The following is a 121,896-nucleotide window of genomic DNA, read 5'->3' as shown; positions in this document are numbered from 1 at the left end:
AGCCAAGCATGACTGGCTGACACCAGCTGAGTGATGCACAGAGATTTTAGGATACTCCTCCTGCTGTCCTGGGTATGGCCATGTGCTCTCCTTGGTGGCCCAGCAGTTTGTAGTTCATGATGTGCATGTTGTGTGATGGCAGAACAAATGCAGCATTGGTTGACTTGCTTCCTCCAGGGGTGGTCTGACAAGTCTAAACTGAGTGTGGGTGCTGAGATTTGAAGCCCCTTCTAGACAGATTAATCAGTGAAGTGTGTATTTGGTCTGATGAATCATACCTTGAGTGCTTGTCACCCATGAGTGGGTCAAAGCCATGGGCTCTCACCAGCATCCTCAATACAATGTGAGTGCCCATTGTGAAGCACTGACTCCAGGTCTTGCGTGCAGCAGGGGAAGGAATGTCTGACCAGTGGAAAGCTCTCAGCACCACATTAAGAGCTTCTTATTTGATTATCAATTTGAAATTCTGGGGCAAACAGTGTAAATACATAAATGCTGCTTTGAAAAGTTTCCAACTCTAACCACCACAGCACTGCACCGATTTCCCAAATCACTGCATTATACAGCAAAAAGGTTTCTCACGTGCCCTTTGACACTGAAGTGAGGAACAAGCCATGTAATAAATTTGATGGAAGCAGACAGCCACTTTGGTAACTACAGCTTGGAGTAAAAGGCATTATTATACATATTTGTAGTCACTTGTAAAGGCATCAGCAACGATCATCCAGACACAGTAAAGATGTGGAGCAGTGCAGACCCCACCCTAAACCACCTTCCAATGTCAATACATCAGACAGAACTTACTTGCTTTTCACCATAGCTCAGCCATAGACTCACCACAGACCAGGCACAGTTCAACATAGATGTGTCTGCTTCCACAAAAGGTGTCTGGCTCACACAGATATAGGCTGCTCTTTCTTCAGGGTCTTTCCTTGGAAAAGTCCTTTCCCAGAGCCAGATTGGATGGGGCTTTGAGCAACCTAATCTAATGCAAGGTATCCATGCCCATGGCAGGTGGGTTGGAACTAGATGATCTTTAAGGTCCCTTACAACCCTTCCATGATGCTATGACCTTTATTCCCTGACAGTAGAACCAGCAAGTACCAGTTCTAAAAGCTGGTTTCTGCACACATCTACTGAGACATGCAGTGATTTTACATCAGCCACTGGACACTATCAGGCATTTCTACTGCATTTATTCTAGTTGCCATATTAAAGTTTTGCAGTCCCTCACCTTATAGGCATAGCTAGCACCTCAGCAATCCTGGAATATATAATGAAGGCATGTTAATTACCATTAAATCAGTGAATAACAGAAACCAGTGCACAATTAAATTGCCAGACCTAATTCTCTTCCGTTCATGCTCTTAACAGTTCCACATGACAGAGTCCACATGTAAATTACACTGATAGAACAAGAGGCATACGGTCTGATTAGACCACTTCAGTAAATCAAATGGTGTTGCTCCCTGTGTCTCTGCAGGCTGTATGGGCTTCAATCTACACTGCACAAATGAAGATAAATCTCTCAGTAAAGCACTTTTGATCATTAGATTTCAAGGAGCATTATCTGAGGGTTAAGTCCCATTCTTCCCATTTGGGTGATAAGGACACAGACTGCAGAACGCCTCTGAAAAATCACTTCTATTAGTCACCTCTGAATCAAATTGTAAGACTTAGTCTTGAGTCCTGCTCTAGAGGACAAAGTTTGGTCTAATTAATCAAGTATTACCCATAAACCAAAGCAGCACGTGTTCCAGTAGAAGCCTCCATCATTCATCTCTCTACCACCATAGCTGCTGCTCAGCATTATAGTGGGAACAAACAGAAGCACATAATCTTACAGCTGGTCTATTGTCAAAGTAACACATTAGCAGAAGGATTTACAGGCATGTTTGCTGATGGAATAAAGTTTGCATGTTCAGAAATGCAAACATTTTCTCTGTACATGAGCTACACACCACACAGGAGTCTACTCCCTGAAGGCTGTGCAGAACTGGGGAATGCAGCTAGGGTATCTGTGACTATTAATGTTTACTGTCTTCCCCAAAAGAGATCAGAAACTACAGTGAATACACAGCTGCCAGTGTGGACAGACCGCAGTGACAGCCTCATACAGCAGCTGCTCCGAGTCCTGAGCAACTCTTCAAAATAGTGGTAGAGCAGTGCCTTGAGAAAGGAGACCTGGACACATTTACTTAGCCTCTGTGCAAAAGTCAACATTTGCCTCTCAGATGCAAATCCTGGCTCCGGTGAAACCAGTAAGTGTTTTGGTAACAACGGAAATTAGGTCAGGATTTTAACTGAGATTTTACTTCCAAATTTATTTCAAGAAAGATTTGCTCTGTGAAACGTTGAGTTGATCAAAGCAGGCAGATTTGCAGGGTTTTGTATCCACGTAACCCCTAGGAAAGGTTTTCTTAAAATCAGTGTGCTTTACTTTTTTGGTAGCTTGGGTGTTATGTTGTTTTGAAACCACATGAAGCTGAAGATGACACCCATCGTCTTTGGGAGAGTCTCATCATAAGCAAACTTCATGGAGTCTTCTAAAGGTATTTCTACAACTTCAATCAGCTCTCCTTCTTCAGGCTGGCCACCTCCTTCACCAGTTCTCATCTCATCTGTCACTTCTGCATAAAATAATGTCTGCGTAGAACCCGCCACACCAACTCCAGACCTGGGAAAAAAGCAGAGAAGGAAGGTGGTAGCCAGAAACTAGGAACAGAAACCTGGATCCTTAACTTGTGTCACAAAGCAGCTGGTCCTAACTCTCTGCTAAAGCAATTTAGAACCTAAAAATGCGATTTCACAAATACAGAAATGGATTGCAGCTGTCGTGCAGTAATACTACTGAATACGGTTGCACATGAAACGCATCTTCAAATATATTCCACAGTTTTGGAAAAGTGTTAGTTTGGTAGGAAACAAAAAAAAATAAGTTTTGAACTGGTGAACTGTTGTTGGACATCTCCTGAAGCCAACAGTTTTGTCAGTTGACCTGAGTGAGACCTGGACTGTGTGACGACTCTCAAGAGATTTACAAACAACAGAATGAAGCTTCTCAGAGTATCTCTGTGCTACCATGCTACATGTGCTTGTTTTTACACAAATACTTAGATTTTTTAAGGTTAAGAACACTATGTCCATTCACAGCTGGAGTCCTCTACTCATGGACTGGATCAGTAATGTAACAGAAGCAGCCTGAGAGTCTTTCTCTATCCTTGCTGAACTTTAGCCTTGACCCAAATGGACCATGGTAAGCACGCATGTATCTGAAGTAATCCAGTCTCTCCACTAAATTTGCTACAGTGGATTTAGTTGAGGATATTTTAGATTATGTAGTCTTTCTTCAGCTAGACCACTCACTGTGTATTATACTTCTTATTTCTTAATCCTCTGTTTCCTTAGGACTGCTTCATTTAGATATTATTAAATAAGGGTTAAGTACATAATCCACTCATTTAGTCCTTCCAAGAAAATATTCACGTTGTAATCACAACTTCTTCATTTCACATGATTACAAGTGGCTTTTCACATTGAATCTGGATCTGAAGTTCAGTGAAACTGTGAATGAGGCATTAGGGCAAGCTGAAAAATTAGCTTCCATGTAATTGCACACAGAGAGGATTCTACGATTTGTAGCAGTGCTGTCATCTCAGGGTGAATACCCACACTTACCCAACTATAAGTCAACTAAAGCTTTCAAATCTTTCACTTAATCCAGCACACATCACACCCCTCAGCAGGAATAAATAATTTCTCTCTCCCTTCTCTGAACACACTGACAATTATTTTGATTGGAGAATTAACAGTGATTACTGAAGTTGGTTTCTTACACCAATATACACTCTTCCCCCTTCCCCCCACCTTTTGTGTGTGTGTGTTAAACATATCGAGTAAGGAGCCAATCAGTGAATTTTTTTCCTGAAATTACTTGTGATACATTCTGTGACTTTACCATCTTGGGCACCTCCTGGACCTCTGAGGGCTGCTATGGGATTTCTTTCATTCTGGGCTCATCACTTCATTTCAGTGTTGTAGTGGGGTTTTTTTTTGATACATGTTTTAAACAGAACGTGGCCTAATAGGATGTAGCAAAAAACCAGTCTAACACTTTTCCCTCTCCCACTTTCATGGAAGTATGAGACCTCCTTCTTCTGATTCAGTATTTACTTTCCCTAAGGATCTCTTTTCTGAAGCCACTCTTCTTGGTATTTGTATGCTATTCTGATGACCAACAGAGATGGTTTGCCAATAGAAGAGCCATCCAGGGCTGACAATCATCCACACACTGTACGTGCCACTGGCACCAGATCAAATGTCTCCTTGGGACTCCCTGTGTCATGCTCCCTTTTCCCTTCCCTAACTGGAAGCTGCTCAGAAGAGTAATGCTGTTCACCAGCTGTGATGCCACTCATCCCACCTCAGCTGAAGATCCAGTCGGCAGATAGCACAACACAAATGCGACCTTTGAAAGCAGCAGGAGTTGCACACTGGGCCCACCAGGCCACTTTAATCATTCTGATTTCATTATAAAAATACTCTAGATTCATCTTTCATCAAGTTGCTGTCAGAAACCAGCTCACAGAAGTTGGAATGCCGTTCTGTTTGCTCACGTGCTAGCTGTTTCTGCTGTGAGGATGCTGGCACACTTTACCCAACTCCCTTTGTGCTAAAATTCAATATATTTTTCTTGGTATTATCAGGCAACAATATATAATGTGAAAACACAACACTGGAATCAAAATGCTGATCAAGAGCAAGCAGATCTATTTCACAATCCCTCATGGCTGACCATTTAAGCTTCAGTCTTACAGTGAACAGTCTCCCTCAGTTTAGCTACCTTGATACCTGTCACTGACCACTGACCCATGTGCTACTCACTCCTCACTACAGCTGTGTCCACTGGAAGGAGCCTCACTGAGGGAATGTATTTGTGATGGAATAGTAGATTGCTTGTTTGTGTTTTTTTCTCTCTTCCTCCATTACTTGTTTGAGGAAGCAGAAAGGTGGTGTTTTTTTCTGAAAGCAACTGGAGGTCTAGATCTGCTTTTCTCTCCATATGATGATTGCTTGTGCTTCAATTGTTTCTGTGAGACCTGTATTTTTAGTAATTAAATAAACATAGGGAGACCACTATTTAGAGACTGTTTTTTGGTAATTTATACTGTAAAATTTGGAAGACTAAGACTAGAGCTTACTAGTCTCCACAGGTACCATGAAAAAAACATGGGACTATGCATTAAATACATATTTAATGTTCTGATACTTCTGATGCATGCCAATCTGAGCTTCATCTGGGGTGCCCCACCTGGAGAATAAAAATGATCCTAAACTGAGTATACCCATGTCCACTTGCTATTATGTAAAGGTTATGTACAGAAACATAGAGACTTTATTCAAGAAGCCCTCCTGTAAGAGCATTCTGGTTTGATTATTTACAGCACAATCTCCTTCTTTATCACCTGTAACCATTTACTTATGAAATAGCTGCAGCTGTGGAAATCACGGGAGTTAACTTTCCACACATCTCTCTTTTCTTTAAAGTAAAGGCAAACTACTCCTCCAGGTGCTACACTGGGCAATTCAGTTTCTTCCCACTGTAGCTCAAATAGCGTGGAGTGATTTCAGTGTACTGTTATTTCATTGCATTTACTCATATGATACTTTACTACATCAGTGATTCTCTTCTTATGAACTAAATACAGGTGGCTCCTACACTGAATATACTTTAAAAGAGGAAAGCATGGGACATCAAGGTGTTTCCTTTGTTATGATGCCCAAAGTTATGGCACTTCTGTGCATATAATCTGGCACAGAAACCACCAAAAAATGGCAACAATACATATTCAGAGGAGGACATATCCACATGTCCATTCTTCCTTATTTGATTACCTAACTTATCTCTGCCTGAAACTTTGCCAGGAGCTATTAAAAGCTAATAAAAACTTCCATATGAGCTGTAAATAAAAGAGGACTAGTATTAATACTCATCTTACTCTATTCTACTTTCCCTCCCCCAAACCACCAAATTTAACATTCGAATCCCCTCACAATGTGTATGGGTGACTCTGGAGACTAGCACATGACACTGTTTGTAAAGATATTAATTACTTTATTTTCTAACTAAAGGTCCATTTCAATGTTTTTTGAAAGAAACTGAAAGATACATACAGGAATATATTCTCACTCATAAAAGGGGGATGTTCCTTATCTTCTTTTTTAGATTTGATATTTCTGTCTCTAAATGCTCTTGCTTATCCTGCCAGTTGATCTTTTGTGCATGGATCCCCATGGAATGCCCTTTAGTAAATTAAATATTCTCCACATTGCTTACTGATGCCTTTCCCATTTCCAGACTCTTAGATACTAATGTATCCTGCCTGTCCTTATAAAACTGTCCAAAAATCAATGCTACTGAGATTTAATCTCTCTTAGTACCTTTGATTTTTATAGAAAATAAAAGTTAGCAGGTTTGTTGCTTTGAAGCTCTTCTGAGCCTACATCTGGTTGAAATAATAAAGTATTTCAGCACATACTCTTGGAAAAGGTGTATACATTTCAGTGATTTTGGCTACTAGGGCTGGAGGAAGAAAAGAGCAGAAAGGGAGAAGATGTGTCTGGCTGGTAAACAGGCACATTTTCAGGATGCTTTCAGTTTTATCTGCAGCTTCCTAAGCTTTTGCACACTTACTTGTACTTTCTGAGTATGATGTTTGAGGAATTTTGATATGCCTTTAATCATGGTACTATTTCCTTTTTCTGCTACTTTCATCCTCTATCCCAAGTCTGTGACATATTCTTTTCCTTGTCCTGGCATTACAAATAAAACACTTTTGCCAGGGTCTGAAATGAGTCACCTATTAACAGATTACAGCTCTATTCATTAGCTTTGCATCTGTGGAAATCACAGGGGTCAGCACACCTGAACTGCAAGTGATGAGTTTCACCCTGGGAAAACCACCTTCCCGATAAAGGTGTCTCCCCTTCCCACTACCAGAGGGGCTTGGTTTGGGGGAGAACAAGCAGGGTCTGACCCCTCAGCACCAGCCCATGGTGAGACTTCAGGCTTCAGTCTCACTCCGGGGGTTTAGCGCCATGTTGCCCAGACCAGGCATGTCATGGCTCATACTGACCCAGACCTACTAAGCCTGGCTTGACCTAGCTGATTGTTCCAGATGTATTTTGATGTGTCTGTACAGTGCGTGACTCATTTACCACTGTGGGACAAATGCAAATGATCTATAAAAAACACAGCTCTGTTTTCCTCATCTCTTTATCATGAGGATTAGTATCCACTGAGAAGTTTATAGTTGTTTCAATTAACAGCTACACGGCTGGCAAATACTCTCTGTGAAATCATTAGGGCTTAAGCTCACAAATCCTGTAACCTCAACAGACATATTTTTAAAACCAAAAGTCTATTAGCACTAAACTTCTAGCATTGCTTCAGAGACATAGAGAAACCTGCGTTACCTTTGACAACAGCAAGTCTAAGAATGTAAGCATGTCAAAGCAAGGATACCAAAGGGGTATGGTTTTCTTCACAACCATAACTTAAATGTAACTCCAACACATCAAAACAAGATTGTATGCTACTACCATATTTCATTTTAAATAAAACACTCAAACACTGTGATTAAATCACGCTATGACTTTCAAAGCTGTGGGCAACACACTTGTAGGAAAGAGCATGGGAATAGCAGCTATCACAAAGCCTTGGTTTAGTTCTTCCCTTTTAGTAAATGCATGAGCAAATATATAGCTGTGGTCGTTTGAGGCTGTGCCTTTAAGAACAAACACTGCTGGAACACACTGGCTAATGTTTTTGGTACTAGAACCAAAACATTCTGATATTCTAAACGAATTTCATTGGTTGATAAACAAAAAATTCAGCTTTAGATTGTGAAGCGGTTGGAAAATTTTTTCCTCAGTTCAGTTCGGTTTGGGAGTTGGGGGAGTTTGGTGTTTCAGCCTGTTCTCCCTGCCTGCTTCTTCTGCGAACTGCTGGACTTGGCCTTCAGATAAGCAAACACTAATCCTGCATGGGCTTTTGAAGCTTGCTAACAACTCTTTTCCTTAGTAACTTGCCTTTCTCTCTCTCTAACCCCTTTTTGGGGAAAAAGGGAGGTAAGGGGGGGAGAGAGGGGGTTCCAAAGAGGGGATCCCTCCCTGAGGGAGGGATTTTTGTTGTGTTATTTGTCTTTGCTGTGTATTTCTGTGTATATATTGTAAATACCTGTATATATTGTGTTATATATAACCTGCTTTCCATATATGCTTGTAAATATATAGCTTTTGCTCTTCGACTGAGTTAGCTGTGGTTTCTTACTCTGTGGAGGAGGGAGAGCTAAGCCCTCTCTCAACCTACCACATTTATTGGCGCCCAACGTGGGGCTTGGTGACAAATTAGTTTGATTTATTGCTTGCTTAAGTCGAACGAGCAAACATGAAGGTGTTTTGGCTTTTTGAGCGTCTGTTCTTCTCGGTCTTTGGTGTATTGATCTACAAGTATTGCCTGGGTATGATTATCGATAAGATAGGTAAATATATAATGCAAAAATTATATTTGTGGTTTAAGTACAAGATTCGGCTTCTGTATGATCAGTGCCTGGAATTCTTTTATGTTAAAAAGTACAGGAATGTTACATCTAGCACACTCCCTATTGAGATAAAAGAGTTTAAGATTCCGCTCGGTGAAAGGGTAATTTTAAGTGATGGCTGGGATCCAAAGCTGATTTTCTTGATGTGTGTAGTCCTGCTGATGATGATAATTAATGTGTATTTGTTGGTAGCACTGTACCGGGAGAAAAAAGTGTCCAAGGCATGTTTTGTTATAAAACGGAGGGTTAAGAGACGAAAACGCCACCCTAGCTCTGTTTCAGGAACATCCAGTGAGGATGATAATGGAGAATCTGTGTCAGTTAAAGATAAAGCTAAAAAGTCAATCGGCAAGGCAGCTCTGAATAGCACTGCTAATGATTCTGGCAAGCAGCTAGGGGCTGCAGTTGCCCCAAACATGGCGGCTCCTGTGTCCCAGGCAGCCACCATTAACGAGGCAAAGTCATTTCCTCCTTCTTCCATGGCAGGAGCGGAAGCGTCCTCCAAAGCAGCTAATCTGTCTCAAAGCTTATCAGCTTCTGATAATAAGGCAGCTGGAAACCCAAACACAGCTCCAGTAAAGCAAGTAGCAGTTTTAACAACAAGGAAGGGTAAGACTAAAGCTGATTCAGGAGCTGACGGGGATGCACAGCAAGGTTCTTCTGCTGGGGAGGAAGAGAAAATCTGTCTTAAAAATATAGCTGAGTTATTGAGATCATCAGAGGATCGAGATGCATCTCTTGGTAGGACAGCAGCTAGTGGTGGTGCCTCTCAGCTTAAAGGGATCCTTGAGAGAGTGACAGAAAGGTTGTTGGGACCACAAGTTGAGGAACAGGAGGCAGAGGAGCAAGAACAAGATGACATAACCGACTGCTCTTCACCCCGGGAGGAGCTTAGAAATGTAAGAAAAGACTATCTCAGAGCAGATAAGGAGCCAGTTCTCGCTTGGCTTGGTAGATGCTATGATACAGGTGCTCCAGCTCTAATGGTTGGAGACAAGTCAGCAGCCCAGCTAGGAACTCTCTCAAAGGATAATGGAATAGATAGACATCTAGGCAAGGCTCTCGGTAAGGTTAATCTGTGGATACGCCTTCTAATGGCGGTTCTCATGAGATACCCTTCCCGAGATGATCTTCCATGGAATCCTAAGCCCTGGACTACCATAGATGAGGGAATCAAGCGTCTGAGAGAATTTGCTGTTAGAGAGGTACTCTATGGTGAACATGAATCTCTGAATCCTGATGATGTTCCTGTAGGAAATGGTCTTACTAAAAAGCTCATCAAGCTTGCTCCTTCCAATTATGCAAACATTCTGGCAAGCAGAATTGTAGCAAGAAATTATGGTGGAGCTCCTCTTACGGTTGGCCAATTCACTGATCAATTGAGACAATTGGATGATAGCATGACACGTGTTTCTTTGGTTTCAGCCATTGAAACTCTGTCTGGAAAACTGGAGAATTGCATGAAAGAGCTGAAGGATGAATTTAAAAACACCATCTCCCAATTGGCACAAAGAGATGATTCCAATTCTTCCTCCAGGTGGGTACAGGTTTCATCTGTGAGGAATAGACATCCTCCAAGGAGGTCATTCCAAAACAGATCAAACCAAAACAGACCACCAAGGCAGTCACGTAGGACTATTTGGATTACCCTGCGTGATCAGTTTGGTGAGAACATGAACAGGTGGGATGGTCAACCAACTTCTAATCTTTTCAGGAGACTGAGAGAACTGCAAAGTGGCAGAACCCGAGGTAGCAATACCAGAAGGGTAGCTGTTACTTCTACAGTTCCCCAGGACAACTCTAGTAGCTCCAACAGTGGCTCCAGTTCTAACACTGCACAGTGTGCTCGTTGCACCTGTGGACATGTTCCCCATAACTAGGGGTGCCCTGCCTCCCGCCAGGGGGAGGAGAGGGGTAATACAGATAACAGAATCTATTGGGATGTGTACATCCAGTGGCCTGGCACTTCACACTTTCAGAAGTACAGGGCCTTGGTTGACACAGGAGCTCAGTGCACCATATTGCCATCAAATTATCAGGGATCAGAGTCCATAACTATTCTGGGAGTCACTGGTGGATCTCAAGAGTTAAGTAAAGTGGAGGTTAATATAAGCTTAACTGGTAAACAATGGAAAAAGCATACAGTTGTGACCGGACCTGATGCACCTTGTATTTTGGGAATTGATTTTCTGAGAGAAGGGCGTTTCAAAGACCCTAAAGGTTACAAATGGGCTTTTGGAGTAGCTTCTGTAGAAATTGATGGACAAAAACTGAAGCTGTCTGCTAGACCTGAGCTTTCTGATGAATCTGCAGTTGTGGGACAACACAAGATTCAGGACATTAAGTTGCCGGTTGCTTCTCGGACTGTGCATCACAGACAATACAGAACCAACCGTGACTCTTTGTTGCCCATTCAGAATCTGATTCGTCAGTTGGAGAGTCAGAAAGTCATCAGCAAAACTCATTCACCTTTCAACAGTCCAGTGTGGCCTGTGCGAAAGCCGAATGGAGACTGGCGTCTGACAGTGGACTACCGAGCCCTGAATGAAGTAACTCCGCCTATGAGTGCAGCAGTACCAGACATGATGGAACTCCAGTATGAGCTGGAATCCAAAGAGGCCAAATGGTATGCTACCATAGACATTGCTAATGCCTTCTTCTCTATTCCCATAGCAGAGGAATGCAGGCCTCAGTTTGCTTTCACCTGGAGAGGAATCCAGTACACTTTCAACAGACTGCCGATGGGCTGGATCCACAGCTCCAGCATCTGTCATGCAGTAATCCATGATGCTCTGGAGGAAGGTGGTGCTCCAGAACACATCCAGTTCATCGATGATATCATCGTCTGGGGTAAAACTGCTGAGGAAGTCTTCGAGAAAGGTAACAAAATCATGGACATTCTCCTGAATGCAGGTTTTGCCATCAAGAGAGACAAAGTGAAAGGTCCTACCACAGAGATCCAGTTTCTGGGAGTGCAGTGGCAGGATGGACGCCGACACATTCCAGTGGATGTGGTAAATAGAGTCTCTACCATGGCAAATCCCACGAACAAGCAAGAAACTCTACGTTTCTTGGGGATAGTGGGATTTTGGAGACTACACATTCCTGGATACAGTCAGATTGTGAAACCTCTGTATGATGTGACTCGAAAGAGGAACAGTTTCCACTGGGGACCTGAACAACAAGCAGCCTTTGACCAGATAAAGCAAGAAGTAGTCCAAGCAGTGGGTCTGGGACCTGTGCGAGATGGTCCAGACATTAAGAACATTTTGTACACGGCTGCAGGTGACAATGGTCCAACCTGGTGCTTGTGGCAAAAAGCTCCAGGTGAGACACGTGGACGACCTCTTGGTTTCTGGAGTCGAGGTTACAGAGGTTCAGAGGCTAATTACACTCCAACAGAGAAAGAGATTCTAGCTGCCTATGAAGGAGTGAAAGCAGCTTCTGAAGTGATTGGAACTGAATCACAACTTCTCTTAGCTCCCAGATTGCCAGTTTTGAATTGGATGTTCAAAGGCAAAGGTTCCACACCACATCATGCCACAGATTCCACCTGGTCTAAGTGGATGGCCCTGATAACACAGAGAGCTCGAATGGGAAATCTTGAAAGACCTGGTCTGGTGGAGGTGATCTCAAGTTGGCCTGAAGATACCAACTGTGCTAAACCTCCAGAGGAGAGAGTAACTCGTGCTGAGGAAGCTCCTCCTTACAATGACCTTTCTGATGATGAAAAGAAATATGCTTTGTTCACAGACGGTTCCTGTCGTCTCGTCGGGAACAAGCGAAGGTGGAAGTCTGCCGTGTGGAGTCCAACACGCCGAGTTGCAGAGGCGAAGGATGGAGAAGGAGAATCCAGTCAATTTGCAGAGGTAAAAGCTGTCCAGCTAGCTCTCGACGTGGCTGAACGTGAGAGATGGCCAAAGCTTTATCTCTACACCGACTCATGGATGGTAGCCAATGCTCTATGGGGTTGGCTAAAGAACTGGAAAAAGAATGGCTGGCAGAGGAAAGGAAAACCCATCTGGGCAGCTGAACTGTGGCAAGACATTGCTGATCGAATCGAGAGAATTCCAGTGAAAGTGAGACACATTGATGCTCACATTCCCAAGAGCAAAGCTACTGAGGAACAGCAGCACAACCATCAGGCAGATCTAGCTGCAAGAGTTTCTCAAGTAGACAAGGACTCTGAACTTGATCTCGACTGGAAACACCGAGGTGAGATATTCTTAGCTCGGTGGGCTCACGATTCGTCAGGACATCAAGGCAGAGATGCAACATACCAATGGGCTCGTGACAGATCCATAGACATTTCCATGGATGCCATCACACAAGTCATCCATGACTGTGACATTTGTGCTGCTATTAAGCAAGCAAAGAGAATTAAGCCCTTGTGGTATGGTGACAGATGGTCCAAATACAAGTATGGTGAAGCTTGGCAGATTGACTACATCACTCTACCACGTTCTCGTTCTGGTAAGCAGTACGTGCTTACTATGGTAGAGGCGAACACTGGATGGCTGGAAACTTACGCAGTCCCACATGCAACTGCACGCAACACCATTCTCGGTCTGGAGAGACAGATCCTGTGGAGACACGGAACTCCAGAGAGGATTGAGTCAGACAACGGAACTCACTTCAAGAACAACCTTGTAAAGAGCTGGGCAAAAGAGCACGGTATTGAGTGGATTTTCCATATTCCTTACTATGCACCAGCTGCAGGGAAGATTGAACGCTACAACGGTTTGTTGAAGACCACTCTCAAAGCTATGGGAGGTGGATCTTTGAAAAACTGGGAGAAACATTTAGCACAAGCAACCTGGCTGGTGAACAGTAGAGGTTCAGTGAACCGAGCTGGACCTGCACATTCTGATCTGCTACAGAAAGTAGAAGGTGATAGAGTTCCTGTTGTTAGGGAAAAGAATCTGTTAGGTAAAACTGTTTGGGTATTTTCGCCCTCAGGAGAGGCTAAACCTGTCCGAGGGGTGGTTTCAGCAGAAGGTCCGGGTCACACTTATTGGGTAATGCAAGAGAATGGTGAAATTCAGTGTATTCCACAAAGAGATTTAACTTTAGCTGAGAGAGTTTAATTTCAGAATGTTGTACAGCTACAGCGCGTCCAAAGGAAAGAGTCCCTGAGGAATCTACGGTGCACGAACCCTGAGAACCCTGAGAGCCCTGAGTCAACTGAGAGTCCCTGAGTCCCTGTTTCCCTTTTTCTTCGCTTCGTCTGCGGAGAGACAAACTGTTTTCCATTTTCTTGATTTTGGATTTTCTTGGACTTCTGAATCATCTACATCTGAGTATAGCCGGAATGGACGATGAACTTAACTTACGAACTGTAAATATTGTTCTGGATTGGATGGACAGTACGAACAGCCAATGAAATTGTTTAGAAAGGGGTGGACTGTGGTCGTTTGAGGCTGTGCCTTTAAGAACAAACACTGCTGGAACACACTGGCTAATGTTTTTGGTACTAGAACCAAAACATTCTGATATTCTAAACGAATTTCATTGGTTGATAAACAAAAAATTCAGCTTTAGATTGTGAAGCGGTTGGAAAATTTTTTCCTCAGTTCAGTTCGGTTTGGGAGTTGGGGGAGTTTGGTGTTTCAGCCTGTTCTCCCTGCCTGCTTCTTCTGCGAACTGCTGGACTTGGCCTTCAGATAAGCAAACACTAATCCTGCATGGGCTTTTGAAGCTTGCTAACAACTCTTTTCCTTAGTAACTTGCCTTTCTCTCTCTCTAACCCCTTTTTGGGGAAAAAGGGAGGTAAGGGGGGGAGAGAGGGGGTTCCAAAGAGGGGATCCCTCCCTGAGGGAGGGATTTTTGTTGTGTTATTTGTCTTTGCTGTGTATTTCTGTGTATATATTGTAAATACCTGTATATATTGTGTTATATATAACCTGCTTTCCATATATGCTTGTAAATATATAGCTTTTGCTCTTCGACTGAGTTAGCTGTGGTTTCTTACTCTGTGGAGGAGGGAGAGCTAAGCCCTCTCTCAACCTACCACAATAGCACATGAAATACAGCTCATAAAATCGGTCTTTTCACTTGTCATATCTAAGTTCATAAGCATAAAGATACATTGCAGACCTATTTTTATCACAAATGGCTAACAGTACATTATTGCTTTAAAAAAAAAAAGTTTAATAATGTCTAAAAGGCACAAGTGAGACTGAATCCACTTTACGTGCTTGCTGATGCTGAGTAACCATTTCTTCTTCCAAGCAAGTGTGTGTGCACACGTATGCAAGTCAGCACATGTGCACCTTGGTAAGCAGGGTCGACATTCAAAGCATCTACTGAATGTTAGCTTTGCCGCCTTCTCATGACTGGGCCCATTCACAATTAGTGCATTCACAAATGCTACATTTCTAATTTGAAGGAACAAACACATATGAGAAAGTAAACAATATCTTATCCTCTACTCCTCTGCTGCAATGTGGGGAACAAACTGGCTTACTGTGAAGACTTACTAGTTTAACTCAGATTTCTGAGAGAGAAAAATTAAAAGCTAATCTCATAATTTCTTAATCTTTAACCAATATAACACCTATAAACAATCAACATTTACCTGTTCCTGGTTGTTTAAATTTGACGTAACGAATGTGAAAATTCCTAAATGCAATATATCCGTTTGTAAGATGCAAGCAGAATGGATGCAGAATTTGGGTACATACTGAATACATAATTTATGTTTACAAATAAATGTGATACAGATCTCTGCTTCTTATGTTGAAATCAAGATCTATTTAGGCATGCAACATGTAGACTGATGAACGGTGACATGCAGCTCCTATTGTCACGTCTTAGGACCTTTGTACAGTTCTGACATTATAAGCAGCAGGTGCAGGAAAAAAGCAGAGAAGTAATTAACATAAAATTATATCACATTATGCCATCACCCAACAGGTGTACTAGCAGGTGATCTTTCTAATTATAATGCACTCCAACATTTTCAAGGCTGTTATTCTTTCTACATAATAACCTGTGAATACAAACCATTTTTACCCCACTGCACAGAGGCTAATAGCCATAGCACAGTAATTGCAACATCCAATACTAGTTCTGTGAATGCTCTTCTTTGTTATATACTTTTGGAAAGAAAATCAAATGTAGGAAGATTAAAGTAAGTACCTATGTTAATATAGCTAGGCCCTTAAACTAATCCATCTGACTTGTTTTGCAGCAGGGCTGAGAACCTGCAGCTCTTTTTGTATCCAATTCATAGCCAAGAGTTTATTACAGCCTCTGGGAGAAAATAATGATGAAATGGAGGGAAATGGAAGTTGAACCAGAGCTTGAGCTTCTGGCTCAACTTTATCCTGGTGTGCTCTGAGGTGTTATTTAAGTCCAAACAATTTCATAAATATTCTTCAAGAAGACTAAAAGTTTCATAGACTGAAAGAAAGTATTGTAAGTTACAACAGCAATAGCAACATCTTTAACAACAATATTGGCACTTAAAAAGGCATTTCCCTGGCTTGTAAGGAAATACATCTCAAGGAAAATAGCTTCAAGGACTTCAACTGAAAAACTAAGCACAGCTGAATTCCACGTGGGATTCAATCTGAGAATTTCTGGGATATCATGACAGATAGAAAATTTGTTATATCTGATACAAAAGTCCAAAGTCATTTACTTAGAAAATTTTGCTTTCAGGAAAAAGCTTCCAAAACCTGGAAAGATGCTCACAGATTTCTTTTAGAGCTTTACAAAATTAACAATTTATCTTGCAGCCCTGAGGCAATGAAGCCTCAGTTTGCAATTATACTACTATAGTATTAACTTCATTTTATTACTGAGCTAAACAGTTCCTTTACACCCACTGCCTCTACCATCTATGCCATTTTTGACTGAGGCCAGCCATACAACTGACAAGAACTCAACACACCAGCAGACATCTAAACATTCAGGAAGCCTCCAAAAGTGGACTAGCTGATGCCAGGATGGAGAGCAAACTTTTAGTAATACCAAATTAAGGTTACTTACTGTACGCCAAGCATAAAAGTAGGAATTTGTGTAGCCACAACGAGAAGAAGACACTCACCACACAGCTGGCAAACAATATAGATGTTTTTCACAACAATTCCTGCCTTTGTCTACACTGCACAATGAAGCATTTGCATATAGATTCACCTTCTGGGAGGCATTTTAGTATAATAGGAACAGATATTTCTGAGTCTTCAAAGTGTGATTCCTCTGACCTCCTGTAGTCAAATCCCTCTTAATATGTTTGTTTTTCTTGTTACCTGCCCCAAGTCCAGTCTCCTGTATCCACCCATGTCCACTGTCTTCCTGCTGCTGGGTCAACTTGTTCTGAAGACTTTTACTCACCTAGCATGAGTTCCCCAACTCCTGGCTTCCTTCCTGATTTCTCATTGACTTTGCAGGTACTCTATGGATCCATCAATGTAATTAAGTCTGAGATATGCTTAATTCTGTGCCTGATTTCTATCTGATGAGTATCATGTTGCAGGAGCTTTGACAGAACTTAAGAATGGTGTCCAATGGCTTATTTGTATGTGCTTTTGAAATACCTGCAGCAGTATTATAGTTAACCTTTTCTGGTTAGCTGAGAAACACAGAAAAAAATTTCCCCCAAACCACTGCTGAAAGCCCTGATAATAAATTAAAAAACCCACCAAACCTACTATCTACAGATTGCCTCCAGTCTTTACTTCTCCCACTGTTTGAGGACAGAGCCAAGTTCTGCTTGAACAGTATAAGTACTTTCCTCACCTCCTTAAAGAGAATTCTCCACTACAATGAATGTGGGGAATGAATTTCCAAAGTCCCTTTAGTGCTCAGCCCATGCTTTTTCTCAGCACTGTTCCTTAACCTCTTCTTCCTCTTTTTCTATTTGAGGATTTTCTATTCCAAGTTCTCCCTATGTATTGTCCATGCCCTCCCCTTCTTAATCCACTGGCCACAGAACCGTATTGACCTTCCTAGTCAAAACTGTTTCTCCTTTTACATCTGAAGCATCTTCTGCTTTCCATGTCCTGTCAGGCCTATCTCAACTCCTGCTTTTATTCCAGCCAGGCAACTTCCTTCTCTTGACCAGGATTCCAGAATGAGGTATTATTAGGAATACAAGACAAATCCTTGCTGTCAGAACAACGTGTGTGTTAACAGAGAAACCCTTGTTTGCAGAAAAGCCTTTTCACTGCATGCAACTCTTGAGTTCTCATCCACACAAATCTAAGAGAGTTAGCTCAGTGATTATTAATTATAGTTATCCAAATATTTTAATGTGACTTTATTTGCAACAAGAAAGGAACAACAGCTAACAGATTTGTTAGGAATATATCAAGTGCAGTCAAACAAATATCAGCTATAATAGGATAACAGGTCTTGTGGATAGAGGCAGCAACACAAAATAACTTGAGTTTATCAAGGCTTTGAATGTTATCTAATGTGACAGTTTCATTAAGAATTAGGACATCATGATATACTCAGAAATTAAGGAAACTGTGAAATAGGTGCAACACTAGTATGAAGATGGTACTCATGGAATGGATATCACTGTCAAAATGGAAATACAAACTAAACAGGATTCCACTGGGGACCATCCTACATTCAGTGTAATTCAGTATTTTGGTTTACAACTTGTATGTTGAAATACAGGCTGCAGGCAGCAAAGCTGAGAGTGAGTATTTCTGGGGAGCTAGAGATAAATATTAGAATTCAAAAAGATCCCAACAGCTTGGAGAAATGGTCTGAAAAAATAGGATGCAATTCAGTAAAGACAAGTTCAAGTCTCTGTTCGGGCAGCAATAACGAACAGCACAGAAACAGACAGGAGGTGGATGACAAGCAGTACTGCTGCTGAAAATAGTTCTGAGATAAGGGAGGCATTGTGGACCATAAGTCTACACCATAATGCCACTGCAAAAGAGGCAACAAACCAAAAATCATCTGTAAGACCAGGGAAATAAAGCTTCTACTCTATCTCACACTGGTAAAGCCCCTGCTAAAATGCTGTGTTCTACTTCAGGCACTTTTTTTATTTTTTTTAAGAAATAGGCAGACCAGAATGTAAGAAGGCAGAGGACAGCAGAAGGAATGATCAGACAGCAGGAAAAACTTGCTCCTGGTACACATGGAACACTTCAGAGATCATGCAGAAACCTTCCAAGACATGCGATGAAATGATCAAATGTTAGAGAACGCACAGATAGCATGACAGTCAGAAAGTAGTTAAATCTGGTGGAGCCTGATCTTTCAAAGAGTAGTTGCAGATGACATCCTCCCAAAATTCCTTCCACTCATGTTTTCTAACCAAACAACTGAAAGAACTGTTAAGATATATGAACATTTTTCAACCAAAAAAGTACAATTTTTAGCTAGATGTAAATCATTAATGTTGATTCAAGCTAATACACTGTAGCTACAAACTTCTACAGCTACAGGAATTCTATTCTACTTGTTCTGTTTTGTGTTCTTATATACACACACATGTACATATGCACAAGTATGTATCTATGCTCTAGCCTGTCAGTTTCACCCAACCTGTGAAATTCTATAGACAGCTTTTGCTTATAAATCTAGAAGGCACAGTTTTTCTTTCAGTAGAACAAACCCTTAATCTGGCTTCAAGGAGTTGTAAAAGACAGCCCCTTGACTCACTCCCTCCCCTCAACAGAAGCACTGCTTGTTAATCCAGCAGGAAATAACATTTGCCAGGATTGACAGCTGTGGATTTGTATTCAATTTCCAAATTAAAAACCAATGACTGGGCCTAGTTCAATGGAGATGTCAAGCAAAATAAAGTTAAAACCCTGCTGCCTTATCTCTAGAACACAAACATACATACATTTTAGATAACAGTATTAAAAGCTGGGAAGGAGATGTAATGGGATTAAGGATGTGCACATAGTTTTTTCTGAGCTTGTTTTTTTTTACCCCTTCGACAACTCGCATTGTGTTGCTCCTCTTGCATATTACAGGTTCTTCTTACTCCTAATATATGCTTTTAAACATTTCAAAATCTGTCTCAATAACTATTTGAAATCATGCAAAATATATAATGTAAAGGTTTTCATAGTCAAATCAGCAAAATCCTCATAAGTAACATTACTGTCCATTTCAAAGAAGGTTTAATTACAGACCTAATATTGTGAAGAGATCCAATGGCACAGGTTCTTGTGTTTCTGCAACACTGTGTTTATGGGAAACGAAAGTCCATGTTGGCCAGCTTGTATTGTTAATTAGAGTAGTAACAAGAGATGGAAAATGCCTGACCAAGTAAAGATGGGCTGTTTTCTAGTTCTGTGACAAGCTACCCTGAAAGCCCAACACTACTTTCCCCAGTTGTAATGGGTTTTGGAAGAAATTACAACAGTATCATTCTTACTGGGAATTCAATCCCATAATTATGAGTCTGTAATTTTTTAAGTCTCTGTAAATACTGCTCTCACTCGCTGAAAATTACACCTTGCATATACTTTCAGATGTCCATATTCTCCCAACACACTGCTTAAATCATAGGGAACGCTAATTTACATTCAGGTCACTTCAGCAATCTGTGAAAAAAAACCAACTAAGTGTTTTAAGTTACTTACTTGTAAGAAGTGATTCTCCTTAGGTCTGTAACAGGAACATGATAGCCACACTCTTCTAAGACTTCTGCACATGCAATTTCTTCTAAAGACAGGTCTGGCTTGTCTACAATGCCAGCACAGAGTTCATAGGTCACTCCCACCACAGCAGGTAAGGGATCCTCTAGATGAGAGGAGCTCTCCTTGCCCTGATTCTGAAAGACTTGAGGATGACACCTTCCTACTTCACACATGTAAACAGCTAAAAAAAAAGACAAAAATCAAACAAAGACAAGAAAATAAAAGAAATAATGGTGGTGGGGGAAGAAATGTTAGTTTATTAATATTAAATAGAAAATGAGATGGTACCCAAACTTTGCCTGAAAATTTATAACCATCGGAGTACTTGAGAGTAATAATAAATTCAGATGAGTTATCTGTTAAAATTGACATTTTAGAGTTTACATCATTTGGAACAAAACCATGCACACCTTAAAATGGAAAAAAAATAAAACTCAAGCTAGTTCATCCAAGAAGTGTAAGTCCCAGAAGCACCATACAGATTCCATTTGTTGGGCAATGTGAATATCAGGATTTAATTTAAATTATGCAGTTATCCTGCAGGAAAGTTGGGTTGCACATTATGTACCATGTGCACAATGATGAGTCTTTCAGTCTGTCAACTCAGCTGTTATTTAAAAAGGGTATGAAAAGCATGTATGTTTGTTTGAAAAAAAAAAAAATCCTCTTTTGAACATATAGTTCCTTGCACAGATTCCTGTGTGGAGTCTGAAAAAGACTTCTTGAATTAATCTACAAACAGCTGCCACTGTAATGCACTCCTAAAGAAGTGCAAATGCCAGATTTTAGCCCTTATTTAAGGAAAACCTCTCACTGATGTCAAAAGAAATTTTGCCTGAGTGAGAACTGCAGGGCTGGATTGCAGCACACAAAGAATCACTATTGACAATTCCAGATCACGGCGACTTTAATTTAGAGGTATAATCACGCATGTTTCTTCTTTGATATTTCTTCATGTCTATCCCCTTGCTTTTAATGAAAGCTTACCATGAGGGTCTTATAAAACACCCTAAATAAAACTAATTCAAAATTTGGAAATATTTTTATTCCATACAAATATTTTTGAAGCCATAACACAGTTTACAAATGAGTTTATCTTGTATTTCCCATTTTAAATACAAAGAGCTCAAGTGCAATGGACAACGTTTTAGTCTTCCAAAATACTGGATTTAGCTTATTAATTCTCAAAACCCTGATATGGAAAAAGGCCTCTACAAAAATGTCACATAAAAGTGAAGTACCACAATGACTTCTCAAGCAACTGGTCTTTGAGGAAGAGTCTACACCCCAGAAATGTGTCCCTGGGCTCCTTCTGCAATGCTTCTTGTGACACCTCAGAAGTGTAGTATAGTAAGATCAGCACTTGAAAGGGAGTCTTGAAAGGGAATTAAAACTTTCAAAGCTGTTTGTAGTAGGCACATCTAAGCCTTTGAGATTCAAACGGTTAAGGAAAAGAGCCTCCATTTCTTACTTGAAAGACATGACTAGATCTCAGTTTTCTTTCTAAAATAGGGCATGGAGGCAGTAAAAAAATTTTCCTCCATACAGACATTGAGGGATAGATCCTTGAAGGGCATTCTCAGTCATGATTCCCAAGACTTCTAAAAGCTATTACAATTATCATAAATGACAACTAAGTTCAAAGATCCTACATGAGCTAAATACTCTTAAGCTTTTATTCCTATTTTAGTATTGACACAACCATATCAGTAAATACAAAAAGGAACAACACATGCATTCCACTAAAGGATGTGGGCATCAAAATAGGATGCAGGTAAGAGTGTGACGTACAGAAATATGAAACTGTGATTAAAGTATCTCAGTCATTCCAGCAAGCACCTGCCCTTCTCCTTCTCCCTCATCACAACTGGGCTCCACAGAGATCAAAACCTACATTCCTAGAAGGATTTAATCTTTAGTCCTCTTCAGAGAGAAGTCCTGCAATATGCCAACACTTCAAGCCCAGTAACAGCTTTTTTTCTCTGTAGATAAGGAATAAAAAAGCTGTATCAGCCACTTCTGTAAGAGTGACCAAATAATAGAACGTTCACCAAGGAGTCAGAGTATGAATTCTGTATCACCAGCCTTGCAAAAGTTCAAACTCAATTTATCTCAGAGATAAGCAATGCCTAGAAAATCAAGCTGCCTGCTAGTATCAGGAAACAGAGAGCTCCCCATACCTCTCCTGGAGGTGTAAAATTGATTGCACAAGTGATGTACCAGGGGAGATAAAGTACTAGATGGAAAAGCAGCCTGTAGTGTATTGGCCTAGGCACACTCTCTGGAGTGAAACCTATGATTCTCCTCTTCCTTATCGCAGGTAGTCAGCTTACTGCAAACATGCTAAGAGTTTGGAGAGTAGAAACTGTAGAACTAAGAACTCGGGTCCCAGCAGAGTCACCCCTCCACTAGTCCCAAGTCTGACTGCTCTCTTGTCTTCTGATGGATTATGTATGCTACCTTGGTCAGAAACTGCCACTGCATCATCACCAGGCAGTCTCCTCCATCATCAGATGGACATGTGATGTGCAGCAAGCACATCTATTGCTGTAAGAATTCCCAGAGTGAAAAGCAGAATTGATGTATCTGCAAAGCTGGGACAAGGGACGGATAGCTTAACCAAATTTGTCAAGTGATACCATAGCTGTTAATCAAAGAAACCTTGTCACATGACTCATACAGGGGCATGTTTGCTAACTCTGAAGAGAAGAAAACAGCAGTACAGAATTAGGGGGTAGTGGGGTTTGGCTAATACTAGTTGTTCTTTAAACTTCTGATTTCTCTTTGACTGCATCGTTTGGTATTTTCTCAAACAGAACATGGCTTATGATTCAAAGCTTTGATACTGTTCACCAAGTCAATGCAAAATCAAGCATCACAATGATGAAGCATCACTATACTTACAGTGAAAAAAGCAGTACTAGCCCTAGCCCTTTCCAGGAATATACTGTCTTATCATATTTGAAAATGTGTGGTCAGTTGGCTACCAAAATCAGCACCGCCTGAGACCTTTCCCAACCAGTCATGGGTGAGGAACTAATACAAAAAACTACTAAGACACACAAGTAATTTTTTTTCTCTCTGCTCCTTCCAAATGTGTGACTTTATGATCATTCAAGATGATCTAAGTCCACAATACACTCAAAAATATGGTCCTGTCTGCCTCACCCCAGTTGTACGCTTCTGCCATCCTTCAAGCCAGCATGAATTATTTCAAGCCAGTCACATAAACTGCCTAATCCAATAATTTTTTTTTGTTTGCATCCATGTTAGACCTCTGCTGTGGCTGCATAAGTGTGAGTGCTGTCAAAGGGATTGGTGTGGAACAGGGAGGGATGAATGTCTTAACAATGAGCACAGACTTCAATGAGAAAACCTGATCAGGACACCACACCCTAAGGAAAGGCAAGCACATATGTCACCCATCACACATGCAGGGGTCATGCCTGGTGAGAAGCAGCTGTCTGCTCACAAGTAATGAGCTAGCACCTTCTTGGTGTACTTCTGATAGGAGCTAGCAAGGAGAACATTTCAGCTTTAATTTCTGCTTTGTGGAACAGGCACTAAGGCAGACAATAGTCATGGAATGGAAATACAGTTGTAGCAATGAGAGTAATGTCACAGCATGTTTGCAGTCCTGGAACTGCTGTGGTGTGCCTGACTGACCACTGTTCCTAAGGGCAGACTTCTGAGCAGCTCCAGCCTTCGGAAGAGTTTAATGCCAGCAACAGCCCAGTCCTCCGAGGCAGATCTGACACCTTCATACAGATGACGTAATGAACCTGCTGCTGCTCACTACCCATACATGTATGCACGCATACAAAGGTTTCTGCCTAAGATTACCTCAAAGAGAGCAACAGCGACATGAGCCATTTTATTCCACTGGCAAATAAAAGACATTGAATTATTGATAAATAAATACTTTCTCTTTAAAATAGTGAATAGAGCGCTTCATGAGATGCACTGTCAGTGTAACAGTGCTGCATAACAACACCGAAGAGCCTGGTAATCACTGACAGTAAGAAACGACAGCATGACACCACCCAAAAAGTTTCCTAAAAAGTCTGCAATGAACAGTCTTGAAATGGTGTCTTAGCAACAGTCAGTGAAATACCTTGTGATTTTTTTTTAATTAACATGCAGAGAATATGAAATTGATTTTCAACTTGCAGAAAGTAAATATTGCTTTGAATTAAAGTAACTGATATAAAAGCTCAGAATAAAAATTAGTATATTAGCCTAAATCCGTAACTGGCAAAATGAAGCTGTCCACATACTGATAAGAAAACATACAGGCCCGAATTTCCCTCATTTAAAATTCCCAAGTATGTGGTGCACAGTAACACATTGTTTTAAAAAAAGGAATATTTAAAGAAAGGGAAAAAAGAAAGAAAAAAAAAAAAAGAAATCTTTTGCTTCTGCACAAAAGCTGCCTACTAAATATTAGATAGATCAAGAAGGATCTTCAAATAAAAGCAATCTAATGTGCGATCATTCTAGAGCTGTTTGTAATTTCCTACAAAAGAGGACAATGACTAGCCCAAAAGCAGAATGTAAGGCTACCCTGGTCACCCGTTTCATCTGTAATGGAAATTTCCTTGGTTAGAAATACTCACCAACTGAAAAGGTTGGGCTACCATACAAAGAACAAAATACAGAACAAAGATGTTTATCACCACAGATATACCAACTTTTATCTGCTAAACTCTTAAAAACCTTGCTTCACTACTGAGCAAAAGTAAGTGTAGAAAAAGGGGATTACCTGGGCGGAACTGCTTCACCACAACAAAGCACTGCCGGGAAGTATTAAAGATCAGGATTGACACACTGAGGAATAAGACAGAAAACAAAAGATCAATGCATTGTGATGGGCTAATGCAGAACTATTAAACTTACATCTTGTGAATTTAACTACATAAATACATACAAGATTTATTGCTAAAGCCACAATGAAACAAGATTCTTGTCAAAATCCACCAAGAGGGATAGATATTGGGTTGTGTTCCAAAAGTCCAGGAGAATTTACCCAAAAGACACCTGTTTCTCCTGCCATGCAAAGTAAACCACCAATCATTTCCTTCTCCTCAACAGAATAAAAAAAAAAAAGGTTCATCTCTAGGAACATCACTACTAGGCAGTAAAATCCCTAAAAATAAACAAGCCCCTTATGTCAGTCCCAGATTAGGATAGTAACTCATTCAGAGCCAGAGACTTCTGTTGTAAGCACAGAGAATCTGTGGCTATTTGCTGAGCTTGGGCCTTAAAAGACACCATAGAATCCAAATTTTGTACAAATTTAAACTAGAAGGAGTTTTAATTGCCACCACATTGAATGGTTTAAAGGTCACATTTTAATCTTCCTCCTGTCCTCTTTGGTTGTCTGAAATACAGGACGTAGGGAAACCTGGCAGACTGAGTATTTAGAAATGCTCTGTTAAGTGCGGAGTACTGATATTCTCTCCTCATCTAAATTACTCTCAGAAAAAAGCAGCAAAGCAGACAAAAGTCTCTCTCCTGCAAAAGCATGTGTGTATTTTGCTCATTACCATGGCAGCATTCTCTCATTTGTTATGCCTCACTGTATGCAACTGGAAAGTTAATTCATTATTCTATGAATTCTACAATAGACCAGACCAACAATGGCATATTTGCAGAGTTGAGTCAATCTTTCAACTTTCCTTGTAAAAGAGCTGTGTATTTATTTTCAGTATTTGATTTAATAATGAAGTCTCAAGCTGCCAGATATTTGATGACTATTAAAAGTAATGCTAATGTTTATTATAACAACAAATAAAAGCCAAAACAGAAGAGAGAAGCTGAGATGTTAACATTTATATACATGGTTGCTGTTCTCAAAGACCTGTACTGTATATTGATGGCTTCCTATCCCAGGAGATGTCGTTTGCAGGCAATTCTAAACCAAAAGTTTTAGCCTTCAGTGAGGCTGGAGGAGAACACTCACTGTTTACTGGTGTGGGGGTTCTTTCTGACCTAACACTAGAATATCTGGGAGTTACGGTGCAGGTTACTAGAAGAAATGAAGTTAAACCACAGCTTACAACATTTTAAAGTTTATTGATGTATTATTCATTGATGTTTTTTCTTTCCCTTTGCATGACAGGTCCTCTCCCCCAAAGTGGTACTGTCTGAGGGTAGGGAAAAAGGAATTACTGCTACTGAACCCTTTGGGTTTTGCCCATGGCTTGAATGATGCACACTGCCTGAAACTGGAGACAGCAGCAGTCAAAAGCTGAGGTTAAAGAGAAAAAAGTCCCTGAAGCATACAGTTGCCCTTTTCTTTACAACCACTACTCCAGGCCCAGTCTTTCACTTGGCTTGCCTTCTTCAGCATATCTCATTAAATAACTCATACCAACTAATTAAAAATGGCTCAGCTATTAGACATTATTTTTTTTTTCATAAGAGTCAATCACTTGAAATTTTTATGGAACAGATGGGAAAATTAAAAACAATCTGTCAGAATTAGAGAACAAGATCAAATTAAGCTGGAAAGGAGTAGCAGCAAGTTATTACAATTGTCTGCTTCTCACACCATCTTGAGATAAGAGGGTACAGAAATGGCACAAATCTGTAGAACTTTCTATTTAATTACGTCTAATTTTCAGAGAGACTGACAAACAATTTTGAACATAAATTTGCATTTTTTAACAAATCACAACAGACAAGTTCTAATATTTCTTGTCAGAGTTGGAGAGCCATAGAGAAAATATTTCAGAATTAGACCTTCTAAGGAGTGTGACATTACAAATGCCGTTTGGTATGGCTTATATCACAAGAAACTATGTAACGTTAAATATTTCTACAGGCCTGTAACTTCTGAAAACCTGTCTGAAGCTGCCATCAGTGCAGTTATTTGAGTATAACAAAAACCTAGGGCAGAGTGTTCAACTGCTCTAAGTGGAAAATCCCCTGAGCCACTGCAATCAATGGATTTCATTATTACTGCAATGACCCAAATATGTAGGTTCAGCAATTTGGACTGTCCTGTAAGATGATGGAAGTATTTATCTTCTGGAGTTTTAAATCATCATACAAAGAATTCACTACAAAACTATTCTGAGATTACTCTTTTTACAGATGATACAGTCCACCAAAAAGGACCACTACAAAAGCAGATTCAAATAAAGCTTTAAGTGGCATTATACCACAGGACATTAAAAAGGTATTGGATGTTTCAAGGCAATTCCCTTTAAAATATTGCAACTAATTCTGCTTTAGAACTGCATATATTAATCTATAAGCTTTAAAGTGATCAACAAAGATTAAATAAAACGTTACATAAAAAAATGAAAACATTCACAATGACTTTTGGGGAACACCAAAAATCCATGGTTCTGATAGGGGGGAACATTAGTGTGTTTCAAATCACTACAAGATGATAAACAATGCCCAAGCTGCCTGTTATCAGAGAAAAATCATGCAGAACTACTAGAAGAAAAAAAGAAAAAAAGTCAAATTTCCTAAAAAAGGTAGGAATCTTATCAAAGAATTTAATCTGACACGGACATCAAAGGGCTTCACCTGCCCTTCTTTAAAAAAGGGGCACAAGACTACTTTTTTGTTGGTTTTTTTACAAGGGAAGAGAACGGTCAGATGTAAAAAGATCATGATGGATCCCAAACTAAAATCTATACCTTAAAAACAAGCTGTAATGCATCTGCACAAATGAAACTGACATCTTAGGCCTGCCAACCTTTTCATTGTGGATGGCTGATTATTACTTTTTACTATATTCAACAGTTGTACATCTTTGCTGGCTATTCCTCCAGCAGCTGGACACTCAGGGAATTGCTGGTACAAAAGGAGAGGTCATTAATGCAAATGCAATGCCACAGAGCCACAGACCTGCACCTGGGAATCAATGAGTACACAGCATAATTGTTGCACAGAGGTATCACATTTGACACTTGCCCCTTCCAATGGGCTTGCCACCTCTGTAAGCAAGAGGTGGCTGAGAAGAAAATTCTTCAAAATGCACTCTGTGTGACATTCTGGTGATGTAATTTGCTTCTGTAAGTCACATATCATCTCAGACTAATGCAGGAGACTGGGATGCTCTACACTGCATCTTTCAGTGGCTGCATTAGGAACTACCACTCACCAGAAAGACAACATAGTAAGATATGACTCAGGTTTGTACTGTGTCTTCCAGGGCTGGTTAAGATCACTGCCTTCTGCCCAGCATCTCCTTGGTTTCCTCCTGCAGTAGTTCCTGCTCACTTTATACAACAAATCACTACTCTAGTTACAGGAGCATGTAAACTGGTTACTGTGCAATAATGTAGGACATGATTCTTTCTGTAAAAATAGGCGCAATTAGGGTAGCCTGAAAACATTTTAAGAAAGATATATACCTAAAATGTCTACGCAGACCAGCTAAACTGTACTGATGCTTTAAAGCATGTCTGTTCTTGGTATCTAACATAGTATTTTCCTAAATACACAATTCCAACTATTCAGTCAAGGACCTCACACACCATTTAAACATTGAAACTTCAAAGAAAATCCTCACTGAAATAGGTAATGTCTGTTTCACTTTCCCAAAAGGCCTAAGTCAATGTGCAGAAATTACATACAACTGACCCACGGACATCTTCAACAGATGAGTCCAGAATCTTAATTCCTCCTCCACTTTTAAGACTCTCACTGGAAGAGAAGGTATGCACCTGAATACAAGCTTTAGAGTTGAAACACGTGTTAGAAGAATTTAGAAAATTACTCTGCTGTGTGCCAATGGCCTAGAAAACTATTCTCCAATTTTATTTTATTTTTCATTCCTCCAACATAGTACAGCGCTGTATTTATTGACCTCCTGCAAACATTTATATAGAAATACTGGTAAAACTTCACACACTCAAACCTGAGAAAGGAATGTGGCATTTCTAGGAGCGATGTAAAAAATTCAGCATTTGACCACAGCATTTACAAAGTAAGAGGATAGATGAAAACTGACATCCTGTTAAAATGTGCAAACACATACGGAGGGACAGAAAGCTAATTCTTCTGAAATATGACCTAGCAATTAAGATCAGCGAATGAGTGTTCCCAAAGCTAGAAGAACACGGCCTCCCAGAGCTCCAATACTTGAAGGAAGGCGGAGGGGGTGGGGGTTTGTTGTTCTGGGTTTTTTTAGGGGAGTGAGGAAGTAGGGGTCCTGGAGGGGTTTTGTGATTGCCTTTGCACGGAATGACCTTAATGTGTGCTTTACAAACATGAGTTTGCAACACAAAAAAATGATTTTTTAAAAAAAATCACATAGAAAAGGACAAAATCCCCTTGAGTTTCAGTGAATGAAACAAGACTCTTAAGGCTGGAGAGGAGGACTTTTAATGACAATCTTGTATTAATACTACAGCATTCTAAGTAACTGATGAGGTAGTACAGGAAAAGAAACTGATTTTCCTTTGCTTGTTCTAAGAGTAACTCAAGATCTCCTTGTGCCCAGTATGGGTATGTGCGTGTCACACACAAACTGTGATCAGAATTGAGCAACGGCAGATAAAGCAACTGAAAAAAACCTGATGTTAACATTGAAAGCCAGGGCTTCCCAGCAATTAAACTCCGGCACTTCCACCTACTTTTAAAGGATAAAACCTCAAAATTAGTTGCAAGTCTGTAATATTGTTGGCACTGCTTAGAAACAACAATCTCAGATGCAGAGTGGATAAGTAATTTAGGAAGTAATGCTAATTGATTTTTTAAAAAAACCCCAACAAATAATGCAAAAGAAAACACCAACACCCCCCACACCCCCCAACACTATCAGAGCATAATTACCATTCTCAAAGAAGACAAAAAAGAAACACAGAAATGGTATGCAGGAATAAAAGCAAGTAATTCACTTAACCAGTCCACTTGACTCTCAACAGGTATTTGTTATTAAAAATCCTTTTTATAGAATCAGAAGAAAATCAAATGGACCATGCAACCACAGAAGTATTTAGAGAAATATTCATCTCACTCAGAGTGTCTATGAATATAAAACATATGTGCAGTACTTTTGCCTATGTGGCTCACAAGGGAGAAAATGTCTAGGAGCAAAGTTATTAAGAAAATAAATAAATCATCCAGAAATACAACAATTATTGTAGCTTCAAAGCATAAATTTGTTTTTCTTCTTGAAGTTATGTAAATTTGGCTTTCTTTACTCATACAATGTTGACAAATTCACCTTCTATATTGTTTTCTACATCAAGACTACAATTACTTCTAGTCTTTTAAAATTATTGTGTTTGAGAAACATCTCAGATCAGGATATGAATGAGTCTCCTTTCCTCAACCAAATCAGAAATGACTGTGCTTGCAATTTCAAAGTGATAAGCGACCCTCACCCCACCCCCCAGATTGCTTGAGACGTAACAATCAATTCTTTGGGAGGATTCATCCTTCAGGAGGGTCTACTCCATCTAAAGTTGCTTCAGAATTATTTTTTGTGACAGTGAGAAAGAATTGCACATAGCCCATGTCACTTCTGTATTCAAATTAACCATCCATTTCACAGCTGGGCATGTCCCTGAAAACTTCTAACACAACCCCTAAAGTGCTGTCTTCTTCCTTTTATCAGAGCAGCACCCAGTATCTTAAGCCAGAGAAGTCCCTTCTTTTTCAGAACAGACATGTAATAAAGCTATACCCTTTGATTACTCTCCAGTGCAATTCCTTCAGTTTCCCAGAGCTTTAACTATAATGCACATAGTCCTCAGATTAACTGTGTGTGCTTGCACAACCCTTACTGGTTCATTTAAGTCTTCCTTCAAAGCACATTACATTTTTCAAAGGGCTACATCAATCCAATTGGCTGCTTAAAATGCAGCCTGTTACAAAAGCAAAGCTATAAGCTCCTGAGAAAAACATTCAGCCTTTCATACTAATCACAGACAACATGGATTTGGTAAAAGATAATTAGAGACATCTACAAGACTTCGGTATACTGATTAAATTTGAATGCTTTCTCCAGCACAGCTTAAACATTTAAGCAAAATCGGAATGAAGTGACGAGACATGCATGCTTATGAAAAGAAATGTTACCTTGGAAAAAATCAAAGAGAAGATTGGTTTCAGTAAACAGAACTGCAGCAGGAAGTTGTTCATGACACCATAAAGTGCGAAGCATATGTTTGGTTAATCATCAGACTGGTGGAAGAATCAATTAAGAAGTGCTAACAAATCCATACACATACAGTTTTAAAGCACAATCTCCATCTACTCACAAGGTGGTTATTTGTAACCAACCAGAGAATATGATGCAGGACAACTTCTCTGGAATAATCAATCATCCCAGCACTCTGTTTTTGTATAACAAAGAATAAAACAGAAAGTAAATTCAGCTGCAAAATAAACGAGACATCAAAGCACGTTGCTCTCAATAACATTCTTTAAGTGTCATATCTTGGCCTGTATCCCAGGATACCCTGGAAATGACATATTGCATCTCAATGGGATTCTTTCAACAAAATATTTTAATAAATAAATTCAGGTTTTATGATAACTTATTTGGCTAAATAAAGCTTTTTGGGCATTATGTGCAACAGATGTCAAAGTCTGATGGGCTTTTGTCCCAATTCCTAATTATTTGTGAAACTGCCATTTAAATAAAGCTATCACATAATAATACCAACCTATAATCCATCAAAAAGGCGTAAGAATGACTCCACTCTGAGATGGCAAAAATCTAAGTTTTAAAACAGTAACAGGTATCAAAGCCAGCTGACTAAATAAAAACCTTGAGTGTTCTGCTCTAGCTAAAGCAAGGGACAAACCACCAAACTTAGTATTAGCTACCAAAAAATAAATATGAAGTGAATAATATTGTTTTGCCAGGTAGAAATGTATAGTCTCACTACCATTATTGAGAAGGATAGCTGAGAAATCGGCAGTTCCACACATTTAACCTAATTTCCCTTTCCTAGAATAATAATGGTTTCAAAAGTTTCCTCTTTCCCAAGAGATATTTTCAGATAAATTTGTAAAAATATAGGCTCCATGGTTTTGGAACATTTCCTGGCTTTCATAAAATTATTTTTACCAATCCCAAATGCAAGCTGTGACCACGCTAATGTCTGTAGAGCACATAAAAACTTTTGGCAATCTTCAGACAGAACAAGTTTGTTTCCAAACTTGGAAGCAAAGGGATGACTTTTCATTAGATATTAATTCAGTAGATATTAAACACATTCACTTACTTTGTATATTATTGCAAATACTAAAAAAAAGAAAATTCTAAAGCTGTAAAAACAAGATGACTCTAATCTGGATACCTGAAACTTGTATTTAGAAATTTGTGACTAATCAGCCAATACTCTTCTGTACCTGCTAAGAATTTTTATGAATTCTGGTTTTAAAATCAGACAAACATTTAACTTCCCAGTGAAACAATGCCCCCAGTAAAGATTTTTGGCCATTTCACTCTATTTCAGTGAAACAGCTGGCAAGAGTTTATATGCTATATGGTGCTTCCACATCACACACTTAAAGAAGTGAAATGAGAATCTGAAAATCTCGCTTTTGAGTCTGTTTTTTTTTTTTTTCTCCAATAACTTTACAGCATAAAGGGCTTTTTTTTTTTTTTCTCCTCCTCATTGCTATGTTATTTTTTTTTTATTTTATTTCATTTTTTAGATTGGGTCCCAAGGTAACAACATCTTAAAAGGCAGCAAATATGCCTGCATAATTCCTGGCACTTAAGTAGATGATCTGTCAAGTCTTCATTTAGAAAAACTCCCCAAAATGAAGCCCAAAACCCCCATAAGCATTTTATTTGCAAACATCATATGCAAACAAATGGTGTAATTACTTGGGTTGAAGGAAACTAATAGGCTACTACATTTTTTTCCTCCTAATAGAAGGAAAAATATAATTATCCTGATATCATCCTTGATACCAAGTCTAGACCTGAGTGTTTTCAATGACTGATTACAAAACCTGCCTTATCTCCTACTGGTAAAAACAGTTTCTTAGTGTTACATTTAAAAAATACTTTCCACATGAGGCACCACTTTCTGTTCTGTCATTGACTGCTGATGAAATTGCATGTTTTCAGCCTGCTGTATAGAATTCCTTTACATTTTTGTGATAAGTAGTAATTTCTCTTTAGTTTTGTTATCCTTCGCATGAACGTGCCCAGCCATCATTACCTTCTCTCAGCTATTTTTCCCCTAAACTTTTCATCATTTTTGTTGGTTGTTGAACTACATCCAGTTTATTTTAAACAGTGCATTATCTTCTGCATTATATTTGAAGACAGTCAAGAAAATCCCACACTATTTGACTCCCTGGAGGAGACAGTACAAAGACAGCCTGGGTTTAGAGCACAACAGCACATCACTGCACACAAAAGGCACTTGCCACCCAAGATACTAGATTTTTTTTTTAACCTATAAAGATGTTTAAAAGCTGTATTTTAGCCATTTTTATGTTACTGTGATAATTCTTGCACAAAGGAAGCATCTGAGTTAAATTTCATGGTGTCTTATAATACACTAGGACATAAACCAGAAAAACACATACAGGATTAAGTTTCCATAAAGCCCAAATGATCAGGCATATGAAACAAGAGAAGGAATTTAATCCACTCCTATAATGTAGTCAGGGCACATGACTTCCACCCTGTTTCCATAGCTGCCTGTTACAGCCACCAAACCAGAATAGCAACCCTGGCTCCTTCAAGCCACTTGCATGGCTCTAGTGACCCATCACCTGGCCAGCTCTCATAGCCAGGGCCAAGGATGTGGCAGGCTCCTGCAGCAGCTCTTCAGTGGCACCATTTAATGCTACCCCCCCGTGCCACCACACTCCCCAACTTCAGTGGCATGCAGGAGTCAGCATTCAGCCAGGTAACTCTAGACTTACTCAGAGTGACTGGTTGAGTATATTCATCTTGCTACTCTGAGTTATGCTCATTTTTAACTTGCCTTGAAAACCTCTGTTTAACCCCAGCACTGATATCTGTAGAAGACAACACGCTGAGGGGCAGATTGCCTTGATTTCCTTCACCCTGCAAACTCCCTCCTGATGGAAAATAACACTCTTCAGTTGTCTTTGTACTAGATAAAATATAAAGCCTCTTTTCTGAGCAAACAAATTAAATCAGGAATTAATTTGTTTTAAATGTGAAACCAAATAATCTCTTTACTTAAATAGAAGCCAATCTTACAAGGCAGGAATATTATTTTCTCGTCTTTTGGAGAAAGGAGAAAACATTTAAAGTTTCTTTTCCATTAAGAATTTTTAAGCCAGGAATTATTAATGAGACATTGTGACACGCTTTTGTAGGTAAAATCACAGCATAAAAAGGGTACAATGCACATGGAGAGCTGTAAGTTTTTTAGTCCAAATGTCTTTTCCTTGGCACGTGATATTTTGAGAGTTGAGAAGAATTCATACAACAAACTTGCATGCAATTCAGTCTCCTGAAATTTGTTTTCTTCTAAAGGTACTGTGAATTTTCACATTTTTAAAATAGAAAAGTAGCCGTAATTTTGCTTTACACCCATTCACAACACAACTGGAAAGCTGTCATTTTACTTGCCAACTAGCAAAATGTATGGTTATGTTTCTATTACTCAAAGCACAAAAGTGAGCACATGACTGTACACTAACTTTAATGTGTTCCCAAATTATGACTTTTAGAAGCCTTGAATCTCTTTAAGAGAAGTTGCTGAAACCAGAAACTAACTTGGTCTATTGCTTTCTAAAGTAGATGAATGTAAAACTTAAGTATTACATTTCAGGCTTCTATGGCACTAAATATAGCAAAATTAAGATGAGGGAGACTATAACTGGAACTGAGTTTGGGTTTAGAGAATAATGTTTTGTTACAGGCAGAAATGATTGCTTTGCATTACATTTCTATTTCTGGCAGAAAATCACCATAAATTTGCAGAAGGAAAATGTCTTCCTGATTTTTATTTTTAATAGCAGTGACCTAAAAAAAAATAAATAAAAAATTAACTCCTTTGCCTATTGCAAGTCACACAACCACAAATTGTTCTGATAGACCAAAGTCTTAAGACCTTTACATCTCTTACACTCCTCTTTGATTTTCATAAGGATGCCTTAACAATAAACACATACAACAGTTCAGTATTCTGAAGAAAAATAAACTTCCTTAGAAAAGCAGGCAGTGTATGAAATAACTGCAGAAAGTATCTTTTGCTGCATGTCACTGACTAACACAATGAGCCAGAATTATGTAACGTAAGTATCAGCTCAATAAACTTGTTCATAACCCCAATCAAAAGGATGTAACCAAGGATTTTAATTTTTCTTCATTCATTTTTGATAATCTTTACTTGTTGCTTCCAACGATGTAATAAAACCTTGCAATGAGCTCTGATACTGTTCATCTGTGTGTTTCAAAGGAAGATTAACCTAACTGCAGGACAAAAGCAATAGTAAACATGTTATTTTCAATACAAAAATGGCTTTTAAGTTGACAAAAAGTTCACAAATTTTTGGCAGTTGTCAGATGGGAACTCATTAAGTATTTAATATACTTACAAAAATCATAGAAACCTTCAGGTTGTAAGACACTTTTGGAGGTCATCTGATCCAACGTCCTGCTCAAAATCAGGCTAACAAGATTTTAAGTTAGGTCTGGTTTCTCAGAGCCTTGTTCAGTCAAGCTTTGAATTTTTCCAAGGATGGACAAAGCGTTCCAGGACTTAACTACTCTCCATGGGTATGTCTTTGTGTCCTGGGTCATCTCCTGTTACAATTTAAATCTAATTATGGTATGAAATGCTGTCTCTTTTGTCCGTAATGACACTCAGTTGACTTTGACAGCAGAGGGTTACAAAGTTTGCCTTGGTAACAGTTTATTGTGTCAGCAGGAATAATGTTGCACAAAACTTTTTTCTTTTCTTTTTTTCTCCTTTAAGTGGCATGGAGGGAGTAAGAGTAAGCAATTATTTGTTCATCATAGATTCTAAATTACTTAAAGCAAATGTGAATCCAGGATTGATATCCTAATTCTGAATTATCTTGATCTTAAGAAAGCTCAAGAGCCACACACTGTAGACCCAAGCCCAGATCTGCAATAACTAAGAAAAGAAAAAAAGATAATAATAATTCACCCATTTCAGCTTGTGCTAGTGTTATGCCACCTTACATAAGGTTAAATGATCTTGTCCTTCTCTAATATATAGTGAGATTTTTTTTTTAAGGTGACACACACTTCAGTACTACAATCCTCTTAGGCTTGTCTTTGCATAATTTCATCAGCTGTTCACCTGAACAGTTGGAAAGGATAAATTTATACAAAAATAACTTCATCTATCCTGCTAAATATTTTCCTGTATCATGACTCTATTCTGATACAAATCTATTGAATATGGGCTTATGTTGACCTCCTTTGATTCAAGGGAGAACACTAAGGTCCCAAAGGAACCCAGCACACAAGCACACTCAGAATGAAGTCCTCTGTAATCTTCAGCAATTAGACAGTGTGGCTTTTCCACATAACTAGCATCACAGCTATTCTATTAAAATATTCCATTGTAAGGAAATTTGAACCTGACTAAATCTGTCTAATAACAATTAGCTTCACATTCACAAACAGAATTATTTCCTATACAGAAAGTTCACATTATTACCTTTGGTGTCAGAAGTTTCACTGAATTTACTTCAGAAAGTGTCAGGCATTCAACAGTAGTCATTAGTTAGGATGGCAGCTGTTGTACATCTGAAGCTAACAAATGTTATGTGACCAGAGATGACTGGCGTGACATGTGGCCATAGCCTTTTCATACAGTTATGTTCTTAACTATTCTAAAAATGTCCACAAAGTCCTTCAGAAATACTGTTCCCAAGAAGTTTATCGCAAACCAGTCCTTCAATATTTGCACCCCCTCAATTAGTTGCACACACTCACACATTACCACAGAGCAATAAACTACAGTTTAAACAAAAATAGTAATACAAATTATTCCCCTGGAAGTCATGTTCTCAGCACTGCAACTTGAGGCTGGATTCACTTGCTTGAAAGGACTGGGCATGTATTAAATTTCCAGCAATCAATTATCATTTCAGCCTTTGTATCTGTGATCATAAATTCAGGCACATGCCCATATGGATAAAGTGCGAAGACAGAACTGTCTTCCAGGCAAATTCCAAAAGCAAGACTGAAGTTCTGTATTCAAATATCACTCCCTTCTCTGTCCTCATTCTCAAGCAGGCATTTTTTGTCTATCTAATATTTTCCAATTATTCCTGGAACAAAACCTTCATAACAGTTATGCTGATAAAAAGTATGGCCATCACTTTATGTTGATCCCAGATACCTACACACAAAAAGACTCACTGTAAGGATTTAGAATTTTCCAATGGGGATGAATTTACAAAAATTACATTGTTTTTACCTACTTATTTGATTTAGAAGAATAATAATGTCTCTCAGTATGGTGCTGGTTATGAGTCACACCTTCTTTTGCCATTAGTGTTTTGCTACATTTTTTACATTAAATAGATTTAGAAAAGCTTTTTCTAGGCAAAAGTTGTTACCTTTTATTTTAACTTCTAGTACCTGAATTTTAAGTGACTACATTAAATATTTTTACTTTTATAAAGGACACATGCATATTTTAGTATTTAATAACCCTGAGACTGGGTCTGTTTCATATATAACACATTTGTTATAGTTTTGCATGAACTGATCTTTGAAGTCCGGAGTTCACTGCTTTTCTTCCCTGATAGGAGAAATACAATAGGAAAGACAGAACAAAGTTGCTACCCATGCATTTCTTCCCTTGTCTGAGAAGCAGGGTTTGGTGTACAAAATGCAGAGCCTGAAAGGCTTCAGGCTTTCATAAAGTTACTTGAATTGGGCTGTGCCTTAAACATCCTTTTATAGCAGTGGTGGAGAGGATTAAAATAAAAAAGTTCACATAATACTAGGATTTACTCAAACACAAAACGGAATCTCTACTGTATTCCAAATTCTTGCCAGTGGGGGAAGCAAGCAAACACACACACACACACACACAGAATCCCCAAACAATAAACAAACAAAACCCTAACCAGTACAACCATAACTTCCGACTGCTTTTTAACAGTCTTTATATTAGGGCAATACCTGGGACTGTGTATGCACAGGTGAGAGAGTATGGTCACATACTTGGAACTAAACCATTTAATGGCACAAATAACAACAGGAGTAAGTACATGGGGAACAGAGTCCTTCCTTCAGGTGACATACTCAAACTTAAAAAAAAGCAAACATCATACAATCCAAACCATCTTCTATGCAATTATTAAAATGTACAATACATCATATGGAAAAATCCTCCTATCTAAAAAGCCAAGCACAGACAAAATTAACTGAAAATATAATAAAATATGGGAGATTGTAAAATTTTGCTAATACTGTCTACAACACTAGAGAACTACCTGCAAGTATTACACAAGAGGGGAGAACTGAAGAAGAAACGGGGGGGGAAAAAAAGACTCCACATCAGGAAGATTTGACCAGTGGAACAGAATACAGTGTGAAACAACATGAAGACAAAAGGAAATAATGTGATTCCATCTGTTACCTGTCATGTGTCCTCATAAAATCCCAGAACTTCTTAGTGCCATTCTGGGGGAAAAGAAAATAAATACCTCCATCAGCAAAATTATTTCCAAGTAAAAAATTTCTATAATGAAATTCAACACATTTAACAGGCACTTCTTTGAAAACTTGGTATAGGTAGTTTTATTTAGGCAGTCATAATTCTGGATCTTGAGTCAGTATTATAGATGTTCCAGAACTCTGTAAGGACAATTCAGAATTTCAGATCTACAATATTATGCTAACAGCTAATTCAAGACTATAGTAATCTTTGAACCCAATGTTGGCCACAGTTATCAACTTCAGATGCCTAATCTCATCATTCATGTGCTAGGAAGCTACAAGCACCCAAGTTTTAACTAGCAAACCAAAAACCCCATAGATCTACATTCTTGCATATCTGGAAGTTGTCTTATCTTAGTACAGCTTGTACTTACCTCCTAACTAAACGCATTTGAGATCTAGGGAAAAAAAACCCATCCTTCCTGCTAACCCCTTACATGGCACAAAACAGTAGTTTTGTCCACAATACGCCTAACAAGAAGAAATCACACTCCATTCTACACAACAGGTGTTACTCTGCACTGCTGCTGGTCATGAGGATACTGTTTTAACAGAAGGCTTGAAGTCACAACATTCACCCAAGAACTGGGAGATAGAAAATCAATTATTTTCTTGAGATGGCCTGATTTCTGTCCTCTGCTGTCTTTAAAAGAGCAACATCCACTACAGCAGAGCTGAAACTGATCCCTGAAAACAAACATTATTCTACAGTTACAGTGAATACATACATACTTGCTTATATTTATATTCCATTTTCTATTATGACCTACACCAGTAAGAGAAACATGCATATAACTCTTCACCCTGCTTATTAGAAGTGTGATGGTATTTCTCAGCTGAAATACAAATCAAGAGATTTCATTCCTAGGTCAGTTTTAAAATTATATAAAGAGTCAATATGCAACCAGAAGCAATTCTTTTGGTTGACACCTTTATCTCATTAGCAAGGCAAAAACCAGACCTGCTGATAACCTACACACCTAAAATGTGCCTTCCCCCCTGCCCCCAACAAAAGCAGTCCATGCTGGCTATTACAAAATATGGTTAAATGGATAATCAAGCCCTGAGCAACTGGTTAATGATTTAAATCAGGTAAATGTGAGCAATGAAAGAATCAAGTTCAGTTGGTGGGTAAAGGTGCCAAGCAATATAGACAGGCCCTTCAGCTCTATTACAGATGTCATGGCTACCAAGTCCACAACAGCTGGTGGGGATTAGATAACAAGCACTCCGGTTCAGAGATAAAGCTCCTTCACTTTACAAGTTTACCAAGCTTTCTGGAAAAGTGACTGCTTGCTTGCTAGCTGGGTTTTTCTTCATGCCCACAACTCTAATCGTAAACAGTTGTTCCTCTAAAGAGAAACTCTAGTCTATTCTTCCATTGGTGTCTGCACGTATCTTCTGCTAGCACTGACAGGAATCAAATGTGTGCACCTTAGAAGAGAAACCCTGTCCTTGTTTAAATGAAACATAATTTTGGAAGAGAAATAAACTCAGCAAATTCTCAGTGTGAACTGAAGTTCCAAGTTTATTCCATCTGGTGAGAGGCAGAGGGACAGCTTTGAAAGGACTATGATACAACACAGAGTTGCAACACTTGAACTTAACAGCATAGGCTATGTTGTGTGGTAAGACAATCTAAGGTATTAAAAGTGCAAGATCCATTCAATCCTTTCATAGGTTCATTTCTACCTGTAAGACATGTATTTGTGGGTTTTTCTCTTGTTTGAATATTGCTGTGCAATTTGTCATTTGAGTGCTGGGAAACTGTGGACCAAGGATAATGTCTGCTGCATGTATATCATATTGTTTCTCCAGTTTCAACCTCCCCTTGTTCCAAACGGTCAGACATGCCATTGTCATCCATTCTCCCAGCATAGTGTTCACCTGGCAAAAAGGTGGGTGTCCAGCTTATGCAGAAGAATGTGTCTGAATTAAGGCTATTTTTGCTTCAATTTAGGCTATTTGTCCTATGATATTATTTCCTAATGTATGATCCCAGCAAAGATCTTTCCTGACTCTTTCCTCCTGTCACCATTTTCCAAATTATAGAACTTGATTGCTTTAGAACACTCATGAAAGGGTTTTAAATAGCTGAGGAAAATTACACCCTAGAGAATCATCCTTATCCAGATGGGATCCATCAGATCTGAATGACCTCTTCTCAAGGATGAGCTCCATTAGCATAACAGAATCTATCTCACAGCCATGCATGTAATTTTTAACAGAAAGTAAAAGAAGTAATTTAGTAAAAATAAATAAATAAATCAATCTGTATTTTCAATTTTCTTAGTGGCTGGGCAGCACATAAAGCATTTTCTCTAGAACATGACTTGATTAGTTTAAACCCCAAATTCAAATCCAGCCACAAGCTAAATTAATTAGAGTCTGTCCATTCAAGATATTGGCTATTACACACTCTGCCTGGACAATGTTTGTTAACTATTTTCTGCCTATATTAGAAAAAAAAATATTTCATATCATCAACCTGCACCTGTCCAAATAAATAAATCAATAAACAAATGAAACATTCCAACATGTCATTGTTTACAGTGGCAGAAACTCAAATGAGCCCCATTCATGCCCTATTGCCCAAGTCAAATGTAATTTGAACCCAACTGTATGGAGTTGAGTTTCTATTGTACCAAATGCCTGGTTCTTTCCTAACAGACTAGTATGAAAGCTGCTAATTATTAATAGCATGTAAACAGTTGCCAATGGTTCTTATGCTGCTTTACATACTTTACAGAACATTAATTCCAAGCTGTTTCTAACAATTTTATCAAGTTCTATGTAATATCTCCATCTCATCTTTAAGACAAAAAATATTAATTGCTGAAACTGATCAAGATTCATGCTTTTAAAAGCCAAGCAGCTATGATTTCTTATGAAACTGTTCCATTTCATATATGCTGGCCCTTGACAATGCACTCCAATCACCAGAGTTACAGAGAGCTGGAAAGAGTTAAAGGTATCGATGGCCAATACCACTTCCAAAAAAAGAAGTAGTATATTAGTGATATACAACAGCTCTCTGAAACACTTAATGCTCTTCCTTTTAATAAAAATATAGAGTTGCACTGCTGCAGAACAGTCCATTCTCTAATTTGTAATAAGGAACAACCAAAGTATCTCTCAATGAAGTGGGAAAAATAAATACAATTAATTGCTGGTAGATCTAACCAGTGATCATGAGAAGGAGAAAGGGCTGCATTATGATACCTGGGTAGGATTTAAACAATTATTCTTCACATAGAAAATGTGATGGTTTATAAAGGCAAATACATCAAAAGTGATTCATGGCAGTTTTTATTTGTTCAGAATAGCAGTTCTGACACTGCAACAGCCCTGTCTAACACATGCTTGATCTGGGAAATCTTTAATCCCAAAGTAACCACACTCTAGTTCTGTGATCAGGCTCTGTGATGCTGCAATGCTGAACTAGTGCATGTAGTATGTGTAAACTAATAAAGCTGTATTTCAGGAGAGGTAGCATGAGGCACAACTTCATTTCATATTACACAGAAGACATGACTCAAATCAGCACAAACTGTGCAAGAAAGCTGTATCAGGTCAGATGAGATATTAATCTTGCTTAGCATCCTGTCTCTAACAGTAAAAGGAAAATTTAAAAACAGAGAAAGTATACAGCAATGCCTCCCCAGAATACTCTTTCATGCCTTTGACAACAGGCAGCTGAGGGATGTCAGAAGATGATCCCTCAAAAAAGCATTCAAATTAAACCTAGTCCTACTCCCTTTGCTTTTTGAAGCATGAAGAAATGACCACTTCTATAATATCTGAATGCACGATAGTACGCCACAAGTCCTGCTCATCTTGTCTGTGAGACTGACTTGATAATGGCATTGACAACTTAGAATTACAACAGTATGCACCAGCTAGACAGCCTGCACAACAACTGAAGTGCTTTTGGCTCAACTGATTCCTGGACAACCATGCACTGCAAAAGAGCTCTCTGCTAGACAAGTGTTGACAGCGGATGCAAGTTCAGCAGATGTGACACCTACCAGCAGAGAGCTGTTTATGATGCCACCCATATTTGATCTCTACATTCTCCATCCTGCTTCTATCCTTGATATTGTTTTCCTAAGACTTCCTGCACCTGCTCATTGCCAAAATTACAGGCAGGAGCCTGTTCACACTGTCTGTTACAGATAAGTTGAGCTTGTCTACAACTTGTGACCAAAAGACCATTCTTGTCTCACCTACACTCTCTCTGTCTCTGGCTGAACTACTTTAAGAATCCTTGCAGCACAGGTATTGTTGTCCTCTGCTTTCCTACCCTACCTTAGGCAATACAGTGGCTGAACAACATGAGCAAAATGCCGTCAGGGTACCAAAACAAAGGGTGACTTTTGTTTACTAGAGAAACTTGCCTAAGACAGCCCAATTACTCTGTTGGGAGTTCAGATAATTAGACAAATAATTTATCTTGGATTTGCACTCATTTAGATGACTTCTTGTAATGAGCTTTGGACAGACAACATTTGATCAAAGCAGAAATGATCTTTGCAAGGTGTTGCCCAATGTTTATCCACAGAAAACTTCTGCTTGGACTGACAATGCCAAAGTGGCCAAGAACTGTAAATTCAAATAAAACCCAGCTCAGTTCTTACTTCCTATTACAGATCTTTGAGGAGACTGGTAACAGGCCATGTAGGCAGACTACTTAAAATGCTGGAGACATGTCTCCAAAATAAGCAATCTAGCTTCACACATGCCACTAAAAGAGAGGAAAAAAAAATCTGTCCATGACAATGATTAACTGCTTACTGTTTACATTACAGGAGAGACAACATGATGTTTGGCGACCCATTGTGAAACACACTAGACATATGTAGTGGGAACAGTTCCTGTTCACTGATCTTACAATTCAGTTAGAGCCCAGAGAAAACTTGGTGTAAACAAACAGAAGCAGTTAAGGAAAAATGACAAATACATTATGGTATAGATAAGCTACGTGCACAAGTTATGAGGGTTAAAATGACAAACAACAGTCATGATCCTCTAGCCTCTACCAGTTGGAAGGGGTTTAAAGCAGTCATCCAAGAAGTAAATGTTCCATGTTTGTGGGGAAAAAAAGATCCAACTTGAGGAGTTGAAGCAATTATAACAGAAAAATAATTCTGTCCTCATTGTTCCATTTACTGTTTCCATGCTCCTAAGACACAAAAGCAGTTAATGCCCTTAATGCAAAGGGATTATGACTGTTCTTCATGCAATAAAACAGTAACACTCTAAGTAAAGAAAAACAGATAAGAGAATTAATTGGCAAATAACGGTCTCAAACCAGAGTTAGCAAAGCCAAGCAAGTGTGCCGTCCCTGTTTAATGATTTACATGCAACAAAGCAGTAAAACTCCCTAGAGGAATAATGAGATTTTGCTTTTTTTCTGTTCTAAAAAAAAACAGGGGGGAAATAAAAAAAACCAAAACAACAAAAAACCCAACCCTTCAAGTTATGTGGGGATGTTTGTGTTCTTTTAAAAACACATGTAAAACTTTTCCATTGCACTCATTCTCACATTCAACCCTTTTTCCATCTACACAGTTCAGTACCTACACAGTTCAGTATCAATGTGCACAGCAATGCCTGTATCTGGAAATTCACTATGAATTCTCTTGTTAAGGTCTCTACTTGTTGCCCAGAACGGCATGGCAAGAGAAGATCAATTTGTCACTTTATTATATGGGTTTTCATCAGGTTAATCCAGATGAGCATCATGCCTGGGGAATCAAGTAACTGACTCATGAAAATGGACAAAAATCTGCTCCAACGTAACCAGCTCCTGAAGCCTCCTGCCACCTTAAGTGGTCTTAGCTTAATGCTTTTCAGTCATACTCACTTTTTAATGACCAATAGGAGCTACCAAGAGGTAAACTTGCAATAAAAGCAACCCAGTAATTCAGGACTTTTTGGTTTATAAAATGGGAAAACATGCCCTGAAGATAGGCATTAGCTGCTGCTTCTCCTTGACTCACAGTTGCTGGGCTAAACAGAGTGAACTTCCCCTATAGTAAACCGAGCAAGACAAGAGATACTGGATGCCAGCAGCAAAGTCCTCATCCCTCTGCATATGAATCTTTCCCTTCCCTTCTCTGTCTGCTACAGAAGTAGTACTCCTATCAGTGAAGATTTCATTGTAACATTCTTTTTTTTTCATCTTAATGGAATCTGATGTCACAGCTGCAGCAGTTTTCAATGGAAATTTATAATCTAATATAAACCATTTTGTGCCAGCTGAATTATTATTGCTATAACTCTTTGTATATATAATCTATACATAATGTTTGTTGATGTGTCTGCAAAGATATGCCCACAGAAGCTGTACTTTGAGGACAAAATTGGGATTGAATACGATATGCTTTTCAGTTTCCTGTCACATAATTAGTGATCAAATTAACTTGCACTGCCTGAATATCTTTCATAGTATTTTCAGCACTATGCCACACACAACAGTATGTAAATAAATAAACTGCCACAAATCCACAGTTTGGGAGCTTTTTAAAGAAACAAAGCATTATTAGTCTACATGATACTGTGAAACCTGCATGAAGAAAAAAAATAAGCTGAGAAAGGCAGCTAAAGCAAGTTTGGATTTGTGAAGTTTCTAAATAAAAATAAAAGTAAATACCTGTTACATATGGTTTAAAAGATTCAACTAGCTTGATAAGTTAGTGAGATGGATTTTTTTGTTTACAGCAGCCTGAGAGCTGCCATGCTCTATCCACCAAAAAAAAAAAAAACCAAAAAACCCCAACTGTGCAAAAGAACAGTCAAAATTTCAAGGACAATTCATGTTTAACTTTTTCATCTAAAAGAAAACCTCTGTCCTGAACAGCATATTATGCATATGAAATGTGTTTAAAATAATGACTTATCATAATTTTGTCTACTTTAAAGGTTTGATTTGTGATAATCAGGGAGAAAGCTGTCTTCTTTTTACGTAATTACAGACTTCAGAGAAAGTATTACATATATTTAAACATGAAAGGAAGCACTTTCAGACAGCATAAAACCATGCAACTCAATTAAAAAAATTAATAAAAATCAATAAAATAATTGTAATTTACAGAGGTTGAGTGGCTGGCCCTTTCTTATTTTGTTTTCCTTTTGGAGGTATACAACAGTATTAGGGCATTGTCTTATGCTTGGCTATCATACTAAATACCTACTAATTTAAATGCAGCCTTAGGGTGTAGATCCCTAAGAGTGCATGAAAAAAAAATCAATCAAAATCTAGGCTGCCCCTTTTGCTACCCCAGCTGCACATCTCTGCTCTACCTCTAACTCATCATTGCCATTTGTATAACTACACAGCAAGCTGGGCCTGGGAACTGATCTGATTAAAGAGCTCTACAATAAAACCCAATGAAAAAATTGGGTTTTGGTAGCCAACATGAACGTCGTGCCATTATACACATAACAAGTTTTTACCAATGGCAATTAAACAGAACAGCCTTGGCCTATTCAAAATTACTTCAAGAAGATGGAGATGTGTCTAATATGGAGTGTTCTAGAGAAAGGCACATGCACACTAAAAAGCCTCAATTACCATTTCAGTCCACACCCACCAATCCACTCCATCAGACTGCACACGCTGAAATAAATGAAGCTTCATCTTCAAAAGCAATTTGCAGAATTACTTGCTGATGTTGAAGAACTACTTCAAAAGAGTTTAAGTGTTATGGAATTTTACTGTTTTTTAAACAAGCTACTGTTTAAGCTCAAGAGGAAGGGGAGGGAGTGTTTGTTTTTTAAACAAAGCTTGTAAGATTTCATTACTGAACTATCCAGAATGTTTATTTTAAAAGTAGGATTACAAATAATGGCATTCTGCAGTTTTTAACTCACCCATACTCAAATGTTTCAGATCACAATGACTGTGTTAGTGCCTCTGTGGAATCTGTATCCAAAAATACATAATCTGATGATTTACAGCATTAAAAATTAGCATTCTATCTGAAGCACAAATACTATTGCTGGTAACTGGCTTTAATTGACAATATTAAAAAACACCTAGTAAGACTAAGCTAGCAAAGTTCGCAAGGACAAATCATCCTCTACACCAAAGAACAATGTGCCAGCTCCAGCTGACACAGTAGTTCCAGGCAGGGCAGGGCAAAGTTGATGCGACCTCCTTTACACTCATTCTATGTACAAGGATCTTGAACAAGAGACAGAAGTGCTCAGCTCTAAGTGACAGCAAAGTCTTTGAAGCATGGACTTGACTTCTGATCTGAAATTAGCTGGAAGACAAAAACGTACTTCTTTTAAAAAAATCATGTGTGCCAGTGGAGACCACACCAGGGATACCTCAAGAGACATAAAACCTAAGGTCATAGACTTTAATTTTTACAACCCATATCAATTTTCTCTTCAAAGTGAGGGTTATTCTGGTAGGAGTTTGTAATGAAACTGCAAACAGATGCTTATGGTAATAGAGTTTACTGTTCAAAGGTGCAATTTTTTCACACTTTAGGAGGTAAAATAAACAACGGAGAACGCATTAATTTATTCAACTGTTAGTGCAATACTGGGCCAAGCCACTTTGTTCATTTTATGTACATCAACTGCCAGAACAATTACAACTAAGATACTTGATGTGTAAGTAAACTTTCTCATATAATCCTCTGGAAGTTTACTTTTCAGGTCACAGTTTGGGTTTTTGTGTGTACTTTTCAACAATGGAGTTGTTGCAGTTTAGCTTGGCAAACAGCTATCAGTAAGATCACTTACCTTTGACAGAAATTTATAAAACACACGCATCAAGCATATGTAAGTACACTAAATTAAGTCAAATCTCCTTTCTGGCCTTGTTTTTATATTTTGAATACACATCATCATTAAGAACAATTGCATGTACATATCAAACATGCTTTACTCCAAGGCAAATACATAGTAGCACAGTGAAATCTATACCACAAAGAACAAAGATACAGTGCTTGCATTAACACGATATGCACTAAGGTCAAATGTATGACTTTTCTTACATCGTTTTACTGCCAGGTCAGCATGTAAGTCAAGGTTATAAGTTGAGATACAAATGGGGTTTTCCTAGTACTAAATTCACTCCAATTCTTCCTAATAGAACACAATATTATTGTACAGAAATCACAAAATTTAAAGTACCCAACTGGTCTTTCGTCTACTTGAATTCCTGTCATATTATTGAATTTGGCTGCATGTATTTTCCATTTTCACTGAACTGTGCTTTCCCTTTGAAGTCTGTGATGCCCTTTCTTATTTTGCACAGACAAAAGGAACATACACTGTTCATATTTATGAAATTACTAACACTACTTTTGCCATGCAGTTATAGTAAACATGAAATCTGAAACTTTGACTGATGTAGTTAAGGAATAGATTCCTAATACTTAAATGCATTGTAACAGAGAGTATAATTTACAAACTGTGTATTCGATTGATGAGACAGCAAAATACTTTTTTGTAAGTACTGTACTTTCAAACAGATGTATAACACATCTCACATACCCATACACATATCCACACTTGCTAAAAACTTGCACAGCAATGCCCATTTTTGTGATCTTTTCCTTATGCTTCTCTGTTGTTAAAGAAAAACTCTCACACCAAAATTACTACCAAAGGGACAAAAACTCAGGAAATGTAAACCACTGAGATTTCCTTTGCCATACTTTCTGCTTAATCTTGACTTAAACCAGCACTTCCATCAAAATAGTATCAACATCCCTTTCCCTGCTTTCTGCACAGTCTCCTGCTTGTAAACAGCAAAAACATTTCTGTGACCACATGCTAAGCCACGTTAAAGATGTCACCTAGTGACTAAACCACCTCAGCACAGACAGCTTCTCCAGGCCAGTCATGTTACCAATGCAAAAAAAAAAGTATGTGCCACACAAATGAGGGGACAATTGTACCTGTAATTTCATGTAATATTTTTGTTGGGTTTTGTACAAATTACAGATCCAGTAAACATTAATGAAAATGGAAACAAAATTTCCTGAACAACCTAAGAGGGTGTGAAACAGATCCAGGAGACATATTTGCTGGCTCCAGGTGAAAGGAATAGAATAGAATAGAATAGAATAGAATAGAATAGAATAGAATAGAATAGAATAGACAAGGTTGGAAAAGACCTTTGAGATCAAGTCCAACCCAACACCATCTAATCAACTAAACCATGGCACCAAGTGCCTCATCCAGTCTCTTCTTAAATACCTCCAGTGATGGTGACTCCACCACCTCCCCAGGCATCCCATTCCGATGGGCAATCTCACTTTCTGTGATGAACTTCTTCCTAACATACACCCTAAACCTCCCCTGGTGCAGCCTGAGACTGTGTCCCTCTTGTTCTGGTGCTGGTTGCCTGGGAGGAGACCAACCCCCACCTGGCTACAACCTCCCTTCAGGTAGTTGGAGACAGTAATAAGGTCTCCTCTGAGCCTCCTCTTCTCCAGGCTAAACAACCCCAGCTCCCTCAGCCTCTCCTCATAGGGCTTGTGCTCCAAACCCCTCACCATCTTTGTTGCCCTTCTCTGGACACATTCCAGCGATTCAACATCTTTCCTAAAAGAATCTCAACCAGAGAGAAGCTGAGAACTGCTAGGTGTTCTGTGTTTAATTTATTTTTCTTATGTAGATTAACTGTTGCATACTCATTGAGTTAGAAACAAACAAACATGGCCTTTGTAGTTCATTAATAAATTCATCTGTGAAACAAGACATAGGTTCATATGCTCCAATTGATAATAACTCATGAACAACTCCGAAGTACTTTGTAGCATTCAATAACCTTGACTTTAAGGGCATTCACTGGAAAGATGGAAGATCTGAATGTAGCCTTTACTCTGAACCACTTCATTTCAGGCCAAGGCCAGAACTCTAAAATAGTGTCCAAACATTTTTATTAGAATAATGTCACGTTCTGTGATGGGATTTGAACTGCAGTATTTGTTCTGCTACCTGATGGAGCCTTAGTGAAATCCAGTGAGACTGATTCCTGAAAATTCCTTTGGAGAATGGGATCTACATTTCTAAGTTTCTTATGAAGACATTTCCCAAACTACTAAATTTTGTTTAGACAAAGTTAATTATAAGACAAATAAACTTCCTTTTTAAAAATTTTGTTTGTTAGTTGTTTTGTTTTAAGAGAGTAAAGAATGAAAAACATCTCTGGAAAATCAGTTTGAATCTTTTCTGGTCCATGTGCAGCTACTTCTTTTTACTACAGAGTTACCAAGATAAAAGGCCTGACTCTTGAGATTTCAGACCAGTGATATTTAATGACAGGCAGGGGAAATAATTCTGAACTTGTCATACCATACTGAGATCAATTATGTCTGCAGTAGCTGTTTCAAGATAGAGATTCAATATAAAGTACCCATTGTGAGTCAGAGACCCCACAGTACATGAGAAATCTCATTTGATATTCTTGAACTGCTTCCTGTACTCATCCTGTGTGTTCATTAGTCAAAGTATCCTTTCAACCCCTTAGGAAGAGGACTCTCCAAATGATACACTATGGACAAACACTGCTTTGGTCCAAGGCACATTCCCACAACTCATGATTCCCCAGTATAACACACCAAAGAATCTGGGGCTGCTGAAGACAACCTTACATAAAATCTCACCTCACTGGCTTTGCCAGGATTTAGAGCTCTCATCTCATCTCTGCAGGCACAGCAGGGAAAGAAGCAAACTCAAGTATAGTAACTGAAGGGGAAAATTAATCTTAAAATCATCAGTCCCAAGGCAACCACTACGCCTACAAGCGTAATTTTTTCTTTGCTACCCTAGGTCATGACCCTCATCCGAAGAGGAAGGAAAGAAACTGTCCTTTCATCATTAATTTCACTATGTTATTCAGGAAAACAACACTGACAACACTATAAAACCACAGTTTAAGTTGCCACTGGTATTTCAGCCAAATGCTAATCACCACTATCAATTGTCTAATATTTCTTATTACCTCTTTAGTCATTCTAACAAATTCCATTGCAACTTACAGAGTCTGATAAAAATCTTCTGTGGTTGACAAAGAGCCAGCAGGAAAAAAACCCCATCATCAACCAAACAAAAACCCCAAAGCAAACAAAAAACAAATCAAAAGAGAAAAGCCCACAACTATCCATTTGCTGTAACAGCAGCGGACCGATCGATTTTTAGTTAGATAATATAGCTGCATTCGAAACTATGCAGTTGATAAACACTGTTCTAACTTCAGAAACAAAAACTACCAACTATGTCACCTGATGTACAACACTGACAAGAAAGCCTGTGTATAGACTGTTGTGTCATTAAAATTAGATTAAGAGTTGAAAATAACACAGAAAACAATCCGTCACAGTTACTTGGTTTTGCAAATGCAACTGTAAAGCAACAGCACAGTTCACATAAATATGATTTTTAAAAGTAATTACCAAATCCATTAATTTATTTACTAATTATGAAGGACAAAATATTTTTTTAAGGCAGAAATCAAACCAATGCAGGCACAATGATTTTATGAATACAGCTTAATGAACTGTTTGCCTTGCATCACACACAAGCCTGGTACAAACCAACAACCAACCAGTGTTAGCAAGACTGACCAAGATTAACAGGCAGCACTTGGGAAATCCCAAGTTTCAACAAAGTTGGGAACAAAGCCAGGTGCAGCACCACGGTGTCTCCATGGTGAAGAAAGAGCAGGGAAGGACGGCTCTTACACACCCAGTCTCACAGGAACTCAAGGTTACCTCTTAATGCAAGTGTTTTCATAGACAAGGTCCTGGGATTTTAAACATGTCTCTTCAGCAGTACTGAATGCTGTAAGCATGTTAAAACTATTTATTGCTGTTTCTGTTGACTTCTTTAACAGAACACTATGACACCTTAAGCTCTAAGACTTTATCCTGAGCATGCAATAGCATGAACCCAGCATATACAGAAGAGCCTAAAATCTTAGGCAAAGAATCGTCACAAATTTCCTCCAGAGATTCAACAGGGCTGATCTGAGAAGAAGAATTAACTTCCATAAGAACTACAGTCAATTACACACCTTTCCTTGCAAGAGCAAGACACACTTTTCTGACCAAAAAAAGTGTACAAAACATAGCACTACAGAAAGCAGTTTCTTTCCTCTTTCATCCTCTCCCCAAGGCACAATTGTTAGGTGTGGTTTGTCGTCCTACTTAATGCAGTACTAGAAGGCATGCCACTGCTCTCATAAGGGCTGCAGAAGAATGTACAGACATAGAGGAGTGAAGACACAATGCCAACTGGCATTCATATTTATTTATTTTTTTTGAGAAATACTTCAAAAGCAAATATTCCAACAGTTTTTCCATTTAGTAAGATAGTTTCCCTGACTAGCTTTTATTCAGCCCCTGGGTGTTATTAAATCTTTTCTCTCCACGCCCCCCCCCCCCCATAATTCTTACATTTAAATCTTGACATTTATATTATTACTTTTACTAATTAATCTTTTTCTATGGAGTGTACCATAATGCTCTAAGGAGGCTTGTATGTTCTCATGAGTCTTGTGAGAGTTCTGCCAAGAGGTTTTAACTCCTAGAGAGATCAAAGAGAAAGTAATGAGATAAAAAGAAATAGGGTTCTCTAGACTGACAAGTCAACTATCTCTCATCAAGAAGAAAAAGGGATGGTTTACAGAAACAACCAGAAAGACCATCAGCATTCAGATTTGATGGAACTGTCTAGTAAAGTACTACAGTAGTCATTTCTGTACTTAACAATTACTGACTCCTTCAATAGGAGGCCAATGATCTTATTCTTTAAATTTATCTGAGTGACACAAGTCAGAAGTGCTACAGATCAAATTTTAGGACTTACAAACTGCAGCACTATGGAATGTTACTCTAAAGAGCAACACAAGCCTTGCAAAGCAAGCCAGAAACTGCCCATGGACAGTATTTTAACATACCAGAAATGTTACATGTTACAATACCAGAAGCAGAGTGCAAACTGCTGACATACATATGAAATTCTGAGACAGATTTGCCAAAAGACTTGATAGTCAAATCTTCTTCTAATCCTGCTGCTTCAAAGTGACCAAAAAAATAACAAAGGCACGTCTTTAAACCAAAACTGAATAAAGCCAATGGGGATAGTTTTTTTTTCTCCCATTTTTTCCACAGTGTGACTTCCACCTCAGTTTGTCACAGTATGTTGGTTTTGGTCATAAAGCACTGAAGATATCTCTGTGATTATCTCAAAACTTTCCTGGATGTGTTCCTGTGTAATCTGGTGTAGGTAAACCTGCTCTGGCAGGGGGGCTGGACTAGACGATCTTGCGAGGTCCCTTCCAGCCCCTGAAATTCTGTGATTCTGTGATTAATTGCTGTGACTAAAATTAGGTAGAGAAATGCATCTAGCCCCACCAATGAGAGGAGCAAAAATATCACTGTGTTCAGCAAGGTTGGCATTTCAACTTGATAAAAATTCATGCTAAGGATCTCAGTATGTGGTATTTTATAGGCCAAACCCATTTGTAGTCTAGAATTTTTACACGCAGCCGAACAAAATGCTACATCCATCCCACGTTCACAAATAACTATTACATTTAACTAAAACACCAGCTAAAATTACATATATCATTTATATTAATCCTTAAAATAAGAACACCAAATTATCAAAGCCTGTGTAACTGACTGCATAGTCAATATTCCTACTACTTCTCATCTTGGACATCATTAAAATCTTGCAGAATCACTCAAATGATTTTGTGTTTGATGATATGTACCCTTTCTAAGCAGAAAATCCAGTGATAACTATCATCACCTATTAGGTTGTTGAGAAATACAGTTTGCTTCATTAAGAGTCAGATCTACAGTCAGAATCATGGAGTTGTTTACTTAAAAAAGCACTCACAAATTAAGATTGAAATGACAACATTTAACATCTCTGAAATCTTAAAGTGGATAGTGAGTAATGCACAGTGTGCTTTATCATCTTGCTGAGGAGTTTTCCTAGGCTTTTAAAACAACTGTTGGTATTTGCTAGCTAAATATGCACCTTGATCGTATGTAGCATATCAGAACAAGCATAACAGAATGAAGCTCAAAGCCTCAGTTGAAGAGTTTTCTATGCACCCTTTTTTTTTAAATATTTTAAATAGATCTACCACAACTCTAAAAACCCCACACTATTTACTGCATGGGAGAACTGTGGAAAGCGAAGAAGGTATGGAAAAGAAAGAGGATCAGGCTCCAAAAGAAACACTCACACAATAACTCCATAATATGAAAATGCACTTTGCACACGCTGAACACAGAACATGTATTACACACTGCACACAAGTAACTATCAAAAATACATTACATTTTGAAGAACTATGCAGCTAAAAATACAAGAAAGCAAAATCCCCAAATATATGGGAAAGAAAACAAAAAAGAAACCCCACAGCAACCACCATCTACATTTTTATGCTTGTGTAATTTTCCCTGTGTACACTGGGGGCGGGGGGGAACTTTAAAAAAAACCCAAACCAACTTGCAAACGTACACACACACACACAGGGTCACAAAAGCTATGAAAGAGATTCTTAACACAGGGCTCCTGAGCAGACGACAAGCCGTTAAACTTTCACCTTTAGGTAATTATGATGATCCGATGTCTCTTTTATGGTATCTCCCAATTTTTTTAATTAAAATCTACAATGTGTTCAACATGCACTTTTTCCATTAAACTTTGATGTGTTTTACTTATAAAGCAACGAAAGTTTTCAGTTCAGTCTCCTTAAAGTTCCAGAGAAACCATTTTCCACTCACTTGCTTTGAAAGCAATTAAAACAACTTGATGAAGAACAGCAGCAGGGGGCTAATAGAAGCCAAGGCTTAGTAACAATCTTTAGATTTTTCTCCTAAGACTTTCTCACAAACCCTCCTCACAAAGATCCTCAGGGCTTTTCATCCTCTCCTTTCTCCACACCCCCCAAAAAAATCAGTTCAAAGTGACAGATGCAGCTAGCTCAAGGTTTTGCTATTTCCTTAATTTCACTTTTACCTTTCAGTTTTGATAGACTGAACTGAAATCCAATTCCCATAGTGGTGGTGATCTCCTGGTATCTTCCCATTGGGGAAAAACATACACAACAGATCCAAGAAGTAATGTGGGAACATCTTCTAACCTGTTATCTATGCTGAGGAGAGTTCTGATAGAGAGAAATGTTCCTGTTACTTAGAAGTCATATACATCCAACATTCAAATAATTTAATGTAATAGTATTTGATTAGTGACTTATATACACTTCAATGTTTTAATGCAGTTATTTCTGAAACCTTCATATTGACAGTTACCCTGTAACAATTTAACTATTGGGATACAAAGTGAAGAACTATACAGGCCAACTGCAAATAATGTTCAGCCACTCTAAAAATGGGAACTGCCCATAATAAATGTCAAGTTCTTCAATTGTAGTATTGTGCTAATGCAGATATCAGTTTTATGGAAAACAGAACTATTAGTACAGTTCTTATGCTTATCAGAAACCATATGGCGTACTTTTTATCTACGTTTTTCCTCTGCTTACCACCATTTTACTTCTTCATTACTATGGCCACCTGATGTACAATCTTTGTTGATCACTAATTTTGGGGAACTTCTACAGCTCCAGAGCTCTACAGACGCCTCAGTTACTGTATTCAAGTGAGCCTGCTGTGGCTAAAACACCACAGGCAGCATTGCTGCCACATGAACAGTTATTTTGAAGAAGCAGGACTATGGGACATACCTATTCTGCCCAGATTCTAGTTACAATCCCTTATTCTTTTAAAATCCAGAGCTACAGTTACACTACACAAGGCTAGAAGCAAACAAGGACTAAAGGAGGTCAGCTACATCTCCTCATCTTGAGGACAGGGGCAGCACATGCAAGAGAGTGGAGGTCAGGAAAGACAGATGGTGGGCATTCCCATTACAGCTAAGTCACCTCTTGTCCTCACACCACTGAGCTTTATGTTTTCCAGTTGGTGATTCTTGTAGTTTGTGTTTCTACCTTATTTTAGCAAGCTTGTATTTGTAAAACAAACTGGAAGAATACATTGTGGAAAAAACGTAGTAATATCTAAGAGTAAATGATGAATATTTCTTCGGAGCAATGCCAAGGATCATACTTTCTGCACCTCCCCCTTCTGCTGAAGTAATACACCACTAAAATGATAATGTGAGATCTGTTTAATGAAATTTTATTTAAAAATTAGGGAAAAAAAAAACACAGAAAAAATTCTAAGTCACTGAACTTACATATAGTCCTACCAGTAAAGAGACAAAAAGTTTCTGTCGCTTTCTGAAATAATCCTCTCATAAATATTGGAAAAGGATTCATCAAGAATACAAACTAAAGAAGTTTCTGAAGTACAGAAACAATGTCCTAAGGAACAGAACAGTTACATATTATTTTCTACAAGCATACAAGCACTTTACAGAACCGAAAAAAAGTAAGGATGGAAAGACCTCACAAGATCACTCAGAACAACTTTTTAAGGGTGGCAAGATCAAACATATGTTATGCGAGTGCTACACAATACATGCCAGAAACAGAATATGCATCTGAGCACTACCCAGTCACAGCCACCATTCAGACTGTTCCATCCTTCAAACTATTCTGTTTGTGCAATTTTTAGTTTAACAAATACTAGCACTCCTATGTATGTAACAGCATTGTAAAGTTGTTACTCTAGAAGTGCATGACCCAGAGATTGTCATGAATACTACTGTGGAATAACCATGTAATTAGAATTACCATTAGCATTATTTCTTTCTGCATTAGTTTTCAAGTACTAATGCTTACTTCTCCAGGAGGGTAGTTTTTTTCTTTTTCATACTTTCTCTTTTCAGAGAAAGAACATCTCTCACCTTTAGGAGTTTAGCCTCATTTCCCTATAATGCATTCATCACTGCTCAGCACATCTGTCCCAGCAAATCCCATTTCCTGTTCTATTCATGAAGCTCAGCAACCTGGAGCTTTAGTGATTGCCGCCACACTTTTCCCATGGCCTTCTCACCTCTCTCCCCCCCCACTTACCCCGCTCCCATTGTTTATCATCTGTTCTCCCCTGCTGCAAACTGCTGTCAGATGTTCACTTATCCCTAATCTTACTCACTGCCTTTGATATTCTTTCTAATCCAACAACCTGTCAACTGGGGCATCAGCCCATGTCCAGACCAGCTGCTCTGTCACAGGCCGTAAGATTCCCTCTCAGCTCCAAGAGGTATTTAAAGGATTTTGACACAGCAACCACAACGTGAAACAAATAATTAATGCTGTTTTGATCAGTGATCAGGGCTTTAGTGTGACATGAGCTGACCACTAAGAAAAACTGAGCTTTACTTTGTTTAAACTTTGCTGTTACTGTATTAACAAGGTTTTGATCAATGTTTGAAGGACAGCACCAAAAAGGTAGCTTCTTTAACTTGTTTTAGCTTAAAATTATGAAGAATAACTAATCTGAATGCAAGTCAGAGGGACAGTTAACTTTATATGCCTGCTGTGTAAAACATTCTTATTTATGAAACATCAACTTGTAAAGAGTTTTCAAAGCATGGGAACTGACCTTTTATACGTTACAGCTGAGAATACTAATGTGTTTTAAATATGGCAGTAGTTGAGGCAAAAATGTTATCTAAAACACACTTGTATTTTCAGGAATATAATAAAGTATCATTTAATCTCATATAGACCATCAAACCCAAACACTTTAAAGTATACTCCCATTTACAGAAAATGTCTGATTTCCATAATACTCAGATTTGCTAGAAACACTTAAAATGTTAAGGGTGTTCATCTGCTTCAAAACATACCAAATACACATAATGTCTTAACTGAAACTGTGATTCAGATGACAAATTTTTTTGTACTTGGGAAACAAAATTTCTGTTATTTTAAGTAGACATATGTATTTTGATCCAAACTGAAAAACAAAGCAGTTAGTTGTTGTAGAACATAACCACTACTTTATTTCTCAATTGCTACAGAAGTGACAAACATGACAACCCCCCCTACTTTAAACCCTATCGTAGACATATTTTACACCCAAAACTCCCTGTAATAAAATCTCAGTAATGGATTTTATAACATTGTTCATTCACTTACAACTAAACCATCACTTTTCTTCTTGGGGCTTGTCTATACCAGGACATGAAGAAAATTAATCTTAAATAAATACCTTGATGAACTTGAATTCTGCTAGTTAAAATCCATTAAACCCCTGTGTGGACACAGTCATTCGGTTTAGTTTACTGCTCCCTCAGGGCATGTACTGAAAGTTAACATGGATTAAGGTAGGGTATGAATTCAAAGTGCAATTGTACTTTGAAAATGGTTTAACATAAACAGAACCAGACTCTTTGTTGTAGAATGAGACATGGAGTTAATCAGGAAAGTCCTGTGTAGACAAGCCCTTGCAGATGAGTCTACCGGGGAAGTATTGTCAAAACCAATGGTTTTCAACCTCTTAGTTTTCAGACCTGGAAACATCTAGTGAAGCTTCAGGCCCTGGTAGCACATTAAAGTCTGTTAATTATCCTGCTTTTCTTAATTTAGTCACATGGATGACCTACAAGTAGTCCAATGATCCCCAGTGCACTATGTATCAGAACTCAGAAAATACTAGTTTAAGCTACCTACAACTTAAGTAGCTCCTAATAATACTTAGTCTTAACTTCACAGCTAGTGCACAGTAACCCAAATAGTCTAGCTACTGATGATATTAAATGAGAGGTGAATGTTCATTTATGCCTTGCAGAGACATTCCAGCCCTTTGCAAGGATGCTACAGAAGATGCTTGAGAGAGCCCATTCATACCAGTAAGTGACAATATGATTGACCTAAAATTACAAACTTTTGACACTGCCAACTTCAAGTATTTACTTCAAGGAACGCTATATTCACTGGTCAAAGCATGCTGAATATAGTAATTAAGACTAATACAAGGTAATACTCACTGAAACAAAACCAAGTAATAGTGCTCTTTATAACTACTACTCTTAATAACTAATTCTTCTCATTTCCCCCTTTAATAATTCATAAATGTCTGACATGAAATGATCTTACACAAATATCCAGAGTTGAATTCAAAGTGTATGGCAGAGACAGAAGCAGATATGCCTAGGTTTCTTACTTTCTTTTCTTAAACCTGTGCTCTAATTGCAAAGATAATTCTTTTTCTCTCAAAGGAAATTATGTTCTCTTGGTACTTAACTCATTAGGAATGCTGTCATTGCAAAACTTCAGGTTTCTTCTTTTTCACCCACAAAAAAACGAGTAATACTTCACTAAATCATAATTCCTGGTTAACACAGCAGCAGTCAGGTCAGATCAAAAATCTGTCTCGTCCAGGATCTGAAAGAAGCCTAAGGAATATATTGTTCAAATACTCCCAGCATTCTGCAATGTGCAGCTTAGGGACTTCCTGAGCTAGAAGCAGTATGTTTGCAGTTAAGAATGCAAATACTCTATACTGACATAACAGACTTGACAAAGCGAAGAAAATGAGACAAATTTTGCAGCCAAGATGGCATCTCCTTTTACTGCTTTGCAAAAAAAAGAACTGCAAATAAACGCATTATTTGGTAGCATATTTCCTACTACTGGAGCCTTTTGAAGATTCAACAGAAGAATTACTTGTTTGAACAGGTAACTTAAAAATCTGTTTACTCCCTCAACAGAACCATTTTTAACTGTCAAAACAGAAAAGAATGTTTTATGTTTATAAAAAAGCAGGCGGAAGTTCCAGAGAATATTTCAGGCAGCTGGGCACATTCATGGTGCTACTGCCAGATTAAAAAAAATTCTGAATGCAAAACCAGCTTGTTAATATCACTGTCACATTGTACTGCTTTGCTTTTTTTTCATGACATTACTGACACGGGCCTCACTTCATTCTGCATGTATACATATTTTAATCTTCATGACGCTTCCAGTTAAATTTTAAGGCACAGGAACAGAGTGGATGCTTATGGTCACAAAGAAAGAAATGCCAGATTTAAGATTAGAAATTCCTTTCTCACTGATGAATTGCACACTTCTCCTGAAGTATATTTTCTACCCATTACAAAGTTCATGATGTGTTAAAATCTACAAGTCTTGAAAATTACTTTAGAGTTACAATGAAGCGCAAAGATACTATAATTGAATTCCCTTAACAGTGAATGAAAACATCATGCATTAAAATGAAATTCAAGGTAACATTCTTCATGTTTAACTTCCAAAATAATGATTTTAAACATTCAGTCAATAGAGGGAATGTGATGCACAGGCACAGGACTAACTCTGAAGTGTGAAAGGAATGTGAAGCTCACAAAACAGCAAATAGTTCAAATTTACCACTACTGACTATATGATATGCAGAGTTCTTGAGGTTTATCCCACATCACTGAAGCAGATGCCCATCCACCCTCTCACAAATTCAAAATACAAACTAATTTATATTCAATCCGGGAAAATTACTGACAGTTATTAGTCTAGTAGCAAACTTCTAAAATTTCCTGGGCAGATTGCACATCTCTGTTTATACAATGCAAGGAAACAGTGGCAAGAGCTCCCTTGCCAGAACAATCTCTAAAAACAAAGCTATAGGAGTCTGGGCTAGATCTACAAAGACTTTGATCCATGAGCTTTAGGCAAAAGTTTCTGTTACAGCTCAAGATATTATTGCCCCAGTTAGATGCTTCCCCTAAACTGATGTTTTGCCTCCCCTTGAAGGATACTGTCCCCAGCACAGAGGTCTCCATAAGAATATTCAAGGGCAATTCACATAGTTCTACGCAAAGCTCAGTAATTTAGCTTAAAGGGCTCATGGAGATGGGTTTAAACTGAAACAGCAGAGTGAAAGCTGAGACAAAACTACTTTCCTTTCTGCTGATTCTCAGAGGCTAATAACTGTTGCAAACAATTGCATGCAGTAACTTCTTAAATTACAACCAATTGCAAGATTCACCAGAGCTCTGACTATCAAAAGACTTGTGTTAGGGTTCAAACCCAGAATGCACAACTACTGAAATCGTTGCTCAGGTGTTAATTAAGGAGACTGTATTGAACCCAAATTCACATTTAGATACTTAATGAGGCCCAAAATTCTAACACCTCTGCTCAAGTGTTAGTACTCGTGGCCTACTTCATCAGAATTCCTAAACTTTTTTTTTCGCCCCCCATCTAATATACAGGCCAGTGCCTGGCTAACACACACACAAAAGAGAGTTGAAGATTTACACACAAATGTGTTTCTCAGCAGTGAGCACACTCTTCTGTGATGTGGGAAGCTATATTAATTGAAGCAAGATCTTGCAGCCTGACTCCACCACATCCCAGGGAAATGCCCTAGCCCTTGGGCATTGAGTTAATCTCTCATTAGCCATCCCTCTGGTCTCTTGAATAAATTATTTATGAAAAGCAGAAAAACTTCAATAGAAAAAAGTGAAAACTGATTTACCATGGAGTTCCTGGTAAAGAAGCCAATTCTTCAAGACGTGGTATATGCTTTTTTAAAAAAGGCCACTTTAGACAACAAATCAATTTGCACTTTGAGGGCAGTATACATTAAAACTAGCCAGATGCTACCCTGTATTTAAATTAATTCTTTTATTTCAGAACCACAAGAACAAAAATACATAAACAGGGTTCTTACTGACAAAATGAAGAGTATATTCATCAAACTATGTGAGGTACTTTGTCCATCTCTTATTCTCAGGCCACCCTACTTAAATAACATGGCTTAATTAACTAAGGGCCCCATCTTGAGGAAAGGGTTGGCAGCTGAAAATCCCAAGAGGAAAGTAAGGTCCATTTTGACAAGCTGGCAGATGCCTATTTTGAATATAGTTTTAAACTGTACCTTACTTTACACATGGGGTCTAATCAAATCTGCATACAGTTTGCTGAGTTCCATGACTCCTTAACTGCACTTCCATTTCTACCTTTGCACTACAGAAAGACACAGTAAGTAATTTTTAAAAGTGGCTGGTACCATGAGTTGTCTGGAGAGTCTGGCCAGTCCCTGCAGCCTGGATGCCTAACAAGCTGCACATTGCCTCAACTCATGTGGTTCAAAACAGAATTATTTCAGAAGGGCATGTCATCTACTTTCACTCTCTGTAAGAAACATTGAGAATTCATCACTTGCATTAAAATGTAAGTGGACAGAGGAAAAGGAAGATGGAAGATCTTGTAGGAAAAGTTCTCATGACCCTTTATTTGAAAAGCAGATCCCCCATGGGCATAAATCATTATGACAATCCTCACTACTGCTAAATAGCCAGAGACCAATATGTTTGTCATCTTTTGGAAGAGTATTCCTATATGTAACAGACCAGAACGTGTTAAATCCAAATGACGACTCCAGCTTTTACTACTCCCTGAGCGCTTCATCCAAACATCTTTTAAACACCCCCACGGGTGGTGACTCCACCACTCTTACCCAAGCCTGTAGCGCTTGCAGCACTGCATGGCGGTTTAGTGACTGAAGTGAAGGACACGGTACTTGGCCTTGTTGAATGCCATACAGCTGGCTCCAGCCCAACCATCCAACCTGTCCAGATTTCTCTGCAGAGCCTTCCTTAACCTCCCACCCAGCTTCATGCACACTGCAAACTTACTGAGGGTACACTCAATCAACTCATCAAGGTCATCGATAAAGATGTTAAAGCAAACTGGCCCCAATACTGAACCCTTTGGAAAACCACTTGTGACTGGCTGCCAAATGGATTTAACTATGCTCACCATCACGCCTTGGATCTGGCCATTCAGCCAGTTTTTGACCCAAAGAAGATGGGTTTATGTACATGTTCATGATGAAATGTCTAGAAATCAGTGTTGTAATGTTAAGTGTTCATGAGTGCTCAGAAACAATCTTAAAATCACATGCAGTACATAAAAGTTCTTTCAATTTCCTGTTTGCAGAGAAGAGAAGTAGCTGTAAAAAACCCCAAACTAATAAAGTAAAGAACCTGTCGTTGTACATGCATCTTTGGACAGAGGAGCTATGTTGAAATACCAATGCCTATTTTAGGAACGTTTCTGTTTGAAAACAGGTTTCAAAATTGCCATCTTCAAGGTTCAAATCATCCTTCATCAATACTATGTACACACAAAAGTATGTCCCAATCTTCTTCAGACTGCAGCAAATTATAGGGGACGTTACAGCTTCACAAGAAGTACCTGCAAGACTGCCTCAAGCCTTCCAATTACAGCATGATGCCACATATTGCAGAAAGTAAGCATTTACACCAGTCTTGGTTTCTGCAGTGTAACAAATGCCATTATTTCAATTTTCCTCATTTAGATTATTCTGTTATTCAGAAAATATTTTATTACATTGGGGTTAAGTTCAGCAAGTACATGCAGAGAACTGATGGAAAGGCGAAACTAATTTTACTTTGAGATACAACATCAATTAGGAATTGAGATGAAAAGTTTCCCTTTTTTCCCATCTGGTGAATAAAAGAAGTTTCACAACTGCTACTCAGCATAAACTCTTTACAATTAAGGGCTAGATTTCAAAATAATTCTCAGTTTTAGATGAGTTGTGGAATTTTCAAAGATTCTTAAGCAGCTCAGACACCTAACTTGCCTGTATTTTAGACACAACTGCTTAGGTATTTAAATAGTTTTTCAGCAGGTCTAAATGATGCTGAAATAATTAGTCAAATGACTAAAAATATGTAGTATTTCCTCTGGTTAGTAAGTCAGGTTTTAAGTGAAAAATGTTTTTAATAAACATAGGGCCTGTCTCTTGGGTCAGGTGCATTTGTCCAGCTTATGCAGTAGGCTGGGCCAAAGCCAGCTCCTGTGTATTTTCAGGTTGATTTTAAGACAGTGCTGTGGCCAAGAGAAACAATCTCAACCAGCCCCAAAATGCTCATCCCTAACCACCACATTACCACCTCCTGTCTGCCAGAGTAACCATTTGCATTGAATCAGGTATCTGGTGTAGGTTAAAACTAACTTCTTCTTTTGGCCATATTAGGTTTCACCTGGACTAGATAACTGACCCAGCTCAGTGCTGCTGCACAAAATTCTTGTGCAAGGGTAAGTGGCAAGATGTGCAGTAGAGGCAAGTCTACTTCTTTTGGTGGCAATACTGGTCTTTGCACAAATTGTAACACTTGACCAAACACATCCTTATTTCTCTTTACAATATTCATCACATTTAAGGCACTTGTTTTCAATTAAATGTAATTTTGTGATAGTGTTTTGTACATTTTAATTAAATCCCATTTCTCATGTAAACAGAGCATGCCTCACAAATGAAAGAAAGAAATAAGTCAACAAAAATTTAGAACATGAAAGAATATTCTTCAGGCTTTCTTCTGATACCTAAAAGGAAAGAATTCAGTGTAAAGCTTTCAGATATTGACAAATGAGAATGTTTTACTTATCCCAGACAATGAGGAGCTATCTTTAACAAAATAATTTATAAAATTTATTTGTAAGAGTTTTTAAAAGATCATTTTGCTTTGAGGCACACTATTTGAATCCTTGGTTTTTGTTTTCCATGTTTATCTCATTGCTGGACTTAAACACAACTCCTTCATATGCATTCCCTCTTCTGCCTTTTCAACTGATGTGTCTAGAAGCAAAGGAGTACAAGAAGGTGCAGTCTGCAGAAAAGTCTGTCCAAATTCTTCTGCAATTCCACTTCCATCTATCTGCCTGGGCAAAAGCTCACGCTAGACTGGCCAGGGCTGTATCTTCTGCTAGAGCAACTAGTTTTATGCAGGATCTTGCTGTCAGAAAAGGCACACACAGCACTTTATCCTGTGAGAAGTGACTTTCCTTTTGCGCCTTGCATTCTTGCCACTGTTGGAGGTTATCAGTTTTCAGGGATTCTGTGAAAGGTGACTCAAGTTGATGTAAATATAGTAAGGAAAGGGATTTCATTCCCCACTTCCCACATGCCAGGGTTGAGGCTGGCCTGGCAGAGCAGCAGCGTAACTTACTGATGTAATTAATAACCTGCTGCGTCGAGGGCTGTCCGGCAGCAGGTTCGATCTGCACCTACCAACGCTAAAGCAAGAGGCTCCCCTAAAAACACCGTACAGTAGCAGGCACCTCGGGGCATGAAGGAGCTGGAAGCACGCCTCAAGGCAGTAGCTATCACGGTCATCGGTCTTTAGGGATACCGCCACTGTCCACTTAGAGCCCCGCAGGCCAGGTAAGGCTACGGCGGGCGGACCAGGGGAGTACAGCCACCTGAGGGCCTACTCCGCGGAAGAGCGCCATGATGCTGAGGCGCACACGCCACCAGCTACACCGCCACTGTCCAAAATGGCGGCGGCGGGGGGGTGACAGGGCACCCCAAGCGCCTGCTGGCCAGCCAGCCCTCCTCCCAACCGGCAGTCAACGACGGAAAGAAGGGGCGGGACGGAACGGCCCCGCCGAGAGGGAAGGAGCTGGTCGGGCGCCAAGAGGCGAGTCCCTGGCGCCACTCACCTGCCGGTAACAGAGCCGGAAAGGCCGCAGGTAGAGGGAGGAGGTGCAGGGTTTGAGCTCCAGCTCTTCGATGGCCTCCATCCCTGCTGTGGGCAGCGGCCGCCAGGAGGAGGAGGAAGGGGAAGAAGGGGAGAGGAGTGCGCAGCCGCTGGCGGCTGGGCCGAAGGGCGGCGGGCAGGGCCGAAGACAGCCGGGCAGGGTCCAGCCAAACCGGGCGAGGGGGGGCGCGGCGCTGGTGCGCGCTGAGCCCGTGGCTGCTGACTGCGGCGCAGGGCCGCGTTACGGAGCCCGGGAGTTCTTTCCCTGGCAGGCCGGCTTCAGGCGGGGGTGACAGACACCCTTCTTTCTCTGTGACGAACCGAAATACTGGGTTTCACCCCGAGAAAGGGGACACGGCAACAGCACACGGGAGTTTTGTCACCTGAACTCAAAGCCACCTGTTTGTGATGTCAGGCCCTCAAAACGGCTGGCAAAAGTTCTCCAGCTGTCGCTTGTTTCCACCTTCCACCAAAATTAAAGGGGTACTCCTGCACTAAACAGAAACCAGGCCCTTCCTCTGAAGACGACATACCTACAGGCTGAACTTCGACACATCGTTTTGATCCTGGTTGTACATGAGGTTTTGCAGGATGAGGACCTTAGTGTTCAAATACAATCTCTTATATCTGCCTGTGTAGCATATGCACATCAAAATGGGAGTTGTGTGGGTGGTGTGGAAAGTGCAGGTACAAATATAGATTAATTGTTGTCCTGCGGTACATTATTTGGTGCTTCTTAAACTTTATCTCTTAGGATCAGCTTCACAGTCCAACCACTATGTATCTCTACCACGTCTGGTACGAAACCACGTGCCTTAGCACTAAGTCTGCACATCTTTAAACTACGCCAGAGATGGGGATTCTACCACCTCCATGAGGAGCCTATTCCAGTGTTTGAGAACTCTTTCAGTCATGGCCATGCACTGAGCCCCTGGCAGAAGAATAAATGCAGCTGCATGAGACTTCTCTAGCTTTATCAGCAACAGAGTTTCAAAATGATTACCGTTTTCTTTTACTTCGTTTTTTAAAAATTGCTGTTAGATTTCAGTGTCTCCTGATTTTTGTAGGAGTTTGATCATTATTATGTAATATTAGGATAGATTCCTCTGGAATTTTTAATGCTCTTGATTGTGATTTTTTAGATTCATGGACAAAAATTTGTTGTGCTCAGTATCTCTCTGACTTGTGTTTACTTTCTGTGCAGATGTTCCAGAGTACTGCTGCTTTAGTTGCTATAAAAATTATTATTTTATCAGTGTATTGACTATACTGAGAATAATCTGAAATTTCTTGTCTCTTTTTTTTTTTTCCTCTCTACTAGTCTTCCACTGTATCACTAAGAAAGTTTATTATCTCTTTATGTGGTAGTAAGACTTTATGTGGTAGTGAGAATCCTAGTAGTGTGGTTAAAGGAACACATCCAGCACTTACAAAACTCACTAAAGAAGTAAATGAGGCAGCACTTACGTTGCAGAACGCTTACCATCAGTTCTGTTAAAATGACAAAATTGTTTGAGTGGACTGAAAAGTGTGTTTTATTTAAAGTATATTTGCAAAGCTATTGAACAGGCAACTAAATGTATTTTATTAGCTGACTTTAAAAATATTTGTTTAACTTTATTTGCATCTCTGGATATGTCCCTATGTTTCTGGTTTTTAAATGATCTTGAGGTCATTCAGAGCTCCTGGGAACTTACACTATATTTTTTGTATTAAATTATTTCAATCTTCCAAGTCCAATTTAAGTATAAACACAGTTTCCATGTACAGCAAGTTTATAGTATCTCTGTTTGCTTATGTTAAAAATTACTGGGTACCCAGGTTGGTTCAGCCAGTTAGATTGCCCTCTTCAATAAACATTCTGACACCACTTTAAAGTTTTGAGTGTGTGTGTGTTTTGGGTAACGTGTCATAGCATGTGATGGATTGCTTGTTCCATTCTTAGTCTTAGGTGGGATGCTTATGGGGTTGTGATGTGTCACAGACCTGTCTCACTAATGTACCTGGGACAGCTGAGTGCAGTGTCATAGGAAAACGCATTTCAGTGTGCTCTAGTGTAATTATTGTGGTTGAAAGTTGTAGACTTCTTTATTGAAAAAATACCTTTGTGAATAAGCCAGCTGAACTAAGGATTTAACAGTCTGAGACTGAGGAGCTGCCTTAGTGTTACTGTTTTACAGGTGAAATCTGAGTGAGAGAATAAACAGAAAAAGTAAATCCTGCGTAGCAGGACTAGTGTTGAGCAGCTGCACCTGGATTTCATTATGGTTCTCCATTAAGTCCTAGATACCCTGTGAAGCAACTGACTTGCTAGCCCAGAAACACTTTTGGGAGGGAAATGCTCTTCAGTTCCCCCTTATTCCAATGGACAACAATAAATGAGAGTAACTTACTTTTCGATGGGTGAGATGCACTCATTTTCTGCTCCCTTGCACTGCTTTTACAGCTTGCCTGTGCTGACTGGTGCAGTGGTTCTGACCTGGCTCTAGATGCACTGGCTTTGCAGCAAGACATACGAGAGAGGATACATTGCAGAGGCACTGCTCAGCATCTCAGCTCAGGGACCAGAAGAGCTGTTTTGATGCACAAGGTCCTGTTAGGGCAGAGGTGTCCACCATGTAGTCGTCACTTCCACTGGAGCAATTTGAGAGGATGTTGATGCATCAGGTGTACATACAGTGCTGCCCTGTATGGATTTGTATCCTCTGATAATCATCATCTAGCAGATCAATGAACTGCTCCCTTACGCGTTACTTGACATCCCTAATATCCCCCATAATTCCAAGTTGCTCAAGTATTGTATTCTTGACTGTAAACTTTAGTGAGATGGTTTTGATACTTTAACTGCTTGCAAAATCTTTTAAATTAATACTACTCCATAAAATACAATTTAAATTTCTATAATTACATCCCTAGATTATTAGTTACAAAACTTCTTACATCCAAACTTCATACATCCTGGATTGCTCTCTGCCATTAACTGTCTGGAGCACTATCTACATTTACCAATACACTCCTAATTGAAATAGCTGCCAATTATATACTTCAGTAAGCCAACTATCACATCTTCCTTGTTAAAAGTCATCGTTAATTTGACTCCCCAGGTTGCCTTTCACTACATTAAATAAATTCCTTTATCTTCCTTAGAAGGTGGGGTTTTGGTATTATATGTTGTTTTCTTGCCATTTAAAATAACAAAGTTGTTAATGTTGTCTTGAGTGGTTTCTTCATGTGTTCTTTATAGTTTCCAGGAGCTGCTGGTCTCCTGTTGTAAAATACTAAAATTTAGGTGCTTTGCCTGGACAGGCTCTAATGGGTCTGAGAACAATTTGTGTAACAGTGTGATAAACAGCCTAACAAAGTAAAAAGCATGAGTAAAAGCTTGTTTCTTTCCTGGAGAGGAAGATCATCAAAGTAAGTCGTCAGGCAGAGAGGAAGAAAGGGAAGCATCCTGTCTGGAGCTGGAGTCTGAAGGGAAGATTCACTGGGATTTCTCATAAAAAATGAAATGTTAACGTCAATGCTAAAAAGAAATTCAGCAGGGTAAGGCCCTTCGCTTAACAGACTTCTCTTTCATTCAGAGCAGTGTTTGCTTTCTGTTACTTTGTGAGTAACTTTTATTGCCAGCAAAATATCCCAAACATTTTATTATTGTTGTTGTTGTTTTTAAAAAAAATACTCTCGATCTTGAAGTTTCCTTTGCTTCCCGTCAAGTGCAGGCAGATGCACAGTCCTTGGGCATGTACTCTGCAGAAAGTGAGGTTGAATCCTCATTAGCAGTTTGGTTTACTGCTGTTTGCTTTGGAACACAACAGGAAATGGTTCCCATGCAAGCCTTGTGCTGCTGCCCTGCTCCTAAGCTGAGCACACCCTCTCGCTTCTTCCAACTGTGCACCCAAGTGTGGGTGTGCAGGGAGTCAGGATAGGCCTCTTCCCCCTGCCCTAGCCCATCTGTTCAGGCAGCAGCCTCACTGTTTACCGTGGGTGGGCATCCAGGAATGTCCCTTGCAGTACTCTTCCTGATGGAGCTTAGCAAAGTGTCTAATCTTCTGGGTTCATTCATGCACAATTAGGTAGAAAGTTTTCTATAGTGATTTTTCTGTATTTTAAATTCAGACAGTCCTTACCAGGCTCACTTTGCCATTTTGGCATGCCATTGCTCATGAACAGAAATCCTCAAGTCCTGAGCCTTTCTTATCTCCTTAATACATTGCAGAGTATTGTTACTTACTCCCATTTCTTATGATATTTGTGAATACTGCAATTACTAAGATACTGTGGGTATGAAAGCTTCAGCAGCTTAGAGGCACATTGACTTGCATTTTTCAGCTTTCATTTTTATAAAGCTATTTCTGCTTTTCCTAACTGCTGAAAAAAATGCCAGGAAATGTAAGACAGAGCAAACCTAATATTAAACATAACTCCTGTGCTAAGGTGATGCCATATCTATAGTAGAAAGTCTTTGATGTTGGGGTGACAGATAACCTGAATCTCCATCTCTGGGCAAAAGAAAGCCATCAGAGGCTGCTGAAGCCAATGGGTGCTGGCTTACTCAGGATCCAGCTGCTTCCCCAATTCAACCCCATGAAGCAGCAGACAGCTGGGACCCCTGCAGAGCCATTTTCTTCTGCCTGGAAACTGCTGCCAGAACTGCTCCTCAGCTCCCTCAGCCGCATACTGTTTTTTAAGGTCACGTAAGGGTATCAAGAAAGTCAGACACCTTTGCTATAATGGCTCTGTGAGATAGATGAAAATGTCAAAAATCCAGTATGTTTTGTAATCTCATGTTAGGAATCCTTCCAGTTGGCAACAAGAAAGCTTGTCCTCTTCATGTGGGCCAACCCTGCATTGCCACAGACATGTTAGTTTTGAGTGTCTTTCTGGGGATCAGATGCAGGTTCTTTCCATAATGAAGTGGCTGTTGTGAAGTTTGCCTTCTAAAGTTTACCCCTTAGGCTCCTGCAGAAAAGCAAGCCTGAAGCTGCCAATATCTAGCTTCTAATTATTATTCAGTTCTGGGGCATAACCACCTCGGTTACAATCATGAAAGTCAAGAATCATGCTTATGCAATTCTTCTGGCATTGTAAATAGAGCCCTAGAGAAATTTGTTTTTATTTTAGTAGTAACATTTCTGAAAGACTTCTTTTTTTAATATACTTTACCTTTCTATTACAAAATATGAAATTAGAGGTCCACAGTGCAGTACATAACAATATGTTCCAACAATTTTTTTCACCAACTGTTGGTTCAGGGCTGCTTTAATCACATGAATAGCCTCAGTCTGAAGAACTCAGAGTAATTATTCATGTATGGGTATGCAGAATTTGGTTCATGAGGACTGACAACATGAGCAAGATGGGAATGGTGTGTGGTACTGTTGATGTGCGCCACTCCAACTTACAATAATATTTCAGTTTGTTTCCCTTATCTGTTTTCACTAGCTCCTCCTTGGTTTCAGAAAACTGCAGAATGTCTCTTAATGAGAAAGGACCAAAGTGGCAAAGTCACCTGTCTAGTAGAATACTGTAATTTCTCAGAAGAGCTGGAATTTGTCCATGCGCCTTATGAAATGAAGGGCTAATACTGAGTTCTTTTGCCAATGTATATCATTATTAAAATCCTTGAACTAAATATGGTAAGAAGGAACATAATTGAAGTATATCCAGTATAAATATAGATATGGATATCGTGACACGTAAAATTGATCTCTCTAAAAATAGTGGAGGAAAAAAAGCTCTTTGACATAAATATATAACTGATGTGTCAATCAGACAGTTCACAAGATGATCATGATATGATAAGTTGCAATATGGTATAAATGAAGAGAGGAAGGTGATAAGAAGGAAAGTAAATTGATTTCTAGTTTTTCATCTGGGGGAAGAACAAACAAAGTCTGGGAAGAAAAGAAGAAACAATATGCATGCAGAATTTAGATGCTTTTAAATTAATTTAATTACTATCCAGCAAATGCTGCCTACAGCTAAAAGTGAAAATGATTAGAGGGAAGACTTTGATTTTTCAATAAGCTCCTCTTTAATGAGAGAAAAAAGAAAATGATAACACCTTGTTATTTGTATTACAGTACCATGTACAACTACAATCTGGATCTCATTATGCTGTAAACTATTTAAATACAGGTAGAAAGATGGTGTCTTTTCCCAAAGAGCTGCAAACTAATTCATACAAAGAAACAAGACTAACGTACAGCCATAAGGAACAGCTGAAGGAGAGTAAAGAAATCAATAATCTGCTTTTGTTTGCCCCATCTGTATGCAATAGAGCTGGAAGGAGAAAAGTATTTTCATTTCTCAGGGAATTTTAGTATTCCAATAGTTTGAAATTGTCTGTAAAAGCTACTGGAGCACAATCAGTTGGATACTTGAATGCTGGCCATGGCTCTAGCCGTGACCCTGGTATCTCTGAACTCTCCAATCACCATGACACTGTGATATGCCTGGTAGCCCGTCCTGGATCACAGGCATTATAATCCCAAGGGTCTTCAACCTTCAGGCAGTTTGCCTAGCAAGATTTGTTGAATCTGTGGGAGCTGGAAGCTCTGGTCCTCAGGAGACTACCTACCAGCTGGGCTGCTCAGAAGCCAGGGCTGGCATAGTTCCAGTGGAAGCTTGCCTGTTTTCCAAAGGAATTTAATTGAAAAATTATCTGTATGAAGTGTTTCTGTTCAGTAGATTGAGACATTCCAAAGAAAAAGTGTGGGTTTGGTTTTTTTCCCCCCACCAGATACAGGGAACAGGTAGCTGCCTTTTATTCTGATATACTCAAATACAAATGCATGTATATGTGATATAGAATAGAATAGAATAGAATAGAATAGAATAGAATATGAGATAGAAAGGTAAGGAGACACAACTAGGCATTTTCCTGCTTCTTCTTTATTAGACATGCTGTATTGTTTTCATATTTATTTGTATTGGAGCCATTATTAGGAATCCAGAACTAGATTTTGCTCAGTGGTGTCAAAACACAGAACAAACCAGCCTAAATGTTTTTTGTGAGATTCTTGTGGTCAGAAGCAAGTTGGAGGAGAGTTCTGAGGAAAGACAGTGTAAATTCTTCACAAGGGGGTGTAACTTTTCATCAAAGAGCATGTGTGATTGAAGGGCAGGATTGGGAGTGCTTTGGCAGCATGGGATGTGGGCTGGAAATACAGGACAGCAGGATTTCAGTATAGGAGAGCTGAAGTCAGGAAGCAATATAAGGGTTGGACTCACTGAGTTTAATTCATTCAGCAAGTGCAAGCAGCTGAGTTGATCTGTTGTTGAGAGCTCACTGGAAGTTTAGGATTTGAGTCTTTAAGAGATTGGGTCTCCATAAGAGTCACAGTTCTGAAAAATAAAATCTTACATTGCACTCTAAAAAAACTGTTGACATTTCATAACTTTTGAATGCTTGAATTTGAAGCCTTGACACCTTTTTTTAAATTATTTTGTAGATATTCTTCATAGTTAGACATTTTCAATTATTTTATTACAGTTCAGCAAAAAGCCCCACAATAACTGCACAAAAATCAACTCTTGCCCCTTTTTCCTATTTGTGAACTGTCTTACTGGATTTATTATTTTGTGCTGTGCTCTTGGAGGCTGCAGCGATTTCCAGAGCATTTCAGATGGAGATCTGGGCATTAGTATGCTCACAGTAAAACTGAGCCCAGGGATATCTAACCCTAATCTCTGCTGATCTCCTCAAGCAGAATATTTTCACCATACTTTTTCAGTGCTCCCTGTCTGAATGCCTCTTCCTTGCCTACAGCCACTTCAATAGAAAGCCTGAAGAGTGGAAGAGGCAGGTGTATTTAATCTTGATAGGTGTCAAGACCTTAGCTACCTGTTTGCATAAAAGATGTGCCTTAACTGAAGAAGATGAACAAGGCATGGGGCATTAGGATCTGAAGTTGGTTTGTGGGGTGCAAGGGATATCATTGCTTTTAAGTTGCTAGGGAGCTAGACACTGAATTGTTTTTTTGCTGAGACAAGATCTGAGATTTACATAGTGAAACAGACTGTATGAAGAAAATACCCTCCTTCATCAAGATCAGGAATTATCTATTGTTTTAACCCTAGTGCTTGAAAATAACCACTATAGATTTTTAGTTGGTATTTTGAAGACATACATTCCATATATTCTACTATATCTACATGAGACATTGTCATGACTTAAAGCCAGTCTTTGGAAGAAACAATAGAACAGCCTCACAAACAGGTGGTTCTCATCACAGAATGCATGATACTGTATGCATGCAGTCCAGCTTTTTGCCTAACTCCTTGTTCCTGCAGAGAATGCACTTCTCTCTGGACTTAAATGTAGATGTGTTTGCTGGAGGACGTAACTACTTCCTTGACTGAGACATCCCGTTTGGTACCTGTACAAATATCACTAGGCAATCAGGTAAGCCAATAGCACATAATCTGGTGTAGCTAAGGACAGCATTGCTAGTTTGTGTACATAAGAAAGGAGAATGTGTTTAGAGTGAACATGGATGCTCAGCTCTTCATTCATGTGTGACCAAATTCCAATCTCTTTCAGTCTTCCATAAATCCAAAATAGCCAACTGAAGTCAGTGCTGTTCCTGTGGATTTGTGCTACTGTAAATGAGAACAGAATAGAGATTTTTTTCTCCTGCTCTCTCATTATGAGAAGAGCTGGAATGTCAGCCTGGCTGTACTTCATTGCTTTGCTCACATTATAAAATGGACATTATTTAAATTTTCTTGATACTATTTTTTTAATATTTGGAATATAAGAGAAGGAGAACCTTGGTAGTTTCTTATTTTACAGGCACATAAACATTAGAAGTAATTTTTCTTTTACACATGAGTTAGGAAGCATAATTTACTTGAAAGAACCCTATTATATACTCAGTACTGTATTTGTTTATCTAATTGAATAGAAGAGCATTTACTGCTTTTCAAAGTTAAGCCAATAAACATTTGTCTTGTATTGCGGCAGCGATGTTTGACAGTTGGATTGGGCAACACCCATTTTAACTTGGCTTTATTTTATAGTATTGATGAAGCAAGACTCCAAGTATGATTTTGCTCCCTAGCTTACACTGTTGCCGCGGGTCGGATGTTTGGCAAAAGATGCTGAAAGCCTCTCTTACAAGTTACCTGTGTTACTTACATTGTCCCTGTTTCCAATACCACCAAGGTTGCCTCACAACTTTACATTTTGCTTCTGATGCATTATGTGTCCACCAATGCCTGGAGAAATGAGCAGCAGGATTTTAAATGGGCCTGCATGTATAATTCCTCTTAAAATCAAGGTGAAAGCAGTGTAACCCAAACTAAGCCTTTTCCCTTTATGTGCCATGCTCACACCAAAACATCTGTCCATCCACTCTGCCTGTATCAAATCCAGAAACATTGTGTTTGCAGGAGTTCTTAAACAGTCTTTATTTTCACTGTCAGTGAGATGATGCTGTTGGCAGTCTCAGACATGTGAGTATTTTACTTAGGATGGTTGTGTTTTAATTTTTTCACTATAAATGTCATTCTGGATTGTGCTGCCTGTATCAAATAGTTCCTGGAACATCTCTCCTTATCAGTTCCTTTCGGGAGCAGGATCATTGCGCTCATTCTGAAGCTGTGCCCAGTGCCTGCAGTGCATGGGGACTACAGATGAGATCTTTGTTACAGAATCATGAGATCAATTCACCATTCCAGGCCATGAAGTAAGTGCATTCCTGACTGAATGTTACATCGTCTTTATTTTCGTGGGACAGCATTGCACTTTGTCTCCTCACTGAAAGAGCTATGTTCATTAGATACAGGAAGTCCTGCTAAACATCCATAGCGTTACATTAACAGCTGCTAGTAGATCTTTGAATGCCCAATGATCAGGGGAGAGTATGCAAGAGATTTAGTGCTTCTTTGCTATGATTGTTTTCTTCAGCATGCTTCAGAATCTAAAATTCTGTTAAAAAAACCCCAGGCAATTAATCCTTAAGGTTGGGAGGAAAACTTCTAAAACATGCACCAGATGGAAATCAATGCAGTAGTGTCTGCAAGCAGATTTGCTGAGAAGGCTGATACTATTTGGATTAAAGAGAAAAGAACTGTGGAGCAGAGATGCAACTTACATATCATCAATATAGTACAGGGAATCTGCAAGTCTGCAGTGAGCCCTGTCTCATTTTACATTGTTGATAGGTTTGGTTTTACCGGTGGCTCAGAAGGAACCGAGTTTTCTCTCCTATTGATTTGTGCTGCCTCAGTTTTGTTTAGACAACTTGCATTACTTCCTTTGGCAGTGCTTATGGGTAGCTGACTCAGTAACAGAGCTGATGTGAAAAAGAGATTTCCAATCTATAGAAAATAAATTTCTATTTCTTGGGTGTTTTGTGGGGGGGTTTTTTTGGTGTTTGTTTATTTGTTTTTTCCACTTCCCAAACACAGACAACAGGCTGGTGAACTAAAATGGTTTTAAAAGCTCTGGGTGAAAGAAAAACATTTTCTCATAAGAAACAGAAAATAAAAAAAAAGGAAAAAGCATGACTAGTGAATGATGAAATGTTTGACTTGAACTGTTTTGATTTAAATAAAATTTGTTGGAGTTTGTAAGTTTAGTAGATGTTTTATGGTGGTGATGTCTTCAGGAACCTGTCCTTCTGGGTGCTATTGGTTTAATCCTTTGCCCTGTCTTGGGATCTCTGACACCTCTCCAGAATGATCTGCTGTTCATATTACCACGAGTACTGCATGTCCAGCTCCAATTGCAGTTTACAGGACAAATTCTTTGCTGACATAGTGTTGCTGGTTTCGGTAGAGCAAACTAAATTGTACATCCTCTTGGATGTCACCTCTGAAATGATAAAAAAAAAAAATATTAAAAAATAAATCACTGTTTGGAAGGAAAAAGTACATCTTCAATTATATCTTATACCTTTGAATCTACATGGATTCCTAGTGTCAGCAGTGAACAGGAAACATGGTTTCAGGGAGCTGGATATTCATGGATATTCACAGGCCAAAAGCACATGAAAGCCCCATCACTCCTGATCCCTCCAATACAAGAAAGTGCCTATAACCATAAGTCTGCTCAGAAATGAGAGCTCTGATAGATAATAGTACACAGCTGGTAGCAACTGATGGCTAAAACAGGTAGGCAACTGACAAAGCAAAGGTAAAACTGAGGGCTAGTCAAAGAAATGCCCATCTGATGGGTGTGGATGTTTGCATGCAGCACCTTGCAACACACCTAGATGCCTGGCAGCTCTACACTTGATGTTCTTAATAATGCACATGCAAGATCATACAGGGTACCATTTGCTTTAATAGTAGTAATTACTGGGGCAGTAGCATAAACAAGCATTTTATGAAAATGAGGACCAATCCATTCATGGATGGCTCTGGGACAAAGATTGAATCATGCTCCCTCAAGGTGTACAGTGTCCAGTATATGTTTTGCCATATGTTACTGCAAGGTCCTCATAACAGACCATTTATGTTTGGACATTAGCTACATTGCACAGGGAGCCTGGGCCTCCAAAGCAGCTCCATGCTATCAGCAATGTCTGCTGTATTCTCTAATGCAGGCAGGCAGGAGAGCACGTCCCAGTTTCTGCTCACAAAAAAACCCCAACAAAACAACCAACAGTATTTTTGCGCACCTCATCCTTGCCTAATTCACCCTTGCAGAGAAATGCTGTGTGGCATTGCAATAGCAAGAATTAGTAGTAGGAAGCTACAGTGAGACAAGTTTAAATGATAAATGTGTTTCTAATAGCAGGGATCATGCACTGCTGTAGCACAAATTCCAAGGGAAATCATCTCATGGTGCCTAACAAGACAGTATTTTTCGGTAGTTTGTAGACAAATTGACAGATTCCACCAAGTTTTAGCTGTTCTGGGCTGTGTGACACAAGGCAAGTAGGAATTTCTTTGGGGCAAAGTGTATGGTAGAAAACATGTTGATTCCAGTCCTCCACTACCTCTCCTCTTTTCTGTTGTCCCACCTGTGTTCCCAGCAGAAAGTCTCATGAGGACAACCGGCAGTGATGGCATCTTTTGTGCCTGCAGCTGAATGATAACAAGACTTCTTGCTTGATATTCAAGGTGATGTAGGGGAAAGAAGACTTGGGTTTCATGTTTCTGCCTCTTTACCCTTCCTCTTACCCTTTCTTCCCTTGATTTTGGGGAGTTAGGTGGGGGGAAAGTGTGGGAAATGTGTTTTTAAAGGAGATGAATCCTAGAACAGAACATGAGACTTCAGGCTGTTATTCCTACTTGGTCAGAGATTATAAAATCTTCACTGTTTTCAGATGTTACATCCAGACGGGACAAGATACTTGAAGCCCTCAAGTGTTAGTATTTGCTCTCAGCTAACAATATGAAAAATGTAGGATACAAGCCCCAAAATCTTGGAAATTGGCCATGATATAATGATGATTCCAAATAAATAAGCATTTCAGTTTCCCTGCACTGAGTCTGTAAGGCTTTTATGTTGTTCTGCACAAACTTGGAGGCTTGAAATTAATTATTTAGATGAAAGATGAATCCCTCTTATGATTATGATCTCTTGTCTTCATATATTTTAAACACCCAGTACTGAAGGATATAGAAACTTATCAGAAGACCTTAAACTTAATTTGTCAGATATCCTTAAAACTAGCAATGCTGGGTGCAACCCTACCAGAGAATGGGACTGTTGTGAGACTGAAGATAAGTCCTGAGTTTAGTTACAGAAGTAATTTTAATAGGTGCCCACATGCATTTAGTAAAACCAGATTTCCACCTTTGCAACTGCAGTTTTAGCCATAGCAGTATATTTCACACTTACCACTCAAGCCAAACTATATGACAGGAATAGCAATATGGTTGAAACAGTGAGTCAAGTCAAACACCGCTGTGATTGAGCTCATGCTTCTTGGGTAGCAAACAGAACAGGAAAGTGTTAAATCTCCTCCAGCAATGCTGTAATGGGAGACCTTTGGTCATCTTTACCTCCTAAGTCACACACCAAGTAAAGAGGTAGATCCTCCAAATTAGGTCGTTCTGGTTGCTTCATTCTGAAAGATTTTTATTAAAATGAAAAGTGTTGTCTGTTTCTTCTCCCAGATACAAAACTAACATTGGCATCTAGCTTGGTGGAAGACAAATACTTGGTGCTGGGCAACTTGATTAAAATGTATTCCCTGTAATGAGCGGTGCCTCCCTTATCCTGCCATTGTGTTCAGAGAGAAAAAAAAAAGAAAAGGAGGGCCTGCCCTTTCCCATTGTATAGTCACTTTTTCCAAGTTCAGCCAAAATGGGTTTTATAAAAAGCTAAAAAAGAAAAAAAGAAAAGAAAAAAAAAAGTGAAAGATGAACTTTTTCTTTTAGTAAACCACCGAGGCAGCTTTGAGCTGAAAGCAATCTTGGACATCCTGTGTATAGGAACAACTGTTGAAGTTAGTGCTCTATCAAACATACCAGAGGAGGACATTGATAAAAATGGTCCTGGGATGAATGTTACCTGAGCTTTGCTGAAAGGTTTGCTACCAAAACACCAGGGAAGGTAATTGAGGAAGAAGTGATTTGCAGCAGAAGACATATGCTTGTACAGCTTTATTTTTATCACTGCCACCACCGATACCAACATCTAAATTTATCTACTGGTGTACATTAAACCAGCAATCCACTATTATATTAACAGACATTAATAGCTGTAATGGCCCAATTCAGTCAGCTTTAATGAGAGAATCACAGAGTCTCTGTATCATGTTTGCCATTACCCAGACAGTTGCTTGTGGGCATTCACCTGCATGCAAACTGAGCAGGAAAAATGAAAATTGGGCATCGTATGGTTACATTTTGGAAACATTAAAAAGAAGCTGTAGTCAATAGACAGATACAGGTACCCTCAAAAAAAACCTCAACAAAGAAAACCTGAGTCTGGCTAAGCTTTGTCCTCAGCTCTGTCATGTGGCACTTTTATTGATTCCAAAGACTCAGGATGGGTTTTCCATGGTGTCTTTATATGCTGAGTTATACTGTACTGGTTCCACCACCACCAGACTTGACAAACAAGGATATGCCCAGGGAAAAACAGACATGGTTAAAAAGATCTCTATTGCCAGCCAAAATCTTGTTAGGTTAGTGTGGGCTTCTAGCAGCCAAAATAAAACAGTTGTGCAGGGCCAAGAATTTAGAGATAGAGAGGGCTGGAGGAATTCTAAATATGCTACAGAAGTGGAAGCAACACGACTTGGCAAAATCTTTGAACTACTTAGAGAAACGATGTGTCTAGCTAGCCAAACAGCAGGGTGGTGTCAGAGAGTGAGATGGCAAAACCCTTGGGCAGAGACAACAGAGGATATCCAGGAAGGCGTGATGTGAGACTTGGGTCTGGATGGAGATTAAAAGTTAGTTCTAATGAAATATTTATTTACTCAAATATTTGGTTCAGTCTAAGTATGAATTCCTGACCTAAATTTTTCTTTAGTACGATCAAGGGATCTGTAGTGACCAAATAATCCTGAGAGATCCAACAAAAACACAGCAGTCTTGATCTATATAGAGAGAAATATGATGTATATACCTCCATCTGTACTTATATGTGTGTTAAATGGAGATGATTTTGGTGTAATAGTTTAAATAATAGAAGCAAATATTTAATACTGGAATAGTATTAGATAGTTGCCATGAAGAACCTAATTTCCATGTGGTTTAGTTCTGTATTGATGCTTTTTTTTTTTTCTTGTTTTTATTCCTTATTTTTGGTATAGTTGCATTCCCCATAGCTACTTCAGTAATAGAAAGAAATTTATCTGTGGAACCTGCATCAGAGAAGCTTAATATGTAAATGCTTGTGCTTGTTTGGCAGGAGAATTAGCAGTGATGTGGATATTTTTATAGTCTCCAATTACACACCAATGTGTATTGATTGAGAGGAAAGAAGTGCACATACCAGTTTCTCAGCACAAAAGAAAGATGCACTTAGCCAGCATGGCATTTTTGCTGCATGATTTTCTTTGTTTTTAGCACCAAGTTCAATATAAAGGGCAGGTACTTTCAGTTAATTAAAACTGCACTTTTTATCCAGGAACACATCAATAGATAGGCATGTAAAATGGAGAGATTTTATCTCACTTAAAGAGAACATGAGTTTGGTTGACTCTTACTCTTTGAATTTCTGTTTGTGGCTTATTACCATTGTAATCAACAAAATATAAATCTCCTTCCAAGTGCTTGCTTGAACCTGACAGCTCTGAAGGGAGCATTTGACAGCAGTACCTGTCCATCCAAGCCCTCAGAATACTCAGGGTCTTTTTGCTTCCTGCATTGGAGCTGCCAGAGCTGGCAGATTTAGCATTGAGGTGAATCAGCAAAAAAATGACCCCACATCACTCCTGCTGGGTTCTGGCATCCAGGGCCTGGACTGCTGTAGCAGAAAAGAGGCACATGTCCCTGCAGGGCCTGGAGCCCGCCAAAGGGCGGAGACATGCCTTGTGCCAAAATATGCAAAGAATTGAAATGAAGAGACTCTCATAACCCTATGCAACATGCATTAAAAAAATGCCTAGATCTCTCATCAAAGTAAAATATAATTATGGATATTACTGCATGCTTTCTTAATTGGAACAGCTTGTGACAGAGAAGTATTTGTGAGGATTTCAACATGACAACAAAATGCTTAGCTAGAAACACTGCCCAGCAATCCCTATGCAAGCAGAGCAGCTGAATGGGAAGGGACAGTGGGACTGCCCAGGTGCCCAAAGTGATACACACACAGAAAAGTTTGCTCAGAACTTGCACTGTAGTCACAATAAGACACTGTTAAGGTTCCTCTCAACTAGTAATCAAGAGATGTCACTTCCCTGTGCATAGCAGTGAACACACAAATAAGCCATGTCTAATTATAAATGAAATACTTTCTCCAGAAATATAAAGGAGTGATCAAAATTTTTTCCTGTCTTGAAGTTATTGTCCCAACTTTGAACCCAGCAGTGTCAAGGAAAGAACACAAGTCTGCAGTCAGTCCAGAAAACTTTATTCCTGTGATACCTGGCATGAAAGTGAGATGTAAGTGGCGGTGAACAACCAGCAACACAGACAGGTTTCAGGCACAGTTAAGGAAGGACTGACACTAGGGGTGTAAAAGATGTGTTCATTCATCTGATGTGATGACTGCAGTGCCATGGTCAAAGGAAGAATACCCCAGAGGACTACTCACACAGTCTCGCTAAGATCCAGCTGTTAATTTCTCTATGTTCTTGTGTGGGAGCAGGAAAAGTAATAAAAAATGTTAGAAATTAAAATAAGATGAAGATGTTAATGATGTTTTGCCACAAGGCTTCTTCTTAGGCAGTGCACTGCTTGGATAGTCCCAGAGTAAATGTAGAAGCAAGATTGTTATATTTTATTTTTACTACTAATAATTTTCACATGATTAATACAATATTCTTCTCCTTTAATACATTGCTTGGTGAAATGGGATTGTATCTGGAATGATTTATTTTAATGCAGTGCATTGAGAAGGGATGTTGCCTGACATGCAATAGTTAAGTTATGAAGTGTTGGACACTGGAGTAGTAAAAACTTATTTGCTTTGATCTTGTAGTTAAAAAATGATTAAAGTATAGAATTGCATGTGCTGACATTAGACATCCACCTTCAGAGAGATTTAACTGTTGGGGGAAAAGGAAAAGTTGAAAGACAGATTAAATATAATAATTCAGAAATTTAGCTGTCTTTGTTGTTTCAAAGATGGTTTTTTCATACCATATTTGTTATACTAGATGTAAGAACCTTATCCCAAGACATTGCCTCTTGCATCAACCAAGAAAGCTGAAAATTGCTAAGAAGAGGTAGCATATCAAAGGGCTATGTTTCCATATTTTATGATGAACTCAACTCATTGAATTTACAGCCTTGAGGATTCCTTCTTCCCCTCGTGGTACCTCCACATTGCTCAGGGCGACCTCTGTCCTCCCTTCTGTTTCTGTGCAGCAAATAGAAAAGACTGGAGTATACACTAATGCAGTTTTGAGGGATGAAAAGCTTTCTTCTTTTAATTGTATGCATATTGTCATCTCCCAGGCACATGAAATTACCTTGTGGAACTTCAATTATGAACTTATTACTGGATTATCTAATTGTTAAAGAATACAGAGACTTGTTGAGTTAGGTTTCTGGCCCCAGCCGTGTAAAATGCTCCAGTGAAGGCACACCCTTACACCCACGCACAATCCTGATTTAAGTCAGTAGGAAGCCTCTGGTTTTGCATAATCATTTTGTGGCCAGTATAGAAGATTTAAGAAAGCGTATTAGCTGATCCCTGCAGGATTATATTTGCCCAGCCAGGCTTCTTAGTTCTTGTGCAGCAACGGCTTTGCTAGTGCAAACTCAGTATCTGATCTTGAAGTGTCCTTAATTATATTAGATAATTTGGATTCTCTGTCCAATTACAGATCTGTAGCATTGTGTCAAACAATCTTCAATAAAAAGAAAGATTTTTATGTTAAAAAAACACAGTAGCATTCATTGGAAATGACCATGGAGATCAGACAGAACATTAGATCAATTACAGTGAATGGAATTTTGCTGTTTCTGTGTTCATTGCTAAAGACATGATGATCCAGATCAGAAATTGCTGTTTGACCGGTGTTAACATTGCTTTTCTTTGAGAATAAAGACCTAGGAATCACACATCTGCTGTCTAGAGACAGCTCTGTGTTACACAGAAATCCTCATTTTATTTTATTTTTAAATTGACTGCACATTGTCAATGGCCTGCTGTTCTTCTACTCTGTTCTTTTCCAGATGATCATTGCTGAAGCACGCACTTCAGGAAAAATGTTGGGTTTAGGGATCAGTAGGATTTTTGTAACTCTCTGTTTTGACATAAGTTGTCCTTCTCAGTATCAGAATTAAACATCGTGAGTCTGGCTGTCACAGTGAACAAGAAGCTTGTTTTGGCCTTCCATCCAGCAGCAATTGCAGTTTAAACCATATAGCGTTTTCCCCATCTTATTTCTTGGAAGGATCATTTTTGTTCTGGTATCTGCTTATTACACTGATATTCACACTCAGGAGCCACTTCAGATGAAAAAGAAAAGTGTTAAATTATAAGGTTCTTCTGTCTAAAGTTTACTTGCCTGGACAGTTTTGAATTTTCATTCCTCCATAAGATGGAAGGTGCTCCCAGATACAACAACATTGCATGATGAGATAGGGTTTGCTTCTTGGAAGTGCAGGTGTATTCTTCAGCATCTCAGTCTCTTTGGGACATTAGTTCTTGGGACAGTCTTGAGACACTGGTTTAGAACATTACTTAAACTTAAATTAGTCTTAATAACAAACAGAAATTGAAGCATAAAAGCACAATGTGATAGGAGCTGTAGTAGAAGTTCGTAACATATGGATTAGGTTTAAATGGGGAAAAAGTGACAGTTTCACAGGAAAACATGGCAAAGGAGATCCCCATGTCTTGGCGAGATTCACCTTCATTAACAAACCTTTTCTGGCTATAAGGATATGCCCACTGAGAAATCAACACCTTCAGGCAGGCCTGTAACAAAGAGAGAGATTCCCAGTTGGATTTGTGGAGAACAGGACATCATGTGCCTTTGGGTTACTCTGAAAATGGATAACATGAGGTATTTATGGTTCATTTCAGAGGCCTGAGATTTCAGTTAGAGTTTTATGTCAGTGTGATGTAAGTGGACATGTTTAAATGGTCAAATCTTCTATGCCAAATGCAAATAAATAACACTTTCACGTTAAAGTAGCAAAGAGCATCTTGAAATTTTTATCTATAGAAATAAACCCTCTAGCTAATAGTAAATGACTATTTATAATTGCCTGTTGGGATGCCTGACATCAGATGGTTGTGCTAGTAACATGAGAACGGTATCTGACAGGTTGGGAAAAACACATGGCAAGAGATGGGAATATTGATTTATAGGCAAAATTTGGAAGGAGGGGGAGGGAGAGAACAGCCAAGAATGTGCTTTACTTTTAAAGAAAGTGACATTCCTACCACTAAAACAAAAACCTGAGAAAGAAAGCACATTCCAAAATGATATCATCGCATTCCTTCTATATGGACAAACATGTGGTGCTGTAGCTGCTGTTTCCTGCGTTTGTGATTTCCCTCAAAGAGTGTTTCAGTGAGAGATGTTTTCAAATAGGAAGAGAAATTCAGTTTCAATGTCCTTAGGAGCCTCTTGGCAGTCAGACCTATCTGAGACCAAGACTGGCTTAAATAACAATATCTGGGTTGGATAATATAGCAGCTTGTAAATTTGTGATGTAGGTAGAAAATAGATTTTCCTCTTTTCAATGACACTTTATAGAGAATATCCATATATCCTGAGAACCAGCTCTCATTTCTATTGGATGTTTTAAGCTGAGCAATAGACCAGACAGGAGATTTTTATTTGTATTGTACTGAAACAGAATCTGCAAAATGTCTTGGTTTCCAGGTTTGCAAGTAGATAGGAGACCCGTGAGGCTTAGAAGGATTTGTGTTAAGGTGACTCACTGAGTTTGTAGCAAACCACTGAAATACCTGACCAGGGATGTGGTGATTCTCCATCACCAGGAGACTAGAGCAAGCCATAGTTTCTAAACCACCAACAACCACAAATTGAGACCACAGGGTTGCACAGAAGCTTTTGCATTAATTTCTCAGCCCTGGGTTATGCCAAAGGTCAGAGTCTCAGATCACGAGATCATGACAGCTTCTCTGGCCTTGAAACATCTATGATTACAAATCCTTGAATTACAGTTATTGCCTGGATTTACTCTTCTACTGCTAGGGAAGGCATTCAGACTGGAGGAGCTATCAATGTGTGGGTTGACACAGCCAGAGCTCAGCATTGGACTTTGCCCTGTCCTGTGCCATTTAAGATGGGGAGAAGGGGAAGAGGGAGCAGATTTGGGTTCATGTGGAAGTAGTTTACAGACTAGCAAATATGTTTTACAAAAGCAGTGCAGGTTGCAACTGCAAGGCCAGTTACTTGCTGTTTTTTTGTTTTTTGCTGAACTCCATTCTGGTGTAACTCAGTGATTTTCCACAAAGTCACACATGCTGTGACTGAAGGGAGAAGAAAATCACACTTGATGAATTAAAAATAAAGAAAGTTCTGAGATCCCTATCCTTTTCTTGAGTACAGACTGCAAAAACCTTGGTCTATGTATGTTGACAGAGATTTTTTCTGAATTCTGCTGCAGAGTGCTGTTCAGAAACCCTGAATTTTATCATCAGCTAAGCTATGAACTCCTGGGAGATTTCTTTAATTATATCCTCATATTCCTAATTTCTGTCATTAGCATCCTAAAATCAGCATTCATCCACTGCCACTAATCTCTTGTGTGATTTCTGACAGCATAATTCTTTCCTTTGCTTTTGTTATCTTTGGCATAACACATCTCTCTCACTTACTTCAAATGCAAGTTTGCAGAGGCAGGGCCTGCCTCTGTAAATATGAAGGTAACTTGTTCTCAGCCAGAGTTGCAATGCAAAGAGTATAATAATAAGAAATAATATTTATTCTAAACATTACAGACATTTATTCGGTCCTTGACTCAGGCCTCATCCTGAGCCTTGACTGAGGCTCAATCCTCATACCAAAGAAGTCCATTTTGCACAAGTGATGCCAAGTTATGGCATATTCACCCACACCAGGGTCATTGTAAAAATCTCACTTGGCTTCAAAATGACTTTTTGATAGGGAATCAGCTAGCACAGCAGAAACCTGATGGTTCAGCAGGGAGAATGACAAAACTCTGTCGCTTGTAGCCTTGCCTGAACCATTCCTCTGCAAATTAATTCTGAATCCTATTCTGCTTTTCTATAGTATGTGATCCTTCTCCCTCCTTCTGCCCCAAGACTGACAGCTGTTCCTTCTGTCCGTGAAACACTGAGGTGAACCTGTGACTGGTGTGTAACTCTTCCTCCCCTCAAAGCAAATGGCAAGGTTATATGGCGGTTATATGGCAGTTATATGTTTCCTCTTTTGAAGAAATGAATTGCACCTGACTAACTCTGCAGAAGCATTCAATTAACAAAGATTTATATTTTTTTTAGCAGCTGTTTAATGAAGAGGAAACCTATAGACAATCTTCTCTTCCTCCAGGCAAGGAAAACACTGACAAATGCTATATTTACTTGTGAACCATATAATCTGCAAAAGGATTTTGTCCAACTTATCAGGAAACAAATCCCCCTTAATTTCTAACAATATGAACTTCAGGGAATGTGAGCAGCTCACAGTGCACTGGACTCTTGTGTTCCTAAGTGCATTTGTGCTTTATAAAAAAAGGGAACCGGGAGGGGAAAGGCATTTTTAGGCAAGGAAGTCAACTAACTAGGTTATAATTTGGGATACACCTGCTGACAGAGGAAGGCAAGATGTAACCCAAGGCAAGAAGGCAAGAGCATTTTGCTATGCAGTGCTGAGATAACCTAGGGCAGTGATAGCTGAATTAGACTGGATGTGGGCCTGTGTACAAAGAATGTCATTCTCAATGGAGCTGTACCTCCAGGACTAAGTATTGGCCTCAGCGATGCCAGCCAGCTCTCCTGGGCTGTAGGACTTTGAGGTATTTATTCCTGCTGCTGATTCATAAGATACTTGAGAAGACATATCCTCATATCCCAAAACATGTTTCCAAGTCTGGGTAGTATAGCTGTAAACCATGCTAATTAAAGGTAATTTTTTGTATGTGACAGGAAAAAGATAACATCAAACCCTAATGGAGAGAGATGGGAGAATTTCCCTGAGCTATGTGCTTTGTTGCTGAGAGAGCAGAGCTTGGCAGATGGAGGAAGATGGAGCTGATTTCCAATTTAGCCTTCTATTAATGTTTTATGATTATTAAATTTAGCAGAGTAGTCCATTTTACTGTGATCATTGCAGGACTTCTGTTTCCTTTCTGTGGCGCACTAGAAGGAACTCTGTAAAAAATACCTACATACATACATATCAGAAGATTCTGCTGTCCAAAAGAACAGGTGAGTCCTAATACAAATTCTACAGCAACTGCCCTTCCTACCAAATGATGCTCAATATCCTCACTCTGTCAAAACTTCCTCTAAATACTGTGGCTTAGATCCAGGTCTGCCTGGATCCAGCTTTTCAGGTACAGACAGCTAAGAGAGAGCAAAGGACACAAGTTGTTCTTTCTCTTTTAAGCTGGCTGAGCAATTAGGCTCTTGGCAGAGAAAGGGTGAAAGGCAGTGTGAGTCCTTCCCTCTCTGCTCTGTGCATACTTGAGCTATATGCTGCAAGATTCTATCCAGTCCATTCTTATGGCTCATGGGGAGTTCCCTGGCATCAGGCCATTGGGGCATATCGATGGCATCCTGGGGTATTTCTTTAGATATAAACAGGAAACTAAAACACATATCCACCTACCCTGGGCACTAAGGACCATCTGAGAGATGGATACTGGTACATTCTGACCAAAAAAGCGCACAACATGAATTACCTTCTGCCTCTCTTTTCATTGATTATAGTTTAAATCATGTCGAGAGCTGGCTTGGACTCAACAGCCTGAGATTTAGGCTGTTAAATTTGGGCAAAAAACATTCATCTCAAAGGACCAAGATGGGAACAATACATGATTCTTCTTGGGACTGTGTTTGTTACAGTGTCAGTGTGTTAGGCTTAATCTCTGGGAGCATCACCATTGCTTTCATATTGCCAACCTCTATATACGTCAAGGGGTCATAGGGTAGATCATTAAAGAAGTGGAGAAGAACCTTATGCTTACAAGTTAATTGGGGTTTTGGTTATACTGACACAAATCTGGAACAGCTCTTCCAAAGCCAGCAGTGGTTGCTCTCTGGGCTGCTGACACTTAGAAACTAGTGAGTGAAACACTGTGAATGTGGAAGCTTCAAACAGCAGTTCAAAAAACGAAGAAATCCTATGAGGTAGTGTGTCAGCTGAAAACAAGCAGAAGGAAACCCAGTATATAAGTATGACTCTATAAAAAATTAATAAGAAAAACAGAACAGGGAGGGAATTTTGCCCAGCAGGGTCTCCCCAGCAGGACTGTAATCTTTATTTGAAGAAACATGACTTCATTGTGTCAGTTGTAGTACTTTTTCTTATCTTGTGCTGTTGCACAAAGAGAAAAGAGGTGTCTGCATGAAGGCCTAATATGCTGGTGCTAACTTAGGTGTGACTGGGTGTAAAAACACAATCATTTTAGAGATGCAGTAAAGTACTGCTGGCAGTTTAGGGCTGCATATCTCAGGGTCTCAGTCTGCTGGGACCGGCTTCCTGCCACTATCCACCATTATGTATCAGCAGGAAATTACACTTTTATGAGTGATTTACCTTTAAACAAACACTGCTACACAAACAATATGGTATTGAATTTGGTGGTTTGCCTTTTAAGTATTCCAGTGAAAGATTGTAACAGCTGTCCAAGCTGATAACTACTACCTAGGATAAGAATATTGTTGACTGAGTTATTACTCAATTGTTTAACTAAATCTAGTTGCATCTCTCTTTTAACTGTGTGACATTTACAGTTTCTTTAAACAATATAGTTCCTTGAAACACACATATAACTGGTTCCTTGGGTGGGAACTTTATGGATAAAGCATTTTTTTGATGATCAGATCACACTTCTAATTTAAATTTCTCTTCCTGTCTTCCTCTCTTCTCCTTCTCCTTCTCCTTCTCCTCCTCCTTCTCCTCCTCCTTCTCCTTCTCCTTCTCCTTCTCCTTCTCCTTCTCCTTCTCCTTCTCCTTCTCCTTCTCCTTCTCCTTCTCCTTCTCCTTCTCCTTCTCCTTCTCCTTCTCCTTCTCCTTCTCCTTCTCCTTCTCCTTCTCCTTCTCCTTCTCCTTCTCCTTCTCCTTCTCCTTCTCCTTCTCCTTCTCCTTCTCCTTCTTCTCCTAGAAGTGAATTTGCATGTGGCTTTCTAGGTTCTGCAGATAGGCCACAAACACAAGTTTTGGCTAAAAATGACTAAACTGTACAGCTGAACACATTTTGGAAGAGGATTTAATGCAACATAATGAATCCACTTCACATATACTGCTGTGACTCTTGTAAGAAGGTTTATCTCAAGATACGAGTTCATTTTGCGAGGTGCTGAATGCCTGCAGCCTTGTAAGATACTCTCAAGCCACTGCAAAATAGGACACAGCATGTATGAAGGAGGTTGACTTTGCAAAACTCTTATTCTGTTTTTGAACAATTAGGACTAACTTCAAGACCAGTTGAGGCTTACAGACTTCAAGACTCCAGTGTCTGGACTGGATCCAAGGCCAAGTGAAGTCACCTGGAGATTTTCCATTGACTTCACTGTGCTTCGGACTGGGCGCTTTGAAAGGCTATTCCCATGAACTCAAATGCCTAAAGCCAAACGTGGTTTTAAACAATTGAAAATCACCTGCTTTGTATGTTTTCAAAGGCAGCTCCACCACTCAGTACTTACAATATAGAATTGGGTTGAAAGTGTAAAAATAGTTGTGCATTGGTGTGATTCTTCGAAAAGCCTATGGAAATGCTCCAGTGCTGCAGCACTGAACATGGGAATTTTTAATGCAGACTTTTAAATTATTTTTCCTGAATTAGATTTAAAAGGGGGGGAATCATGTAAATATTGCAGAACCATGTCTCTCTTCTTGTTTTATGTATTTGAACAATGCTCTCTGCATTCTTTGAAAAGAGAAACATCTTAATGGTTTAAGACATTTCTCGTGTTGAATCAGTTCTACTATCATTTTAAAGCAAATTTCTAGATATTAACTCTGGTAATACTCTGGAAATAATCTATACCAATAGTCCCATTTTGATCAAATCACACCTGGAGTGGTTTGCCTATCGCATGAAAATCCAGTGCTATGCTTCTGAAGCATGCCATTCTCCACAGCTTTGCAGCTGTCAGTGGTCTAATTGCAAAGATCCATGCGCATCCTTGCATTCATGTACAATCTACAAATAAAGGCAATCTCACCTTCTTTGTCCCACCATTACTTTTTTGAAAGCACAGTTCTCCTTTCTCTGTAAGTGCTCTTTGTAACAGAAATGCTGACTTTTTAGGTCAAGTCAATATCTCTCTCTCTGTTTTTTCTTCCATACAAGGTCAGTTTTGAAAGTCTCTTGACACTTGTGATAAAATAAGTGGGTCCTGATGTGAGCATCCAAAAGCTTAGAGCATAGGCCCCTTTTCATGTTATGAAGACAAAAAGGAAGTAAAGTTACAGAGGCTTTATGTGGCCATATAAGTCTCATGAGCTACTTATATAATTTATTTCCTGTCAATGTCTTAAGTATTGAAAGGCTTTTTTTTTTCTTTGTCAAAGGGCTAACGATTTTGGCTAGTAGACAAAAGCATAAGTGCATATTGGATTTACAATGCCCATTCACTCTCCTGAAGCAGGTAGAAGATTTGATTTTGATCTGCTTGATGCTGATGTAGAAGAAGAGTCACATCCTTGAACCAAATGGATATGCCATGGTATGAAGGAGGATGAAATCAGAAGCAAGCTCTATGCTTGCACTATGAGCAGCTCCCTGCTGATGTAACCACTCTTGAAAGAATCATGGAAACTTAGAGTTGACTTTTCATGCACCAGAGCTATTTGTCACAGAGAAAATAAATACCCTTTTTTTTCCAAGCTACTTTTCTTTCCTTCTAGTTTAGAGTTGTTTTCTTTTCTTTTATTTTTCCTGTTGTTGTTGTTTTGAGTCCATACCAAAATGGGAAGACTTGCAAGTGATGATGAGTTTGAAGTTCTTAAATGCGTGAACATAGCAGAACAGTCTTGTGTACAAATAAAATGGAACACTCCTCTGTAAGACAAGCTGTCAAAAGCACTGCCTCTTAATGTGGAACAATAAAATAATATTTTCAAACAGTTTAATGGCCAGGATGAATGAAAGAATCTGTGTATGCTTTACAAACAGCCTAATTACTGCCAGCTCACATGCTTGCTCTGCAGTTGTAGTACATTAGAATTTGAAGTAGGATGTTGTTAGCAACTCTTTGCATGGGGTGGAATTTGAATCAAAAGCTATAAATGACCTGTGACAGCAAAAATGAAAGTGCAATTGCATTCTCACATGACCTGTTTCTTTTAGTGTCATTAAACTTAATCAATGATTAACCTTTGGTTTAACAGTGCTTGTCATTTCATAGCAAATCGAGTAGAAAAAATGTTGTCTACCTGAATAATTCCCTAGAAAATGTCTCTGAGGTACATTCATAGTTTGAAAGGTGAGAGACTGGCCTAAATTTGCAGTGCAAAATCACTGAGTGCAATTGAGGGAATTAGAAACATCTGACTATCCATTTGTCTTGTAGAAATCCTGTATGCCAACCTGGATTATAGGAATATCTTTTGTCTCCTTGCACAAACAGGACAGTTCTTATCTCACTAATGATACATGAGAAATATTAATGAAGGATTTCACAGGGCCTTCATCTCACTTAGGTTGTTTTTGCATAATAACTTTATGTAGTAAATATATACATACAATGTGTACTAATCCAAGATTGTCTGGATATGGATCTTCATTGAGATCAAATGAGTTATGTTACTTTACACTGAATTAAGTTCTAGCTGGAATGAATTTCATTTTGGCAACCAATTAGGATGTTTAAAGAATTTACTTTCATTTCTTAATCTCAAAAGTATTTGTGGACAGTTCACATGGACTGTGTATTACTGTGCCTAACTGCTATCAGCCTGTATAATTATCTCATTTGCATGTGCTAACAAGGTGCATTACAGGTGTAGTGTTTTCACATGCCTTTTATCCAATTAGCTCATTGTACTCACCAGTGTTGTGTTCTCCCTCTCAGTCACCAAATTAATAAGAGTTGTGAATTGAAAATGGTTTCATTCATATGGTGTGTCTGTGCAGACAGACTTCACTCAGAAGAAACATAGCTTCTGCTGTTCACATTCTTAATTTATTCAGTCCACATGTGGGGAGTGTCTGCCGGGATTAGCTGAGGATCTTGATGTCATAGGTGCTGACCAGTGCAGAATTCCACAAAAAAAATAAATGCTAAAAATCTTAACCTCCCAGAATGACTTCTTATGTTCATCAAATACCTTTCATTCAAGGGCAAATGGAATGATTAACCTTTGCTTGTTTTCGTTCATTTTGTTTTCTAAAGGAATAGCTGTGCATAGTGAGGATCTCTTTCCTCTTTTTTTCCTATATCCAAGTGCTCCAATGCACTTTGTTTTGTATTACTAGTTGAGTCCCACTGAGGTGCAGTTTATTTAGATGATAAAGCCATGCTCATGTGCCTTTGTGCACAAAATAATGCTCAGCTATATTTATTTGAAAAGATGGGGATTTGCATAAATTTGCACCCCATGGACAGCAATTTTAAGAAGTATATTTTCTTCCTAAAATATTGTCACAAAGTATGTAGGGTCCTTCAGAAGTCATGGTGACATCCTTACCCTGTTAATATTGTTGCAACCTGGTGACCAGCTGCTTACCTAGTAGCTGTTTTTCACAACAGTTTGCCATACCATCATGCCTCACAACTTGTACATTCTTTATGTTCACCAGCTGTAGGTGAACTAGATTTCATTTCAGACTACCCAGCTTCTGCTTCAACTGTGCTGGCCAACATCAAGCAGGAGTACTTTCTTCATGGTCAGTGGAGTCAAAGCAGTGTTGGGAAAGTACAAAGGAGAAGAAGGTTTGGCTTATTATCCCCAGTTCTCTTTTGTATCTTACTCTTTTTCAAAGCAGGAATATTCCTAAATCAAACTACAGTGTCAGTTTTCTCTATGAAGGAAGGGTGAATTACACTGAGATGTTCTCAGAACTGGCTGCTCTTGTCATTGTAGTCAAATGATCTAAACCATGGAATAGGGGATATTAATGAAAGTCCTGTGTTTTGAAAGACCAGTATGGAGAAGCTTTAGTAATATCTCATATATTATTGTCATGCGATAAAAGCTCATTAACTTCATTAAGTCAATGGTAACCTAATTAGTCAAAGGAGAATTGACAATATTGTTCAGACAAGAGGGAAATGAGTTTATTGATGTGTGTAGAATATGGTTTTCAGTTCCTTATCAGGACTCATCAGGTTTAGAGGAGTCCTAAGTTTTATTCCTGTGGATAGGCACTGTATGTGTTCACTGTACCTTCTGAGAAACAATGCTCAGCCTAAACAACTTGCAGTTAAATAGCAAAGGAGAAAGAAGTTGAAATTCCTCATTACACAAGGAAGGAATTGAAATTTGGAGAGTTAATGTTATTTAATGGCACATGAGAATTGTGACAGTGATGAGGACTAAATCCTTTTATTTCAAGTCTTTGTTGAGGGTCTTAGCTTCAAAGTAATTCTTTGCCTGTATGTACAAGGCATAATCTGACTCGAAGCCACTGGAATCTTTCCACCAATAGAGCAGACTGCTACTCACCTTGAGCATGTCAGATGGAAACTTCACCAAGATTTTGTGCCTCTCCCTCTCCAGTTTCCACTACAGCATCCTTGTCATCACTATGCAGGCAAGGAGCATGGCAGGCTCAGGGCCTCTCTGGAACGGTCCCAGTACAAAGCTGCAGTAACATGCGGGTGATTCAAGACCCAGCGTGAACAACAGGACTGGACTAAGTAGTTTTGCTGCATGCCAAGAGAGACTCTGCCAGAAAATTCCCCACCAGCATGCTTGCACCGTGTTTGGCTTTATGGACACCTTTCCAAAATAAATATGTTTAGAATGAAATTCAGCTCTTTGTGAAGCCATGTCAGGCTCTGCTGATAGGGAGTGTTTACTGAAAGTTGCCAGCTCTCTATAATGTTTTGCTCTCCAGCATCAAATTAAAACTGTATTTCTTGTCACAAAAGTAAGAGCCTTCTTGAACCTGCACTCCAGAATTAAACTTGTGATGATCCTCAGGAGTGGCTAAAGCAGAATATCTTCCTCCTTTCACCCAGCACTTGGTAATCTTTCTTGTTACATGACTTACACACTACCACTACTGTGAACCTGGTGATTTGATCTGGTCATTAGACCCTAAACCCACCTCTGGCCTCAGTTTCTCGTTAGAGGGAGCTGGGGTTGCTTAGTCTGGAGAAGAGGAGGCTCAGGGGAGACTTTATGGTTCTCTACAACTACCTGAATGGAGGCTGTAGACAGGCAGGGGCTGGTCTCTTCTCCCAGGCAACCAGCACCAGACCAAGAGGACACAGTCTCAAGCTGCACCAGGGGAGGTTTAGTCTGGATGTTAGGAAGAAATTCTTCATAGAGAATGTAATTGCCCATTGGAATGGGCTGCCTGGGGAGGTGGTGGAGTTGCCATCATTGGGAGTGTTTGGGAGGAGACTTGATGGGGTGCTTGGTGCTGTGGTTTAGTTGATTAGGTGGTGTTGGATGATGGGTTGGACACGGTGATCTTGAAGGTCTCTTCCAACCTGGTTTATTCTATTCTATTCTATTCTATTCTATTCTATTCTATTCTATTCTATTCTATTCTAATGGTAGCTTTTGCCCCACCATTAGTTTGTGGTGAAAGACCTATGGGGTCTGACAGGGGCCTGAGCCAGCATTCATCAAGTTACTGGAAACCAAAGAACTTTCTTAATCACACAATGTTGGGGGTTGGAAGGGACCTTGAAAGACTGTCTAGTCCAACCCCACTGCCAGAGCAGGATCACCTAGAGCAGATCACACAGGAATGCGTCCATGTGGGTTTTGAATGTCTCCAGAAAAGGAGACTTCACAACCTCTCTGGGCAGACTGTTCCATTGTTCTGATGTGTTAAGACCCACCCTCACAGTTCTTCACCACTGACACTGCTACCATATGACCCAGTGAATACCAATGACTAAAGCAGCAGAAGCAGGCAGATGTCCATGCTCTTTACGTAGGAGTGAAGTTCTCGGGCAGTGAAGACTAGCTCTCTGGCTCTACCATGGGGAAAGATGAGGAAACCAAGTGTGGCAGCACCCCTACCTGAGCAAGAGCCAAAACTAACCTCTTGCACCACAGTTCAAGAAGCAGAGGAATGAACTCAAATACTTGCATGAACAGAAGTAAAATGGGTGTCGGTGAATGAAAAAGGTTAGAATTTCTGGTCAGTATAGATTGCCTTTCTCAGCAGTGGGACCAGTTATGTACATCAGACATGGTACCTCAGACTTTGGTCAGTTTTTAGACATTATGCCCTTATTAGAAGTCACTATTGTATACCTTGATATTGCAACACTCCCAGTCAGATGCCACTGGCAGCAGCAGAGATGGGTTTAAATGCCTAGTGATTTCGTCAGGTGTGATGGCTACCACTAGCCTGAGCCCTAGCCTGGAGGCCCAGGAAAATATATCTTCACCAGGTGCATTTACTAGACAAAGCTTCCCACAGAGAAAACTTGAGTTGTATGAGGAATGAAAAGGAAATGAAAGGCATAGCCTCGGCTTGGAAAAACTGACACTCAGACAGTAGTCCCCAGGGAAAATATCCTAATTTGGGGAGCTGAAGCAATCGCTGGGGATTGTTTGTTGCAATGCCCAGGCCATGGTGAGATGGACAGGTGATGCAGAAGTGGGGGCTCTGTGTGGACATTGGATGTAGCCTGTGGGTCTTGGTGTCCTGGAAGAACAAGTCTGGCTGTTCTGAGCAGTAACACAAAGGGAAGCAGTGTGGGAGACTTACTTCAGACTTGCTTTCTCCCTTGCAAAAGTAAACTATTCAACCCTATGCCTTCCAGCCCCCCGGGGGGACATGCCACCCAGTTTGAGAAGAGGTGCATTAATAAACCAACAATATCTGTGTCTACATCTTGATCTAATCTATGGCTGCTAAGTGAGATTTGCTGTTTCCCACTCCCAGCAGCATCTTGGCAATAGTTTTTGAGCTCAGTTCTCCACCTGTAGTTTGAATATCCCATACAATTAATTCATTCAATGACTGTTCCTCCTGCGCTGCTACTGTTGACTGGCATTGGAGAAGTTCAGGTGATCTCTGGCCCTTCAGGGAAGCAGTACCTCTTCAATTTTCACTCATTAATTGAGCCAAGGTGATTCTGGCTTGCTGGATAAACAAAACCTTTGCAGGATTTTCTAAGCTAAATTGCAGTCCTTAGCTGCTTCAATAAAAGCTCTACACTAGCACCAATGTTTCCTCCTAAGGTACCTGCCACATTCACCATCACCCTGCAGTCTGTGGAGTCCTCCAAAGACCTTGGTGGCTAAGCAGAGTCTCAGCTTCCCCAAGAGTCTTACTGACACCTCTCTTCCTCTGTTTGGTCTGAAGTTTCAGCTTCACACAACAGTGTTGAGTATCTTCAGATTCATTATTTAACTACGTTTTGGCTAAAACACTCTACATATTAATGCAAACAAGGCCTGTCTCTTTTAACTGTTTCCCTTTGCTTGCTGATAGAAACAAGAGGAGAACTCTTCCCTGGGGACAGTCTGCCCATCTGGAGTATTCAAGCTTTCAAGGGCTGCTTTTCATCATCTTCCCTGGCACTTGCTTCTTGCAGGGCTGGGCTGCATGTTCACAGGTATGTGACATTATTGATAATACCACAACCAGCTGGCATCCATCATGCATGTTGGATGAAGGCTGTCTTTAAAAAGGCAGGTAGGGGCTCTTGCAGTGGAGAAAATGACCAGGTTTTCTAATCACTCATATGGAGTTATCTGGACACATGGCTACCTTTCATCACTTATGCTGATGCCAAAAAAGGGATTGTAAAGCCAAAATGCCTGTTGAAATGTCTCTGTGTACTAAGCTGTCATGGACTTGTTTTGGGTCAAAATAGCATGTGTGCTTGATTTCTTTGTTTTTAATACCCACCCTCCCATCCCCCCCTTTTTTCTCTTTTATGGTCCTGATTTTATCATGAGATTGTGAATAAAGAAGACAACTCATCCACCAAAATTACAAGCAATATTGTCACTAACCAGCGCTGCTTTTTGAAAGCCATGCCTAGCCTGGACCATACTGTAATGGTAGAAATAAGTACAAATATCTAGGTCATTTTTCTTGTAAGAACTAAACTCTTCAGGAAATACAAACACAACAACAGCCTGCTTATCACTGCTATCTGTACCACAAATAGAAAAACAGAAAAGTAGCCCTTCAAGGTCATGCCAAGGTCCATCTAGACCAACATACAGTTTTGGACTATAATAATAAATGGATACCTTGGGAAGAGTAAAGAAAGGGCAAACCTATAAGATGTGTTCCCCTGATACTCTTCCAGCACCCACAATTCTCAGGTCAGGGACTGCTTGAGCTAGCTGTGGTTTCTGCATACTTAGTAACCTCAGTGCATTTCTCTACTATACACTTGCCCAGTCATTGCTTGACCGTCATAAACTGGTATCATTCACAAAATCCTTTGGCAAGCAGTTCCCTAGATCTACTATTTATTGTGTGCAAAACTGCCACTTTTTGTTTTGAACCCAGTTCATGCATAGCAAAAACCAATGGACAATCCATCCCTATCCACCTTTTCTGTGACTGTATGAAGCCATCATGCAAATTAGCAGCAATGGCATTATTCAGATTTGGATCATTTATGGAGCCATGCACATATTCCAGGCTAGCAAATATTCATCTTCTGCAGAACTTGATTGGAAAAGGCACAAACCCCTTAACAGCTAATAAATGAATGCATTAAAAATATTTCCTAGCCTATACAAATAACTCCGAAAAACTAGGACAAGATGTCCTTGGTTTTCTATTTCATGGCACTAAAGGAGTTACACTTGGAGAATCTGTGTGTAAAGCTCTATGGATTGGAAAGAAAGTGGTTTGTCTTAAAATCCTGTGGGGGAAAAAAAAAAGGAAAATTAAACAGAAGTATGATGCAGCACTGGACAATGTAGTTTTCAAAAACATGCTTCAAGAGACAGAAAGAAATAATATCTTTTGGTTTTTTTCAGTGTCATTGTTTTAGGGCATAACTTTAGTCCTTCCAGTTTTTCCAGGTGGTGGTGAGTGATACACTGCTGCTTTGCTCCCCAGTGAGTCGAGGGTGTGTACCACTCCCCATCAGTAACGGCTTTTCATTCATTCTTGTGCGTTTCCCTCTGCTACTGTTATTTGTGTCATTTCAATCAAGGCAGTTAACTGGGATGCTAATCAGGAGCAGCAAAGCAGTAAGACCCTCAGAGAATGCAGCCAGCATCTCCTGTGACTCCAAGAGGAGATCTGCAAAGAATTACAAGGAGGATGTCAAGCCAGCAGCACAGGGAGAGTCACTATGGCAAGGAAGAAAAACAAGAAAGGGAGGAGAAAAAGAGGGAGCTTGCCACCTTTCCCTGCAGGACTCATGCAAAGTGCTGATAATGTGAGCTTTATTCATTCCTCGTCTTTGTTCTTTAACCATCTCTAGAGAAGACATTTCAAAGAAAGGGAGGTGAGGAAGAGACTAAAAGTCTCCTTTTAGATTGCGGAATGCAGGCTCCACCCTTGCTCCCAGCTCCATTCTTTTTGTGCTGCTGCAGCTGGGGAGTCTCCCTTGAGGCTCTAACTTAAACCTGGGATTGGTCCTAAGCCAAATGGTCCAAGGATCAGGGGAGCCATTTTCTTCCCCAAGCCTTTCATTACAATGTATGGAACTTGGGATAAGGGCATCAGAGATTGCTCTGAAGAGTACTCTATGCCTTGCACCATAGGGGAGCTATAAACTTGTAGGGGTGATGGGAAATAACCAGATAAATGTCAGCTCCTCATGCAGTACTGCTGTGCAGAACATCCTGAACATGCACAGGAGGAGCCATGACCTGGATTTATTTCTATGCACAAAATCATGGAGCTATCACAGGAACACTCTGTTTGCTTTTTCAAGTCAGCAATTCAAAAATGATGTTGACAGGTTGGAAAGGCATCAGGGAAAGGTACATGAGCAATCTGAGATGCAGTAAAACTTATGATAGAGATTGAGAACTCATCTGTGTTTGTCTGTTTTAAAGAAGGCTAAGGGGTGACTTGCTTGTGGTTGACAAGTATGAGCATGGGGAAAATGCAACAGATGTTTCAAGCAGAAAATTAACCCATAAAACAGTCCAGTGGTTGGTTGTTGGTGCTACACATCCAGAACAGAAGTCAAGTAAAAATATTGAAGGTAATTAGCCACTCCTTACTAGAGTAAAGTTGGATTCTCAGTTTCTTTTTAAAAATTAAGGGTGGATAACTTCCTGAAATCTCTTCTGCAACATCTGAAGATGGAGAAGAGCTCACAGGACGTAATTTTATATCAGGGTTATACAGGAGGTGTGATGGTCATTATGAAAGCTCCTACAACAAAGCTGAATGTTCAGAAAAGTTGATCTTCCATGCCATCTTCTTTAGTCCTTACTCTGACAACCCCTGTGTGACCTTGGGTGCACTGGGAAATCCATACATTCCTTTCTCACATTGTGTTTGTGTAACTCATAGACGTGAATGAGAAAAATGTTTCCATACGGTGTAATCAGAATTAAATCTCACTTTGATTACAGCATTCAACATCAGGGCCTCAGAAACAGAGATAAAGAACAATAATCATTAAAAAACAGACCCTCTCCCCCCCTTTATGACACAATAGGTCTGCTATCAAAAGTAACCAGTCTGCTAGCAATATTATATGAAAATATATTGCTACTCTGAGACAATGTTGTATTGCTTTTGATTATAGTGGGAAAAAACCACTGTGATCTGGCCTACTGGGAGAGGTGAGCATTGGAAATATGTTGTGTCTGTTCTCTTGAGCTCTGGGGAGATCCACTGTGCTCCCTGGAAGGTTTGGTGCTGTCTAGATTCAGATACCAGTTTTGCGGGGGGGGGGGGGGGGAGAAGGCATAAAGTATGTGAGTTCACACGTGTGAGAAGGAAGGAAGGAACTTTTTGAACTTTTTAACTTAAAATGATTCCTAGGTGACTGTTTGCACATCCATTCTGCAGTGACCTCTGCTGGTGAGGGCAGCACCTATGATCTTGCTGCCACACCACTGTGTTAAGGGCACCAGCAAGCACATTTCATTAGCACCTTTATCTGAACCTATCACATTACACATGGTGTCATTAATGCAGGGCAACACAGTTAAAGTTATGGAGCTGTCATACAAATGCAGAAAAATGCCACAGGGCATATGAAGGTGGTAGCTAAACAGAGATAGTGAAATCTGATTAACAGCAATGATAAAGGAATGTCAACATACACCAGTCTCGATGATTAAAAAAGAGGAGGCTGGAAATTAGCAATTGTTACAGGTAGCTTGAGGATATTGTTGTTTTTTTCACCTCTTGAAACCCCTCTATGGGCATGTGTCTGCCAGTGAAATCATTGAGATATTTCTCCAGTGCGTAAGGAACTGGAACAACTCATAAAAGGTGCCCCTTGCTCTTCTGGAGAGATCTGTGCTTTTCATGGCAGAGTCTCTGTTGTTATAAATTGTATTAGTGCAATTTAGTCCATTGCTTGCTTACTCCAACCGGGAACCTGGCTCCAAATTTTTATATTGCAGTTGTCTAAGAGAACCTACCAACACTGGGTTACGTTTTGGCCCTTAGACAAATCCCCAGTGTTCACTGTTGCAACTTGCCACCTTCTATCTGATTTTTTTTTTTTTTTTTTGGTATAACTTGTTTTTCTTTCCATGGTCACTGTTTGTTTGCCATTTCAGACAATCTTTGTTTGCAGCCCTGTCTGTAATCAATAAAGCCATATTTCAATGCACAATGCAGAGAGAAGCAGTGTTTCTAGGTACTAGTCTCAACCTGAATGCAGGTGGAGATCTTTAAGACTCATCTACCTGCCTGTCTTGAGCTCTTCCCTCCTCCTATCACTATCTGAAAATGCATGGCTAGTTCTAACTATGAGTGGGAACTCAGAGACAGAGCTCAAACAGAACAAAAGCGCAAAATTAGCTTGTAAATTAGCATGCAACACATAATCTGAATTTATGCAATGTGGTGGTGCTGAGAGCAGCCATGGACTGGTGTCTGTGGAAGAGGATGATAATAAGGCAGCAGATAGTGGTATTTCTCTAGACTGCTCTGCTAGTCACCAGTGACTAATCTGACCCAGATGCAGCTGGTAATATGTAAGATGTTGATGAAAGTTAGCCATTTTCCATTACTTTTGTCTATAATGCAAGTGACAGCCCTCAGCCTTTGGAGACATCCAGATCAAGAAGGAGGAAGCTGTAAAAGCCCTTCTTCAGAAGGCCTTCCCTCCCTGGGCTGTCATCCCCACCTCATTGGGGGATGCAACAGCAAATGGAGGTGGGACGTACTCCCTCCCCTGCAGTGGATAAGGCTCACATGTAATGATGTTCCCTGAGCAAATTGTGCAGAGTCAAGTTCTGGAAGGCACCGTAAAGGAAGAGGGAGGCCATATGATTCCACCATGCCTTGGTCACGGTGGCATAAAGCACCTGCAGACAATTAGTTCCATGTCTGCTAGAGGTCTTCTTACGATGAAACTCTTCAGGAAAACTCTGTTTTTCCCATCTGTGTCAGAGCAAACCCACTACCTCCAAACAGCTCCATAGGGACTGCCAGGAAGAAATAGGACATCAAAATATGAGTGCTGTGATTGCCCTTTGAGTCCCTTGTCAGACAATTCCCTGGACATTCTGGTCAAGGCCAAGGCCCTGTACCCCCTGTACTGGGAACAAGTCATCAACCCAGCATCTTTGATGCCTTCTGCCCATCCTAGGTGACAAACAGTAAATTATCTATATCACTGGTAGTCTCAAGTAGCTCTCTGGGGGCTTGGAGAAGACTCACAACTCTTCAGGTCTCTTCCTATGCACCCTGGGACTCAATGAACTCAACAGAATATCTGTTGCAGCCAAGGTGTAGGGTAATCTCATAAATCTTCTTCAGCCCCACTGTATGTAGTTCAGTGTATATAATCACATTCGACATCTCCAGTTATAGTAATCACTTCAAAAAAATTATTTTTGCAATGTCAGTAATTAATCAAATGCCTTTGTTGCATTAGCCATAATAGTATATTTGGGTTTGTGTTCTTAGGTGTTCTTCTTTATAAACCTCTCTCGTGATGTGTGCCTCCTCCTTAGCAATCAGTCACTCCAGATGCTTTTGCGCTGCTGATAAGGTGTTAATGGAAAGGCTACGAAATACTTTTTTTTCCCCTCATATCAGATGGGGATCTAAAAGCATTGGGATCAACATCAGGTCTGCTTTGCAGCTGCAAATATTGGCTCTGCTCTTGGGGCCCTGTAACTCATGACTGACTGCAGAGCTTGTGCACAGTCTCCACACCCTCTACAGCGCAGAGCTTCCTCTGCAGCTCCCATCCCAACCTTTACTTCTGTCTCACACCTTGTGTGAGGCCTCTTGCTGGTTTTAATAGGAAGAGGATCAGTCCCTAGAGGTAAGAAAAACCCATGACAGTCTGTAAAGGTAAAAGTAATGAGTGAACAGACTATGAGGGTTTCATGAAAAATGGAAGGAAAACAGAAAGGATATCCAACCCCAACACTGCATGCGTATTAATCTGGGAGTCACAAAGGTGAAGATACATCTGCAATACGTGTCATTACAAATTTCCCTCACTTAGAGCTGGTCTGTTGAGACTTCGTCTGTCACAGCAATGCTCACTGAACATGAAGCTGACTGTTGAAGCCTGGTTATTCGGGTTTACCAAGTTTATTACTATATAATTCAGAGCCAAGAGGGCCTTTCTTTTCTTCTCCTTTCCTTTTTGCCCTGGGATAATTATTTTTATATATTTTAAATCAAGCAAAATAAATTAATTCTGGCATACTTCTGGGAGTAAAATAAATGTATAAAATACTTGGCAAACAATGTCTGCCTAAACATGCATACAGAAAGCAAGTTCTTGCAATTATGGTTAATACAAAATGAAATCATGTTATAGAGGCCTCCAGCATGATTTCTAGCATGATAATGATGAGAGGAGATTAGTCTTATCACAGTCAGAGCTCGTAGCGCTGAGATTTTTTAGTAATTCAAAACCAGCTGCATTGCTACAATGCACTCAGACTGCTTATCTGCAGCAAGATGCTGACAGATACCATACTTTGCAAAGTGAGGTAATGGAGAGATTTTCTGCACCACTTTAAGCCCCAAAAAAAGCTGCTGAAGTGCAGGTATAATTCCCACCACGTGGAGTAGCCCCACAAGCTCCACTGGGAAATGTTGTGTGCCTAGAGGTGCACAGGTGCTGCTCATTACTTGGGTGCTTAAGTCCTTTGGTTTTCTGGTTTGTGGGGTTTTTTGGTTGTGTGTGTTTGTTTGTTTGTTTTTTTGGAATGAGGCCTTATCTGAACCTCCTGCTGCTCCGAGGTGCATCTGCCTTGGGAAGGCCAGGAAGTCTCCAAGAAGAGCCTGGCAGAAGTCTGGAGCAACCCTTGCCCCCTCTTTCTCTTAGTGAGGAAATGCAGTGCAAAACCCAGAGCTATTCAATCATAGAATTGTTTTATTTGGAAAAGACCTTTAAGATCATCAAATCCAACCATTATCTAACTACCAAGTCTGGTGCTAAACTTAGTCCCTTAGCACCATACCTGTACATCTTTTAAATGCCTCCAGGGATGGGAATTCAACCACCTCCCTGGGGAGCCTCTTTCAGTTTTGCCCTGGTAGAAAGTGAAGTCAGCAGAAACTGTTTAATTGCTGGGCATGGTGTGGATCCTTATACATCTATATTCCAAACTCTGTGTGGCACAGATTGAAGATGCTCTCTGTCTCAGAAGAAATGTGCCAGAGCGTGATGTCTTACATCTCAGTGAGGTCCTGACAGAGTGATGTAGCCAGTGCTGTCTGGCCTTGTAGACCCTACATCCATTTTATCTTTTGTCCTTGTCTCTGTTTGTCTTTTGCAGGACCCTTGACCACATAGTACCAAGTTCCTCAGTTTTGTTAATTTTGTTGTCTATTTCTTTAACTTGATCCCAGTGAATGTCTGCCCCCAGTGGCAGTGACAATCTTCTCTCTGGATAACCTAAATAACACGTGGCAGCAGGATACGAAGAAATGCAGGATACGAAGAGTTACAGCCTCCAAGCAGCCATGGTGTGAATTAGACTAGCTGGAAAAGAGCCAGGCTGCGGGAACAGAAGTGCTGAGTCAGACTGTGGGGTCACCTAGATTATATCCTGTCTCTGACCAGCCCATAGCGGATACTCAGCAAAAGAGCTCAAGAGCAGGGCAAGTACGGTGATATTTCCTCCATTCCATCCTTCCAGTTTCTGGTGATCTGGAGTTTAGGGACCTCCTGAGCCAGGGCTGCATCTTCATCACTGCATTCTAGGATACTTTGATGGACTTTTCTTTAAAGAATTTTCTAACTGCTTTTTAAATCCATTTATACTTTTGGCCTCCACAACATCCTGTGGCAACAGGTGTCACAATGTGGTTATGCACTGGGTGTGTTTTCTTTAAACCTGACACAATCACATAAAGCCACCCCGGTCCTTGTGCTGTGACAGACACTTTTTATCACATTTTCTGTGACACAACTGATTTCACATAACTTTCTCATGTGCCATCTCAGAAGTCTCTTCTCCAGCTGAATAGTCCCAGCCCATATGATACCTCTTTATTTTGAAAGCTTTCTGTGGCTTTAATCATCCCTGTTGATCTCCTGTGAGCCTTTCTGGTCCTGCTCTGTTTTACCTAGGCACAGCCAGCAGCCCTGTCTGCAGTGGTGAAGAGGACACACAGCATCAACATAAACAGCAATGCAGAGAAGAGGACAAGAGTCTTTTTGTTTTGTCTCTTTCTTTCCTAATAGTTCCCGATGTTCAGTTTTTCTCTCTGAGTGCTGCTGGACCCTGAGCTGCATACTTAACATCACTATCCACAGGGACTGCATGCTGTCTGTCCTGACTGGCAATAGCTAATGTATTTTCTGTTACTGTCTAGGCAATGTTAGGCTGGCGGCGTTTTTTCCCTGTAAACATGAGTTTGCATTTGTTATGGTGAAACTTTATTTGCTATTTTATCGTTTGCTAGTGTGGGATTGCAATCACTGGTAGAGTGAGATTTTCTGCAGCTCTTCACAACAAGCATTAGTTGTTTTACTATTCATAGGTAGCATTAGCTTTTCAGTAACCTGGGCAAGATTATTGGTGGGCTAATGCTTAGAGTCTCATCTCTAAGGGTACTATTGGACACAAGCCATCAGGCTTCGGATTCTGTGCCTGTATGATGCTTTTCTGGACCAAAAATTTGTTGGATATCCCAAAAGGATAGACGACACCAACAGACTCCCTCATTTCTTGAATAACAAACACCAATACTTACCTCATCATACTACAGGGAGTACAGGGTTGAAATGCCTGATCAGTGAGATGACTGTAATGCACACGCTTGGGGCTATTCCAGGCACTGGAGCTAATCCAGGATGTGTGGTACAGTGATGGGCCTGAAGCTATGCGAGCTACAGATTGAATTCCAAGTTGAAATTAAGCTATCGATTTTCTTTATGAAGCTTTAAATATCCTAGGATGCTTATGTTTCGAAGGCACGCCTCTCCTGATGCTGATCTGTGTCAGTGGCAAGAAATGTGCAGGTGTAACCTTGAACTCCCACTGGTTACTTCTTGTTTCTGTCTCATCCCATAAGCTGGGGTCTTCTCTCCCCTACACAGTTTGACTCTAAATCCTAGGGATGCTGTGGAGGACCCACTGATTGACTGCTGCACTGGGAAGTAGGGATACAGTGAGGCTGGGGATGATTTTTGAGGTTTACATTTGATGAAGATTGGCCATTGCAGGGCAGGAAGAAGAATCTGGCTTTCCTTGTGGCAGATGCTGGGAAGGCAGAGCCAGGATAGGTTGTTTCCAATGGGAGCTCATGGTATGAAATAAATAAGGGGAAAGTGAGAGTGAAAGACACATTGTATAAGATGTACAACTGGCGAGATGCCAACATAAATATTCATTGAGTATGTTAATTAGCAACTATTGCCGTTACTCATTAACTAATTTATTCAACAAATAACATTCAGGCGACTCTAGAACACTGCATACTGTTACTGCTAAAAGGGATATCAGTTTCCCTGGCTGTCACCTGGAGACATTGATACTCCCCCATCTTTGCATGTACTTTGATATGTGGAGATGAAAACTGCTGCAGGGGGCCAATGGAGCACAGTATATCACTTATAGAGTAGGGTACGTCCAATCTTATTCCCAGTAACATAAGGGATTTAAATCATTAGTTCAACCTCAAATGGAAAAGAATGGCAAGTCCATGGCAAGACTTCTGTTTGCACGTCTGCAAAGGAATGGATGGGGTCCTCTGTGAATTAACGTGTTTTTTTCAAATGAGAGGAATCGAAAGTGGAATAAAGAGTCAGCATAGGGGGTTTCCACTGAAAAAGACCTGCCTGTCGAAACTGCAGCTGACAGCAAAGAGTCTCAGAAGAGGCTGGCACTACTAAGTGAGTCAATACAACAGAAGATTGAATTGAGTGTTGAAAAACAATCTAAATATTACATAAGTAATGGGGGCTCCTGATATACCTATTACCAATCAGGAAAGAGAAACGAGCCACTGAGGACGGTCTTGTGAAACCATTAGTGCTCAGTGGTGATCAAAAAGACAAATGAGATGGTAGTAATTATTTGAAAAAGAATACAGAAAAAAAGGGAAACTATTATTAAGCCATTTCTTAAATCCAAACATTTTCAAATGATCTGGTCCTGCCATCTCAGAAGCACAGAACAGAACTAGACTAGATCTGAAACTGATAGAAAAGATTATGATAGTTGTGGAGAAATAACTTCTATACAAAGACTGAATAAGTACACTGGAATCTTCCTTACAGACAAGTGATGATGAAAGGCAACATCTGAGAAAAATGTTTTAAATCCCAAATAGCATAGAAAAGGTAAATAAAGACAGCTGTTCTTACAATAGGAGAACTGGGGGATATGCAATGAAATGATAAAGCAGCAAATTCAAACAAAAAGAAATACTGTTTCATACCATGTCTAATGGCTTTGTGGAACTCCTTGTCTAGGCTGTTATGGAGGCCAAGAATATAACTGGTTTCAGAAGAGGAAAAGAAGCATTAATGATGAAAAATCCTTTAGTATTTGCCAATTTTGAAAGCTTAAGAAGTTGTTGATTTCCAGGAACTGAGAGGAAGCTGTGTCCACAGAATGGTTTCTGTATTGTGTCCTGCTTTGGACTCTTTATACAAAACTGTCAGAGATGGTTCATGGGTGACCTTATATAAGATTTTTTATGTTGATGCTCTGCAGTAAGTATTGTAATCCTTTAGATTTCCTTTAGATCCTCTCTAATTAGTCTTTGGAGAGGAGCTAAAGGATGAAAAAAAAAAAATGCTCGATCTATCCATCCGTCCATCCATCCATCCATCCATCCACCCATCCATCCATTCATTCAGATAATTTGTCATTCAGAAATGGCTTAAAGCTTTATAGTGTATCTTTACACTACTAAAGAGAAGTGTGCCTTGATGTGCAATTGAGCCACCAGTGGTATGTTGTCATATACAGCAGATGTGGGTTGTGCCATGGTACTAATAACTCACCCGGATAAAGCAGTGGGCTGCACTGCTTGCACCCACAGCACTATCTCTGCAGCAAGGTACTTGGGCAGCATTGAGTGTACTGCTACATTCAGGTATGGCAGTAGCATCCCCAGGTGCTAGGCTGTGAATCGCTGCACTAACAGGCCGTTAAGGCATCCCTGGTATGAATTTGGCCCATTTTAACTCTGTACCTGTGCACAGCACTTAGATTGGCCCAGGGACCATTTCTAGTAAGTGGTTATCATGTGAACAGATTAAGCTAGATAGCTTGCTAGCCCAGATAATGCCTTTCCATGCCCAAATGGCCGCACTGTCCAGGAACACTGCTGGGCATGTTTAATTTACCAGTGTACTTGTAGCTTCTCTGTGTGGATTAAATTACAGGATTAGGTCTACAAGGAAAGGGAAGATGAATTTGTAAATCAAAGTGGTGCAAATTTGTTGCCTACAAAGGGTAACATTTTCATGTGAGGCTGAAGGAAGAGAAGCCATTCAAAGAACCCCCCAAAGATTCTTATCTCAGGTATAAGAAATAAGTGCATTTTGGAACTGCATCACTAACAATGGTAGGATGCTGAACTGGAAAGTAAAGGAGCTGGAACAGAGTCTCAGGGACTCTGAACCTCAAGGGGCAATGGCCTGGAGGAAAATACTGACAAATAAAAAGGAAATAAAGGAGCAAATGAAAACATAGCTGATATTTATGCAGTACCTGAGACGATGACATCCTATCAAGGTTTCTTAGAACTTGTGTATTTTAAATAAAATACAAAGTGAAGTAGCAATTAACTAAAAAGGCAATCCAAGTCCAGCCCCTTCAACAAGTTGCAGTATGTGGAGAAATATGTATGAAATTCTTTGATGGGGGTTTAAAGTATGAGATAAAAGTGTTGTTGAGAAAACAGTATTCTTCTCTCTGGTCCATCATCACCAGTGACTTTCAGTTGGTTGTGGTAACTGCCTGGTGTTTGATACTGCTAATTTTTAAGGTGATTGAAACTGAGGGAGATGATGTAAATGTGTGCTGTTCTCAAAGTGTCGGTTGCTTTTTATTAAAGCATGAAAAATTTCTGTCAGCTGACATTACTCAAGCTTAAGCTGACAGAAAGCACTGCATGAAAAGATAATAGCTGGCCCTCTTCCTGTATTAGCAGGTTACAATGACATAAACTTAGACTTTCAAAGGAGCTGAAGCTTTTCTTCCCAACGTGTACTATGCTCTAACTTTGGAGCAGGGTAAATCTGCACCGAGCTTTGTGCTCAGAACTGTAACATTTTCTGGTGTGGGGCAATGAAAGCCCTGAAATGGATCTTGCATGCTGCTTCATGTAGCAAAGGAGGCACGGTGTGTGAGATGAAGAGCCAGGGCTGCCGAGAGGACTCTGCGTAGCACAGGAGCAAGGCTGGAGGGACAGAAGCTGGCCCAGCAGCACTCAGTTTTTGCACTAGGAGTTTCTCTGGGCTCCACTTCAGAAAAGCTTCCCCTGCTTTCCTCTTTTAATTTGCACACAAAATGTTTTCTCACAACACACACACATTTCTATTATTATTATTTTTGGCAATACTCTCCAGGTTTATTTTGAATTTGATGCAATGGCTCACACCCAGCAAGGCTCTCTTTAATACAGTGAAGAGTCTTCTCTCTTTGGATAAAGTCCTCATGGCAGAAGACTTTAGAGTAGCCCAGAGAGGGGACGGGGGAAAGGGATTGTTTTCTTTTGAATAAGAGGAACATGTATCCACGAATCAAGAAGATTTGTGCAGCCTACACTTAAAAACCCCGGGGAGTCCCTCACAGGGAGGATATCACCTCAGGGAGAGTCCATCCCTCCCTCCAACCCCCACATGTGCTGGCTCTGGGTGCAGATGAAGTTTACCTCTGCATTTAAATAGCTGCAGCCCCTGGCTCCAAACCCATCCAGCCTCTCTTGCCTCCTGTGGGAAACTGCCCCCCAGCTTGGCTCCCCACATGTGGGCACTGGCTTCCCCCACAGCAGGAAGGGGGAATGCCAAAGCCCCTGGGGAACTGAGTGTCTGGAGAGTGTCCATTATCCAAGCACAAGCCCCCATCCATCATGTTGTCAGCAGGGTGAAGTTTGACTACAGGGGCTGGAGAAAGCAGAGAGCTGGTGGTTCACATCTGAGAGGTGTCCAGGGATATCACAAACCCTAAGGTATCTGCAGAAAGTCGAGCCCATCTACAGGCGTTGAACACCCCACACCTCCCCCTCTGCTCTGCAGCAGGCAGCCTGAAGACAGCACATGAGATTTGGTATGGTTCTAGTCTTTTCTCGCCTTTACAGATAAGCTTTGGGACAGAGCTGCTTGGTGGCTCTGCCTTGCCCATCCACCTGGCATCCCATGGGGGCACCATCTACAGGATGTGTCTTCACTAAGATCCAGAAGGAAAGAGTTTAGACAACGAGATCACCTTTACATCTCTTCCCTTGGGAAGGCCTGTTCAAGACATTACTGTCATGGATTAATTCAGGCCAGATAATTCTGTAACTGAGTTTGTAACAGAGGTGAAGGAAGTGAATGCTGTTACTCTCCTTCTGAGGGAGATGTATTCCAAATAATGGCAAATACTGTAATTTCTAGATGATATCTGTATTTCTTATCCTTCCTCAATCCTGTTACTGGAATAAAACTTACCCTGTAGTAGCACTGCTTATAAAATTCAGCCCCCCTTTTGTTCAGAGCAAAGACAGACGTGGTTGTCTGTTTTGTCTGCTGTGATATATGAAGACTTTTTAATGTCCCACAAGGAACATGTCTTTAAAGCAGCCTGTCAGCTTTGAATTTTAATCCATTAGGCTACAAAATATATAAAAAATGAACAGAAAATGTCTTTTAAAAAGCTACTGTCACTTAACTTGTTTCAGTATTTCTATATTTAGCAGTACAAAAATAATGTGCTTGCCTATTATGAAGGAGTTTATTTGGTGCCACTTTTGCTCACAGCTTTGTTGGGATCTGATTGCCCATCTACAGTGTACTGGGGTAAATAGTGCCATTTCATACAAATTAGCTACAAGGCACATCTTGGATTTCCAATTGCTTGCATTCATTGTTCCATTCACAATATATGGTGACCCACTCACTCCCTTTTGAATAAGGACAAATATTTTTACATATGCAGGTCATCAGATAGCTCAAGACTATTCTGTCTTGACTGCATACTGAAGGACCATACTCAGAAATCAGTCACATGGATTCCCCCTTCTGCCTCATTGTCCACACTTCTTGACAATCAGTCAGTTGTCTGTCTTGGGTTTTTTTGCCTGGAGCAGCTGAGTAAAGCCACATGCTCTCTGGATAATCAAACAGCTGATCCTCGAAGCATGCGTTGCCAGTCGTGACTCAGTAGATATGGGGACACTGTCGCTAGCTGGCCTCATGATATGCTCCTTGTGGCCACTGAATAGGCAAAGCACAAAGGGATGAGGAAAGACATTCTGGGCACATGCACAAACCAAAAGTATGGCACTGCAAAGCATATCTTTGTCTATAAGAGACATGTAGTCATCAGGCAGGTCTTCATTTGCTGCACCTGGGTGTTGCATTGTTGAATTCAATAGGCCTGCAGCTCTGTATTTCACCATTCAGATCTTCTATGTCCCATATTTCAAATGCTTAACTTTTCCAGAGGTAACTTGCTCAAATTGCCCAAACTAAGAACAGAAAGCATGCACAGAGACCCCATTCTTCCTTTTAATGAGATGCCATTTAACTAGTTTCTAGCAGAACTTTCAAGCCTTGCAAATCTCACATTCCGATTACATCAGTCAGCATTTTGATCTTGGGCAAAGGCCACCAACTTCAGGAGCTTGCTGCATTCACTAACAGTAGCAGAGAGTACCTACAAAACAGGGCGACAGGCCTAAATAAGCAAGTTACATGCAAGGAGCCAGATCCTTGGCCCAGCTGGAGCTGCTTTGCCCAGCTCCAGCAGCACAAAGCTGTCACCAAGCCAGCCCAAACAGCTGTTGGAGGATTCCCTTGGCGCAAAAGAATTCCTGAATGGCAAAGAGCCACTAAAGCAACTCCTACACAATCTCACTCACTGGTCCCCAGAAATCCCTGACAGCTGGGACAGCACAATGGGGCCAGAAGCACCTGTTACCATTCAGAGCAGCCTAAAAGCTGCTCTATAGGGCAATGAATGGCAAAATGAGCACCCAGCATCTTTGGGAGTACACAGAGGCCTGCCTTTATCACCTTGCATCCACAGCCGGAGGTGCACCGTGGGAATATTTTTTCAAGGCACTGCTATGGTAGAGTCAGAAACTTAAGCCAATCCATGTGTGCCCATGCTTTCTGATGTTTGAGTTTGAGGAGACTTGGAGATATAGAAGAAGGAAGTCTGGAGCTCTGCAAGAGGAAGGAGCCTGCAAGAAGTGTCAGGTTTCACAGCTTGGCATCATATGGGCCCACTGGAAACCTCAGATGTTGCCCCACTGGCAACCTTTCCATCCAGAAATTTGGAGCCATCTATTCTGAAAGCAAATATTGTAGCTTGACACCTTATTTACTTTGGTGTTTCAGGTGAAACCCAGGGTTTTCTGTCAACTTACAGTCCCAGACAGGCTTACCAAAATCTTTCCCTTCATCTTGCTTGGCCTCACATCAGCTGGTCCTGGCCAATTCCCTGTTGTTACTGACCCCAAAAAATCATCTCACTCAAAGCTCTCCTCTCAGACTAATACAACCCCTTTTTCACTCAGTGCCTACCTGCTGTAAGGGTTCTCACTTAGGCATTCTGCTTTACTCATATTTTGGGTCTGACATCTGACCTTCATTAATCCTTTAGCGCATGGGAACTGATGAGTCCCCTAGAAACACAGAGATATCCCAGGGGAAGATGCTAGTTTTTCCAAAGGGCCATAAATAGTGTTGTGGTATGTTGCTAGAGAAGGTGTAAAGCAGACTGAAACCACTGGTGACACTCAGGTTTGGGGACTAATGTTTAGGCCAATTTATCTTTTTATTCTAGGATTAAATTATGTCTGAATTTCTAAAATAAAACCTGCTTAAATGGTGCATAATGAAAAATGAAGGAATAACTTCTTGTTTGTATTTCATCACATATGCCCTGAATTCCAAATAAATAAATAAAATCCATCTTTGTTAGTAATCCTCTCCTAGTGCTCATCACAGGATTCATCTCCAGCTCTAGACAGGCTTCACTCAAATGACAGTATCAGCATCAAGATTTTGTGCAGCATCTGAATGGAGCATTGTCTCTGTGCTGTGCTCTTAACATGCTCTTGCTCTTATTAATTGGGTACTTAATAAGAATTTGTGAGGAATCCACCTTTCATATACTGCCAATGTGAAAAGGATTAATATTGAAGAGATCTAACAAAGGACACAAAGACAAGCCCTGACCCGGAGACCTCATAATCAAGGGTTTAGACAATGCACAACAGGTGAATACCCTGGTAGGATAAATGGAGACAGGAAGGAGGAATGGAAGAAAAGTGCATTTGCCTAAGCTAATAATCACAGTGATCTCAAGAGTCACAGGTGGTCACTAGCTGAACCCATGATTCAACAGCCAAAAAAGTTTAGTCCAAAAGCTTAGAAGATGAATGCACTCTGTGTGAGCACAATTCAAAGCATTTTAAAGCCAATGGAAAGGCTCCCATTAATGAGGTTTGAGGAGCTGAAATATTTACTTCTTGGTTTTAATCATTACTGGATGCAAAACTTGTGGATGCAATAAAGACAGTGGGTTTATGGCATGTTGTAATCCCTCAGTAACTATTTTCAACAAATACCTTTGTGTTCTCCAGGTGATAAATTATCTCTTTCCCTCTGAACCACAAGAGCTAATGTCTTTCTGGACTCCTCTTCTGAAAATCCCTTCTGACATGAGCAAGCCACAGGCACCAACCACCTTTCATCTCAAGTAGTATTGTTTTTTGATGTATTAGCTGAACTTAGAGTAATAGTTTTCAAACCATACCTAGTTTTAAAGATTGCTGTTTTCTGAGCTGAATTTTGGTAATGTGCTTAAAAACTTGTCTAACCTTTCCAAGCACAATGGCTGGTTTAATAAAAGCTATTCATTCTCCCTACTAATTTTGACATTCCTAACTATTAATTGGATACTTAGACATTGTGGATTTGTGCCTATTCTGGAAAACTTATTCCAAATGCAAAGCAAGTCTAACATTTAATTCATCAAGTTATACATTGCAGCTCAGAAGACAGTCAACCTGAATAATGCAGGTGGCATCAGGTAAGCATGCAACTAAGGAGAGATCAGAAAAAGTGGAGGAGGACAAACAATATTCTGTTTAAGAAGAAAAGAACATACTTTAAGCTGCTGATGAAAACCCACTTATTCCAGCAAGGGTATGTCACCAAGATGTTTCAAGATGAGATAAGAAATAATAGTTGTGACTAGCAGACTACTGGTTTTGCAGGAAAGGAAGAGTTTGCAAGCATCTTTGTTTTGGACAGGTCATATAGTCCCTCAGTATATGCCAGAGGGGCATCATCACAGAATAAATCCCTGAAAAGAAAGTCCTCAAAAATGTTGTGCAATGCGTAGTAACCAGCAGAAGTAACCAAATGCAAGGCCACTGGAAACAGACACCCAGCTCATGTTTGCATTGCAAGGAGCTGCTGGTCTAAGCACATCAGGCAGTGCATGGAGATGTCCCTGCCTCACGCAGGTCTTACTGACAAAAGCCCTTGCCTTGCTCTTCTCGGTTAACGCATTTGCCTCTGGGCTGAGGGCGCAGGTGAAACAAGTGGCACTGCCAAAAGCGCAGCTTTCCTGATACAAGCTCATTCACAATAAGGTGTTTTGCGGGTGCAGAATACTGTTAAAGCTGAATTGGCAGAGCAAAGGGATGTGGACCTGCCCTGAGAGAAGCTGGCAGGTTTGCATACTGTGTATTATCCCTTTCCAGCCTTCTCTTCTGAATAAAAAATGGTGTGGAATCTAATTTCCTCTCTGAATAAAACATGAATATAGATAAGACAATGTAAAGACCCAAAGACCACAGCAGCATACCTTCTTGTTCTTCTTACTATTCAACATCATGGCAGCTCACATATAGAGCAGCTCTAGAAACCATCTGTCATTGAGCAGCTCTTTATTCAAATGAAATCAACTGTGAAGTAATCATGGTTCTCATTTTTATTATCTCTCCTTACAGTGAACTTGATTAAAATCCAGCACACGGTATGCAAACAGGCTGTTGTAAATTTGTACTCTGACAAAAGGGGAAAGAAAGTGATCTGCCCACGTGCCTAGAACTTTGTCATTATACATGGGGACAAAAAAAGGAAGGGGCATACTGGGTTGCATAAACAAGTTTGTCTGTACACAAACTGTCCTAGCCCTATACAAAGGCCATGTCTGCTGCATGACACCATCAGGGGGACCAAGGAGAAGCTAAATTTACTAGCACATATAAAAGCCTTGAGCATGTTCTGAATAAACCAGATAGCCTGGCTTCAGCAGCACATGCTTTAAAGTCTTTTGCCCAGGAGGATGATCTGAGCTTGAGGAATGAACTCAAACCAGACGTGATTCTCCTTTCACTTCTGGCGGTGTAAATGGGGAGTGATTCCATTGTATGCCTGGTATGAATGAGACTGGGAAACAGTCCCAATCAGTCAATCATTCCCTGCTTTGTCTATTCATTAAACCCCTCTTCTCCTCTGCACAGATGGCCAATGTACTATTGTACTGGCCAAGTTAAAAAAAACCACACAAGCAATAAATGTTTGTTTTTCATGAGGGGCATATTAGCCTGTTTCTACTGATAAGGCTTAAGCTGTACGTATACATATACATGTAAGCAGATACAGATATATAGACATGTATATATATGCAGAATATATATAACATAAATGCACACAAAAATATGTGTGAATGTATTTATGTATCTTGCCCTCATGCCCACAGATTTCCCAGCACAAAAAGTGATTTTTTTAAATATTGTAGTAGCTAACACAGTGTTAACAAACCCATCTCTATGCCTTGGAAAAGGCGCAGCCAGAGAGGGAGATTGCGAATGACACAAGTTTAGTAGAGAGGCAGGTCACCTAAACCCAGGAATGTGTCCATGGGTATAGTCATGAAGTACAGAGGCTGTACTGCAGCTCCTGGGACTGATGGCTGCAGACAGCAAGCACTGGACTGGAAAAGTGGAAGATGGAGGAGAAGAATATGGGAACAGGCAGACATGGGATGCCATGTAATTCCTGCCAGTTTCCTGTGGTGTGACCATAGAAGAGATGTTGTCTGTCTCACAGCAGTCACCCATGAGACAAGAGCTGTGGAAGACTGGGTATTAAACCCATCTCTCCTTAGCCCTAGAGTGCTTGCATATCAAGACTCTATACTTTCTCCTAGCAACATTTTATAGAATAATTACCCGAGATTAACATTTACACAGGTTTCAGTTCACCCCAGAGTATGAGGAATTATGCCACAGAGTCACTGAAACTTTTTTTTTTTAATGTTGAAAAAGACCTTTAAGATCATCAAGTCCAACCATTAACCTAGCACTGCTACGTCTACCACTAAATCATGGCTCTAAGTGCCACATCTTCACATCCTTTACATACCATCAGGGATGGTGAATCAATCACTTCTCTGGGCAGCATGTTACACTGCTTGAAAATCCATTCAATTAAGAAATTTTTCCTAATGTCCAACATAAACCACCTCTGGCACACATAGTGTGCTCTTGTGTTTGCCAAAATGTTTTATACTATTCCCATCATAGCAAGATTACAAGGGTTATCCAAGTCTCCCTCTGAGTGCTACAGTCTGAGCAAATGCAGCTGTCACTTGCACCCAGACAGGGGTTTCTCATTAGCTGGCATGAAGAAATTCATTAACAAACTTCTTGGACAGGTTATGTCATGATACAGGTGTGCACAAGCTCATGTGTGATGGGCTGTACCTAGGCTGTTCAGCAGGTACTAGCCACATAGATGGATCTCTGCTTTTTAAAGTATAGTTAAGGACAAAACTTGCCTGTGATAAGACTAGGTTTGTTGCTTCAGTAAACCTCTTTTGTGCCAACTCCTGCTTAGGTTTGCCCTGGGTAGATCCTAGGAATAGATAGTCTGCAATGTCCTCAGCTCAATTATTCTGTTGTTGTGTGGACTGGAGGTGTCTGTGGGGTCTGGACATGGACATGTCTTCCTAACTTGCAAGCTTCTTGCCTTGGCACCCAGGTCACAAGAAGTTAGGCACAAGTCATACGTCAGTTAAGATGCTTTCTCACATCTTGTACTGAAAATAGCATACTTTTAATGGTTTGAAGTCTATTTAGGTGTCAAAATGGTGTTCTCCCTCAATGACAGCTTGGCAGAAAACATGCTGACCCTTGTACACCACTGAAGCAACCATGCATGTAACTGATGTAGAACGAGGAATGGAATGCTTCATGCTGCCTGACTGGCCTCTGCTCCCCAGGCAGGGCACTGGGTACAGGTGTTCCTGCCTAAATCATGAGCTACAAGTTATAGGGAACTATCCTTCCTCCTTACAAGGCCCTTGATTCCCTGTAGGGTGGATTTCAGAGCCTTATCAAAATACCAGGGCTAATATCACAGCCTCATAGAAAACTAGACAAATTCTAGGCCTGATAAAATCTTGACAGCTTCATGTAAATTGATGAGTTTTCAAGCCATTTTGGTCTAGAAATTTTGAAAGATTCTTTGTGAAAAATCAGCATGGGGAGCATTGCTTACATGTAACAGGATATTCACGGTAGCTCTGGTGTATGTCATTGTTTCCTGCACAAACAAAATGTTGCTATAGTTCTTCAATGAGTAAAGTGATGCCAATAAAGAGAAAAGAAGGAAAAATCTGAGATAACATGGGGCACCTCTGAGTATACAGGATGCAGCTGCAAGAAGAACAAAATGTCTGGTTTGTCTGTGACAGGTAAGAACCCAGGCCCCAAGAAATAAAGGGTTTTACCCAGGCAATAATCAGAGGATGGTGATTAATTTGGAGCCGCATACAAATGCCGAGATTCCTCGGCAATGATTTAATAACTTTTCCCGAGGCATGCTCTGCTGGTACATAAATACAGTATCTTCTTGTGTGCCACTGGGATTTATGTTTCTGTTAGTCACTCGAGGTGGGGCTGTGGGCAGGGTCAAGCAATGCACCTAGAGGTGAAAATGTGGGAGCAGCTCTCCCTCTCACTTTTTTTTCTGGGGGTTTCATTTGCTGCATTTTTAATAATGAAAACCAACCCAAAACAAGAATGCAGCATCTGAAATGTTTAGAAAACACAGGGCCCCGCTTAGATGAAAGCAAACTGTGCTCCCTCATCAGGTGGATGGAAGTCTGCACTCCCCTGTGTTTATCTGCTCCCTGCTAACCTCAGTTCACCTTCATGGCATTCAGGGAATCTTTGCTACAGGGCTCATGTATCAAAGGCTTCAGATTCTGAATGTCTCATCACCCTGTGTTTCATCAGATTAGCTTGTTGCACATCCTTCCATTGATCCAGTGGGCTTTGGATGTGGGTCCTTTGTGCCTTTTCCAACCAGCACATGGTGACTTTTTTTGGAATTGCTACCTTGTTTTGGAAATGTATAGACTACCCCTCATATAACCTTGGATTCTACAAAAATACCAGCACTTGGAAACAAATCCCAAGAGGCCCCCTCCACAGCTCCCACTTCAGCTCACCTTCAGTTAATCCACACAGAGTGAGAGGCAGCAGAAGAAGCGTGCTGAACTGTGTGAAGTTGTAGACGGTTGAGAACCAGAGGAAAGGATGCTTTAGGGTTCTCTTCAGACTCTAAACAAATAACTCATTCTACTGCTGAATGGCAGGGACTTTTTAACAAATAATCTAGAGGGTAATCTAAGGGCAAAAATGTAGGAGGTTTGGATTTGTCCAAGATACAGACCATCCTGACCAGGTCAGACAAGTCTCTGAATACAGGATATTCACAGCTGCCACACAGTGCTTCAGAAATGTCTTAATATTGAAGAGTTCAAAAAATAAGACTTCTCTAAAAAAAAGAAGGTAAAGCCTTGATTCTTGGTTTATGTATATATAACATAGATAGATTTATTTCTTGTGTAAAAGGGTGACTCACAGAGCTGGCACAAGGCAAGTACAGCCTCTAGGAAGCTCTTTGAAGGCCATCACTGCTGAGAAAGAATTTTTTGACTTCTGACCTGAAATGTAGTTTGCTGTCCAGACAAGGGTTTCTCTTCAGCAGTCACTAGCATTTCTGGTGAACTGAACTGAAGCTTTACAGTCTGTGCAAATCAGTGTGGCCCAAGGAAATGAAACACCAAGCTGTAAATTAAGACTTTTCAAATCCAGTTTGTATAATTTATCTTTACACTGTATTTTATTTCAAAACAAACTCAATGGTCCTTTTGCTTCAGGCTGTGAATCTCCTTAGTACACATTTTAAAGCTTAATCTCACATTCTTCATTTTCTTGAGTAATTATATGAATCTCTCCATAGTTTAGCACTGCAGTAACTATGATTATTTACAAGATCAACTGAAGATGACCTGACCTGAAAACATCTTAGATGTCTTAAACCTTATCTTTGTTTTTCCATCCTTATCAGTTGACTTAATAAAAAGATACTATCTTACCTTCCAAAGAATTGCCTTGTATATATCATGACTTCAGCAGCTCTCACATCTTGTCCTCGCCTTTAGATAGAGAGACATTACTTATGCTGCTGTCTATATATTCTGTACTAAAGCATTATCACCATCTTTGTTTATGTCACTCTAGCTGTAAAAGTAACTAACTTGAGCAGCTTTAGAGAGATTCATGGAACAACTTAGGTAGGAAGGGACTTCTCAATGTCACCTGGTCCAACACCCACTTACAGCAGAGCCAACTTCAAAGTCAGATGCAACTTCAAAGTTAGATCAGGTTGCTCAAGGTCATAGCCAATTGAGTCTGGAGTGTTTCCAAGGATGGAGACTCCACAACAGTCAGTGATCTGAAGCACTCATTGCTCTCTTGAAGTTGTGTGATAGTTAAATCCATCCCACCATGCAGCAATTCAGCACTGAGCTAATGGGAGTTCATGTACTGGGCAATACAGTGCTTGGTCCTTTGGAGATGTTGCTATCACACATACATTCCTTCTTGTTTCTCATGAGAAAAAAAAAAATCAACAAAACTTTGGCACTGGAGTGACTAGTAAGGACAATATAAGTGGCCAGTACTTTGATATTCATCTTTATTTCTCTTGGTTTCAGGAAATATTTCCTGCCAGTTTGTCTGAGCATTTATTGCATTTCAATATTCTCTTTACCCAGGGGAAAAAGAAGAAAAGAAAAGAAAAGAAAAGAAAAGAAAAGAAAAGAAAAGAAAAGAAAAGAAAAGAAAAGAAAAGAAAAGAAAAGAAAAGAAAAGAAAAAAGACCAAGAAACCCCCAAAATCTCAATAAAACCTCAAACACTGGAGGTGCAATTAAAAAACTTTATAAACTTCAAAATGAACCTGAGGCAAAATCACTGAGCAAAAATCCTCCCTGCTTAATCCAAAAACTGTTTGCCTGCCTTTGCTTGCCTCAAAGTTTACCTGATCTTCATTGACTTGAAGAGAGTTTTCAGCTACTCCACTGGCATGCTGCACATTCATATTTAGAGCATTATTTGAGGTCCTGGGGACTCACAGCTTTTTTCAGTCACCCACAATTACTTTGAGACATCACTAGGACATTACATATGGGCACTAGAGTATCAGATCAGTGGGCAAGAAACAGAATGGTGGAAGTGATCAGAAGCAGTGTGCAGAGAGATGATTTTGGCCAGGGGAAGGAGTTTACACATGATTTAGAGGAAGCAGTGTGATGCATTGAAGGGTGTGTCCTGTTCTAGAAGATCACTATTGAATCAAATCCATATTTGGAAGCGGAAGTAATCAAACGTGTGTGAAAAAGCATAGTTTGCTCTTTCTAACATTAATGCCATTAAGAGTGAAATGAAAGCATATGTATTATTCATAATGTTTGCCAGTATTTCAGTGAATTGATTTAGGTCAAGAGTAAGAATTCTTCTGACAACAGTTATGAGAGATTGTTGATTTGGATTTTGCTGCCACAATTCTTCTGCTGAAACATTCCAGGTTTTCAGATAGCAGCCCATATTTTGAAATAAGACTGACATTTTTCCACTGAACATTGTGTTAAAAGCAATCTTTTTTCCACTTTTGTCAAATATTTCCAACAAAATATCACCAGTTCTCTCTTGACTTCTATTTGGCTCTGTCTTTGAGAGAACTAAAAGCCCATTTAGAGGGATTTGGATAAGAGTCCAATACACTTGCAGTTGCTTTACTCCCACTCAGTTTTCCTAATTTGTGTAGTCCAGATCTCTGGCCTTTCTGGTGGGTTGACTCTAGTATGACTCATCTTCTTCTTGACCTACCCAGCTGTTCTTATTCATTTCCCTTCACTGGGTCAGAGAAAATCAGGTCATTTTATTTGCAACCTTTCCAAAATGAAAGAAAAATAACATTTTTAAAGGGCAATTTATCATGACCAATGACATGATTGCATAGTCTCATACGCAGATTTGTTGACCTGGATTTTGAGTAGGACTCAGTTATTTGATGTTGATCGATAACATTTGTAGGTATTTGGATTAAGAGAATACCAAAATAAGCATGACATATCTTGTTGATTTTGCAAGGTCAAAGAAAAATTTCCTGTGTGTAGCATTACATTGGAGCTCAGTGTAATACTGTGACTTTTTATCTTCCTTCAAAAGACTAATTAGCAGCCACATCTAAAAACAAGTAACTGGCCCTATTAAGCCAAAGGTCTAGCTCTTTACTGCAGTTCCTTTATATATCACTACAGAAATATCAATATAGCTTAAGGCCAGCCATTCAGGTTTCAGTCTACCTGCAGATTCTTGTCATGTTTTCTTTTTGCCAGGTCTCTTGGAGGAATTTGTTATGGTAGGCATCACTCTTGTCTTGGGTGAAACATCATGAGGCAAAGATAACAGGATGGGAGAGTTAAGCTGTGCAGGAAAGAGGGATTAATGAGGGGAACGGAAACAGTCTGGGAAGAGGAGATGATTTGTTTCAATAGGTTAGCCAAGGCAGGCAACATTTTTTTTTT

The 121,896-nt window shown here is 39.7% G+C and overlaps 1 protein-coding gene across 1 annotated transcript; it reads right to left on the bottom strand.

Annotated features, from left to right (window-relative positions):
• Positions 1-1,248: 1,248 nt before the first annotated feature.
• On the bottom strand, positions 1,249-65,489 carry NUDT14 (nudix hydrolase 14). The gene is made up of 5 exons (XM_054161752.1): positions 65,296-65,489; positions 38,782-38,825; positions 24,993-25,057; positions 20,174-20,411; positions 1,249-2,677 (listed from the first exon to the last, which is right to left on the bottom strand). The coding sequence occupies exons 1-5, from the start codon at positions 65,374-65,376 to the stop codon at positions 2,437-2,439; spliced, it is 669 nt and encodes a 222-aa protein (XP_054017727.1). The 5' UTR covers positions 65,377-65,489; the 3' UTR covers positions 1,249-2,436.
• Positions 65,490-121,896: the final 56,407 nt, after the last annotated feature.

Source organism: Dryobates pubescens, chromosome 5 (assembly GCF_014839835.1).
Source record: "Dryobates pubescens isolate bDryPub1 chromosome 5, bDryPub1.pri, whole genome shotgun sequence".
Lineage (NCBI taxonomy): Eukaryota > Metazoa > Chordata > Aves > Piciformes > Picidae > Dryobates > Dryobates pubescens.
Note: the sequence above shows the minus strand (reverse complement) of the source record. Positions and strands in the feature narration are given on the sequence as shown.

Bases quoted from the DNA above. Each gene is read 5' to 3' on its own strand.
- NUDT14 (XM_054161752.1), bottom strand. From the start codon at position 65,376: ATGGAGGCCATCGAAGAGCTGGAGCTCAAACCCTGCACCTCCTCCCTC. The intron at 25,058-38,781 runs GTAACAGATGGA...CTTATTCCTCAG, and splicing joins TTTATGAGGACACATGACAG to TGTGTCAATCCTGATCTTTA. The intron at 2,678-20,173 runs GTAAGTAACTTA...CTTTTTTCCCAG, and splicing joins AGGAGAATCACTTCTTACAA to GTCTGGAGTTGGTGTGGCGG.